Source organism: Chenopodium album, chromosome 16 (assembly GCF_948465745.1).
Source record: "Chenopodium album chromosome 16, dcCheAlbu1.1, whole genome shotgun sequence".
NCBI classification, from domain to species: domain Eukaryota; kingdom Viridiplantae; phylum Streptophyta; class Magnoliopsida; order Caryophyllales; family Amaranthaceae; genus Chenopodium; species Chenopodium album.
Window position 1 is genome coordinate 28,234,228 of NC_137849.1, and position 117,117 is coordinate 28,351,344.

Here is a 117,117-nt window from a genome sequence, read left to right on the forward strand (position 1 = left end):
TGAATTTTGCGTTTATTTATAAGTAATATTTCGTTCTAATTTTATTATTATATATAATCTCCTCGATTGAAAATAAAGTTGAGAAACATTATCAAAAGATTAAAAGATAATCCATAAACCTATATTCCAATTTTGCTAAGATGGTTCTAAAAGCAAGTTTTAGAAACCCATGTCACATGTCTAAGGTTGGTTTTTTTTCAAAATGTTTGAGTAAAATGCCAACACATCTTCATTTTGAAAAGTATTTCAAAGGTTATAATGAGATGGGAGGTACAAACCCTCTAAAAGGACAACCATAGAAGTCCAATAAAATCTATTATCTTCAATATGATTGAATATATGAAAGTGATTGGAAATTTCTATGATCAAAAGTTGATCAAATAACATTATTCTTCGTGCATTTCATATGGAGTTAAATAGTTGATTAAACTCAAATATGAATAATGAATTATTAGACTTAGAAAAATCATGAAAAGTGCTTAAAAGTTAAGCAAAGTATCATTTTGAACCTAAGAGAAATGTTCTATGTGGCTCAAGTGGGAAGGGTTTAAGAATATATGGGTATAGGCCAAGAAATGCAAACAAGTTGCTACTTCTCAAACCTAGAACTACTTACATGCTAAAAATTGTTATGAACAACAAATGATTCCAATTAAATGGACCAATTCCAATTAATTAGAAACAACCTCATAACAGTTGGAAGGTAAAAGAATGGAAATATTCCAATTAAAGAAGTATATTATAGAAATTGATTTAGCATATTAATACTTCTTGGATATATGATGTCATGCTTAGTTCATCACTCTCATTAAGAATGTGGTTAGCTAAATGAAGAAGTATGGCTAAGGGAGAAATGAATCTATAAGTTTAGAAGCAAATGTTGCTACTTCATAAGTAGAATCTACAAGTCTAGAAGCAAAAGTTGCAACTTTACAAGTAGAAGCTTATTTTCACCTTACCTAGTTATTGGCTAGAAATAAATGTTATTTATTATTTCCATTATCAAAACACCATTCAATGTTGGTAATGACTAAGCATTGAAGATTAAAAAACGTGGAGTAAATGTTATTCTATGCTTTATTGAGTCACGATGTGTTTTGAATAGCTAAATAGGTTTTAAAAACTCTACATGGTAGATATAGATAAACCAGTTCTATATATATATAAATTGTCTCTATATGTCAAATAATTCGAATGAAAAATGAACATTACATGCAGAAGATCCAAAGGGATGGACTTTGAATATCATTAGATTATGAATTCATTGATATATGTAAACATCATTCTAGTTTAAAATTTTGACGAAGTCACCATTTAGAGAAATAATGACATGAACTCAAGGTCGAATACATATCGATGTAAGAAAACCAAAGGTTCAAAGGCTAGAGACGGACAATGAAACTTCCTTTGTGATATGATCACTTGTGCTTAGTTGAAGCTAAAGTGTGAAAAAAATTTTAAAAAGTTTAAAAGTCCAAAATAAAGTTCAGTATAAACTTAACAAGATAATAAATACACTACAATATGATTGTAAATGTGAAAGTTTTAGTCAAGACATTTACTTGGCAATATATATTCAAAATATTGTGATATGATCGTAATAATGAGAATTTGAGTCAGGACCTTGATAAACATCCAAGAGTTGTGAAATCGTTTTATAACAAACTCCGAAAGAAAACCTTATGAACTGTCAATGAAAAGGAGCTATCAATCTATATAAGATATATTTTGATAATGGATGAAAATACCCTATCTTCCAACCATTATTCAGGGGATATACTTTTAAGATAAGCCACAAAACTAAACAAAACTACATATGTCAAATCCAAATGTAGCTAAGGCTTCATATGTGATATGGATAAGAAAAATTCTTATAAAGTCTTTCTACAAAGCAAGATATAAAAGGTGTATTAAGTCATTTGATGCACATTCGTTTCCAATACAGAGCACGGTGTACTACTACACAAGTCACATACTTAGCACAAAATGTTTGTTGCTTAAGTAAATGCCCTTATAGAAAACATGAAATTTCCAAAAGGTCAACTGAGAGTAGTGTAAATTTCGAAAGAGTTCGAGAAAACCAACAAACAAACATTGTTCAAACCATGGTTGGTTCACCCTATGCTAAATATGCCTCTTCAAAAGGCAAGTGGGAGTATAAGAATCTCAAAAAGTTTGAGAGCCTTGAAAGAGTTCAAGAAAAGTTAATTCAAAAATCTTGAAGAAATTCGAGAAGTAATCGAATAAAAGCAACAATATGAGCATGATTCACCTTATGTTATAAATGACAACACGTGGCCTCATTAAGTATAATGGGAATAATAACCATGTGTCAAACGTAGTACATTCCAAGTGCACATCCTCTATTGTTGTTTCTCATTGAAGACTAAACAAAGTTGTTGTATAAGTTTCAATTGTTGCATAAAAACCCACAATGATGATAGCAAACGTAAAACTTAGCCAATGAAATGTGATTTCATACTGACTAAGAGTTCTGAAATATTTTATTTTGGAACATGATGATTATGCAAGTAATAAAGATGATTTGACAAGTTATAACTCCAAGTGGTTCAAAAACCATGAAAGTCTTAAATAGATTCTAAGTCTGTAAGAAAGTGTATGACACTTGATTAATTTGCCTAATTGGGTGAGACCCATTATAAGCAAAACATACAAGAAAGAAAAATGTTTTTCTAACCAAAGCAAAGACTTGTTAAAAGATTCAACTGATTCATAGTATGACTATGATTACGATAAAACCTTTCATTAGTCATGTTGCAAAGATCTATTAAAAATATTTTAGTGATTTCTGCCTTATGAGATTTGGTAGATGGATTTCAAAACGCTTTCTTGAAATTGTTCATGAAAGAAGATTTGTGTGCGATATAATCAGAATAGTTTTGAAAATCCAATAATCCTAAGGATGTATAAGAGATTCATTTATGGATCAAAGAAAGCATCATGGAGTTAGTATTCTTAATTTTGTGAGTTAATCAAAATTGTTTGATGTTCTCATAAAATGAAGATGTTATGTATAAAAATATGTTTAGTGGGAGCTATGACGTCTTCTTGGTCTAGTACAAAGAGCAATTATTCATTGCTTGAAGGGTCAAGTGATGGTTAATGCATTTTGTATGAAAACCTTGAAGAGGAAGATGAGTATAGTTGGGATTCAAGATCTATAAAGATAGGTCTCGAAGGATGTTTGAGTTTAGTTAAGAAGCTTATATTGATAAGATTCTTATGAGGTTCAACATTATATTGAAAGAGTTTCAATCCCATGAAACATGGCACATTGCTTAAAGATTCAATGCTTTGAGAAAGATTGATGAAATTAAGGTTTTGAGTGATGCTCCTTATGCATTTTGCAAATGATGCATCATGCATGTCATGGCCTGTACTCATCTATTTGATTCACGTGTTTTAAGAACAAGTGACGATAGATTTCAATCGAAATCCAATGTAACGTTGGAATACAATTAGAAATTTCTAATTCCTAGTAAAAAGGATGAAAGAAAGTTCTTAGTGTATGGAGATGAATATTATTATTAAAATTTAGAAGTTGCAAAATTCATATTTTTGAGAATGTCTCATGAATTATACTTACTAAACCCCTTCCATAACCAAGGTATGAGAGTCATATTAAAGTTCTTGGATTGAAGCAAGTTATGTAATTTAAGTTGTATATGTTTTGAGAAAGCATGTTACATAAGTAATACATCAACTTGCAGAATTATGTTTATAAATTGAAACAAAGTTTCAATCTTATTTAATTATGGTTTTCGATATTAAATAAAATGTCTAAAATAATTATGAATTGATGGGCTCATCAGGATGATGATCTGGTGAATGAAACCCCACAGGTGAACTAAATTCATACATTATTAAGTTCCTAGTTCGAAATCATTAAATTAGACATAAATGATTTCACATAAATGGACTGGCATGTAAGATTGATTGGATAGCGTAGTTTCATGGGCTATAGGGGCATAGTGATGCTCGGTCAATCACATGGATATGCATGAATGATGCATGATCGAACTATTGACCTACTTTGAAGTTCAAGTATAGAGCTTCCGGATATATTAGTGGATTCCTTTGACATGAGTGGAACACTGATTCCATTCAATGATTGATTTAACTGTGGTACATTCAAACGTCTTCCCGTAACGGGAGATTATAAAGGGTGTTTCCTGGTTACTTCAAGAATTGAGTGGGAGCTTTGGTTGCCACAAGATTAGATTGAGTCTACCTATTTAATTAGGAACGTGTCTTGGCGCCTTGAAGAGGGAGAATTCAGAGAATGCATGGCCGCGCTCAAATGTATTACTCAATAATCATTTGTTTTGTAATTCTAACTCAGATTTCAAGAAATGATTTGTAGATTAATATGATCTCGACATGTGATGCAATCATATTATTAAATCGACACTTATTGACTTAAGGAATTTAAATATTGCACACTTGTCTCAGAAAAGTGGGAGATTGAAGGATTCATGTCTTCGTCAAATGCAATTACTAGATATATCATGGATCAAATTATGGAGATGATTAAGTTCGTTCTTTTGGGTCGTCATTGTCTGTTGCTAGACGTGATCAATGATCTTTGGGCTAGTCAAATAGTCCAAAGCCCAATAGAATAGATCCTATAAGGTCACACAAAAGGGTGATGGATTGAACAAAAGAAAGAGGCCCATTATTGGGCCTCATAGAGTGGCCGGCCATATGGGTTTTAAAGGGAGAGTATTGTGCGATTGGTTTGGACTCTAATTATATATATGATGTATAAATAGAGGCCTTGCCTAGAGTTTGATATACAACACAATTAGCAGTCATTTGAGAATAGACTTGGGAGCAACCAAACCCTAAAGCCTCACGCACATACTCTCTCCTCATCCCTCACGTCCACACACGGCGATGGTGCGTGTGGTGCACGGTGGTGGTCGTGGTTGTTCGTTGCTCGATTTTTCTCCTCCCCTCTCTGTAGAAGGTGGTTCGAAGTGTTCGTGCCCAATTACCTAGCAATAGTGGAGGTTCAATCCTATCCCGTGGACTAAGTAGAGGAACAACGCTTGAGGCTCTATTATCTCCCTAATTGACAGTCAATCGCTTGTGGAAATCACGTGTCAAAGGTATGTATTATGTGATTCTTTATGTGTTATGCTTGTAGATCCTGTTTAGGTGCAAACGAATTTGATTCGTGAAATTTCGCATTATAGTACCTAAAACCCAACACTTCCCTCTTTCTATCTCTTTATCTTGCAAATTTGATTTCATATACCGTTTTTTCGCAAATTAGGGTATTAAATTATGCAATTAAACCTTCAACGAATTGAAATTTCAAAATCAAGGGGTTGAACAAGTGTAATTAGGGTTAGTGAAATCAATTTAGGGGTTTTCTCAATTCGGAAAATTAGGGTTAGTTAAATCAATTTGGGGGTTTTCTCAATTCGGAAAATTAGGGTTAGTGAAATCAATTTGGGCGTTTTCTCAATTCAAAGACAACAACAAATAACACTATTTTTTTAAATTGATAAAACCCCCAAATTGATTTCACTAACCCTAATTACAATTGTTCAACCCCTTGATTTTTAAATTTCAATTCGTTGAAGGTTTAATTGCATAATTTAATACCCTAATTTGCCAAAAAAACGATAAATGAAATAAAATTTGCAAGATGAAGAAATAGAAAGAAGGAAGAACAAGGGAAATCGAGAGAAGAGAGAAGGAAAATGAAATGAAGGCCGTTTGTGGGACCCATGATGACGTCACTTAGAAACGTGATGGTAGTTTTTAGCGTTTTGGAAAAAACTAGGTGTGGTATAGTAGTAATGTAAAAATTGACTATTTTAAATGGTGGTATTTTTCAAATTTTCCTAGGTAAAGCTAATATTAAAATAGTAACCGCTGACATCATCCTATTAAAAAATTTAACACATGTCATGCTGTCATTAAAAATTTTCCCTCCAAAACTATAAATGATGTCATCTTTTTATAATTTTTTATTAAAATTTTGGTAAACTATATTATTATTAATATCAATTTATGAAAAACAATATATTCTCTATAACAATAATAATTTAATTTTTCTTCCTCAAATATTGCTTTCATCATTCAGTTTTTATATGAGCTTTATTTTTTTTTCTTTTAATATTTGATGTATTATTTGTTTTGAGATTTTTTCGCTTTTAATTTTGATATGAAAAAATAAACAAATATAGAAAATTTATTTGTGCAAATCATGCATCGCACAGGACTATTATAGTACATACTAAAGTGAGATAATTTTTGGTGGGATTCTTCCCTCCAAAACAATATTACTTTTTTTTTTCAAAATCATTAATTTATTTATAAACTTCATTATTTATTAATAGCAACAACTGACATCATCCTATTCAAAAATTTAACACATGTCATGCTATCATTAAAAATTTCCCTCCAAAACTATAAATGATGTCATCTTTTTATAATTTTTTTTTATTAAAATTATGGTAAACTATAGTATTATTAATATCAATTAATGAAAAACAATCTATTCTCTTTAACAATAATAATTTAATTTTTCTTGCTCAAATATTGCTTTCATCATTCAATTTTTATATGAGGTTTATCATTTTTTTTTCTTTTAATATTTGATGTATTATTTGTGTTGAGATTTTTTCGCTTTTAATTTTGATATGAAAAAATAAACAAATATAGAAAATTTATTTGTTCAAATCATGCATCGCACGGGACTAATATAGTACATACTAAAGTGAGATAATTTTTGGTGGGATTCTTCCCTCCAAAACAATATTACTTTTTTTTTTTTTCAAAATTATTAATTTATTTATAAACTTCATTATTTATTTATTTGTTTGTGGTTGACTATTGACTTATACTTTTTTTTTTTGAAAAAGTTGACTATTGGCTTATATTTATATAGGGACTTCTATGTTTTAATTAATATTAATACTCAATATTAATTTAAGACCCGAGCATGGCTCGGGCATTATCTAGTTTACGAAACATAAAACAACCGTGCAATATAAGAATAGTTGGATATCAAAAGAAATTACTACGTACTTAAGATCAATAGGGGAGCATTAAATTATATAAAAAAAAAAAAAAAAAAAAAAAACGTTGCACCTCATCCACCACTCGTTGCCACTGCCACTTCCCTTCGAAAAACACTGGGTTTAAATGGCGATGTAAAATCTACTTCACAAATCGACACTGTTAAACAACAATGGCGATGCTCGGATTAGCAACAACAACAGCAATAACGTTAACAACAGCACCGATGTATCCGAAGCCAAATTCAGTAGTAAAATGCAACACAACAGCATCATGTCAGAGCAAATTCGTCATTTCAAAAGTCGGAAACCACAAGAAGAAACGAAATATGGGAAATTTCGGTCACTTGTTTGGAGTTGTGAAAAAGGATTGGGAATTCTTGAAGAAAGGCGTTGATAAAAGTGTTAAATGGGCAAATGAGCATTTACATGTTCCCAAAATTGCTAAGAAAGTTGATGATGTTATTTGGCTTCGTAATTTGGAAAACCCTAATTCTCCTCCATTTCAGCCTCCTTCTTGGCCTCAACCTTCTTATCCAGGTATTTTCTCTGTCTTTCTTCAATTGCTTTACAAATTTATTGCTGTTATGATTTTTTATTGAATGAATTGGAATCAAGTGTCAAGTGAATTGTGCTACCTCCTTTGATTTTAACATTTGAAACTTATACAAATGTTAAGAAATTATGTCTTGTGTATCCGTAACGCTCTGACTTATGTACTATTCATGTACTCTTTATGGCGAACTTTTAATAGAGAAATTTTGGTTTGAGCAAGAAAGCGTGAAAAAGCGGGTGGGTCTAAGAAAAATAGACAATTTTTTATAATCAGGGGCAAGAACATTGATTTTCTTTCCAAATTGCATACGATTTCATTCCCTTTACCATTGTTTATGACCGGTTACCAAATGGGCTGTTAATGAAGAAATTTTGGGGAGTGAAAAAGTAGGGGTGTAAGAAAAAGATAGATAAAGTCGGAGAAGATTAGGGGAAAGATGCAGTAAAATAACTTTTCGAACAGTGCAGTAAAATAACTTTTACAAACAGTGTAAAATGGAAAGTGTTTAGATTATTTATGAATGAAGGTAATCTTAAGCATAACAATTAATATTGCTTCATTGCAGTTTTTTAATGAAAATGTAATGAAGTAATTTTTGTCGTGTAATTATGGATGGCTGTGCTACCTTAATTGCTTAGAGGGTTTCCAATTCGGTTGGCTCATTATTTTATATATAAGTATTATCATATAATTGCAAAATTTACTAATCATTTGTGATGTATAAATACAAATTGAAAATTGTATAACATGCTAATTAGTTGAATTTGTGATTGCTTGAATAAGAGTAATCAATGAGTTTGGCAATGTATGAGATATTTATCCATAATCAAGTAGTAGGCAAGTAAAAGAGAGAATGGTATTATTGGTGGAGAACTAGGGTGGGAGTGTGGTTAGTTGTTCCAAATTTATGGTTGTACGTGTTGCTTTGATGAGGTGGTCCAGCTTGTTGATAATTCTTGCAATGTGCCAATGCAATATTAATTACGATTTTACGAGTCTATATGCTCATGCTTTGATTTAAGCTATGCTTTGGCCCTGTTCATTTGAGCTACTCTACTCTACCCCGTTGTCTGCTACTAAAATCTGCTCTGCCCCCTCCTACTCTGCTAAAATCTGCTGTGCTAATCCCTACTCATCCAGAAGCTCAAAAGAATAGGGCCTTAATGTTGAATTCCATTTGTAATGTGAAGCAGTTGTGTCTTGTGGGCGGGTATATATATCAAAAGTCACACTTGCCCTCTATCCTCCTGCCAAAATAATTTTGTATAGTTTTGTAATTTTTTGATTGGAGAATGTGTTTGAGGTTTTAGACTAATTTTTTAAAAATAATTTATTCAATAAATGTTGATTTAGAATTGTAAATTTTGAATTTCAACAACTAATATGTCATTTATAGACAAGACCAACAAGTAGGGGATACAAGTAGTAGAAATCTACTTCTGTGGTGGACAAGTGGAGCGGATGTAGATTTAGATTCGTATGGATATAAACGTTGGGTATTGATATTTCTACATATTGGACTAGAAAATAAGATTATTATTGAAATGACAATAAGCCTTGATTCCCTCTTTTTTGCCTTGCCATTGTTATCATTCTCTCGTTCTTTTAGTCTCACTCTACTTTTGCAACACCTTATATCGGCTAGAAGTCTACCTACATGGCTAAGTAAAACGCATTTCACTTGTATGGTAAGTCACTTGTGAAGGAGTAGGGATATGAGGGAATTTTTTAATTTCATGATGGCCAATTAGAGCTTGCCACATCATTCCTTGACATCCTAAACTAATTTCTCGAGGTTATTATATTGGTTTGGGAATGCACCCTTCATAGATGGGAGTAATTTGGGAAAAACTTATTAAATACGTAAAACGTAAAGCAATTAACAAGAATAGTAAGATTTATTGCTTATAAAGTAAGTATCCAATGACATGACTCTTTAAAATCAAAGTTTTTAATTTTTTTTAAAATAAAAGCAAGTACATTAATATTCATAACACAACATTAAAAAAATACTTCCTCTGTTCCCATAATATTGCATAATGGAGGTTGGACATGGATTTTAAGAGGATGAGAGAGATAGAGAGGAATAAAAATAAAGACTCATGTGATGCGGAGATAGAAAGAGAGAAAGCGTGTATAAATAAGGAAATGTTGCAATATTCGTAAAACTTCCTGAAACGGTAATTGTTGCAATATTAGATGAATAGAGGAAGTACTTCTTGATCCCTTTGTTCTTAAATTGTTTGACATAACTTCTGTTCATTAGATTTAAAGTAAAGAGAAAACTCGTGAAAGTAATAACCAAATCAATTCAAATGTACAATCCGATTTAAAAGTGATGTGTATATTATTCAAAATTAATACACACAAGGATAGTGAACTCTTAACTGATTCACTAAAGGCTTAACCATTGTGAAACAACTAAGAGAAACGAGCAGACTGCTTTTTTCAAAGGCTTTAATCCTATCAATGCAAGCTTAAAGGAAACAACTAAGAGGATGTAATGATTCGACTTAGGGGAGGGTATTATGGGTAGTTTAGTATGTTAGTAGTTATCAAATGTAGTATGGGCAATATGGGAACTCTAGTATTATTAGGTTAGTAGTTGTTAGCCTTAGTATAAATAGAAAGAGGAGAGAAAGAAGGTGGAAGAATTTTGGAGTGATTCCTTAGGAGAGTTGTGACCTAAAGTCGCTATTTGAAGCTTTGTAGGCTAAACCTACTACTATCATTTGTAAGAAATTAATGTTGAATCAAATTTTTGAGCTTTCTCCTTGATTGTACTGTTATTAGTGTGAGTAATATCAGCCCATTACACTTGGTATCAGTGGACATTTCATCGTCAGAAACAGCAACCCTCTGATTTAAAAAAAAAAAACGACAGAGGAGTCAATTAAAAGGGTTATGGAGGTAGCCGCCGCCCAGGCAACAACAGAGGCTATCATGAAGAGTCTTGAAGAGGCTATCAACGACTTGCATACGCGGCTGGATAGGGAAGGCATATCGGGATCACTAGAGGAGCCTACAATCGTCGTTTCCACTAGAACGCCGCAACTCAAGAGAACTCCTCTGTCGCACTAAAGGCCGAGAAGAAGAGTGAGGAAGACCCCACTCGTCTTAACGGCCGAGAAGAGAGCAGAGCCATGACGGCTGAAGGACACGGTGGCTTCGAAAATCTAGACGGCGAGTCAGGTTACGAAGTTAGAGTTGTCGCAAGAAAATATAAATCTGGTGGAAGGCAGGAAGATTTCGGAAGTAGTTATACCGGCGGAGGTGGTTTTGATGGTGGACCCGAAGGTTTTGTAGAGGGTGTGTGGCTTGGGTGGCGATTTTGGTGGTGGAACTCGTGAAATTGGGGGTGTTCTCGATACTGTAAGAGGAGCAGGGTGGGTATTTTTTGTGGCGGTTGGTTAGGAGGAATTTTCAAGAAGGGCGGTGTTGATTGCAGTGGGTCCGGTGGTGGTCCAGGACGCATGGCCAAAAAGGTGAACATGGTTGTAAGACCACCACTAGCGGTGACCTCAACGTGGACAGGGTGGCTTTGTGAAAGGAGGGTCTAGTGCTTGAGGGTCAGGTGTTCCGGGATATTGGTGTGGGACACGTGAACAAGGGACCGTTGTTGGTCTTAGGAACATGAACTATGAGTTGCAAAGTAAAGGAACAGTGAAGAATGGCGAATTTTCTAATGGGTCTGGTGGTGGTTCCTTGTTCGGAGGTGGCTTGTTCGAAGGTGGGCTAGGGTACTTTGCAGGTGGTGGAATGTAGGGTGGAGAGCTTCATGAGCGGTGGATATTTGGTGGGTTCCAACAAAGGAATTTGACTGAGTCAAGCTTTAGCTCCCAGTGATAGAATATGTTAGAAAGGGTAAATTGGTCTTGGTGAGGAGTGGGGATGTAGGGCATGTGGCAAAATACGGTGACTCAGTGATAAAAACATGGAATAACTTTGAACATATGTTGAATGATGACCAAGGAAGTAGGGCCACCATCAGCTATGAGAACATGGGGCATGTGCCTAGGTCTTCCTTGGCAAATCCAATTTCATTTCCAAATAATGAATCAAGACCCCAGCCAACAATATTCGTTACCAATATTTTCCCTATTTCTCAAATTTTAAATTTTCCTTCCTACATCACCCAAAACCTGCAACCCCTACATTTTACAACACAATCTGCAGTTTTTGCCTTGTTTTGGAAGCCTTGAGTGGTGGCGTGATGACCTTTAATGTTGAGCTATGGACAAGGTGGAAGTTTAGGGGGCCGGTATTGTAATGAACTAACTTAGGGAAGGGTATTATGGGTAGTTTAGTATGTTAGTAGTTATCAAATGTAGTATGGGCAATATGGAAAGTCCAGTATTATTAGGTTAGTAGTTGTTAGCCTTTGTATAAATAGAGAGAGGAGGGAAAGAAGAAGGTAGGCAGAATTCCTTAGGAGAGTTGTGACCTAAAGTCACTATTTGGAGCTTTTTAGGCTAAACCTACTACTATCATTTGTAAGAAACCATTAATATGTTGAATCAAATTTCTGAGCTTTCTCCTTGATTGTACTGTTATTCGCGTGAGTAATATCAGTCCATTACAGAGGAACTCTCAATGAACTCTGATTACAAGCGGCAGCCCCTATGTGATATTATAGATCTCTAACAGACTCCGAATAAGGTAAGGATAACTCCTGAACTCCTAGTCATCAAATAAATAACATAGACTAGATTTAGACTAAGTCAACATACTTATTTCACATACTAAGGACTCTAGTTAAGATAGGAACTCAACAGCAACCTAACTAATTTTATTACTCCTAAACTGACTAGATTTACACGCCCAAGTAGAAGTGGTTCTCGGTTCTTATTGTAGGCTATGGTATTTTACTGCATCCTTTACTGACTAAATCTAGGACTATGTGAGACAGAAAGTTTACTGCATTCTTTACTGCATCATTACTGATTGCTACCATTTTACATGAGACAGAAACTTAATGTGCAAAATTGCAGATGATTTAACGTTTAGTATGCTATATTCTCTGATTTCTGTCTTCCCTTATATCTATTCAGTTTTCGGATTTAGTGGGTGGTTTACTTATTTTTGGACCATTTGGTGGATTCTATACATAACTTCAAAATACATTTTCATCTGGCAGCACTCTCAGGGATGGATTTGTTGATGGCTGATATCGAAGCTTTGGCAGCATACGGTAGTTACTTTTACCGTATGACAAAGGTTTGGCAAAGCCCACTGCCTGAGGTCTATGATGCTGAAGTCGTTTCTGACTATTTTAATTGTAGGCCTCATGTTGTTGCCCTTAGACTTATAGAGGTATTGATATAATTTATTTATGCAGATGATCTTGATGGCATATTTGGATCCTGTCCGAGTAAAATATTGTTTTTCTTAAAATATTGCATAAGTTGTATGCCTAAATATGATGTGTGTATTTGGGGGTGGGGGTGCGTGCATGTGTGTGCATTGCATTTTCTTTTATAGTTCTATCTGTAGTTCTGCACATCTTTGGATGCTTGTGGGTCATCATTTGTATCTATTTTATTAATGACATATTCCTAAGGTAGATTAATATGTCGTAATAATAAAATTGACAATGTTATTTAATTAAGTTCTTTGTTAAATAATAAGTATTGGCTGTTCTTTTTCATGCTTTTGAAGGTTTTTGCTGCATTCTCTTCTGCTGTAACTAAAATTCGTGCTTCAAGGATCAGAAGGCATGTCTTGAGGACTGATGAGGATGGAATCAACAGCTTGTCACAGTATGATTTTGGAAAGGTTCTTAAAGAAACAATGGTTAGTTTGGGTCCCACGTTTATCAAAGGTTAGCAGTAGCTCAGAAACATTTTTTTTTTCTTTGCCTTACTTGCTGTTACATGGCTTTTTGGAAAAAATTTTACTGAACTTGATAGGAGGTTCTGTTTTAATATTATCCCTTTGCTGGATTACACTGATGCAGTAGGACAGTCACTCTCAACAAGGCCAGATATTATTGGTTCTGATATCTCCAAGGTGAGATGCAGGGGTTTTCTCTTTTTTTTTTTGTTTATTTCTTGTTTAAATTTTATTTTTTTATAATTCTTTTGTTTTTCTTTTCTTGGCATTGTCATTCATATCAATGCTCTCTCTCTCTCTCTCTCTCTCTCTCCTTTTCAAAGCTTCCTTTTTGAATAAGGATTTGAAACCAGCTATCATTTACATACTGCATATGTATTCACTATCTTAATTTATTCCCATATTTACTTTTAGATTACTGTTTCAGTTCAACATTCTGAACGATGTATTCCCATATTTACTTTTAAATGTCATATGCTGGCTGGAATGAGATGAAACACATTGTACCTTTTCTATATTATGGCAAATATCATGGTCCAATGTGAAATTGCTCCTGAATGTAAAACACTAAAACATTTAGGTAGCGTTTTCTTCAACTGAATTTCACTTATCTTATGCTTTCTCAGCTCTTTATTAGTCGACACTCTTTTCTTTTTGGCACACAAATTAAGAAGTGGGAAAGAAAGGATGAAGACAACAATACCCTTACTCATCTCTACTCACCTGCCCTTCTTCATATTCTTGTTAACTTAACAACCAGCCACCTCCAAGATGCACCACCGCTCCACCTTCATCTACTCAACCAGCATCACTCTTTTTCCTTTACCTCAAACCTTATCTCCTCTCCCCTTAAGCTCCCAAAAAAAAAAAATTCATTCTCCTAATCAACTTGTACAATTGCCCTATCCTAATTATTTTGTTAAAAACATAAATAAATAATAAAAATCCTATGTCTACAGTTAGTTGGTGCTGGAGACAAATTTACTAGTCTTTTAACAAAATCAAAAGAGGAATAACGAGCTTTTGAGAGATGATAAATTCCTTGTGGATATCATTTTGGACATCAGAGAACCGATTATCTTCAACCGAAACCCTATGTTTTCGTTGAAATGAGATGCAATGTGATCCTCCACTAGAACGATGAAATTGAGTGTGATGGGTGTGCAATGTGAGCCTCTAGTAGATCAACAAAATCAAGATCTTAATAGTTAAGGGTTTTAACACATGGAGGAGAAAGAGGAGCAATAGCTAGCGGTAATATAGTGGAGTGGTACGGTGTAGTGGTGTTAGGAGAGAGAAGGAGGTAACGAGTGTCGAGTGGAGGAAAGGAGAGAAAAAAGAATGTTGGCAGCGAAGGAAGATAGGGTGTGGAGGAGGTGGTGGTTGTGGTGGAAGTGGGGAAGGAGAGATAAAATAGGATTATATAATGGTTTATTGATTGGGTTTAGAGGAGAGAGAGATTGGGTTTGATATGGGGAGGAGTGAGAATAAGAGAGAAATAAGAGTGAGTAAAATTAACAATTTATTATAAAAATATGCCTAAAATAAAAATGTGTAAAACAAAAGGAAACTTCCCAAAATGGAATATGTGTCAACTAAAAAAGTAAGGACTCTTTAGTCACTGCTATTATCTTATTTTACCTTTTTTGAATTTATCCACCTTTGTCTTTATGATACTTCCTCCATTTAAATTATTGGACATATAGCCCTTTGGCACGTTGTTTAGGGAAGAGATTTTTTTTTGAAACCGTTTAAGGAAGAGATTAGTGAAGATAAATGTACACTAAATAAAAATAACTAGTACCACAATTGTTTACTACAAAAAAAAAAAAAATGCTTAAAATAGAAATCTGTCAAACAAAAAGTAACCTTTCAAAAAATAATACTTGTCAACTGAACAGAGAAATTATCATCTTTATAAGTCCCGAACGTATTAGCTATTATCTTTTTTTTTTTTTTATTTTATTAAATTTATCCAAATTTATCTTATATTATATTTCCTCCATTTTTATTTACTTGACATTTAGCCCCTTGGCATATAGTTTAAGGAAGAGATTAGAGTTTGTGTGAATAATGTAGAATTTCTTATGTTGCGACTATAAAGAAAGGAGGAGGTATTATATTTTCTAATTGGACTTTAATCTACCTTATACGGCCGTATGTAAGGTGTTATTAGGCCTTTTTAGAATTTCTTAATCCGTATATTGTCTTACATGAACTTATCAATCCTTATCTTATTTTATTTGAAAACTTATTAACCATTATATAATTTTATCTTAACTTATCTAAGTTTATTAGCCCTTATCTTCTCTGAATTTCTTAGACTTGTAATAAGTGAAAATGGATTGAGGAGAACAAAACCTTAATTATCAACTTTCCAGGGTGTTGAAAGTTTACCAAAGTGAAGGGATTTCACAAATCTAAATGTAGCAATACTTACGTTAGCTTCTTTTATAAAGATATTAATGGGGTTATGTAAAGGACCCAAATTGGAATGTTTTTAGTGAGCACCAATGTGGAATACCAAATCTATATGAATCCAATAGTAAATTCATTAATTTTGGTTTATGCATATGGGAATTTATCTGATTTTTCTTTTTCAACTTGTTTTTGTTTTTGTTGTACTTCTCTTCCTAATTTTTTGTTTTGTATAAACTGCAAATGCAGGCGCTATCTGAGCTTCATGATCAAATCCCTCCTTTCCCTAGAGCTATTGCAATGAAAATTGTTGAGGATGAATTAGGAGCTCCCGTGGAAAGATTTTTCAGTCATATATCTGATGAACCTGTTGGTGCAGCTTCTTTTGGTCAGGTACATTTCCAGTTTACAGTAGGCAAGCCTATTTTAAAAGTTAAAATCTCATTTGGAGGAGTTAAGTACTAAAATTATTAAAAAGATCACAAGTTGATATTATACTCTAATAAATTTTGGTCTTTTATCCTCAAAATTGATGCATTGGTTAGTTATATTCATACCGGTTTGATCAAGGTGATGGTTTTTATAGGATTTGTCTTTGCATATTCTTTGAATGTTTTAAACATGGGTATAAGGATCATAATCCTCTCTCAATACACGTTTAATTGCTGAGAAAATTTACCAGAACAATGCATGGTTCCTGCTCTTTTGTGAGACTGCTTTGTGGGATGGACAGTTTCTGCGTTGCTATTATTTTATGTTGATTGAATCTTTGTTCACTTGCTTTTTGGTGCAACAGGTCTACAGAGGAACAACATATGAAGGCTATGCTGTGGCTATCAAAATTCAGCGACCAAATTTGCATCATGTAGTTGCCCGAGATATATACATCCTTCGTCTTGGGGTTCGTGCTGACCTTTTTTTCTATGTGTTTGACTGATTTCTATAAAGGAGTCTAAATTTTGATATTTTAGGTTATTTCAGCTTGGCCTTTTAAAAAAGATTGCCGAAAGGAAAAATGATATTCGCTTGTATGCTGATGAACTTGGAAAAGGCTTAATGGGAGAGTTGGACTATCGATTGGAAGCTGCAAACGCATCCCGGTTCTTGGTATTCTTCTATTCCTATTTCTTTTCATGTTTTCTACTCTCCTTGTAGTGTATATAGATGTTGTAAGCCATATGTTAGTCTTTTGTTCTCTATTTTTTTTGTGAGCTTGGTAGAAAGATAAAAAGACAACAAATCTTTAGATTTGGGATCTGATTAACAGACACATAATGATTTAGATTTTGGTAGAATTTGTATTTTTATTGATTTAAGCTATAAAAACCTCCATACATCTTTGTAAAAGCTGAAGTTTCCATCCAAGATAGGTTACTATTGTTTGGTAATGAATTTAGTGATTGGTTAGTTAAAAGGAAGATAAAGTCAAGAGAAGCTTAGCAAAATGTTATGAGTTGGGGAGGGGAGGTTATTTTAGATTATTATAATTCCCATACAAAGAATTCAAATTGTAATAATTTTTTATTTATTTATTTTTTTTCTTCATGATAGAATGATCATAACCCTAAACTGAGGGTTTTGGACAAGGATTCTTTCCATTCTTAGGTGAGAGACTTTTGTGAGAAAAACTGGTTTTCCTAAGTGTTTGCTGTCCCATTAGCCTCCTTACTAGTGCCTACAAGATTGTGACAAATGTGCTTCATTGTTTAGGATGGTTGTTATCTTTTATCTTACACTATTTTATAGATATAATGTGATGCAATATCATCGGTGGTTCTTTTGAACTTTTTGTAATTTTAGTCTGGATTGGACATATGTATTTACCATTTGCTAAGGTTGGATTTTTTCGTGTTTCAAGTATATTAGGATTTTATAATCTTTAGATTTGTTTTTAGGAAAAAGTTTTACTTAATTTAGGACACTTAAGCATGTAAATCTTATCATGTTCTATTAGGTATCTAATTTTTAGGGTTATAGTGCCTAGTGGCCACATATATATGTATTATTAATAAAATCAGATTTTGGAGTTTATGAAATTGATGCACTAGCTATCGAGGTTTAACATACAACTGAGACTATATGTCCTCATGGCTTTTCAGTTTATCTGTCGTTTAATTTTCTGTTTTACTACTGTAATTTTGTATCTTATAAGCGCTTATATTGCTTAGACTTGGATTTGGATTTGGTGTCGTGCCTTGACATTGTGTTGGATCCTATTGACACTCTAGAATTTATAAAATTTCACATAAGGCCACTATATATTGTTAGGATTTTCTATTATGTTTTAAACTCAAGTTAAACTCTAAGTTGCAAACTGGCTAGAATTTGTAATATTGTGTGGGAAAGAAGAAGAATAGCAACAAAGGTTTTAACTTGGTACACTAACCACCAAGATTAATAAATCAAGAGTATTAATCTTGTCTTCACACAAAGTTTTGACTGGATTAAAAATAAATCACAAAAATTTATGATAATCACAGAGATTATGGTCTTATTTGGCAAAACTAGCAATAGTGGGTAGCATTTAGTGGTTGAGTAACGGGTAGTACCTATTTGAGTAGCCAACAATTGTCAATTAGTAGTGATTACTAGTGGATAGAGGTTAGTTACCCAAGTAATGGTTGATATTATGAGTGTTTGATAAAAGTATTTGTTGAAATATTAATATACAATAAAATTACATATAGTTTAAAAAGTAATCAAAGTTTGACAAGTGCTACTTCCTACATTTGAATCGCTAATATATTCAACATTTGAGAAACACTACTCTTACCTCTACCACTAACCGTTACCTTGCCAACACTTTTATTTTGTGCAACCGCTAACTAGTACCACATATGTAATTGCCGAACAGGGCCTATAGAGGAGAGCAAAAAATCTTATTCAAAGTTCAAAATAGCCTAAAGTTGCATTTCAAGGGTTTCTCTTCTCCTTATATATGGAAACAATAAGACCTACTAGGTTTAGCTTAAAATAATATGAAGAATGTCCGTAAAGTACAAAATTCAAAGGCTAATAATTAACTTTGAACCACCTATATATGTTTGGGTGAATCATGGATAGTTGAGGGAACCTTCATGAGGCTTAATTTCTGATTTTCTTTTGGTAAAAAGTTTGGGCAAACTCTGGCTTAGCTTGGCTTAACTTCCAATGCTTATAGTTTTTCTATTTCTTGCTCAAATTGGGCTTAGGTCTTATTGACAGAAAGCGCATGGACTCTACTTTTATCTCTTAAGTTTTTGTACCAAAAAGATACAATTGTTTGAAGTTAAGTAATCCATTTTCGACCAAGTACTAGCCTTTCTTTTTTCACCATTGTTTCCAATATTCCGTGTTTTCAACATTGATCACTTGATCCTTAGGATGGTTAAACTCGAAATTTGACCACCCAAGAACCCTTCTTGAACCCAATGGGAGACGACACAAAGGACTTCTTAAACTTCCACGTCGACTCTGGCTCCTGTGTCATAAATGCATAAACCATCCTTTGTAATTACTACAGAAGGGATGTGAAGCATTATCACATTCATTTGATGATTGTTCCATCTTTTGCAAATGGTTCCTTATTACAATTGATATTAGCAGACTCCAAATCATTTTGGGATTAAGGCTTTGTTGTTGTTGTTGTTAGATTGAAAACCATCCTACCTAAACTCAATTATATGATTTGTGATTGCATGTTGAAGATGTACCAAATATTTTAATGCACTCTTGCTAATTATTTTATGGCTTTAATAAAATTCTTGGCAAAACTATCTTTAGCTTATGTAAAGTTCACTGGTTGCTTCTATGAAATGCTATGGGTCCATGTAAGCTATACAAATGGCCTTCTGCTCGTTTCCAAAATTGGTTCTAAGCTCTTACTACTGGTTTTTAGTACTGGTAGTGTGTGGGTAATGTTTTCCTTGCATTTGAAAGGCAGTTACTTATAGGGGTGTTGACAAATATCTAAACATTTTGGCAATTAAAATAAGACTTTGATATACCATCTTTAAAAACAGAAATAACAAACTTATAGGTCTGTAACTTCGGTAAAAATCGACAAAAACGATTTTGGTAACCGAAATGATAAAATTAGCGGTTAAATAGTTTGGTTATACCATAAGATGGTTTAAAAAATGATGTGCATGTTTTTTATTTAGGAAAAATTGGTTTTAATAATCCTAACTTTGCTCGGTTTTCTTTTAATAATTCCAACTTTGAATTATTCTAGAATAATCAATCCGAACTTTGGGGGTTGTTTTCTTTGTTCAATCCCAATTATTGGCGACCTGTTGAATAGGTTTTTTCTTTAGCTTTTTTGTTTGTTTGTTTGTTTTTTTTTTTTTTTTTTTTTTTTAATATACACGTGTCACAAGCTAATTGTTTAAAAAAATTTAAATTAAAAATAAAAACAAAATTAAAAAAAGAACCCACCCAGCCCCATCATATTTCTCAACCTAGCCAAACCCCAACCCCAAAAGATCTGACCCCTCTCTCCCCCACGCCGGTAAACGGCCACAACCCCCCTCCCATTCAGCCATTCCCCAAAACCACTTGAATGGCAACTAACCTCACCCTAACCCCCACCTAGGAGCAATTAGTGGCGGGTTGTTGTTGTGAGTGCTGTGAGGGCGGGGAGCTGGCGGTGGTGAGTTGCTGTGAGTTGGCTGGGAAAAGGTGGCAAGTTGTGCGAAAGAAATTGGTGGTTATTGGTGAGATGGGGAGCTTGGCGGTGGTGTTTAGTGGCTGTTGGGTGGAGTTAATGGATGGGCGGTGGTGTTTGTGAGTTGAGGTGAGGTTGATGTGGTGTAGGGTGATGATGGAGATGGTGGTGGCTGGGTTGGGGTAAAGCTGAGGGTGAGGTGAAGGGGTTAGCTGCTGGTATTTTTTTTCTTTTGTTCTCTTTTCTTTTTTTGTAATTTTATTGGACCAATTGCAGCTTGACATGTCTCATATAACCTATCATAATAGGTCATTGACTTTGGTTGACTGGTTTGCGATTGAAGAAAGAAAACAACTTACAAAGATCAGATTATTCCAGAATAATCCAAAGTTGAGATTATTAAAAGAAAATCGGGCAAAGTTGGGATTGTTAAAACTAATTTTTCCTTTTATTTAAATTAGTTATGTATTTATGATGTACGACATCACAGCTAGGTCTTTTATTTTTGTAAATATTAATTAACTTATCTACATTTAGGCTATTTTACTTTCATTTAGACTATTTACTTGCATTTAGGCCATGTTCAGCTCAACATGTTTAATTATGTAAGGGCTTTTTGAAATTTTTTTTTAACTTGCATTTAGGCCATGTTTGGTTAACTTATTTAAGTACATATTTGTTTATTTCAGAAATGTTAACATCAGACTAAAACCAGATATTAGATCAATTCATATCTTTCTATTTGTTTTTTCTTTTTGCTAAACATCTTTAATTCCGTGATATATAAATTTATGATTGTTTCACACTTCACATCTTGAGAAAGAGGTTAGATAGGTAACCGGACAGATTAGCTAAAATAACTTAAACATCGATAATACAACATGTCTCTTTTAGCAGTGTTCATATTATAATAGCTAATTTGTTTATTGACCTTTCTAATCACCTCTTTTAAATACGTGCCAATGAGATATGTTGCCCTAATTAACAAATTGGGGAAATATCTTGTAAGTAAAAATTCAAAAGAATGTAAAGACATCTCATTTGATGTATTTTTTTTTCTCTTTTTGAATTAATGCTAATAAGGTGAAAGTTTAGTCAAATTAGCTGATTGGATAGTTTGTTAATGTTTGAAGTTGAACCTTGGTTGAATTATTTTGAACTTAGAAAATAGTCTTTGATCCATCCTTACTTGAATTTGTATATACTACCTACTACCAATGTAACACTAGCTAAAATTGTTGGATTATTGAAGTTTAAGAGATGGAATGCTATAGACGTAAGAATTCAATCAAAAACACTTCCTGCCTTCCTATATGTAGTGACAATATGTGCTTTTTTCCACCTTTATTTGATAGATAATTTCATTAATTGCATTATTTGTGTTTTAAAAGTAGTATGCCCTATTATTTGTACAATCCGTAACACAGTTCCCTCTAACATTTTAATGTCAAGTAACTTAAGTATGTTTCTGTATGTGCTCATAGAAATAAATGTTTACATAATTACATATTACTATACTATAAACTCTAGATAATGATAATATGAAGTATTAATTTATCCATAATGTATGTATATAGTAAATAAAACATAGGCCATCATATACTCTTGTATAAGCACTTCTAGAAAACATCTTAATATTCCTGGGGTGTTAAATTGTTATATTCATAATTGGAACACCTCGCCTAAATGGATCTATAATGTGATTATTATTGGTTTAACATAATATTTCTGGTGAATCTTAACTTTATTATTGAATAATATTCCAGGAGGCTCATTCATCCTTTCCATTCATTCGCGTGCCTAAAGTTTATCCTCAATTCACAAGAAAAAAAGTGCTGACTATGGAATGGGTGGCTGGTGATAATCCAACTGATTTACTCTTAGCTTGTACAGGAGCTAAAGATAATAGTGCTGCATCTTCAGAGAGACAGGCAGTTGAAGCGAAGCAACGCCTTCTTGATTTGGTGAGATTTACTTGATTTATTAGACTGTTAACTTGATGTGGGGATTTATTCTTTTTGAGTGCTTGTCTGCATAATTATGTTTTACATCGTACAGCTACATACATTATGAACTTCATGAATCCATTCATCTTAGGGTTTGGAGCTGGTGCCAGTATGTTTTCTGTAGCTATGCTTTACTTTAGAAGCTTTTCAGAATGGTAGTTGCTGTAACATGGAGGGTTAAAATCATTATGCAGGACTAGGGGGAGGTTTTGTGGTTTTCAAGTTAATTTTTCAGTTATTGACTTATTGTATCGAAGATATTTAAATTTATATTTTGCGAATTTGCTGGATTAGTTGGGTTTACATTGAGGGGAAAATAAACCGGTGTCTATCAGTGGCTACTTGTAAGAAGGATATATTTGGAAAATCATGTATGAGATGCTAGCTTGTAAATTCCCATAAAGTATGTTTGTAACATTACATGGTGGCCTTAAGGAAACAAAAATTCTATTTGGAAGACCACCTTTTTTTTTTTTTTTTTTTTTTTTTGCAATGATATCTACTGACCCTCTGTTTTTGCATATATCATCAAAGTGCCCTTATTGATGCTTTATGGTTAACTTATGTTGTTTTATGGTTAACCTTTAATTAAATTTCATAATTGTACCAACTTACCCTACTAGTTAAGTTAACTGTCTCCTCCTCTCTTTAACCCAACACCAAACACCATCCATCCACCCCTTTTTGTCCGCTGACCCAACATACGCATAGCAGCCACCCAAAACCACCATGCTGCCTTCTTAAACCCATCCCTAGTAGCCGCCTGAACCCACCATCAATTTTTGCACTAGCCAGCACCCGCAACCCCTTCCCCCTCATCTGCTTTCCCTCTTGCCTTCTTCCTCTCTCCTCCTACACCAGCCTTCTCAAGTGGGGTGGGTAGTTTTAGGTGTTAAGGGTTTGGTTCCGAGTGGATTGGGTAGGGGTGGGGTGGGGTGGGGTGGTTTTGGGTTAGGGTGGGTCGTTTGGTTTCAGGTGGCCAGGTGGGGTAGTTTCGAGTGGGGGTTTGAGGTTTGACCAGGTTGGGGTAGGTTGTAGTGGGTCTAGTGGCTGTGCCGGTGGTGATGGTGGCTGGAGAAATATTTTTGTTTGGGAGGGAATAATTAATAGGGGTTAGGTCAGTCTTTTTATTAGATTCGGTTTGGGTTTAGCCCACTGAAGCTTAGATAAGTCGGTGAATGAATTAGAACACACTAATCAATTTTGCCATTCTCTAACGCCACTACAGGACTTTTTAGTTTCCTGAAGGCTAGCAGGTAGAATTTCCCTTTATATTTTCATCTGATTAGATAATGTGGTTGCACAGCATATGGTTATTTTTCTTTTTCTGTTTGTATCATAGTCTTCTCTTGTGCACCCAGAGAAAACAATATGTCCTTCATGTTTCCGTTTCTTAATTATTTTGGTAAGTCTTGAAGGAGGTCACGGTTGGTCTGAATTTGCAGCTTTGGGACCTAATTTTATGTATTTTTCCCCTCATTTGGAATATTTCTTTCAAGTTATCTATATTTGAAGTAACGATCTAATTCTTGCTTTGGTGGGTAATCTGTTTGTCTGTTTTCATTTTTAGTTTAGGTGGCAGATTCTTTTTGATGCTAAGTTTCTATAATAATCACTTCATTGGAAACTTTAAACCTTCAAGCCCTAATTATGTGTACCGTATTTGCAAATCTAATGCCTCTTATACTAACTGTCAATGGTACCAAAAATGTTACCCCATCCCCAGGTGAAACAAGATTTAGAATGTATGGATGAGTATGTGTTCATCAGAAAACTTTTAATTAGTTAGACAGCGTGTTAGATGTACTTTTCTATGTACATTGCATATGCTAGAATGTACTGCATACCTTGTAACACTGGTTTATGGAGCTGCTTTGAATTATCTGCACAACTAAACTACTTGTGCATATCGCTGCTGTGTATAAATTCTGATGAGTTTCTGCAGTGTCAAATTTGTGGTTCTAGGTTTGTTGGGATGGAGTGGGTTTGTCCTACTACTCTTATGAACACCTTCAAGATTCTTATGTTAAGTTTGCTACACATATAGGGTCAAAACCTATTCGATGATAGCTTGTGAATCCTATGATTTCAGAGGAGTGATTGTATTTTCTAAAATCAGTTTTCTTGCCGAGCTCTGTATAGAATAGAAATATATAATTCTTTTGATTAGCTTATATTTGACAAGCGTTTGGGCCTTTTCTTGGAATGTTTGTGTTCTGCTAGTTTTTGGATCTTTTGTTATGTTTGTTAGAAAGAGCTTGTGATAATTGATACTCATATTTGTATTTTTCTGGTTTTGATTATTAGTTCTTTACCTTAAATCATGAAACTTTGTGAATCAATGTGGTCACAAATGCTATAGTTACAGATTCTGGATTTGCTGGAGATTGCCACAGGAGCAATCACAGTATGATCCCATCATCTCGTGTGTGGGATACGGGATTCGAAATTTGTATGCCAAATTTCCTGGAGATTGCCACAGGAGCAATCATAGAAGACCCTCTCGTGTATGGGATACGGGATGTCAAATATAAGCAGACATACCTGTGAAATAGCAAAGAAACTGATTTCCCTAATTTTCTAAACTCAAAGTCTGTATGCAAATTCGTTTGTTAAAAATTACTGTTACACTTTTATTCAAGTCCATCTAATCCAAATTTTATGAGTAATCTTTGGAATTAAACATCTTTGAAAGTTGTCTATGTCCGTGGTGTATTAAAAAGTTCTATTATCAATTCATCCAGGTGAACAAAGGTGTAGAAGCATCACTTGTTCAACTTCTTGAGACAGGATTTATGCATGCTGATCCACATCCTGGGAATTTGCGTTACACAAGTACTGGGCAGATAGGGTACTCTTGTATATTCCAAGACAAGAAATGAACTTTATGTTTTTTACATCAATTAGTAAGATATATATTTTTGCTGTCTCATTGCTAGGTTTCTTGATTTTGGACTCATGTGTCAAATGGAACGGAAACATCAGCTGGCAATGCTTGCTTCCATAATTCATATTGTGAATGGGGACTGGGCCTCTCTTGTTCAGGCTCTATCTGAAATGGATGTCATTGTCCCTGGCACCAATACTCGTCTTGTGACAATGGTATTTCACTTGTACCTATCCCTCCATCATCTTTAGCCTAACCCCCTCCCTAAAGAAAAAGGGTACACAGACACACATTGTTATAACTCACCTTTTTTTTTTTTTTTCTATTTTTTATTTTTAATATGAATTATGATGCCTTTTTTTAGGGTATTGATGAATGATTCAATTTAAGAAATACACCAGCTGCTTTTTCTTTAGCACATGATTTGATATTGGCCCCTTCTATTCCCACTAACCTTCAGACCAGTTCTAATCTGTCTACATTCACGGGTGGGTATTATTTGGGGGGGGGGGGGGGGGTGGTGGAATGGATTTTGGAGAAAACAAGGTTTTTTCTAAAATATATATTTATTTTTTGACAACTTAATGGGTTCTTTGAACTGCATTTTATTGTTTACTAAAGTGTTTTTTTTTTTTTTTTTTTGTTTTTTTGTTGGGGGGTTTAGGTGAAACTCATTATCTTCGAATTCTTCCAAATAGGATATACAAAAACGTCCTGTCATCATGTAGTTTCTCAAAGAAACAGAAAAGAAAGTTTGAAAAAACCAGGTCAAGAAAATTAAGATAGAAGAGAAATTCAGTGAAGCTTGGTGTTTTCCATGAGCATGAGGCAAAAGAGAGTCTAAATCCTACTCTTCACTCGACACCCATTTTCAGAGTACCTATTATTTTTCTTCTGTCAAAGTACCCATAAAATTGCTGAATATCTGACTGCCACAAAATTTTATTGCAAGAATAGGTGACTAGCTTCAAAATAGTACCATGTTTCAATTTACTAACTTTGTATTTCCTCCATTTCTCATTACATGCATCATTTTCAAAGTTTTAACTTTTACCACATTTTATTACTAATATGTGAAACTAAATGTCATTATTTTAATTTTTGGATTACTTTAAATAATTAAATGTATAGTTTCAAATTATCAACTTTAAATATCTTTGCAAATATATAATAAATATAATGGTGTGCTATGGCAATCTTGAAATATAAAGTGACATGCATTGAGAAGTAAAGTGGGTATAAGATATCGGAAACTAATATTTGATCAAAGAAAAAAGGCTACCTTAACCAGATTGGTCAAAGTTGGTGAACAGTTCTTAACATGTTAGCAGAAAAACCCGTTATTGCCCTTGAGTTGGTGAGGAGCACTTAAGCTGTTGTTTCTTACATACTTTCATCAGATTATGTTTGAGGTTGTAAACTTGTAATATATTTAGATGCATAGTGAATCACTTCATACTTTAGACGACTAGGTCATCACCTGGGAGAATATATTCTAATGGCTAGAAATTAGGATATTTGTTCACTGAATGAAAGACTGAAAAACTCATCGGCTTTCATCTAATACTTAAAATGAAGAATAATTTACTTATTTTGTTTTAAACATAACTTTATTTTGAATGTGCAGGAATTGGAAAATATTCTAGGAGAGGTAGAATTCATTGATGGAATTCCTGATGTCAAGTTTAGTAAGGTAAGGTATTTTGATATAAGTATATAATGTGTTATGCACTATTATCTTTAGATTAATTAAGCTTTGGTTGTTCTTGAGTATGTTTCTATCTGAAGTCAATTTTGTCAAAGGCAACATTGAATGGCTTTTCGCACCATTCTTTGAATTATCTTTTTTCGTTGAGCTAATGCTACTCCTGGGGTTCAGGAAGAATGTGAACATGAAGGTGAAAAACATAAGCTGCATAAACCCACTGTTAAGGGTGGAATTGTGGTGTGAACAAGAAATGCGTAATATTTTTTTTTTTTTTTTTTTTTTTTGGAGAAACAATTTCAAGGGCTTAGTCTTAAGGTATTAGTGTTTCCTGTAGGAAATCCATGTGAGTTACATATCCAAATCGACCAAATGTATCCCAAGAAAATTTGACCCCCAAAGAAAATTAAAGTCAGTTTGAAATGTGGAGTGTTATTTTATTCTATTATATCAAACACAAAGTATATTTGATCAAGTTTGGTCTAAAATATTAATTACATTTTTCCCCATAATTTTTCCTTTATATTTTGTTCTTTTTTGGTGAAGGTCCTTGGAAATATTTGGTCTGTGGCCTTCAAGTACAACTTTCGCATGCCAACATACTATACACTTTTGCTGCGCTCTCTGGCTTCACTAGAAGGTAATACTGTCATCGTATCATTTTCACATTATTGGGTGTTTATATAAAAATAATAGCTACGTTATATCACCATCATATCATGGTTATTCCTTTTACAGACACTATTGGTATTAATATTACTACCTCCGTTTCTTATTATGTGCAACAAAGGAATATTTTATGTCTCACAAATAATACCCCTTTGTTGCACATAATAAGAAACGGAGGTAGTACAAATATTCTTGACAGCAGCCATGACATACGTTAAGCTTATTTCTAAAGCTGAGTTTTTTTTTTTTTTTAATTGAAACTTAATCATCAAAGAACTTCTGAAATAGTGAGTTAAAAATTACTATTATTAAATTATAAATATATTAACTATAATGAAAGTATGTTATAGGAAAAAATTATTAAGGGCTTCGGTGTGGTAATTCAAAATCATTTACAAATGAAAGCTGATAGTAGTTTGAACTTGCTTTTTCTTTTTAAGGGTTTGAACTCTATTGAGAGTTCTAGATATAAATCAACATCATGCCTCATCATCTTTGTTTGTGCTTGTTAGCCATATCTCAAACTTATTTTCTAAAGCTTTTGAAAGCCCACGAGCATTGGGCCAAGAGTCAGTCTAGGTCTTGCTCGTGTCCAATTTCCTCCCATTTGGGCAATCTAAAAGTCAAAATAGATCCAATCCCAACCGGTTCTAGATATTAGACTCTGGAGAATGATTTTATGCCTATCGGTCACCTTCTAGGTTCTTTGACTTGGCAGAAGGAATAGTAGCTTGGAACAAGTCAGGAAAAAAAAGACTTTTTTAGAAGAAAGGCGAGAAGGAAGAGTCAAGAAATTTCATAGGTAGCCTTAGCTTCAAAATCCATAACCTATGTATCGTGACCATTGACATGCTCTACTAGGCCTGGATTCAACCTTCTGATTTGGAAGAACTTATTGAGAAATAAGAGAAGAAAAGGTGACCAATAGGAGTTTAAGCTTCTGATACAGACTAATCTAATTAGGGGATAATACATGAGCATGTTGTTTCCATTTGGTTAATGCTCACTTCATTTGATAATAGATAGCATTATCTATCTGGTTCGTAGTTCAACAAGGTCATTTACAAATTTAATTTGGAATTGATTCTATCCCGATTTAGTCTTCCAGACTATTCTTTTTCTTTTACCAGTTTATTATGTGTTTGGCTACATGCTCCTTCCGTCCCTGAGCGTTCTAGTTTTGATGGTGATTATAAATTTAAATTATATAGGTGTCCCATTGCATTCTTGCTTTCCATAAGCACAAAACTTGTAAAAAAAATTGTCAAAATAATACAACCTTTTGGCCATCTGCCAAAAACTAGTCAACCATGGGATTATCTTAGAATAATGTAACATTTAGGGGGCATTTGTCAAAATTAAACGTTACTGGTTGGTAACTTATTTAATAAATAGGTTATGTGTGACACTTGTCACTACTTAACAGGTCTCAATATTTTGACCTTTTTTTGGGTAATATTTAACTATCAAAATATTGATTCATTATTTTTATATTTTTTAAAACTCTATTTCTCTTCTCCATCGCCCTTTGCTCTCTCCTCCCTTGCCATAGCTTGCAGCCAACTAGCTACCCCTCCTCTAAACATCATCCCCAACTCTGATCACCCCTCTATTCGATCCAATTCTCACTCTCTCTTAGCCTTTTTTATCCCTTTGTTTCTCCTACTTGCGAATCCACTTTGGCATTACCCCCCCAGAACTACCCAACGTTGCAGCTATCTTTCTAAGCCTTGTTGCCATATATGGCGAAGAGCACTAGTTGTTTTTTTTTTTTTTTAATTTATTTTTATTATGCAAACCACAAAATCAAAACAGAATAACTACTTATGGACATAATTGAAAGAGGGTTATTGTTTTCCAATCATTAATTTCTTTATTAGAAAATAAATAATTAAACTTTCAGGGATAATACTTCCTCCGTTCTTTTATTATTGCACCACTTGCCTTTTTAGGAAGTTTCACAAATATTGCACCATTTCCTCTTTAGGAAAAAAAATTATTTGTGTTCACACTATAAATACCCAACATACCCTTGCTTTTTCACACTTACTTTTTAATTTATCAATATGTCACATGGGCAATTTTGTATTTTTACTTTTCTCTCTCTTACTTTTTTCCACTACCAAAATATTTATACCCAACCCCTATGGTGCAATAATAAAAAAACGGAGGAAGTAGTAAAGAACATGAATCCTAGCTTAGAAAAGGATGGAACTTTTCAAGAGACGAGAGAGAAGATAGAAGTTGGTGAACCAGCTTGTTTACTGGTTGTGGTGGCAGAGTGAGGGTGTGCAAAGAAAGTGAGGTGGCTTAGTGGTTGAGGTGTTGGACTTGAGATCGTGATGGAGTTGTGGTGCTAGGGTCTATTTCCCATGGTGGGAGGGTTTCCATTTCAGGATTAGAGGGTGGTTTTTTTGGTTTGTTGTTGTTTTGAATGACTATGTTTTAATTTAAGGTTAGTGGGGCAGTTATAGAAACTTTGCTATGAATTCAAAAGATACAATAGTGCATGTAGAAAGCAAATATCATTTTTATATACATGCCTTTTGTATCTAATGTAAAATACTGACTGCAAATTGGATCAGTCTGTCCAGTCGTAGCATAAGCAATTTGATGTTTTTAACAAGATGAAATTCAGGGGATGGTGCAAAAAAAAAGGTAGTAAACGTATTGGGTGTTAGTTTTAGTCTTACATGCTTTTAACTGTAGTATATACCTTATTTAATTTCAATATTAAGATTGTATCTGTTGTATCTTAGGTTTAGCTATTGCTGCAAATGATAAATTCAAGACTTTTGAAGCAGCTTACCCGTATGTTGTGCGCAAATTGCTAACTGATAATTCTGATGCTTCGAGGAGAATTCTGCATTCAGTAAGTGTATATTTATCTAATATGCTATTGATTGGATTCATCCTACAGTAACTACATCTTGAACTTTCACTTTGCAAGGTGATAGTGGCACTTTGATAAGACATATCTTATATGGATTTAGCTGCTAGGATTTAGTACAGAGTAATCTAAGCTAAGAAAACAGAGTAACAATGGCAGCCAAGGGATAGTTTTATTGCAAATCAGAGTAACTTACAATACAAGCCTTCTTTCGAGAGGAAGGTTCTCTCCACAACAAACTTCTTATCAAATTTTTGCATGCATTCCCCTTGACCCCAATCCCCTATTAATACCCAAAACTGAAGCAAATAACCGACTCTAGAAGCTGCTAGCAAAAGGAATCAAATAACAAACTCCATAACTGATTTATTTCTAGATTACTATTTTACCCTCTCCCCTCCAAAACTGATTTTCTAACCAAAATTCCCTTATCAACCATTGCTAACATTCTTGGGCCTCCTTGCATAAGTAAAGTGGATACTAAGCCTGGTCTGATTCCTTGCAATACCTCCCACCCAAAGTTTCACCTTGTCCTCAAGGTGGAAACCAGGAAACCTGAGGTTGACTTCATCAAAGTGCTCCCATGTAGTTTCAAACTCCTGCAATCCCTTCCAATGAATCAACACCTCCATAGCCGACTGTGAATTACGCACCCCAAGGACAGCTTCAGGTTCCACTTCCAGCACCAAATCAGCTATGAATTGAGCAGGCAGGTTGGTTGGACGATGATCAGCACCAATAGCCTTCTTTAGCCGAGAGATATGAAATACAGGATGGATTTTGGCTCCCGGAAGTAACTGCAACTTATAGGCCACCTTGCCAATTTTCTGAACAATCAAATAAGGCCCATAGAAACGAGGAGAGAGCTTGTTGTTAGACCTTGTGCCAGAGACTTCTGCCGATAGGGTTGCAGCTTCAGGTACACCAAGTCCCCCACCTTAAAATCTCCTTCACGCCTTCCCTTGTTTTCATAGTATTGCATGTATACCCGAGCTTGCACTAGATGATATTTCAGGTCATCCAAAATTGCGTCCCTCTCCTGCAGCTGCTCGTGTACTGAAGACACGACTGTGCTACCAGAGAGCAAATGTGGAGGGTCCCTGTCATACAAAGCCTTGAACGGGGTGTAATTTGTGGTAGTATGAAAAGAGGTGTTGTACCAATATTCTGCCAAGGTAACCAACGAGCCCAAGAGTGAGGTTTCCCATTCACAAAACACCTTAAATAAGATTCCACCCCTTTATTAACCACCTAAGCTGTACTTCTCATAAGCTGAGTGCCCTGTAACCTGAACAATTCAGTCCAAAAAATACTCAAAAACACCTTGTCACGATCGGACACAATAGATCCTAGTATACCATGTAATTTGACCACCTCAGTCATGAAGCGTTGTGCCACACTTTGAGCTGTATAAGGGTGTTTGAGGGGAATAAAATGCCCATACTTGGTCAATCTATCCACTACTACGAGTATGGTATCCCAACCCAAGGATGTTGGCAACCCTTCAACGAAGTCTATTGATATGTCTTCCCAAACCCTATCTGGAATTGGCAAAGGTTGAAGAAGACCCAATGGTGATACTGTCGAGGCTTTGTTCTGCTGACACACGTGGCACTGCTGTACATACTTAGTCACATCAGCCCTTATACCAAACCAGAACCATTCCCCGGCTAAACGTTGGTACGTCTTCAGATCACCAGCATGCCCTCCCACCAAGGAGTCATGATACTCCTTTAACAGCTTGGTCAACTTACTGTGCTTAGGAATAACAACCCTTCCTTTATACTTCAGTGGAGAGTCACCATTCTGTATTTGCAAAATTAATCGCTGCAACACCGCATCCTTTTGTATGAAGGATTGCACATAATCCCATCGAAGGCCACATGAAGTCACAATAGAAGAACACTCCACCTCAGGTCTATAGGTCTATGTTGTCTGGATAAGGCGTCAGCCATCTTATTTGCAGGTCCTGGTTTGTAATGTATAACAAACGAGTACCCTAATAATTTGCTAACCCACTTTTGGTAGGCCTGACCCACCTCTCTTTGCTCCAAGAGAAACTTAAGACTTTTTTGGTCAGTGCGCACAATGAAGTGCATGCCTAGTAAATAATGCCTCCATTTCTCCACGGCAAACACAATAGCCATTAGTTCTTTCTCATAAATGGGTTTGTCACGATTACGCAACCCAAGTATCTTGCTAAAGTAAGCTATTGGATATTCAGATTGCAGCAAGACTGCACCTACTCCATACCCACAAGCGTTTGTTTCTACCATAAAAGGCAAAGAGAAATTAGGAGCAGCTAGGATTGGTGCACTAACCATGGCAGCATTGAGTCTAGTGAAAGTTGTTGTAGCATCCTCAGTCCAACCGAAATTGTCCGTTCGTAGCTGAGAGTCAAGAGCCGGGCAATCACCGCGTAGCCTTGGATAAACTTGCGGTAATATCCTGTAAGGCCTAAGAACCCGCGCAACTCCTTCAAGTTGGTGGGAGGAGGCCAATCCACCATTGCTTGAATTTTGGAAGAATCAACTTCCACCCCGTGACCTAAATAAGCAACCCTCGACTTCCCTATTTCACACTTTTTGAAATTGGCATACAGTTGGTGAGTTGCCAGAGTGTGTAACACCTATTTCAAGTGTCCTCGGTGAGTATCCACACAGGGACTATACACCAAAATATCATCGAAGAAGACCAGGACAAATTTACGCAAGAATGGCTTAAACACTTCATTCATAAGAGACTGAAATGTGGGAGGGGCATTGGTGAGCCCAAAGGGCATTACGAGGAACTCGTAATGGCCCTTGTGGGTCCTAAATGCAGTCTTATGCACATCCTCAGTTCGCACCCGAATCTGATGGTAGCCTGATTTTAAATCAAGTTTCGTAAAAACTGCGGCACCACTCAATTCATCCAGTAACTCGTCAATGATGGGAATAGGGAATTTGTTAGGAACCGTCTCTTTGTTTAGGGTCTCGTAATCGACACAAAACTGCCATGAACCATCTTTCTTCTTCACCAATAACACGGGACTCGAGTAAGCACTAGTAGAGGATTGAATTATCCCTGCACTAAGCATGTCAGCCAGTAACTTCTCAATCTCATCTTTGTGTGACTGAGGATATCTATACGGCCTGACACTGATAAGATTAGTGCCACTGCGTAGCACAATTGCATGCTCAATGTGCCTCTCTAGGGGTAGACCATCAGGCATGTGAAACACCTACTCGAACTCATGTACTATGGCCTAAAATTCTGCTGGGATTTCTGGTAAATACCTCCTCAGATTTCTCCAACGGATTAAAATTCAAGTAGAAATCCATGCCCCTCCTTTTGTAAGTTTCGAATCATGGCTTTTAGGGAAATTCCTGTACGACCCAAATGAGGATCACCTTTCAACGTGACTATTTCCCCACCCAATTGGAACTTCAAAGTTTGTGTTTTCCAATTGGTGGTGATAGTGCCTAACTTCTCCGGCCATTAAATCCCAAGTATCATGTCTGAACTTTCCAAAGGGAGAATAAGAAAATCCTCCATTATTGTCTTCCTTGAAGGTCCAGCTAAACCCCTTTACAAACGTCCTCCCCAACTTCTATGCCCAGAGTTACTCCGAAACTCTTCGATTCTGTTGGCGGTAACCCCAACTTCTAAGCTGCCACGGTGGAGATAAAATTATGCGTTGCGCCGGGGTCGACCACGGAGCTGCCATTCACCACCCAAAGCAGCCGCATAGTTTTAGGACTATTCAGCCCCATAACCGAGCTCAAAGAAACTTCCGGCGTGGTGGTCAGATCTAACTGAGGGGGTGATTTCCGGCCGTGTTTCCACCATAGAGAACTTGCCGGAATCATCCCACTCCTCTTCTTCCACCGTGAGCAAAACGCTCAACCCCCGCCGCTTTCAACCGGTGGTTGAGGGTCCATTTTTCGTCACAGCGAAAACATAGCCCCTGTTCCCGCTTCTGCTGAAGTTCTTTTTCCGACAACCGCCTTCTTTCTCCGGTAGGTTTGTGGGTGTTGTACGTGTTTCGGTTTGTGTTTGGCTGGTAGGTGTTGGTGGAGGTGAGGTTCGGGTTCGTGTTTAGGTTAGCTATGGTTTGGTTTGTGTTTGGGTTGGGTCGCAAGGCTGGGTAAGGGGTACGCCAATTGGGCAGGCTCCTAACTGGTTTGGGCCGTGGGCTTAACTTTTGCTTTTCTTCAATCCTCATAGCCAGATCCATGTCCAGCGTAACCGGGTCGAGGATCCGGACTTCAACCCGGATATCCTCCTTCAACCCATTAATAAATTGCCCCTTAGCAATCTCCTCAGGAACACCATCAATTGGAGCTAAAAGCTCGATGAAACGGCAACGGTAATCAGCCACCGTGCCGGTGTGCTGGTGCGCGAGCCACTGCTCGTGGAGCGTGCCGGTGGCGGTGGATCTGAAATGACGGAGTAACAACTTCTTCAACGCCTCCCATGACCACAAGGGATGTCGACGGTGTTCACATTGATACCAGAGCAACGCGTCGCCGTCCAGCGCAACTATGGCGGCCTCCAGCTGATCCTCCTTGGTAAGCCGATAAAAATGGAATAAACGCTCCGCGCAAAGGATCCAACCATCTGGGTTAGAACCATCAAAGAGAGGCAAATTGAGTTTGCGCAACTTCCAGTTCGATTGTCCTTGAAAACCCCCGTCACCAAAATCCAGATGAGGTTGCGACGCGAACAGATTGTCCCACTGGAGTTGTGGTCCATTCACCATGGCTGAGTGTAGCTCCGATCGAAGCTTATCGTTCTGTTCACTGAGATCAATTTTGAGAGCTGCAATGGCAGTAGAGATCTCACGAAAAACCCGATTTGGCATACCAGCTACCTCCTGCTCCAACAACTCCAAACGCTGACCATGATTTAGGCGGGCCATCTTCATCTCCGGCTAAGTTTGGGATTGCTCTGATACCAAATTTTCTAGGATTTAGTACAGAACAGAGTAATCTAAGCTAAGAAAACAGAGTAACAATGCAAGCCAAGGGATAGTTGTATTGCAAATCAGAGTAACTTACAATACAAGCCTTCTTTCGAGAGGAAGGTTCTCTCCACAACAAACTTCTTATCAAATTTTTGAATGCATTTCCCTTGACCCTAATCCCCTATTAATACCCAAAACTGAAGCAAATAACCGACTCTAGAAGCTGCTAGCAAAAGGAATCAAATAACAAACTCCATAACTGATTTATTTCTAGATTACTATTTTACCCTCTCCCTCCAAAACTGATTTTCAGACCAAAATTCCCTTCTCAACCATTGCTCACATTCTTGGGCCTCCTTGCATAAGTAAAGCGGATACTAGGCCTGGTCTGATTCCTTGCATTAGCTTGGAGATAATCTTTATCACAAACACTCCCTTAATTCATACTTACATTACTAGCTTAGTTTGCACTTAAAGTTTGATGAAAACTGAGAACTTGTTACTTGAAACTTGTGTGTGTTTACTCCTAAAATGGGGTTTGTTTTCCTTGGATACTTTTGTCCTTCCTCAGTCGGAAATTCGGTTTTATTTTGTTTGTCTTCTTGAATGAAAGGGCTTTGTGATCAATATGCCCTACTTATGTCAAAGTGTACTTTCCAACTGTGCCTTGTCTTGAATCACATTATAGACTTTAGACCCTAATCTTGATCACATAATCTTCCGTATACCAACGCTACAAAGCCAGGGAGGGAGAGACAATGTGACTGAATCAGTTTTCAGGTAGTAAATGGAAATCCATGAGATGTTGACCCTTTAAGTACATGTTACAAGTAACTTTGAATTTAGGATTGTTGCATAATGTAAATGCACGGTTAAAGCCAGATGTGCAAAAGGGCAAAAGGAATCAATAAGAGAAAAACTTAAACTGGTCTTGGCATAGTTTATTTTTCTTTTGGCAAAAGCTATATATAAAGTTGTACAATGTGTAAATGTCCATCTTAAAATTATTGCATGTCGTTTGCATGTTTGTTCCACATTCATTTTGCAATATGAACCATCTGACCACATCATTACTATGACATATGCAGCTTCAAAAGTTGACCTATAAGTTACCATGATTAGCTTATTTGCTGTTTCACTACGACATATAGCCCTCATCTAGTTTATAGCCCTCATCTAGCTTATGTTTTCAGACAAAATATAGGTCTCCTAATATTAGCCTTGTGCTGGCCTACTCTTGCATTAAGATGATGCAATAATTTCCAATGTGTTCATTTTCTGCAGGTAATTTTAAATAAAAGGCGTGAATTCCAATGGAAGAGACTTGTTCTTTTCTTGAGAGTAGGTGCAACCAGGTACAACATTTTGCTTTACAATGATAAGTGTATTTGACTAAAACTTTCTGTGTTTTCTATGTTTGTGATAAGGAGATGAAAGTAATGCAAATTATTTTGTATAACCTCAAATGTTAGCATTATTAGAAAAAGTATACTTGAAAAATCAAGATTTTGATGAGTAGTGAAGTTTTTGTATAACTGTGATATGTTGTATATCTACACGTCCAACTAATCCAAACATTTCCTTTGGAATGAGATGAAGAAGTGTTATTCAATCTTGTGGCGTCTTAAGTTGGTTACCAGCGTTGCTTAAATCTAGTAGAAACTTTCGTATTAAATTAACATACCTAGTACGTTCTTACACATTGTTTTCTTTAAAGAATTCCTTCTCATGCATCTACTTCAGCTTTGAAATATGAATTACCAGAAAATCTTTTATCATGGTTTCTGCGTTTTGTATTGTGTGAAAACACTTTATGGTGTGGCCATATAGTAAATTAATATGTTTAAGCAATCTACGGTTTACCTATCAGTTGATCATGCCACACGTTAAATTAGTGCAAACCAACCACTGTAAGAGGTATTCTTTTAACGAAAGAAAAAGGACATCTCTTTTGATTTTCCCAATTACAGGCAGCAATACTTGAGTGGATATTCTCTCAAGTTGCTTCTCTTATATATACATTTTTTGTCTCAAGTTGCTTCTCATGTTTATACACTTGATAGCTTCACTTTATAATTTTTTTGGTGCACATGTTCTTGTTTTATTTCAGTTGATGTTTCTCATTTCCTCACAGCCATGTTTTAAGTTTAGGTATCTGGCTCAAACTTCTAAAGTAAAATTATTACTTAACAAATATGGAGCACTATGTATCGAAGAGTTAATTGTTGTTACTTGTATATTATTTCATTTTTTTTATACTATTGATATTTTTTAATTTTAATAATTGGGGTCTCTTTAATTACTGATAAATCTTATGGAATTCTTCTAAAATTTCCGAGAGATATACATCTGGCCTTGTTGGAGGTACTTAATGTTCTGTGGGGGCATCAACTGGCAGGAAACTCTTGCCCTTTCTGGAGTCTGCTAATGATGGGTTATCAGGATCCTCAAGTAGCAATGATAATATCTTTAACGTCGCAACTTTTGTCTTAAAGCTGCTACCGTCAAAAGATGGTACTGTGCTTAGAAGGCTGTTGATGACTGCAGTAAGTTACTCCAGCTTGATTGCATATAATAACTTTTATAGGTTTACTTTTTACTTTCATCCTAATGCACGGTTGCATATAATTACGTTTTTATTACCACTTTTTCCTTTCATTCTAATGCAAATGAGAAAAGTTAACTGTCAATGTAAGCTATGATTGAGTAGTGTAAGATTTTTTTGAAAGGTAAAACAGTTTCAAAATAACCTTTTAAATTGGTTTTATCGAATAGTACACAGGTGACACTTTTTCCCTTTTGTAAAATGATAAAGATCCCCCCACCCCCCCAAACCAAAAAAAATGATGGGGCAGGAAGATGGAAGAGACCTGGAAGAACAATTTATACTAGAGTCGTTGTCTAGGTCTAATTTTGGGATGCTATAGTGGAAATTTAGAGAAGTAATCCTTTGTAGGTCATATGACTGCAAAATTGTCATTCAAGGAGCATTATACTTGAAAAAGCGGGTGCTTTATCAATGTAGCAATGAAAAGCTATGAGAGTTGTGCGATTGATTTTGTGTAGTTGAAAATAGATGAGCAACGCCCGTTTTCAGGCTTTGAAGTTGCCTTCTCACAAATAGTTTGTTGAAAATATGTCAAAACCAGCTTTTATATTTATTTTATTCTATTTATTTATTTGTAAATAAGCCATCTTAATCATAATTTTTTTTTTTTTTTTTTTTTTTTTTTGTCAACGACCACCTTTAGCTGGATTTCAAACTTTGACTCTCTATTTCTGACATTAACTCCCGCTGAAATTCTCATTTTATTTCTTGTCCTTGGCTGCACCACCACCTCCTTTTCCCTCTTCACCACCACTTTTTACCTGTCCCCCACCGACATCGCAACCTTCCTTCTCCCCAACCCCCCTCCCTTTTTCTTTCATTTAAACTTTATCCTCTCCAATTATAATTGTTTGGTATGTTTTCTTGGTAATTGAGGTTTTAGGGGAAGTCTCCCCACCTCTCTCTCTCTCTTAATTGAGTTGTTTGGTGGGTTTTCTTGATAATTGAGGTTGATTTAGGGTATTTGATACATTTTTAAGTAGTGTAAGTTGTTTTGGGGTGGGTGGAGTTGATTTCGAATTAAATAAGGTGGTTTTTGGTAAGGTTAGGGTTTTTATTGGGGGTAGATGTATATATGGAGGTAGTTGAGTGGTTTAAAGGGGGTCATGGTGGGTTTTTTACGGCAGGTGATTGGTTTCAGAGGTCTTTGGTTGGATTTAGGATAGTTCAATGGGGAGGCATTGGTGGGTCAGTTTGTGGTCTAGTGGAAATGTGCATGTCACGTGGGTGGTCAACACTAGAAAAGGAAATTCAACACTTGAATCAGGCATAAGGTGCTAAAAAAAAAGTTGGAATCTTACAAATAATATACTAATATACTCCCTCTTTTTTATTACTTACTCTAATTGCACTTTTCACACTATTCATTTTGACTAATGTTACTGATTAAAGATTTACATCGGCATACGTGTATTGGAGAAATGGAGTAAGTAATAAAATACGGAGGAAGTATATAATTAAGGAAAAAACCCCAATTTTGAAGGTGGTTTTTTTACAAATTTTCTGTATTTCGTAGCTGTATGACCATTTCTTGAAAAGTTAACTATCTCCTCATCCACTTGCTTTCCCCCTCCCCCCCCCCCCCCCCCCCCCCCAACACCCAAAAAAAAAAAAAAAAAAAAACCCAATAAAGAGGGAGAGTGGATGCTCAATTGTTTTGCTTAATATCTATATCAGTAGAGTAGAATACAATTGCATTTTTTTTTTTTTTAAATTCATTTTCTTATATATTCTTCTGAACAGGACGGTGCGTCATTGCTTGAGGCATTTCTTTCACCAGAAGCTGCTGCTGTCCGACAACAATTCTGTAGGGCAATTGCAGATGTACTGTACCAGTGGATGGCGGGAAATATTGTAAAGGATCCTTATCTAACCACATCTAACTCATTTGCAGCCAACTGCAAGTTACTCATAGCAGACCGTCGCCTCAAAGTGGTGTTTAACAAAGTACTTAATGATGCAAAGCGGGATTGGTTGTTAATGCTTCGCTTTTACGGGACATCCTTCGTCATATTTGTTATTGCTTCAGCTATGGCTTGCCATCGGTTAATGATTTCTCTCTCAAAAAGTCACGCAAGTCGATTATCATTTTCTCCTATCCAAGCCGTTGTCAGCACTTAAAAAACATTTGCACACTGTAAGCACTATCGACTGTTATGAACTGGTTATTGAGGCCAATATGAATGTCTCGATGAAGTCGACAAGTTTGGCCTTCCGAAAAGGGGACTGTAGTGATTAATTTTACCTTAAGATCATAGAATACTGTAAGTTCCTCAAAGCCAGGGTACAAGCATGCAGCTATCGAGCTTCATTTCATGTTCACCGTACTAATCTACCTTTTGCTGAATGCTCTAGGGACTTGCATAACACCTCATTAGCAAGAAAGATACTAATGTATCTCTATAAGACTATTTGATTAAAATTTCTTACTTTCTAGTTTGGGAGATCAAAATCTTATAAATATCACAAAGTCTTGTATATGGCTGGCCACACGGTGTGGCCATACAATATATGGGTTACTTCATTAGTGTAATAGGGGTTACTTGGTCGGTGTTAAAGGGGTTAATTCGTCAGTGTTATAGGAGTTACTTGATAAGTGTTACAGAGGTTACTTAGTCAGTGTAATAGGGGTTACTTTAATATTTTATAAGTGGTCATAAGGTATGGCCAGCCACACAAAACAGGCCGTATAAATATATGCTACGTATAACTGCTTTTCCTAGATATCTGAGTTTCAGTGATCTGATTGATCTTTCTTCCTTTGGGACTGATCTGGAGATTGAGCCTGTCAAAATTTTCAATTTCTGCGAGTCATGTTAGCCTTTAACTAGTGCAGTAAGTGAATAGTTTAGTGGAGCTACACTCTCATTCCGTGGTCTCGATCCGGGATCGAGCACATCCCCGGGTACTCCCACTCACAGTTTCCTCCCGTGATAGGATAGGCTGTGTGGGCCCCGCTTACCTCTTAAAAAAATTGTTAGTCTTTAACTACAGAAATTTAACTTAATACTTTGGTGCACTTTACCTATCTAAGACTTCTATTTAAAGGGTTTTGAAAAATAGCAGCTTTAGAGTCCTAATAATCTTCAACTAATGTACTGTATATACACCCAAAACTCTCAAGGAAACAAGAACCATATAACAGGAATAATCTGTAAAACAATTATTTATAATCAAGGACCTCTTTGATCCTCACTCTTTGAAGAAGAGTGGCTGTGATTAGGTAAGGTTATTATGATATCATAGGTATTTGTCCAAGTTCATAACTTGACTACTTCATTAAAATTTCCAAACTTTGGTTCAGCCTAATAAAGTTGAGTTCCTATGTGACTCCACTTGTGTCAGAGTGTCAAAGATCCAACATCAACACTTGAGGTGACATGAATGTCTAGTAACAAAGGTCAAACCCGAGGTACCTTATAATCAGGCCAACTACCGTAATAAGTTGGCCAAATTAGTGTCATATACTTCTGTTCCTGCTTTCTTCAATTTAAATCATCAGGACAACTAATTGAATCGTATAATTTCCCAAGCCATTTCTACAACTAGGATTTAAGTGTGGCTTAAACAGATGCATATCTATGTGTCGCTTAAGGATTTTGGCCCTGCTCTCGTCAGCTTATTTGAATAAGTTTCATTAAAAATAAGTTCAGTTCTGTATCAATAAGTTCAGTTCAGTAGAAATAAGTTCAGTTCAGTAGAAATAAGTTCAATTCATTAAAAATAAGTTTACTTTATCAAAATTCAGTTGACGAGAACATGGCCTTTGGATCATGCAACCTTTCTAACTATAAACCTTGATTAGGATATGTGAAGAGAGATGTTACGTATAGATGATAAGCAACCATCACTGCTTTAGCACTAGCACGTGTCCTTTATTTTAGAGCACCCATTGATGATGCGGTGGAAAAGGATGGTGCATTAAAAATGTTTTTGCTCGACTATGATGAGTGGCACAAAGTGAAAGTGATTAATGACTTCTTGAAGGTGTTATATACTATCACAACTGAATTCTCCACTTCTTTAACTCCACCTTCAAATGTGTATTTCAAGGGGGATTGGGATATTCAATGCATATTACTTGAAACTGTAAGTGGTCCACAGACTCCGCACTCATTCTTAGTTGACATATTCAAAAAATGCGAAAGAATGACAAGTGTTGGTCGGATTACAACATATTATTGTCTTGTGTTTAATTTGTGTATTGGATCCTTGGTTTAAACTTGGATTGGTTGAGTACAATATTGTTACAGTATTGTTTATGGAGATGCACATGCTAAAGAGAAAGTGTCACAAATAAAATCTATTTTGTGTGATTATCTATTTTGTGTGATTTGCTTAAGGATTATAGAGACGTTGATAAAGTGGCGAGGTTGGGGAAAAAACAATATGTCATGTTTCTCTTGCTAGTGGTAATGATCGAATGCCTAACTTTAGCTCTTTGATGAATAGTAAGGAACAAAGTATTGTTGAAAAATCACAACTTGATCTCTACTTAAATGAAAAAAATGTTGACCATATATAAGTCCAAACTTGATGTGTTATGGTGCTAGAAAAATCATGGTGCACCACGACATCCACAACTTGCTCAATGAGAAGAAGAAGAACAACAAGAAGAAGGCAATGAAGATTGCAAAATAATTGGTTGAAGATGTATTATTACACTATGTGTGGCTTATTTTAATTTGCATTATTAGTATGTCTTCGTTGTGTAATTTCTAATTTGCATTCAAGCCCATATACGAGGGTGTGCAAGAGGTGTAGTGGAACAGAGCCTCAAAAATCGGATGAAATATGAGATTATTTGTTTACTTCAAGGCAAGTTTAGCTATCAATTATGAATATTCCAATGAGCATGCAAAAATCGGATGAAATATGAGATTATTTCCAAGTTTTTCATGCTTTTGAAAGATCCAAAAAGATTTTTGTTTACTTCAAGGCAAGTTTAGCAAAAGTGTGTTTTGTTTGTTTTTATTTGGACATTGCTTGATTGGACTTGTGATCTTGAATGTGTACCATCCTAAGTGGTAAATGTTTACATGGTTTGAGAATATCATTGGTTGATTTTAGGATACCATATGTACATATGCTAAGATAGCCGGGTTTAAGAACTTTAGGGTCCATGAAGCCTTATTTTATTGAATGTGGTAAGATGGTGTTGCTCTTAGTGGATTTGAAGCCCTTAAGTTGATATTTGATGAACAAATCCCATGTGATGTACTTTTTTTCAAGCCTTCATCACCTTTGTTGAGTGGCACTTTGGATCCTCAACTATGCATGACTTGATCTTTGGTTTGACTTCTAGCTTCCACAGGCTGTGACTGAGCCAATTTAGGGAAGGAAAAAGGCACTTTTCATTTTCTTTTGTGTTCCTTTTATTTTGTTACTTTCTTGTTTTCATTTGTATTCATCCTCTTGCTACCCCTTTGAGCTTATTCCCTTTCCTGGTTACTAACCACGTTTCAAGCCTTGCAACCTTCACCCTTAGTTTTGTAAAGCAAATTTTGGTTGAATGTTTGTTTTGATGATCAAGTGACTACATATTGGTTTAAGTTCAAAAGTGTATGGCAAGGTTGAGACTTGTGTTTATAGTTGTTAACAAATGCTACAAGAAAAGAGAGAAAAAAAAAAAAAAAAAACGGAGCATGAAAAGGAAAGATGAGAAAAGTGCATACAAAGAAGAAAAAATTAAATAAAAAAAAAATTAAATAAAATTAAATAAAAAAGAAGAAAAAAAATAGAAAAATAAAATAGAAGAAAAAGTTGAAAAAAAAAAAGCAATAAAACTATTTTTAGTTGTGATCATTTCTCCTTAGCTTGAGCATTAAGGACAATGCTACATTCAAGGTTGGGGGAGTGGTTCTTAGTTTGTGTTTGGAGTGTTTGTTGAATAAGCATGGGGGAGTTGATGTTTTGGCATTTTTGTTTGATGTTATAGTGACTTCTTAAGTTAGTTTTTTAGAGTAGGCACCTCTTTTGCTAAACTTAGAAAATACCACCAAATTTTCAAAATTTTGCCCCACCTTTACCCTAAGTCGTGATATTTGTAGATATCTACTTTTGGCCTCCTGTCCCGACAAGAAGTGCTATGACGATAAATAAAAACATCTTTGTGTTGGATCAACATGAAGAATGCTTTTGGACAACTGATTGAGCCACAAAAATACAAAACATCTAGCCTAACCCAAAACAACATAAATTAAAGTCCAAATTAACTAAGCCCAATCATAATTAGGCTTAAGCCCAAGGTTAAAACCTAATTTTGACGGATTTAGAGGTGCCTAGGTTAAAAATTAAAGTTGCCGCAGAAAAATCCGCGCGCATCTCAATGAGTCGCGGTGGTTTGGCGCGCGCAACTCACAAGGTTGCGCGTGACACACAGCGTAACCTCTAGTGATGCGCTCGTGGAAGATTCACAATTTCATAAAAATATAAAGTCGAATCTTACCATAATACCGAGCGCAAGACATCCAGTTGCGCTGCCCTTAGCAGCGCATCCAAATCACTTGGGCTGGGCAGTCGCGAGCAACCCATTCAGATGCGCGCAACACCTGCTGCGGTAGAACACTCAAAACCCTAAACGCACCCATTCCCTATAAATAGAGGCTTAAACAGACAAAAAATAACCCGAAACTCTAGCAAAAACTTTGTGAACTTGTGTACTCTTAACCCTCTTGTCCTAAACACTCACCCCTTTTATCATTTGTTCATTACTACAGAGGTTCCCGATAAAGGAGTCCATAAGTGTTCTAAACGAAGATCTAGCAAGGAAAAGTGGTAAAATCCCGAGCACTTAGATCAATCATCTTTTCTTTTTTGTTTAAACAAACCTTTAATTGATTAATTAGTGATGTTTGACCACTTTAAACAAACTTTTAATTAATTGATTTCACGTAGTATCTTGCGTTAAATAAAGAATAGAACTGAATAATTAACTGTTGTTTGATCACTTAAGACAAGGCGAATATTGTTTATTTCTTGTTCTTTTCACGAGTTTGAATTTAATAAGAATAACGACTTTTGCAATGTAATTCCTACGTGATTAATGCTTGTAAATAAAATCAACTAACTTATTTTAGTACCCTCGCTCCCGAACTCATTTCTGGTATAAGTAGTCCAATTTGGGCATGGGTAAGCTTACGATTCGTGCTAAATTTCCCTTGAACTCTACTTGGGAGAAAGGCATGAACGAGGTTTATGAGTTTTCCTAAAACTCATTGGCGGCTCCTTACTAGTTTCCTACAAAAAAGCATAATGATAGGATCAACTCTAATTCAAGGTCCCCCAAATAGTCAGGTATTCAAATCCTAATACACCCTAACAAGTGTAAAGTCCTAGGCTTTTAAATGGCTGTGGGCATATAAGGAGAAGGATCCCCTATGATGGGCACACCTTCCTTACAGTGGCAATTCCACTGGGGACTTAGAGGTTACAAGATTAATTTTTAGTTATGGTCCAAGGTTTCCAACACTAGGTTGCCTATGGATTGTAACGGGAATTAACTTGGGTAATCTCTAATTAGATAGCGAGACTTGAACGCATAATATCTTCCTTCTTCATAAAAGCAAAAACCAAACAAGCAACATTGCATCATGCATAATCATAGCACACTATAACCCTTGGGGATTAGCTCATTGACTAGGGGTTGCCAACACTAGGCTTCTATCCTGAAATCAATAACAATCATCCCACCCATATCGCCAATAAAATGTTGGAAGGACTATGTCATGAGTCAACACGTTGAGTGATTGATTTGTGCATAGTTTCTTAAGATATGGTACCTTTGGACACCCAAGCTTTCGACCTCAGAAAAGCATTATGTGAATCTTGACTTATAGTATGCCTATGTGAATTACATGACTATGTGCGACGTGTTTTAGATAGCTTTTTTTTAGTTTTGGTTTAGGTTCCCAATTGCAAAGTTATCCCCTCGTAATTTCGAGTCGCATTCGAAGGGTATCATGAAATTAAAAATTCGTTAAAAAAAGAGAGAGAGACACAAAAAAAAAAAAAAAAAAAACTGCTCGAAAAAACAAAAATCGCATGAGCATGTGGCGTGCGTAACTCCTTTAGTTGCGCAACCACGACCAGCGAAAAGCCAGGGATGCGCGCGCCTTCTGTTACGAGATCTTTTTGATTCCTCAAGAACAATTGACTCGTACATATAATATCATTATTAATGAATTGTTTAAAGGCGATGTTACCCATTCTAATGCATCTTGCGTCTTTTCTTTTTTTTTTTTTCTTTTCTTTTTGTCCTCTAAACAAGCATATCAATTTCCTTAACCTTTCGTACTTCCTTTAGGGCTGGTTTCTAAGCTTGGGAACGAAGACTCCCAGGCGCTCGCATTCTACGTTTACCATCAAACAATTCACTCCTTTCAAACCATCTTCCCTCAACAACTCACTCTAGTCCAACAACAATGTCAACCGTAGAGCAACTCCAAGAAGAGATTTTTTGCTTGAGAGAGGAAAAGGCTCAAGAGGCCGAAGAGAGAAGAATCAAGAAACTTGAAAAAGCTGAAAAGAAAAATGTTGAATCTTTGGCTTTGCAACCAAAGATGGATGAACTATACATAAAATAGAAGTCGTTGGAGAAGCTTGTTCTTTGTTCCACAATGGGGAACAAGTACTTTGACGCAGAAAAGTTTGCTCCTCCTACAGGACTCACTTTACCAGAAAAGTTCGTAGCTACGGACTTGCCAATATTCAAGGTGACCAATAATCCAAAAAATCACATGGGTTTTATTAGCACCATGGCTTTAAAGGGAGTTGATCCTAAACTCTATGCTTTGACTTTCCCTTTATCTCTAGACCCAGCCGCGAGAGAATGGTACTATGGGCTAGATGCTAAATTTAAAACCACATGGGAAGATGTAGTTTCGGCTTTCATCACCCAATATGAGAGTAACATAGAGTTCAAATCAACTTTGCGTGAACTTGAAATGCTTAAGCAAGGTGACGATGAAGGTTTCCTTAATTTCTATGGTAGATGGCGAGAAAAGGCGGCCCACCTTGCCCAAAGGCCACCTGAACTCAAGTTGATACAAAAATTCATAGACAATTGTCGTGAAAAGTATAAAAAACATCTACACTATCTTGGTTGAGACACTTTTCAAAAGGTCTATTATGTGGCTAGTAGGATTGAAGATGATCTTGCTAAAGAAAAGGTAAGCAAGCCTCATCATCATCAACCTAAGAATAACTACAAAAGGGGAATGATAACACTTCATCCTCTATTGATGTATTTGCGACTTCCACGCAATATAATAATAATGACCCTCTGAAAAGGTGGACAAGAGAAAGAAGGTTTACACAATTTCTTGTGAGCTATAAAGAGTTGCTAGAAAAACTAAATGAAAAAGGATTGCTCGCACCAATAGGGCCAACGCCACCCACTCCTCCAGAAAAAAGAAACTCTCAATGGGTTGGCAAAGCCTATCGTGTTTATCATAGAGGTGTTAGACATGATACTGAACGTTGCTTTGTCCTAAATCACAAAATTCACGATTAAGTAGAAGATGGGAGAATTCCCACGCCTAAACCCAATAACAATATATCCCCATTGGGGACATTTCACATTGATGAGGATCATATGGGAATTCAATCCTTTGAATTATATCACTCCCATAGCGAGACCTCTAACCACAACACTCATAGGGGCAACCAATGAAGTGTGTGGGTTATGGGACGACGACATCCAAGACTTATATGTCTCTAAGTATGCCACCGTCCCACCTCCACCTTGTCTCCAAAACAAAACAAGTGGAGCGCTTGATTGGGATCATTTCTTGGCGAAATCACAAGATTTATCAAATCTTTCCTTGGATGAACAATGGCATCAAGCACAATTCATGGAGCATCTTGAAATGGAGGCACTTCAAAACCTCTAGAAGAAAATTGGTTCACGAGCCCTACAACTAACCCAAACGAGATAGATTATTTAACTCGTTCTGGGCGAATTTATCAAACGCAACCAAATGGATCTTCAACCACTCAAAATCAAGTTCAAAATCCAGTACCACCTCCAGCTGAGGTAGAAGATCCATTGGTTAAACAACTTCGCCAATCTAAGGCGAATGTTAGCATTTGGGAACTCCTAAGTACTTCTAAGGAACATAGGAATTCTCTTATGAATGCTCTAACTGCTCTGTCTGTAAGTACGGACACAACTCCACATGATCTCGTTAGCTTGCTTACTAGCGAAAAATCCGACAAATCAATCACCTTTACTAGTGATGATTTTCCCTCAAAAGACACTACCCACAACAATGTACTATATCTAACTGTGGGGTGCAAGGGATACAACATCCCTCTTACTTTAGTTGACAATGGGTCTGCGTAAATGTATGCCCCTTACGAATTGCGAAATATTTAGGACTTAATCCAGAAAAAGACTTTCAATCAACAACACAAAGCATTAGGGCCTATGACAATTCAAGGAGATCGGTGTGTGGGACTGTTAAGCTACCAATTACCACAGACCCAATACAAAAGATGGTTGAATTCCATGTCATGGACGTTAAACCTACATTCAATCTTCTTCTTGGACGTCCTTGGATACATGAGCTTGGAGAAATACTGTCTTCGATCCACCAAATGATTAGGTTGAACTATCAAGGTCTTCCTATGACTATACATGCTTCTCCTCTTAAAATAGCAATAAATGATCAATCTCTTTTAGAAATAAACCATAATAATGATGAAGAGGACATGTGGGGATTCGCCGTGGAGGCAATTTGCACACTAGAAATGGAGGAAAGCCTTGAAGAACCATTCAAGCTTGATCCATATCCCACCCCAATAGTAAACAACATCTTATTCAAGAGTAGTTACTTTCCTGGGATGCCTTTGGGAATAGGAATAAAGAAATCTATCTTACTTCCTATCCAAAAGAAAAGCTTTTCTTTTGGATTGGGATATAAACCAACCAAAGAGGAACTCGAATCTCACGAAGCTAAGATCAAAGCACGTAGGGATAATAACAAGAAAGGGATAATCTCTTTACTCCCATCCTACAATCAAACCCTCAACAGACAATTCGTTAAGGAGGGAGAATATAACCCATCCTATGACTTTCCAGAACCACTAGTTCTAGAAGGTATCAAGAAGGCTGGAATCGAAATATTCCACAATTGCTACTACTTGAATGACGATTTCAAAATCGTCCAATCAAAACACCCAACTCCAGGGTGCTATGATAGGCAAGCATTTAACTTGCTATTTGGACTAGAGCAAAACCATGTTGCTACAATGACTAATCAAAGTGCCATGCAAGATGAAGCTTTTTACCCAACCTCGTTGATCACCCCTTCCAATGAAACCTTCGAGCATGGATGGAGAAAGACTTTCAAGTGGATTAACCATAAAGGTGACAAGCTGGAGATCACCGCAGGCGAAGGAGAGATGTTCGAAGAATCTGATGATGAGTCAAGTCTAGGTTTTAAGGAAGCTGAAAATTTAGGCCTTGTGGCTATTACTGAGTCTTTATTTTCTAGTTTTAAGGATGAGGATCTCAAAAAGGATTCTCCTCTCGATGTACTTTCTTTTGATTTCAATAATATGAGCTCTATTTCGGAGTATATTCCTTCTCTTGAATCTTTTGAATGCTATAATAATCAATCTAACGAAGATGATAAAATTAATAAACTAGTTAAATTAATGAATGAACGAGAACAGAAGAATTTTGTAATTGAAGAAACTGAAACAGTCAATATAGGAACTAATGAAAATAAGAAAGAAGTCAAAATTGGTTTAACATTAAATCCGAAAGAGCGATCGACCCTCATATCGATGCTTAAAGAGTTCGAAGACGTGTTCGCTTGGTCATACAAGGACATGCTTGGAATAGATAGGGAAATCGCGGAACACACCATTCCTTTGAACCCTACCTCTAAACCAGTAAAACAAATACTTTGACGAATGAAACCTGATGTCACTTTGAAAATAAAAGAAGAGGTACAAAAACAATTAGACGCTGGTTTCATTCACATATGTAATTACCCAGAATGGGTAGCAAACATCGTCCCAATCCCTAAAAAGGATGGACGAGTTCGCATGTGTGTCGACTTTAGGGACCTTAACAAGGCTAGCCCTAAAGATAATTTTCCTCTACCTCATATTGACATATTAGTAGATAACACGGCTGAACATGCAATGTTATCCTTTATGGATGGATACGCAGGTTACAACCAAATTCTAATGGCAAAAGAAGACAAAGAAAAGACATGCTTTATTACCCCTTAGGTTACATATTGTTATACCGTCATGCCGTTTGGTTTAAAAAATGCAGGAGCTACGTACCAAAGGACGGCTACGACTCTCTTGCATGCATAAAGAAATAAAAGTATATGTGGATGACATGATCGTGAAGTCTAAAGATAGAATGAGACACATAAAAGCTTTACGCAAATCTTCACTCGCATAAAAGAATATAAAATGCGATTGAATCCACAAAAATGCGCTTTCGTAGTGACTTCTGGCAAGTTACTCGGATACGTAGTAAGCACATGTGGTATTGAGATCGATCCCTCTAAAATAAAGGCGATCATTGATATGCCTCCCCCTCAAGCGGAAAAAGAAATTAGGGGGTTCCTTGGCAAATTACAGTATATTAGTCTATTCATCAATAGTTGACAATGACTTGTGAGCCAATATTTAAAAAATTGAAAAAAGAAGAAAAATATGAATGGGACGATCAATGCCAAGAGGCCTTTGAGAAAATCAAAGACTATCTCAAAAGTCCACCAGTTTTAGCACCACCAATAACTCAGTAAGGTGAAATGTAGGTTCTACTTGTAAAGTGGCAACTTTTGCTTCCAGACTTGTAGATTCTACTTGTGAAGTAGCAACATTTGCTTCTAAACTTGTAGATTTATTTCTCCTTAAGCTATACTTCTTCATTAAGTTCAAGCACATTCTCAATGAGATTGAACTAAACATGACATCGCATGCCCAATATGCTAAATCAATTTCTATAATATAATTCTTAAATTGGAACATTTCCATTCTTTTACCTTCCAACTATATGAGGTTGTTTCTAATCAACTGGAATTGGTCCATTTAATTTGAAACATTTGTTGTTCATAACAACTTTTAACATGTAAGTAGTTCTAGGTTTGAGAAGTAGCAACTTGTTTGCATTTCTTAGCTTATAACTTCTTAATGCAATCCTCATATATTCTTAAACCTTTCCTTTTGAGCCACTTTCCATGATTTTGCTAAGTCTTATTCAATCATTATTCATATTAGAGTTTAATCAAATATTTTTAACTCTAGATGAAATGGATGAAGAATAATGTCATTTGATCAACTTTTGATCATAGAGACTTCCAATCACTTTCTTATATTCAATCATATTGAAGATAAGAGATTTTATTGGACTTCTATATTTGTCTTTTGGAGGGTTTGTACCTCCCATCTCATTATAACTGAATTGAAACACTTTTCAAAATGAAGATGTGTTGGCATTTTACTCAAACATTTTGAATAAAACCAACCTTAGACATGTGACATGGGTTTCTAAAACTTGCCTTTTAGAAACATCTTAGCAAAATTGGAATATAGGTTTATGGATTATCTTTTAACCTTTTGAGAACGTTTTTCAACTTTATTTTCAATCAAGGAGATTTTATATAATAATAAAATTAGAACGACATGTTACTTATAAGTAAACGCAAAATTCAATTATGTTTTAATAAAATTTAAAGTACCATGAGCAAATTAAATTTGGTAACTTTAAAACACTTCATTCAATTTAATTGATCCCTACTTGAATTAAGTGATTCCAAGACCCTTTATTTGTGCAATAATTGACCGGACTTTGGCCCTACCATCAACCATTACATTTTCAAGGTGAGTAAACTCTTTACTGATTGCAACTCTTGTAACTCTTGGTTGAATAATTAACCATCACATGTTTAATTATTACCCTTTGCTTCAAGGTTCTAAACTCTTTAGGTAACCTTGTTGAGTATAACCAATTAAAATTGTAAAACTTAATTTACCCCAACTCTCCCAAGATATAAAATGACACCCAGTTTTGGCATGACCTATCATCAATATCAAAGGTTTATAAGGTTTTTAATTGGAAAAGCAACCTCAATATTACCGGGACCTAGATTCATTATGTTGTGATTATTTAGTGAACTCTAGCGCATCATCAATCAACATAAATAAAATCTAACATGCATAATCAACTGAATGCATAAACAAGACATAGCATGGCCACTAATCCTAATAAAACTACTAAAGTAAATGCTCCCACTTGAACCTTCATAGATCTCATCCACCTTGCTCCTTTGGGCCTTCACTTCATGGGCTTCTTGGATTAACTACAACCTTTAATTCTGCTCTATTCTATCTACTATTTAAATAAAATGAAATAAAATTACAAAAATACTTTATCGGTACGTAGACCGTACTAAGATTACAAAAATATATCATGATGCGCATATCGTATTTAGTAATCTACTGGGCCATACTAGTCATTATATAGCAAAATAATACCATAGATTATAAATTTGCCACATAATAAATCACTCATCATGCTTTCCTAAACCACAACATCAAATGTTCACAATTAAGGAAAAATGGCATCTAAATATCTCATATTTTTATTACTGCAATTAGATAATATCATATATTATTCTTGACCATCAATAAAACATCATATATTTTAAACTAGGCATGAGATAGAATCAAATCTTATTTTAATCTTAAAAGATAAATCATATTTATCCTCAAAGATTATCCTAACAAAATTAGGAGATTCTATCCTAATTACTAGCCAATCACAAAATTTTAAATCAATTATATCCAAAATTAATTATGGGATAATCACATTATTTAAATCAATTATTATCCTTTTGGAATATGCTATCCATAATTAAAGTGGTTAATTTTGGATAAAGATTTGAAAAACTTGATTTTGAATAGTGATAAGTCATAGGTTATATTAATTGTTAGGAAAGATTTCAATTATGACGTCGTTTTTTATGTTTAAGAGAGATACATCAATATATAATTTGAACGTGTTGTACATAAATTTGGTAGAGCTATGGCGGTAAGAACTTTGTTTGCTAAGGCAAGAGCTAACCTCCCATCAAAAATATTGTTTGATGAATAAATGGACAGTTAGGATTAAAAATCAAGTTTTAGGAGTGTAGCTTTACATTGAAAGAATCCGTGCATTGTCATTATAACAAATTAACAATTAAGATTGACTATCAATTTATCAAAGGCTAAAAAGAGTTAAGCTAATCATTGTTTCATCTTGCATTAGATTTCATGGATTTACTTGATCTCTTATATTGGACATTCATATAGCCTCTTATAATGCAAATTATGCAATGATTGCAATAAATGGATCTTGTGTATAAAATTGATGTATTACCGATATGCTAGGATCTGGTAGAAGCATTTCAGTATAATTGTATAAGGGATGAGTTATATCTTGACCAACACAATGTGCAACTGTCTGCACTGTGAGAACATAAGCTCTTCTGCAGTCATTTTTCAATGGTAGTGTTTACTAAGCAGTGCTATAGTGTTTTTGCCTTAATTACATGATGACTTGTACCTGCTCCCCTAATTAAATGATCATTGGCTGCTTTCAAAACAGGATGAGGAATTTTATCAGCTGTTGAGGCTGTTCTTGTGATTGTGGACCGAATTAATTACTACAAAACCTGATAATGCCGAGGTTATCATTGGCTGTTCTTGTGATTGAGATTGAGGAATTTTACCATTGGCTGCTTTCAAAACAAGATAGAGTCTCGTTTGCAGAAATTAATTACTACAGCCTCATCTACCGTGCTCACAAACATAACTTTCGACACATTAGATGAACTTGATAATGCTGAGGTTAGTCTCATCTTCTTATTTGTGGACTTCAGAACCTGTTTGCATCATATTGCTCATATCTAGTTATATAGGCTCCCCACTATAGACTGTTTTTTATGGTAAGCTTCGAGACTTGAAAAAAATGAGTTCATATCTTTTTTCTATTCTTTAGTTATGTGCTAACTTATTCCTGCTTATTACATCTATATATGCATAGCTTTGATATCAAGTTGTGGAAGGCCAAAGGGTTATATTTGGTCTCAAATAACGTCTTTATCACTGTATATCTCAGACATTCAGTATACTAGAACATGGAGTTCTGTTCCTTTAATTAAAATATAGAGATAAAAGGGATAATGAAACTGATAAGATTGGCAATAATGTTTTGAACAGATTTATTCATGCTCAACTATGGAGTAGTATAACAAAGGAAAGTATGCATTTGGTGTATCAATGAATTGAAACTTTGTGTCACATTCTTGAGTCCAGTCTGGAGTTTGACACTCATTTCTAAAATTATAAGCATTATAGCTTTAACATTGCTTTATGTACCTGAGTTTGACTAATTTGGTGTTAGACTTGTTTATATCTCCCAAAGGTCCAGTTTATGCATGTCTTTGAAACTATTGTATTTGATAGGTCAGGTGCTGTAATATCAGGGTAAAAGCTCTTTTATTTAATCTTTTCTGCTAACATTTACACTAAATGAGCTAGTGTGATAGCTGCAAATTTGTTGGACTAGCTGTAAGATGTCATGTTTTTTATGTCCTAGTTGATAACATGCTTATTAGTCTACTGAATGCCATTGCATTTGTTTGCAATCAAAATATCAGGTGCACCCAATCAATGTTCCAGATCTTTCATCACAAAGCCCATTGACAATATCAGGAAGATACAGTGGGAAATTTCCTGAAGTTTTCAAAGCAAGAGGCATTATTGCTAACATGACATGCTATGAGTTGGATCTGAAGGTTTACAAGTCAAAGGCAATCCCTCTTGATAAAGTAAGATGTCATCCCTGTTTTATTTCCCTGGAATTTGAGTCTGTTGGAGGTTTTGCGCTGCCATTTTTTGTACATGTCATATGTGTCCATTAGCATTGTGGGATTGTTGGAACCTGGCTAACCATTAATGCAACTTAGATGATATATCTGTTTGATATTTGATATTTCATTGAATACTGCTAACCATTAATGCACCTATATTCTTTTCTCCTTACATTTGCTAAACTGAAACTAATTGTATTGACTTATAATCATATTGTTTCAGTTGAGGCTGTTCTTGCGATTGTGGACCGACACACAAGTCTTGAAAAAGAGATAGCTTATGTCTTGTTCAAAACAAGGGTATATGCCTTATTCTGTGTCTGTGAACCCACTACAGCTTCTGCCTCGCAAGGCTGCTACTGCTGCCCTGCAGCTACTGGCTCGCAAGGCTGCTGCAGCAGCTGCTGCCTCGCATCACAGCTGCTGCATGCTTCTATGCTCTTGATGTTCTTCTGGTCTACGCTACTGCTTCTATGCTCCTGCAGATGCTGCTGCTATGCTCTACGCCACTGCTGCCAATCTGCTCTACGCTACTGTTGTAATATTATTACAGTCGGTCTGTTACAATATAAAACTATATTATTATTTTTTTTTTTGGAATTAAAATTGTAATGTTACAGCTTTATATTAATAAAAATTATAAGTTTATTTATATGTAAGTGTTTATATATCAATTTAAGTCAAAAAAAAAAAAAATTATTTTTTATTTTTTTTGGGGCATAAAGGGCACCGGTTCTGAACCGTACCGGTGCTAAAAACTGTATTATTGGCACCGGTTCTGAACAGAACCGGTGGCAAAAACTCTCACTTTTTGGCATCCCTCAAATGAACACCGGTTCAAAACCGGTGCTATAGGGGGGTTTTGAACCGGTGCTCTTTTACATTTTTCTACTAGTGGTTCCTCGAGTTAAACATTAAGCTTTTTACAAATATCACTACATAAGATGCTTTGGTCAAGAATATTAATAAAATATGTTAATGAAAATCTTAATTCATAATAATAGCATTTCAAATACTTGGTCAATATTTTGCATGCTATTTAACAATATCACTACAAAAGATTCTTTGGTCAAAAATATCAATTTCCTTCCTCATATTCAATAATTCTTTGCCACATCCAAACACTATAACTATGCTTTAATGAACTTTGACTCCACTAGTACTGCTTATATGTACTTTATTGCTCATTGGCATTTTCATATCATAATAGCTTTGAAGTTATATCTTCTTTTGATGTTGTTGCTCATATAAAACAGCTTCATATTCCAAACCTGAATGTGTTTACAGTTAAACTTACAAACAATGTCTGTTTTGCTTGCTTACTCAACTGCATGCATTCAGCAAGTGCCTGTATTTTAAACTAAATCTGATGTGTGATGTTCTGATATGCATGTGAAGTTTTATATTCTTTGCATATCCTAACTTAGAAAAAGCACATGTAGCCTGCTTGTTAGTTCAACTATAGTTGTCCTGTTCTACTTCCCCATTAACTTATAAAGTTACATAAACCTTAATCAGATTACCACCCAAGCTTACGAAATTTGTTTACAAAACATGACATATCAATCTCATTAATTTTAGCTCCATTAACCAAATTCACTTTTAGGAAACTTATAAACTCATTAGATATCTTGAATTACTCTATTAAAAAAACTTTTAACAATAAAATATAGGCATCACTCTTAATTGTATATATAAGTTTGGGCATATAAACTTATATAGCGGTTCCCTAGAATCAAAATTCGACTAGATTACTATTATGATGTATAAAGCACACCCTATTTTTCCAATCACATGTTATGCTTAACAACAATTACTTTCTTACAGAAGAACCTATGAAAAGTAAGTTATAGAATAACAAATGCATTACAAGCACTTTGCAACAATCTAATATCTGATTTCCTACTAAAAATCTGTTTCATCCTTGTGATATTGCCAACTGTAATGTTAGATTTCCAATATCTGTTCTGAGACAATAACCACAAAAAATTTGCATTCAGGTACAACTACAAATGCATCAATTTGGACACTAATACATTAGTGGAACCTGCATAGTGACACGCATTGATTCCGATTGATTCCTGTCTTAACCTAACCTTTTTGTGGAGTCAGCCTAGGAAACTCTGTGGACTAAAAGTCACCATTGCAATAATCCCAAAGTCATAAGAAGAGAGGAACCAGGGCCCTTATCAAGTCACCATTATCCATGCTCTAAGGTCCATCCTCAAAACATCAGCACAACAAACCACTCACTCATGAATCAAAATTTATTCATTCCACTTAAACAAGCCCATATACCAAGTACACAACCAATCATTTACACAACACAAACTAAAAGCAAATTTTATACCTTTCCCAAAACTGACATAAGGTTATTCCATCCTTGTAAACAACTCTTCAGTAACCAAATCAAAAAAACATTCTTTCAGCAACAATCCAATTCTATTGACCCAGTAATCTTGCAATACAAAGACAACTAACTCAAATGAGTTAAGCATTAATGGCAACAATGTAGTAACCTTTATGTGATGAAACATAACCAAAAGCAAAACTAAAATTTTCATATAGCAATGAATCAGTAGGAATATGAAGTCCTTGAAGATGATAAATCTCAATTAAACCATTGGTCTTGACCAACAACAAGCTTATAAACCACAAGACAAAAATCAAAATTAAAACAAGTATAGAAAACCAACAAAGCTAAACCGTTACAAGAATAAAACCAAAAAAATAAAAGATGTATAATTAACTTATCAATTTCAGCCATTTCATTCATAACAAAAAACCAAAGTTCATTTAGAAATAACTTCAGCAATCTCTTACAAAATATTTCCATTCATATCAAGGCACAAAAAAAAGATTGCTTGGCACCTACTTCTAATAAGCACAAACCTAACACATTTTAATCTATTTAACTAAACGATGAGCTTATCTAACAAATCTTAAAGAAATTACTAGCAGTACGCTGAAAACAGCTTGAATCAGTCGCATCCTCTGACCCATAGTTATCTTCATAGCCCAGCATCTTATCCCCACCATCCCCACCATCGCTACCAGAAGACACATACCCACCAAGATCATCTCCTTCAACATCTGAAACTTCCTCCTCAAAACGATCTTCCTCAGCTCCATTCTGTATATCAACTTCGTTTTCACCTTCTTCCTCTGCAGCATCTTCTTCGCCATCATCACCAGCAGCTTCCCCAGCCTCATCATTAACATCCCCCTCCTATATTTCCCCTTCACCATCACCGTTTCCCTCTTCTGCATCATCACCTTCACCACCATCTCCACCTACTTCCTCCATGTCAGCATCGACTCCACCTACTTCGTTTTGTTCAACAACACCTCCTCCATCACCACCATTAGCCCTCCGTTGCACAGAACCTCCTACAACACCTACACTACCCCTGTCATCTCCATTAATCATCTCTACAGGTTGCACATTTTCAATAATCTTTGCAATTGTGCCACAGGCTGCCCAAGTCCTTCTGGTTCTTTCCCCTACATGCCGAAAAAGCTCTACAATGCCCTGCTCCCGAAGCCGCAACAGCCGAGACGACAGCACCCTAGCTTCTTCTAACTTCACCGTATGTGCAGCTTTAATGTTCGCTAATTCTTCAGCCTTAACCTTCTCCTGCTCTCGAATGGCTTCTATCTCAGCATAAACACCATTAAGTTGTGCTTTTAGTTCTTGTAATTCCCTTCTATCACCCATTATTCACTTACACAGGGAAAGGGAAAACTTGAAAACCAATTCAACAAACAGGCGTAAAAAAGGAAATTGATGAAAAATGTAAAACGAAATTGATTGAGAAAAGGATCTAAACTGGTGGCTTAAATAATCGATTTTGTAAAGAAAAAAAAATGAAAAGGCAACATGAATGAATGTGGAGAGAGCAGGCACAAGTTTACAAAGGAAGAAATGAAAAGACCACATCAATCAAGTAACAAGTTATCTACCGCCAAATTTAATTTTTAGCATAGAAAACAACAAAAAAAACATTCCTCAAAATGATAACCAATAACTATTTTACTTGCCTTTCCATATTAGCTATTTTCACAAGTTGCTAACAAAAAATATACATAAGCAAATGTAAGGCCATATAATAAGTAAGTGCAATAATTGTAACTAATAACTCTTTCTTAAAATCATTAATAATTTAATACTAAAATATATTCCCTCTATTTTATTTAAATAACCGTGACAAGACAATTGTCAACTTAGTCACAAAATTTAGTAAGGGGCACAGTTCATAAAGGCGGCGAAAGTAAAGTTGATCCATTGAGTTTTCTAGCAATACAAAAGCTAACACCTATTTACTATCAAAAGACATTTTTCATACAACTATTCAATAGCATTTTTAGTCTAACATTAGCTACATAATTCTATGGTTTATGATAGTTATCAAGATCTCATGACGCATCAATATCAAATATAAAATTTACAATAATCTCTTGCTAACATACACCAATCATTCAATATGGCTCTATTCTTTACGTAGATTCCGTGATATTAGTTCAAATAAGCTCTAATATGTTTTTACAAGTTTTAATAATGTCCCATTACTTTAAACAACTAAATGACCCTTAAATTCATATACTCTACTTAATTTAATTAATCAGAATCAAACTCATAAGCTCCATCATCATCACCAAAAACTTTAGGTGAATGATAATGGTATGGATAACCAATATCCTCCTCAGAATTATCAAACCATGAATCATCCTGCTGCTGATCTTCCTCTTCTTCGTCTTCTTGCTCCTCCTCTGAGTCCCTCCCCTGATTCATTTGCGGCTGTTGTTGTCCCTGCTGCACCAAACCAGCATCATCTTCCCCAATTGCAGGTTGCTCCTGCACTCCTTCAGTCTGAACAACAACCGACCAATCAATGGCATGTTTCACTTCACCCTCATCATCACTGATCTCCATATCAGCTTCCCCTCCTTCAACACCAACACCTAGAACCTCATTAGCACGACTAAATTGACCCCTGCTTTTAGATGACTCACCTTTAAAGCGTACAATTCTCCTCATTCTCACCGGTTCTTCATCACTGTCACTATCAACTTTAATAGGAGTTTCGTAGTTGCTTCCAATTTCAGATTCCTTACCCTTGCTTTTCCTCTGGGCAACCTCATCACACTTCGCTAACTGTGCATCAATGTCTTTCATTTTCTCCATCAGAAAGTCCAACTTCTTTGTTGCTTCTAAACGGACTTCAATGGCTCCCAAAAACTGACACCGAAGATTCTCTTTCCTCTTTTCAAGGAAATTCCGATACCAGGCTGTGAATGGAGTATCGTCATCATTTCTGGCCATGGTGGTCCTTACATTTTCAAGTTTGAATGTGAGGAGAAAGGATGAAAGAGAAAGGCTCTTCAATTTCCCAAGCAAAATACAGAGAAAATTCTAGGGGGTGCGTAATGAAGGTTCTGTTTCTTGCTTTTATTGCAAATCAAGCCGTCACTTGTTCTCTTCATGTCTTTTCAAATCACTATCATAGCATGCAAAAGAGGAAGAGTCGCACTGTTTCACACAATGCACATTGTACGAGGAAACACTCCAATTTCTTGTTACACATAAGGACTACATAAGAATATTCCCAAAATAGAAATCAGGTTTATTTTACACATACATTAACTACCTAGGCTAAAGTCGTAATAATTTTACCCGTACATTTTAAATAATCGGTTTAATTTAAAACCTAAAAAAGGAAATCATGTTGAATAACAAAAAAAGTGATGTTACTTTTCATAATTTTGTAAATTACCTCACCTCAAATGACAAAATAAATAATATAAATTCTAACATCAAAATTGAATCGACTTGTATCACTTTTATTAAATAAATCAAATATAATATCAAATAGATGCAATTGTATGAAATTGATTTGTTGATCATACGAAGCTATTTATGATAGCGAGTTAAACTAACAAAAAATTGACTTCAATGATTAGCAAATTAAATATAATATAACATAAACTGAAAAATTCGTTAACTATATTTCGAATTTGACTATTCACATTACATAAAATTCTACACATATCAAGTATAGCTTTATTGTACTTGCTTCTAATAATATTTTACATTACACCTTTTATGTGTGACCTTTCTCTAACCTTATTAAGTATTAAGTTGTCTACGTAACATCTTTTATTATTACTAAAAAACCAAATTGATTACTTTCACCTCACAACTCCACTATACGTTATTTAACCGATACTTATATAGCAAAAATTATAAATACAAGTTATATTATGAAAAAATATCATTGCTAATTTAACAATATTTTACAACTATAACATATGTGTTGTATAGATTAGTGAAAATAATTAATTTAGTTAAAATTATTATGAAACACATGATTATTTTGTTATCCCAAGACCAAAAATAACTTTATCACATTTGTAATCTTAAAAGAGCATTTGGTGTGTTAATGTAAGTGCCATTCTTTTTAATCATAGGAGTTTAAAGTTTAGCAAAAATGAAAACCTTCAACTTTAATTTTAGGTTTGGTTTTTATGCCCGTATTCCTAACTTAGGCCCATGTCATGAAAACCCATGCCAACAACACGTGCCAAGCCCCAAAACAATAACTAAAACATATAATTCCTTTTTCACATTTATTTTTCAAACAAGAATTCATGTTTTAAATTACAACACACAATTTATTCTAAAGTACCCATTTTGCAATTCAATTCAAACTTATACCATACTTCAATATCATATTTTTAAAACCCCCAAAATTGCCACATTTCTGAACACGAGAAACAAATCAATTTACACACTAAAGCCGCGTGTAGTGCGCTTAAACTCCCTAGTATATATAAAGGAGAGTTTTTCCCGAGTTTTTAGAGAGTCACATAGGATAAAATTTTCTTAGCGTGTCATGTAGGATTATATATTTTAATGATAGTTAACCAAATAAAGGATTTGTAAATTATTTTAAAATTAAATAATTCAAATGCCACTTAAGCAAAATTGGCGAATGAGATTTTAAAGTTTAATTAATTAAACATAATATATTATCTTTTGAAATTAGGAATTTTATTATGATATACGACGTTCAACGAATAACATAACAAATTTTATCACATAAATATATACAAAAAAATATTTGTTTTAAAAAATACAAATAAACAGTGCAACACACGGTCTTCATCTAGTTTTTGTATATTTTAACCTTAAACTAACTCAAAATTGACTACAACTAGATTAAGCCCCACCACGAACGGTTTTTACAAAATTTTACAATGAATTATAATATTAATTCAAAATCTATCAAAAAATATCCTCATATATTTGAATGACATTAAAAAAGTTTGAATCTTTATTTATACCTAGAATTGAGCCCCAAATCTGAATTAGTCTAAAGAACCAGGTGGAACACCAAAAAAGTAAAAGATAATAGAATAATATTTTATGCAATAAAATATATGGAAAACTAGTTTTTTGCCCGGGCGATGCCCAGATTGTCCTAAACTTTTTAGCTTAAATACGATCATATGACCCCTTTTGATAATGTAAAGTATTTAAACATACGATATATATAGTGTACTTTTTGTAGTTTTATTTGTAAATAGATATCTACGTTATTATTAACTTGATATTTTTTATTGCACTTAAATTATTTCTAGTGAACTAAAAGTATTTTTACCAAACTAAAATTATTTTTCAGATTAAAACTAATTTTTACTAATTTTCTATTTTTTTTTATTAAAATTTATTTTAAATGGATCTTATTTTAAATAGCTTTTTAAAACGAATCTTAGGATGGAAATAGTACTGAGTTATAAGTTATTTATTAAAAGTTATGATTAATTTTGTATATATGAAATATTGGAAGTATATTGACAGGCTAAAGTCGTATCACCTAATCAAAAGTAATTACCTAAGTCCTCTAACTAAAGTAGATAGGGAAGTAGGGTCGAATCCACAGGGAAACTGGTCTTTCTATTCCTAATTAATTATTATAATCCAAATTATTAAAGTAACCAATATTTATTGTGATTATAAACTATACTACGAAGATTATGAGTAAAGAGAATAATTAAGGAAGAAATCAATAATAATAAAGCCTAGGGCATAGGTTCACTAATAAACAATATTCCAGGGTAAAACACAATAATCAATCATCAATGCATTAATTAATCAGATCATAAAGGGCTTTCGCTACGTATTACAATCACATAATTAATTTACCGGTATTAAATCTCATCTCTCGAATCTCGACCTAACCATTTATAAATTAATCTGCCTATTGAAACTAAGCCTAAACATCAATTCTCATCTCTCGAATCTCGAATCAATATTGCTAAACTCATACAATTAAACCTGGCCAAATCTAATTGCATAGCATATAAACAATCAATAGGAAATCAATTAAGCATTAATGATCAACAATCATAAAATTACCCTTTCATATTATTTATTAGATCCCCAAAAACCCTAGAAGGAAAACTACTCAGACATAATTAAAACTAAGCAAAACATAATAACTAAACAAGACATGAAAGAAAAATAGAATGAATAAAATACTGAGATTAATTAAGAGAGAAATCGTACCAAGACGGCGGAATTACAATAGAGTTGAGGAACAAGAAAGAGAATAAAAGTCTAGAGAGAGAAAGTTGAGTAGAGAGAAGGAAGAGAATAAAAACTAGAGTAAGAGAATTATGAAGAAGTCTACAATTTTTGTCTCCTAAAATTGCATTAATACTAAGCAAGAAGATTTCCGCTAAAACAAAAGTAAAACGGAAAACTAAACTCCCTAAAGAAAACACGCGCCCGGTCGGGCAGTGGCTCGCCCGACCGGGCCCGCCTTTTCCTCTTCAAATGTCTTCTCGCGCCCGGCCGGGCAGTGGCTCGCCCGACCGGGCCCGCCTCCCTTGCCTTAGATATCTTCTCGCGCCCGGTCGGGCGCGTGATCCGGGCGCAGGTCCCTTCAAGGTATTGCTCCGCCCCGCCCGGCCGGGCGCGCCTTCGGGCGGAGCTCTAGTGGTCCGGGCGAGGCTTCTTGGGCCTCGAGGCTCTTCCTTGGGCTCACCAACTTGGCCCAAACGCCTCATATCTCCAAAACTGAGCCCTTAGTCACCGATTTGCTACCTCCAATCGGTCTTGGGCTATCGAACGTGGTCGCGGTCTTTCAATACTTGTAGATGCTCCTCGAAAAACCCGGGAAAATGCTCCAAGTACGCAAATTCCTACAAAACTCAAGCAAAACTACCAAAGCACTGGAAAACACAAATTAGTAATAAAAGTGGCTCGTAGGAGCCAAAAACACTACTAATTACGACCAAGGGACGGGGATAAATATATATATAAAATGAACACATCATATATGGATAATAAAACACTATACAACATTATTATCTTTAAAAATCTATCCAAACTTTTTAAAACGAATTGATGATGGTGATAGAACAGAGTTATAGGATATTTATTATTAATTTTTTGTATATGAAATATTAGAATACACAATAATTCTATCTTAAAAAAATCTATCCAAAAATCGGTTACTTAATATCATATGTGTCACAATAATACCTATTGTTTGTCTACATGGCACGACACTTGGCGAAAAACTGGAATGCAAAGTGTCACTATCTTGTGGCCTGACTGGGAGATCGACTTTATATATTAGTGATATAATATGGGAATATTTTGTACAATCTGAATTACATGAGATTATGAGTTGCGGAATATATATATATATAAAGTGAATCACAATTATATAAAAGTAATGAATATTTTATTAGGAAGTGAATAAAAAAAAAAAAGTTTAGAAGGGTAAACAGCACCAGGATGTGATAAGTGTCATTTCTAGTCTCTGTTTTTAATAAATTATGCTTTGAGCAAGTTTCAAACCCATAACCTCTGATACATAAAGGCAATACATTTACCATTTCAACCAACTTTTATTAATGTTTTAAATTTCATATAATAATATATATTTCTTTCATTTATTAAGTAAATTAGAGCCCTTAGAGGTAATATAATTCATATATTTTTCACAAGATTAGAATATAAATGCATATGAGGTAAAAAAGAAGTGACAACCGAGACAACGCTGCCCGAACCATACACTAACTATATACAAACAGTAGAACATAATTATCAAATTAAAGAAGTACATAAACTAGCAACCTGAGGCATCGACCGGGACACACACTTGTTATGTTATTGATTGATTGATTGAAAATTTTGAAATAACTCAATCTAATAAGACTTTAATTCAACTCAAAGAAATAGTGACGGACTCAAACCAACCCAATCCAAATTGACCTGTACCCGATTCGAACGACATGTTTTCCGGGTCTAGGAGCAAAGTCTATAAGTTGGGTTTGTTGATTTGCGCGGGAGATTGAAGATACACCCTCAATTTTCATTCAAGCTCACTATCCAACCAATATTTGTATACTTCAACTCCTCTAGGTAAGTATTTATTCAACACTTCGTTATTTACAGTATAGTATTTTCGATTGCTCTTGCATGTATTTTGTTTTAGTTCAAATTGCTGTAAGTAATTGAGTAAAATCTGAAAAAAAATAAATAACTAAATAAAAAAAAAACCCTAGGGTTTTGGCATGAAAACGAATTCTTATTAGAAAATAGTTTTATTCATCAGATTATGTCCTTATCGTGTAAATTGAATGTTTTTGGAAAAATATTGTGTAAATTTTCAATTTGGTGGTCTTATAATTACCAAAATTGAAAATTTTCATGGAATATAATATGACCACCACCTGTTTGTTAAAATGCTTGGGAAAAAAAAAAAAAAAAAAAAATTAAGGTCTGAGTATATCATCTACTTAAGTGGTTGATTACTTGATGAGGTTTCTCAATTGGTAGTTTTTCTTTTTTACCTGAAGGTGGTAATGGATATCAATGATGTGGAAGATGAGGACTTTGGGTTCTCTAGGAATTACTTCCTGGCAAAAGAATCGGGCACTTCGGCGAAAAAATCAGGGCATAAACTCTCTGATATTGATCTTGTTCCCGAGGAGGTATATTGAAAGCTTCCTAGAATTTATGGGTTGTGTGCCTCGATGTGTTTTTTTTTTTAATGATTGATTGTATAAATTAATGTACACTTGTAGGAACTTAGAGCCGCGGCTATGGATCTCAAACCGAAGCATGAAAAAGAAGTTAAAGCATTGATGGATAGCTATAAGAGTTCATATCAGGATTGGTTGTTTGAACTGAGGTACTTTTTGATTTTTTTTTTTTTTTTTTTTGTTTTTTTGGTTGTTGTTCACCTAAGGAAGTTTGAAATGGATAGCTATTATTCTCATTGATCTCAATATTTTCATGGATTAGGGATATAAGAATTGATGCCTGTATGATTTTATGCTAACTATATATATTTCTGGCTAATTAGTATTAGCTATGTTTTTTAGCACTTTGGCCTTCCATTTGCGATATAAACCCAGCCTAATTTGCAAATGTGTAAGGAGGCTATCATCGTTAATGCTTAATTCATTAATTCTATAAGCAATTATTTTGCTGCACTATTTTTGTATCTCTCTATAGAACAGGATCAGCAGTCAGCACCATATGTATTGAGTTGAGGTCTTGCATTAGGATGCTTTATATGGATACCAAACAATTTCCTGTAATTAGTTGGGTGCTTTATTTAAAGGTGATAAACTATTGAAGGATATTATAAACTGTTGAATTAATGTCCTACTTGGTACTAAAGATTCAATCTTGCTGTTCACTTTTAGTTCACTGCCCTTATGGTCTCATAGGCACATAGTTCCTATGTGGACGTTATATTTTCTCTACTGCATTGTACCAAACTTTATGTGTAACCCGAGCTTTCATTTATCTTGAGTGACACTTTCAATTTCTATTGGTTACATCATTATTTTGAAATACATGTTGGTAGAGAACAATATAAAAATAGGGGAAGAGGGAACAAGAGTTATATGCTGCCTCTTATTGTACTTTCACTGTAGAGCTATATTATTTAAGACAAATGAAGATCAATGCCGGAAACTTATTGTTACTTTAGAAGAATACTACAAGAGGGGGGGTGAATTGTAGTTTGAGAGAAATTAGCTAAGTTTTTGCGGAATTGATAAAACTAAGCTAAAAGAACTTTAAAGTCACACAAAGAGATTTTACGTGGAAAACTTCTTGGCCCTAACAAGAAGAAAAACCACGACCACTTGGGATTATAGGAAAGATTCTTTACTAAAATAGGGCAATCAATCTGTTACAAGCTAAAGACTCTATCTTTAAGTTCCTCAATGAACTTGAAGTTCCCAGCACTAAGTCCCTCTACTCACTGCTCTTCTCTTCTCTTTCTCTTCTCTCTCTTTCTGTTCTGACTCCTCTTGAGTTCACTCAAACTCCCAAACTCCAATTACAACTCGTGAAAGAAAATACTCTAATGAAAGTAATTAAGAAAGTTAACAACTTAAAGTAGAATGCGACTCTTAACTCTTTAGAAAACAAAGTAGGTAGAAAAATATGATTAAGCAAGGGTGAAGTTTTTCCAGAAATTAACTTCAGTATTTATAGAAAATCTTGGCTTAAAAAAACGCCATTACCTCCTCCACGTACGCCACTACTACTGCATATCAACGCCACTCAACTCCAACACTTCCAATACTTCAATCGTGTCCTAAAACCCAGGGCACGTTGAACTACATAGCAAGCAGTTTCCTTGTTTAGTGGGAGACTTAATTAAACACTAGTGGCCCAAGTATAGGAAGTTAGTTGCAATCTTTTTGAAAGATATTTTCCGAAAAATAAAAAGATATTTACTTAAATATCAAAACAGAAAAGATATTTTTCCAAAAACTGATTTTCCTATAATTTAGCAACCATAAAATTCTATCTTTAAACTCAATTCAAATCGCATTCTACTAGCCATCAACTTCTAATTATTTTCACTTACATAAAACCTAAAACATAAAATATTCTAGACTTTATAGTTCCCTTAGGAAGTCTCTGCTCCGAGCCTTCATTCTCCAGCTTCTACTCCAAAACTTCTGTTCCTTCAAAGGAACACTACAACAAGTCTTCTGTTTCTTTAAGCTCCTGTTCCTTTACCTCGAATTAATCCGATAACTTGTCAAAACAAACTACACAACTTATCAAGGCATTAGTCCATTTATTTGACTTGTGTTTTCATCAAAACATCAAGGGCAACACTTATTTTGTCTTTAAACTTGATTTGGATCTGATTCTATCCTAATCTCTTTTCTGTTAATTCATTTTCAAGAATTTCTCAGTTGCATATCAGCTTGTGATTAAACTTTCAACAAGAAATGGCAAACAAGTTAGCCTGAAATATGTGCAAATGTGAAATCGTGCAAATGTCTTTTAGATTATGGAATAATTTTAATGGATGCCTTATGTCCTTGAATGCTTGTACATTGCCCTAATGTATCCATGTTTGGGTTAACCCTATGTTCATTACTTCACATTCCATCTTTTTCTCTTACTACTTTTTCTTTCAAGTCTCAACCCACTTTTAATTAATTTTGGTTACATGTAACATCTTTTTTATTATATCTTTTATTGCCTGAAGCAAATTGGAAGATAAATTGGGACATCTATTTTCCCTATTATTTTATTTTACTTTAGTTGTTGGCGGTCTTATGATGAGCACCTCTGTTTGATGACATAAAGCCATGCATAATATTGCCTTGTTCTATGCGTTTGTTAAAACTTGAAATGTTGTTACATATTACTTGTACTATAGTAGGCTACATGAAATATGTATCCTCTTTAGTTGTAAGTGAAATGGAGTAAAAAATAAGTTCTTAACCTGACATCTAACTTCCATATACGTCGTATATATTAATATATATACTTAGAGGCTGACTTTGTCGAAATCACTAGATCAGTAATGATCACAACTTTCCTGTGCTGTAATTTAATAGGAACAGTTAGCAGTGCACCTTCTCTTAAAGGGATAATACTCTTGAAATCTCAAGCTCTCTCAGAGAAGAATTGCTGAGAGTTGAAGCATAATTTAAGTGACCTGTTGATCAGAGATGTGAATGTGTAGAGATTGGAACTGGAGGAATAGGAATTCAGAACTATTTTTAGGGCCATTATCCCTATGTTTTATTCTGTTATTTGATCTTGGATTGTAACTTTCTGTTTTTGCCTAGTTTTTGCTGTATTCTTGAGGTTGGTTGAGAGGCTCTGCTGTTTAACTTTGATACTGGCTGTAAAATAATCAATACTGAGAGAAGTAATATCAAGTTTATTAACTATACTATAGGAAAAATTCTTTTTATCATCATGTAGAGTTAGATAAATCAAGAGTTTAGCCGATATGGCAGAGTAAGGTCACTAAAGCTGTATTGCATATTGTCTTCCCTATACCTCCCATGCTCAAAAAGTTGGGGCAAATGTGCTTCACTTGATGTAAGTTTGATGATGCAAATAGAAGGTTTTAAGCTAATATTTTCAGATAATGAAATACAAAGAATGCATTTAAGTCGATGATTGTGACAATAATTAACTCGAACACTTGGAGCATGGAGCATTACGCTGTTAAGTGAATGTTGCCATTATTGTTTGCGAATGACCAATCTATCAAAACCTGACATATTGAGCTTTAAGTTTTCTTTAGTTGATCTTGTACGTGGAGTCATGGGCATACACTTAAACGGAATATTAAGATTATTTTTATCATTGTTTTCAATTTGATGTCATTAACTCAGGTGTGGGTTTGGCCTTCTCATGTATGGTTTTGGATCAAAGAAAGCCTTGACTGAAGATTTTGCTTCAACGACTTTGACCGAGTACTCAGTGCTTGTAGTCAACGGTTATCTACAATCAGTAAATATCAAACAGGTAAACTGTTTAGAGGAAATGTTTTCCTCTCAAGGAAAACCTTTTCTCTCCATCCTAGATTCCTAGGTGTGCCGTTTACCTTCCCCCTTGTCATGTTTGTAAGTGCACCTTTGACCCCAGGTAAGCATGATCTTTTTAACAATGTTCTGTACTGCAGGTCATTGCTGCTGTGGCTGAACTTTTATGGGATCAAATCAAATCCAGAAGGAAAACAACTGGAAGCTTGTCTAAAGCTCAACTACCATACAATTCTAAATCCACAGATGAAGTCTTTGCTTTTCTGGATGGATCACTAGCAGAGGAAAATGATTCTTTTGTGTGTGTTCTAATTCATAATATTGATGGACCTGGTTTACGGGATACCGACACTCAGCAATTTCTTGCACGGATGGCTGCATGCTCTCATGTTCGAATTGTTGCTTCAATTGATCATGTAAATGCATCATTGTGTAAGGATTATTATCCTTGATTTTTTTCTCCTCTTTGAGACTTTTAGGGAATTTAACTCTTTATAGTGATGCTCTTTGATTATATTTACTTATTTATTTGATCTTTTCTCTTTCACCCCTCCTGTTGTTTATTCTTCACTGAAATTCATAGGGTTACATTACATATAATGCATGATCAAATCATTGATTCAAAACCTTGATCAAAACATATCATGCATCATTTGTCTGAGGCATTTTGCCTTCTGCTTCCATTAGCTGTTATCTATATGTTCTAGCTTTTTCACAAATATTTCTTTTATTCCAACTTTCTTCAAAACTTCGGTCATGTCAATTTTAAAACTGCTGATATAACTGGCACATGTTCTGTTTTTCTGTTTCTGCCTGCCAAATTGTCAAAATAGTTTGCTGCACTGACAATATAAGCTATTGTCGAACAATGAAGCATAATTACAGTTACTGGATGCAAGTGTGTGCTTATTATTATCATATTATTTCTGGCAATCAGCTAACTTGGATATGAGTGGCTTACCCACTGGTATATTTTGCTCCTTGATTTAGCACTATTATGATTATTATTACATATGGATATAAGTTCATTACTAGAATTAGGACCTAACTACTAGCATGTTTTTTCCTTGGGTGGCAGTGTGGGATAAAAAGATGGTCCACACACAGTTCAACTGGTGCTGCCATCATGTCCCAACCTTTGCGCCATACAAGGTTGAAACAACGTTCCATCCTCTGATTCTTGCGCACAGCAATAGTGGCCAAACTGTGAAAACAGCTGCCATAGTTCTACAAAGTTTGACACCAAATGCCCAAAGTGTGTTCAAAGTTCTTGCTGAGTATCAACTGGCTCATCCTGATGAAGAAGGTGAGTAACCTTTTGCTCTTATTCACCAATATATGTGATTTAGGCTGTTGATTCCTCACATTAATACACTTTTTCTCATATCTGGAAAAAAAAATTCTTTCAGGGATGGCAGTCAATGATTTATACACAATTTGTCGGGAGCGCTTCCTCGTGAGTAGTCAGGTCACTCTGAACTCCCACCTGACGGAATTTAAAGATCACGAGTTGGTGAAGACTCGAAAACATTCTGATGGGCAGGATTGCTTATATGTTCCCCTCGCAACTGAAGCTATTGAGAAGTTGTTGATGGAGATTAGTCAATAGTCTTGCCCGCAATACTGATATGATATCAGGATTAGCAGCCCGGGAGCATTTTACTCATGTATTGTATAAATGATGGTCGTTCACGAACCAGCGTTTTGGCTGGCGGCATATTGTTAGAATCTACCTCTCTTCTAGTCTTCTCTATGTATTTTCTTTCTCTTTGCTTGTATTTAGCTTATGTAATGCTTTATAAGACTTTTCTTTGAATATTATGGGCTCTAGATAGAATTATTGTGTTATTGTCAACCTAGTGTTCACTGAGAGAATATTGTAAATGTAACTTAAAGCTCTTTAGAGAGCGATTGGTTAACGAACTCTAGTGCTCCTACCATTTACTTTGAATGTTGTTTTAGGCTCTTTATACTAGTGCCTCACAAACCTCAAAGAGCCCCCTCCCCCCCTCCTCCTAGAGACCCTCCAAATCAAATACAACTTATTGTTGGATCGGCTTGTGCTCGCCTCGGCTTGCTCGGCCGTCACAAGCCCCAATCGACCGTTGTCACCACAAAAATGTGTTCAATCAGATGCTTAACTTACTTGTGTTGCTTTGTGCCATACGCCTTTTAGACACTTGGCTTGCACCTTCGTCGCCCTTAGATGGGAGTAAATATTTGGACCGTGACACATTAGATGATATGTCACTAGCACAATGAACACACTCGACAAACATGTTTAGTATAAGGATACTTGAATTTGACTAAGGCTTGGTTCTTTTTAGCTTCTGGTAGAGCAGAGCAGGCAGAGCAGATTTTAGCATAGCAGAGCAGATTTCAGCAGAGCAAAGCAGATTTCATTAGTCTTAATATTATTATTAGTATCATTGTTAATATTATTAATATTATTATATCTCAAAAACAAACAAGTCATACAACCTACAAAAAAAAATTAGTGGAAAGCCGAGATACAATTTAGGCCCCACTCCTCTAACTATAGCAAATCCTATCCTAGTGAAGATATGAACAGCAGCACGTGTCCCAATGTCTTGAGTTTTTGAGAACTTTTGGATCCACTTTAGCAATGCAACAGTCTCCTTCTCTAATTCCCCAAGTGAAGAGAAAGAGAAAGGAAGGAAACAATATCCAATTGCCCGACAACTGGATTCGTAATTGACCTGCTTCCGATGAGCCGCATCAGCCACAACCCGCCTAGGAACAAAGTCAGATAACACGTGTCAAAGGAGAAGACCCTGTTAGGTCAACACAGACATTACGACCACGATCCAGGAATAAAGTAACACATCTACAGATCTGAGAGCCCCGTCGTTTCCTGCAGACAACCCAAAGCCAACCTCTTTTCTAGCTGAAATCCCAGATCGATAACAAACATCAACAAAGGTATCCCGAACAACATTATACCGATGTTTAATACCCACCATACCAGCACACAACACCACGTGATCACCGAAAATATCCCCAGTGAAAACCCTTGAACAAGAAGAGCACGACGTCGAGATAAAGAACAATGGAACACCCGAGCAGTAGCATAACACACATCAATAAGTGTTTGCGTTCATCATCTGACATAACCCTGAAATAAGAACCACTCGAAGCTAAGCAGAGGTGTGATCTCCCTGCTACGATTTCCACAATGCCGATTGTCGAGGAGATAAAGTGAAGGTGGATTATGCAGAAGCGGTAACCTTTATGAAGTATATATCTGCCAATTTCTTCATGAGTTTAAGGGCAGCGACTTCACTAGGATTACTCAAAATATTAGACTCCACAGTTCCATTAAATAGACCCAACACATCCACAAAGGCTCGACCAAGGCTAACAATGCGAGCATGCCGTAGAAGCTTTATCTGCAACCCAGCAGATTGTAACCGAAAGGCAAGAAAAACATAATGACGAACATCACTTGCGGAATAAACACCAAGTTCACCAAACGCAAATGGTAAGGTAGCAAGCCGCCACTGCTAATCGCCAAACCCAGGAGCCGAAGTAGTAACGATACGCTCCAAGGGTGATTGAAGAGTCTCGTCGAAAGTGCGTTGAGCCACCCTAAAAAGTATTAGGAGGACAAGTACGCAAAGAAAAATAGAGTTTAGAAACTCCGGTACATGCCATAAGCAACAACAGCTCGCACCGGGGATCATCGAGCTTAGCAAACCTATCCATTAGCGCAATGGTCTTAGTCACCCTCTGTATCACAAGATCACCTCCAATCCGGAATCGGAACTAGCGGGACCACCAAGCAACTTAACACCATGCGAAGGTCGAGCAATATTAGGCAAAAAGGCACCCACAAGCCTGCTTTGAGGGTCTTCAGTTTTTTCCACGTTGAGATGTAACCCAAAACGAGGCCTTTCCTCCATAATCAACTCCAAAACCTTCCCCACAACCAAAGTGCCACCAATAATAGTGCCGTCATCCAAATACCACACCTCAAGACATAACTCAAAAGCATCATATCTGATTTTACATACGGGGGGCTGTAAAACCAAAGAAAAGAGAAGAGGACCAAGGGGATCACCCTGCTGCACCCCCTGAGAAGACCATAAGGTGTGGTCCCCATAATACAATCTGGCGGGATTAGAGTAGCAGAGTTCAACCCATCACGAAATGCCCAGATAACGATGACGAACTTCACGTAACATGACCGTACGATCAACTAGATTGAAGGCATTTTGAAAATCCACCAACAACATTGAAAGACCAACATCAGAATCACGATCCTCAATCAATCGATTCACAACATGAAGAATTGTCTCACCATATGAAGAAACCCCAACTCCAAATTGAAGACCAACAAAGTAACTACCCAAAGACTAGCCAACCATAATAGCACCGACCTTCAAAACCAGATGCCGCCAAACAGTACCCACAGATATGTCGAAACGAAAGATGGTTAGAGCCACTGAAGAAAGAGTTACCTTGCATTCTATGTCGATCTTGTAGTTCTTCCAAGATTTTTTATGCTCCTAATGTTTTGGGGCATCCCGACAGGAGACCTAGCAGCTGTCGGTCGGGGCAGGGAGAAGTTACCGAGATAAAAAGGGGAAAGGACGATACCACCACCGAGCTTGATAAGAGGTGTGAGAGGAGCACTAGCAATATACACTCCTAGTTCAATAGGACATCTTCTAGCTAGAAAGAGATTAACCACCCCGAAAATAGAGTCAACTAACTCATCTGATACAACCACAACAACACCACTCAAGCAATCCATAAGGTCTCGAGCACGTAAACTGTCCCTACCACATGATGTGCCATGCGACAAACTCTTAATCCGATCCAAAATAACAGCAGAAGTAGCAACGAGATGAAGTATTATTATTATTATTATTATTATTATTATTATTATTATTATTATTATTATTATTATTATTATTATTATTATTATTATTATTATTATTATTATTATTATTTGGAAAAGGTAAATGTGAGTTCTTCTCCGACTCCGAGATCATGTGTTTTCTCTTATGTGAGAGAATGTAGGTATCTTGTAATAATTGAATGTGTCCCATAAATGGGGGAAATCTCCCTATTTATAGGGTCATGGGAAAAGTGCCATTCGTTAGGTCATGATGACCTAATGGGTTGCGCTGTTTTGCGGCGCCCTTGAGATTTGGGCCCTGAAGGCCGCAATCTCTTGGGGTTATCTGAGGGTGACACCTGTCGACTAGTGAGTGGCCCTTGTTGGACCTGCCTAGGGATAACACGTGTCCCTCTCTAATTGGGCCACGTGTCTAGGGTATTTTTACACTAAACATTTGCCCCTCACAGGGTGACGTGGCAGGCCATGAGGCGCCTGTGACACACGTCCCCCTTGTAAGTGGTGAACAGTAAAAACTATTCACCTTCAGGGAGAGTGATGGGGATGCCCCCGTTTTAACCCTCCTATAAATAGGGTTTTAACCCCCCCTCCTCTCCCATCTTTGACCATTTCACAAGTCTAGAGAGAGAGAGAGAGAGAGAGAGAGAGAGAGAGAGAGAGAATTTTCTAGAGAGAGAGACTCTACTCCCGCCTGTAGAAGACTCCTTAAGTTTACGTCTGTAGTTTTCGTGGACACAACCGGTCACCGCTTGAGGCAGTTTTTCAGAATTTAATCAAAGGTAACCGTCTCTTCTCTTCTCAACTCTTTCAAACTTTTTCCGTTTGTGTATATAGTTTTTCAAATAAAATGGATTTTCCATCGACACACACGGCATAGCCTAGGACGATCAGCCGGTCTCATGGTACGGCTAAGTCTAAAACTCGGGGTGTCGTCGCTGGACATTTGGACCTGCTTTGCTCATCCCCAAATCCCACCATCTCTGTGTCTATATAGGACACGATGGCAAGAGTAAAACAGATGGCTACCAAACCGAAAAGAAGGCGCGCTCTGGAAGTATCCGCTGATAAAATTACTCTAGATGGGGAGTATGAGGGATCAGATGAGCGAGCGGGATCCTCGCCGGGTGGCACCCCGTCTATCCCAAGTGACCGAATTTTAGAGGAGGCAGACGGTGAAGGACTCGTCTCCACCTCTGTTCAGAATGACTCAGATTTAGAGGATGCCCAAGAAGCCTCCAACCGGTCAGGATCCGAAGCTTCAAGCTCTGGTCAGGCGGAGGCCGGCTATGAGGTTCAACAGACGGCTAAAAGCCCGTCCATTTTCAAACCTACCGACGCGCACATGTCCGCCTTGGACATACAGACCCTGAAGTCTACCTTCATCCTATTGGGCCTGATTGGGTGATTAGCGTCCCGCCTGTGGAAGCGACTGTGGCATGGGAGGATGACCTTGAGAACGCCGACAATTATTTCGACTGCTATGAGGCTGTGATCAAAGCCAGTCTCCGCTTCCCTCTCCACAGGGGGATTGAAAGGATTTTAAAGGGGTATAAGCTAGGCGTCTGGCAACTCACCCCCGATTCATGGATAAATATACTAAGCTATATTGTCGCTTGTGAGTTCCAAAACATTGAGCCGAGTTTCGAGGCTTTTGCTCATATGCACTACATGAACTGGGCTCCAGGAGAATGGGGGGCGTGGTATACTTTGATTACACACCCACAATACATGATGACACTGGACAAGCCGTCTAAGTGGACCGGCTGGAAGAAGAAATTTTACTTGATCTCCTCGCCCTCTTTAGGCCACAACCGGTTCCTATGCCGGTATAAAAAGGATCCTGCTTTGCTCGGAAAGAAGTGCGCCCTTCCCCGTATTCCATCCAGGGCTTGGGAGCAAATAATAGAGCCGAGGTTTTTCGAGACAACCACCACCCTTTTGGATGATTGGACTCAAATAATCGTACCCAAGAATTGGGTACCCCACCCGGATTTTCTTAAAGATGAGGCGTTTCTCTCCGCCTATGGTCTAAGCACCATGTTTGAGAGACGTATGTTGTTTATCCTGGCTGTCATTGCCTTAATTGTTGTTTTAAACAAACTTATTATAGTATATCTAACCAACCGGTTTTCTTTTGGAAAAAAAGCTTTAAGTATGGTGGACGCTAATAAGACGCCTGCCAAATCGGCTGCTTAACTAAGAAAGGAGCAGCTTTGAATGAGAAGGGCGGCCCTGGACGCCAAAAATGACGAGGTACGGCCCGCCTGCTGTGCTTTCTAGCTTTGATTCAAATTACTTTTACTAACCGGTTGTAACCCTTTTGCTTGATTTGTAGAGTGGCAATAAAACCATTCCCCTCTCCATTTCCAAGATGCTCAAGCGGCTTGGGGATGAGCTAAAGAAAAACTCAGCTAAGGCGGGGAAGCAAAATCTTTCCCAATCAACTTCTTCCACCCAACCAGATCCCAAACACCCTACAACCGGTGGCAAAAGCCCGACTGTGCTGAAGGCTTTGAGCGAAAACTCAGAACGGGCTGGGAAATTGTCGGACGCCTCTACGACGTCAAAAAGTGGTGTGCCACTCGATGCTGCAACCGGCATTGCAGCGGTTGGGGAAGGAGGAACTTCCCAGCCTAGAGACCAAGGTAAGACTAATTGTTTTGAACTTCCTTGGCCGCTTGACTTTATGCGAGTCAAAACTCGGGCAAGCCCATCTAGAGATTCGCTCAGCAACCGGCACAATATAGGTGTCGTCTATGCTGCCTTCTCACCACGTACTTCTTATGGTGCATATGCCTCTACTAGCCGGCCCGACGTCCAGCAGTACTCCAAGAGGATGCTAAGGACCCATACCAAGTCAAAGAAGGACAAGGTGCCTGTACTGCAGGTGGTCAACTTCGATTAGATACTTGACTTGCTGGCTAAGGTAACTTAGGGTTTATTCAAAGTGCTTCTTTTTCCTTTTTAGATTTTTCTTCTAACCTCTAATTTGTCGTCTGTATTCTACAGGCGATGCTGAGGGTAGACGGGTGTAGACACCTAAAAATGTCTCCCCAAAACCAAACTCGATGATGAACAACCTTTCACCGCCATTATTGGTTGGGTCGAGTATTTAATCCCGGGAGTGCTTAAAGTCCATGTTCAATCAAACTCAGGTCACAAAATAGTCAACGGATCAGTCCTAATGCTTATTCAAAGCATAGTCCAATTGTATTGTGGCCCGAACCCTTTTTAATTCATTTCGTATTATTTATCAATTGAGCCCGATTAATGAATAATAAACCTAAAAAACCCGAAATTATGAAACGACACTTAAAAATACTGAGTTTAATTAGGTTAAAAGTGAATTTGGACGCATTTATGGAAAAATTGTACACCGCGACACGATAGAATATGCCGCGCCACGGTGGATAATGCTGTGTCGCGGTGTCTAGTGCTGTGTCACGGTACACATTCTGTGACACGAGATTTTTCTGTGTTTTCTCTGCATACACAACTGCACGCGCATTATCATTTTAGGGTCAATTTTGTACCACGCCACGGTGTAACATATCGTGTGACGACACCCACTGCCATGTCGCGGCAGACATGCCGTGTCACGGTGCCCTAAATTAGGGTTTTTATCTTTTCTAGGGTTCCGTATGATCCCCTACTCATTTCCTCTATAAATACAAGCCTCATTTTTGCATTTCGGAGCATCAAATAATTCTCTCTTCTATGCTCTAGCCTATTCTTTCACAATATTTCCCCCAAGCACTCCAAAGAGTCCATACTTTATCCGAGGTTCCATCCTTAAACCAAGACGTGAAAGGTAGAACTGTTTGAGGGTTTGGCCCCAAATCAACTTAATTTAATTTAATTTTAATTATTGTTTTATTAATTTCCTTGATGTTACTAACGCGTTTATTATTTTGTAGTTGCAAGCAAACAAAATCAAAGTAAGGAATCATGTTCCTTTTATTTCTATTATTTTTCTAACAATTTTTATTATGTTTGTCATATATTAATTGTTGGATTATGTTGAATTGCTTCCAATATTAATGTTTATTCTATTGTTATTATGATCACCATGTTGCATGTTTAAAGGGAATATGTAATTTAAAATCACACCTAATAAGATAATTTAGATGACCGGTTTAGGTTCCTTTTAATCTTGTTATTAATTCAAGTGATCACAATATTTTAGAATTATATGTTGCATTAATATTCAACCAATTAACATAATAATAGTTTGGAGCGAATTGAATCTTTGTTTGCATGCCTTTGAGATCGCAGGAATCACTTTTCACTATAAGAATCGAGTAGAGGCCAATACGGGCGAATGTGACTCCATGACTCACTTCGTGCCATCATCCCTGATCCTCCTTTCTTGGTTCCGAACCATATGGAGTTAGTAATCTCATAGATTATGAATGGGGTGTAACCTTTACGGGTCAATCGTTGTTGCCTATCGTTGTCCCTTTTTTCGTGGTTGCCTTTTATGATCCGTGAACGGTTTACAAGTTACTTAAAAACTTGTTGGTGACTCCCTACTTTATTTGTCCCTAATCGTATACGTCAATTCCCACTTTCTATGAGTGCCAAACATATTCACACATGATTAACGTAGGTGCACTTCAAACGACGCCTACAATTTGGCGACTCCACTTGGGAGGATTCTTAGTTACTTATCGATTTGAGTGATCGGTATTTAATTAAGATGAGTGGATGAGACTTGAAAGATTCTTGATTGCATTCTTGTGATTAATTCGGCATTTTTGCATAAGCATAGACGTTTTAACGTCTTATTCAGGTCTATCCCGTAGGAAAAATTGGATAACCTGATCCTAAATGAAGAAAATAGAGGCACCAGTTAGATTTCCTGACTGCCGCGCCACGGCAGGGCATGCCGTGTCACGGCGCAGGGTACCGTCACGCGGTGTTCAGTGCCGTGACACGGTATATTCTGCCGTGTCGCGACAGTCTTAAAATCTTTCTAGTAGCTTATTTTTTTTATTCACAATCGGCTTCCTTCAATTTTTCTGAAAAACCGTATGTGCTCTACATGCATTTTAGCCCCGGGGAATTTAAGCTCTATCAACCCAAAAACGCTCATGGCAATAAGGGATCATCTGAGTCATTAAATTCATCCTAACCATGGAGTCGAGTTTGATTTCATCACGAACTCGCGGAGCCGCCCGTTGGCATACACCCTCAAGGGAGACTGCCTTGCTAACGCGTCCAAACTCTTAACCATGGTACCCTTTGACACCGAAAAGCTTAACCCTAGTCGAAAATAGATCTTGACCTTAGGTTGTGAACTTTTTCTTTGCATCATCGTGACTAAGTGTTACTTGATTTATTTGTTACTAACACCCTAGTGTGTTTGTTCATTTTGTTTTTTGGACTAACCTATGACCGAGGGTTTTTATTCCACATAGAATTTAGTACAGACTTAAATCGAAAAAAATCTGGAAAAATCACAAAACTAGATCTGGAACTGTGCACCGTGTCACAACATTTAGCACCGTGACACGGCGCTTTGTACCGTCTAACGGTATGCAGCACCGTGTCACGACATTTAGCACCGTGACATGGTGCCCAGGAAAAGTTTCCTGTCAGTATTTTTTTTATTTTTGTGCGTACTTATGTGGTTCCCATGTCAAGTTTAGTGTCATGTCTAGTTGTACAATTATAACATACGTCCATAACCTCACTTAATCACTCACAAGTCAGGTCGAGTTCACACACTTTTTCTTGAGTCATGCACCATTTTGTTCATGACCATACATTAGGAGGGTCTTTTGTTTTCTTCCGTTTTTAACGGAGTAAGTCGGATGGTATCCTCCCATATATAAAAAAAATTAAAAAAAAATTCGAAAAATTTCTTGCCTTTTTCTTTTCCAGATGGGTCATGGTTGAGTCTAGTCATTATAGGTGCGTTTGTTTTTAATATCGCAGCGTTTGGTCAAGAAGCAGAGGTAGATTGTTACGGTTTGAATCATTACCTCAACAACCTCTTAAACCTAAGAGGCGTACAAGGAAGCCTCCACAATTATCTCCACAGAATCCACCTTCGTCTCCAGTTCATTTTGAGTTCATTCCAATGGCTACTAGGGAAGACGTCGAGAACATCAACAAGTCCATTGAGGCACTCATTGCCATGGTGCAAACGCTCACTACTAAGGTCTCCACCATGGAACAGACTAATGTCACTGTGGCTGCAATGGACAAGATCAAAGAACAAGTGAGTAAGATTTCTAAGGACTTCACCTATGTGGAGCAATCTGCCACTTCTCTGACTGTCAAGGACAAGCTTCCTAAGAAGTTTTCTACTACTGACATCCCAAAGTTCAAGCCTATTAATAACCCTATGTTTCACTTGAAGGCTTTTTCTGTAACTATGGCTCTCAAAGGATTAGATGTAGCACTCTTCCCTACCATGTTCCCTCTTTACTTGGAGCATGCCTGTCAAAAGTGGTTTTATTCTCTGGATTCCAAGCATACTGCGACTTTGGAGGATGTTACTGAAAGCTTCATGAGTCGTTACAAGTGTAACATCCAAGCCAAGACTTCTAAACGTGAACTCTCCATTCTCAAACAGAAGGAGAATGAAGGCTTCACTACATATCTAAACAGGTGGAAAGAAACAGCTGCACTCTTGGTGGATCCTCCCAAGGAGAAGGAGATGGTTCGCCTCTTTATTCAAAATCTGACTCGTAAGTACAAGCAACATTTGAAGTTTCTGCCTTTGAACACTTTCGAAGCCGTGTACGATATTGGGATCAACATTGAGGACGAGTTGATAAAGACTGCAAGTAGCAATAATAACAATAACACTTGGAAAAACAAGAAGAACGACAGTCCTTCTTCTTCGTCTTCCAGGCCCAAAAATGCTTCCAACAACATCAACCTCAATAATATGTTGGCTCTCAGTGCTCCTACTCAGAAATTCCAAAGGAAAAGGAGGGTTTATACACCTTTGGGAATGAGCTATGATACTGCTTTTGATCGCCTGCACAGTCAAGGATTGATCATGCCTATTGGGCCGTTTTCGGAGCCCAGACCTGAGAACATAACTGCTAGCTATGACCCCAACTCTCATTGCAAGTTTCACCAAGGAAAGGGTCATACTATGGAGTAATGCTGGAAGTTAAAAGATGCAATCCAAGACCTGATTGATGCTAATCAGCTTCCTGTCCCTCCAGGGGCCAAGAAGCCTAATATTCAAATAGGTACTCTTTCTGATGCTTTGGCTATCACAAGAGATGAAGTCTCCTTTGATCTGTCACTACTCATCCAATATGTGGATGAACCTCTACCAGAAGTTGTTTTTGTTTCAAACTATGAATAAGTGAATAGAATTTGGGATAGTGACGACGAAGACGTCTATCTCAAAGACATAGACTGTTCATCTCTTGGCGCTGTCAACCATGAAGATAGCGAAGATGTTTGGGGGGACCTTGAGGTCAAAGTTCTCACCGGGAATGGAAAGTTACAACAACATAATCCACCTCCACCGCAAGCACAACCGATAGTTGATCCCATTGATCCTTTAAGCAACAATGTGATCAAACAACTGTAAAAGACTAAGGTGGAAATGAATGTGTGGAAGCTTCTAGCTACCTCCCACGAGCATCGAAAGGCTGTGATAAATGCTCTGGTTAAGATACGAGTTGATAGTGATATGACTCCTCAAGAGCTAGTTAGTTTTCTTACTACTGAACTACAAAGTACCAACAATTTGATTTCCTTTTCTGATAAGGATCTGCCCTCGGAAGGGGATCAACATAACAAGGCCTTACACCTTACTGTGGTATGTAGGCAAATGAATGTTCTTATGAGCCTAGTTGATAATGGTTCAGCAATCAATGTATGCCCGATGCGCACTTCAAAGTTATAGTTGGAGGGGTTCCAATCATCATTGATGCCTCTCCTATGCGTATCCAAGTTATTGACACTCCCATTGTCCATGTCGAGCATGATGAGGAAGACGAGGATCTCTGGGGTTTCTCTCTAGAAGACGTTCTCATGATCGAAGAAGAGAAGAAGTGTCATCTCGACTTCGATCCCTATTCAAATGTCAACGTCAACGCAATTATGAAGAAGTAAGGGCATTTCCCTGGAATGACCCTTGGACTTAAAAAGAAAATGGCTGAACTTTGGGGCTATCCTGGTGCACCCAAAAAGGACACATTTGGCTTGGGATTCAAGCCAACAAAAGAAGACATGAAGCAAGCTGTGATCAAGATGGTTGCTCGCAACACAGCTCGTAATACAGACAAAGAGATGCCTATGAATCCTTATCCCCTCACTCTCAATGGCCAATACATCAAAGGAGAGGAGGACTTCCCGTGCTATGAATTTCCCAAACCTTTTTTCTACAATGGGAAACGTGAGCTAGAGTTCGAGGTGTTCATGGATTGTGATTTTATGGACGAAGGTGATGTGTTTTCAACAGCTCGGGAACCAACTAGTCCAGACAACGATGATATGAATATTAATCTTCTTTTCGGGCTAGAAAAGTATGAACCTAGGCGCATCGACAATGATAACTCTACGCTCATTCAAGCTGTCGTGTCAAGTAAAGACTTTGACCCCTCTGAGTTGATTGTCCCAGCTGATGGTGTCCTGAAGGGTTGGCGTAAAACGGTGAAGATAACTACGCTGAGTGGAGAAAAGCTAGAAGTGACCACTGGCGAAGGCCCCATGTTTGATGAATCTGAATCGTCTGAGTCCGAGTTCGAGTTTGAGTCCATTGATGAGCCTATAGGATCTAAGGCCGGCCCACTTTCTACTACTGAGTCTATTTCTGTAGTTCCTCCTAATGTCGAGTCTCCCCCATCTATCCCTAATAATTTCGGTGAGGTCGCAGCTGACCTTGCCCTCTTTGATGTAATGTTTGAAGAATTCAATAAGATGAACACCTTTGCTTACGATGCGAGTCATTCCCCTAGCCCTGATCAATATTGCTTTGCTAATGATAAAAATGACAAAGAAATAATAAAAGCAATGGAAGAACATGAAAATAAAACGACAATTATTGAATATACAGAAATAGTTAATATGTCCAATGATACGACTATCAAAGAAGTTAAAATTGGATTAACACTAAGTCAAGACAAATGCAAAGAGCAAATTAACTTACTTAGTGAATTTGTTGATGTATTCGCTTGGTCCTACCAAGATATGCCAGGTATTGACAGGGATATAGCTCAACACACGATACCACTCATTCCAGGTATGAAGCCTATCAAGCAAAAGCTACGATGCATGAAACCGGATGTGGCTCTCAAAATCAAGGAAGAAATCAGAAAACAACTGGCTGTAGGTTTCATCAAAGTGTCCAAGTATCCAGAATGGATAGCTAATGTGGTTCTAGTTCCAAAGAAAGATGGAAGGGTCAGAATGTGTGTTGATTACAGGGATCTCAACAAGGCAAGCCCAAAGGATGGGTTCCCTCTACCTCACATCGACATTCTGGTTGACAACACAGCAAACCATGCACTCCTCTCCTTCATGGATGGATATGCTGGATATAATCAAGTACTGATGGCCAAGGAAGACATGGAGAAAACCACATGCATTACATAATGGGGTACATATTTCTATACGATAATGTCATTCGGGTTGAAAAACGCGGGTGCCACCTACCAAAGAGCAGCAACATCATTGTTACATGACATGATGCACAAAGAGGTGGAGGTCTATGTCGATGATATGATCGTCAATTCAAAAGATAGACCAGGTCACATCATTGCACTCCGTAAGTTCTTTGAACGACTCTACAAATACAATATGAGATTGAATCCAGCAAAGTGTGCATTCGGAGTTACATCAGGCAAACTTCTTGGCTATGTGATCAGTTCTCGAGGGATTGAAATAGATCCCACAAAAGTCAAAGCAATCATGGCCATGCCACCACCCAAGACTGAGAAGGAAATTCGAGGGTTTATCGGAAGGTTGCAATATATAAGTAGGTTCATATCCAAGCTCACTGCGATACGTGAACCTATATTCAAGAGACTTAAGAAGAATGTTCCAGTCACATGGGATGACGATTGCCAAAAAGCTTTCGACAAGATCAAAGAGTACCTGGCAAATCCACCCGTGCTAGCGCCAGCAATACCTGACTTTCCTCTTCGACTCTACCTTACGATCACAAGAGAAACAACCGGAGCAATGCTATCACAAGAGATCAAAAGCAAAGAGAATGCAATCTACTATTTGAGCAAGAAGCTTTAAGGTTATGAAACTCGGTACACGCCACTTGAAAAGTTTTGCCTCGCACTCGTGTGGGCCACACAGAAATTAAGACATTACATATAGTGCATGTCGTATCAAACATGGATCCTCTCAAGTACTTGTTCGAGAAGGAAACACTCAATGGAAGATTATCAAGGTGGATAGTCAACCTTGCTCAATTTAATTTGAAATTCGTACCACAAAAGGCCATCAAAGGTTCTGCGATTTCTGACTTCTTAGCAGATTTCCCACTGGAAGAAGTTGAGAAAGAAGAAGAAGAGTATGGTTTCCCTGATGAAGATCTACTCATGATCGAAGATGATAGCTGAACACTCTATTTCAATGGAGCTTCGAACCAAAAATAGGAGTCTTGCTCGTATTACCCAACGAAGAACACATCCCAATTTCCATGAAGCTCGATTTTGATGTCACCAACAACACTGTAGAATATGAAGCGTGCATCTTGGGATTAGAAACAGCTGTGGCCTTGGGAATTAAGAAGCTCAGAATCTATGGCGACTCGTCACTAATCATCAACAGATCTCTAAGAGATGGAAAGTGAGAAGTGAAAGTCTCGCTACGTAACAAGCTTATCCGGAAACTCTCACGGAGCAACTAGATGAAGTGGAATACACATACTTTCCTAGAGAAGAGAATCAGTTTGCCGATGCACTAGCTAAGTTGGCATCAATGGTGCGAATTCCAAGAGACACAGTCAGAATGCCATTGACTATAGAAAGAAGATATGAGCCAGCTTATGTTCATGCACTTGATAATGAACAAGAATCACAAGAAGAAGATGAAGAGCCATGGTATACAAACATCCTTAACTATGTGACGAAGGGAGAATACCCTCCTAACACTGATAAAAGGGCGCGCCGTGCTTTGAGGATCCTGGCCTCACAGCATATGCTCATCAGAGGAGAACTGCACAAAAGGACTGCACAAAGGAGAAACCTCTTATGCATAGCTAAGAAAGAAGCACACAGAACCATGGAAAATCTTCATGCTAGAATATGTGGAATGCATTTGAATGCTAAGATGTTAGTCCAAAAGATTCAACGACAAGGTTATTATTGGACTACCGTGGAGAGAGATTGCCACGAATATGTCAAGAAATGCATGAAGTGTCAGGTCTACGCAAATTTATAGCACGTTCCACCTTTGCTTCTCTACACATACACTTCTCCATGGCCTTTCTCTACTTGGGAAATCGAAATCATTGGGAAGATAACGCCACCAGGACAAGGAGGACATGAGTTCATTCTTATAGCAATCGATTTCTTCACCATGTGGGTTGAAGCTACATCCTATGCTAAGCTCACGGCAAAACATGTAGCTCAATTCATCGAGAAAAACATCATATGTCGCTATGGTGTACCGCACGAAATGATCAGTGATAATGGGACTCATTTCCAAGCCGAGTGCGCCGAACTATTACAGAAATATCACATCTGTAGACACCCAAATGTGTCTCCCCAAAACCAAACCCGGTGATGAATACTTTTCACGTCGAATCATAATCGAATGAAGTGAAAGTGTGGAAAGTCTGGTGTTGCGGTTAGTTTTCTATTTCTCTTCTTTCTCTCTGTTTTTGAAAATCTATTTTATGAAAACAGCCAATCCAGTTTAGTTTGGTCCATGGCAAGGGTCCAATAATAGTGTAGTTGCATTGGGCTCGAAAGGAGCTTTCCAACGATATATTATAAGCCCAATTCCAATGAATAATAAGGAAGTTATGGCCAAAATACTAAATTGGGACCGGTTTGACTTTTATATGCGGCCCAATGATCTAGAGGAGGGCCCATTATGATTTATGATTCCTAATGCAATTAACATTGATAAATGAGTTTTATGAGTTTTATTTAGAATAAAAGAAGCGTTTTAAATAAAATTACAATTTTACCCCTCGTACGCTAAATTTTATCAGAAATTGGAAAACGTGTGGAAAAACTACCTGCAGCGCCGCACCACAGGCTGTCGCCTGGCGACAGGCTTGTCGCGCAGCGACAGAGGTTATTGCGGCGACAACGTCGTATTTTATTCCTTTTTGAACTCTGATTCTTTTTTATCATATCCGAGCTGATTTTCGTTATAAATAGGGTCCTTAAACCTCCGTTTTTAATCATCAATTCTCATTAACAATCATCATCTCTCTCTTTCTCTCTTAAACTTTCCCCTTACAAAATTCTGTATTCACAAGATCTAGACACACCTAGCCCAATTCGAAGTTGTCTTCACCCTAGACGTGAAAGGTTTAATATTTCTGAGGGTTTGGTCCCTAATCTCTATTTCAATTATTTAATTTAATTGTTTGATTTTATTATTTTCCTTGAAGTTACTAACGCGTGTATTTTGTTATTAAAAAGAGATACGAGGCATCCAAGTAAGTACTTTAATTGTTTAATTGATCTTATGATATAGAAATCATGTTAAGATTGTTATTTTGGTTCCTAGTATCATGTTAGGATGCTTTCCTTAGTATGATATTTAGGGTGATTTGCTTATATCAATTATGATTTCTAGGATGCTTCCTATTTTCTTTTCTAATAGCATGTTAGTATCATGTTAGGGCTAAAGCTTTGATCTTTGATGTTTAGTGACATGCTAGGGTTTGTTATTAATCTTGTTAGTATCATGCCTAGGATCTTGCTATTAATATTATTTTTAACATGATTATTTTAATTATGATTATTATATTTATGATTATTATGTTGCTTGATGTTTATTATTGTTGTTGCTTGATCACGCCTTTTATGCATGTTTAAAGGGAATTTGTACTTGTAATCACGCTTAATAAGATAATTAATAATCTTGTTTAGGGCTAATTTGATTATAATTCAAGTGATCGCCAATAATAGTTTTATTTGTGCATTAATAATCAACCAACATAGATAAACAGGTTTAGGGTTAACCTGTTGATTGCATGTTAGTCAGAAAGCACACATGAATACGAGAAGAATAAAGTAGAGGCCTATTATTAGGGCAGGTTCAATCTCTTTTAGGTTGGATTTGTACCTTCATCCCCGAACACCAGTCATGGTTCCAGACCTATTGGAGTTGACGATCTCATGGATCGTTAAGGGGTGTAACCTTCACCTCGTGAACGGTTTACAAGTTCCTAAAACTTGTTGGCGACTCTTTTACTCTAGCTTCCTTCCCTTTGGACGCCACCATGCTTAAGTGTATGATCACAGTGGGGCTCAAGTGTGGGATGGCTTGAAATATTCCCTACAACATCAAACATCACATCATCACCTTACAGGCCACAAACCAATGGCGCAGTGGAATCAGCCAATAAGAATGTAAACACCATCATCGAAAAAATGACGGGAAATTATAAATATTGGCCAAGCAAGCTACACTTCGCTCTTTGGGGTTATCGAACTTCTGTTCGTATATCAACCGGGGCCACCCCATTCTCTTTAGTCTATGGAGTTGAAGCCGTACAACCAATCGAGTTAGAGATCCCTTCTCTACGGATTGCGTTAGCCAACTGGATGAAGTCGACTGGATTAAAGCGAGATATGATGAACTAGTCTTACTTAACGAAAAACGCTTGGCAGCTTTGCTTCATGTCCAAACCTACCAACAGCGTATGGCACGACATTTTAATAAAAAAATTCAAGACTAGAAATATCAAAGAAGGTGATTTAGTGCTTAAGGCACTTCGCAAAAAATGTGTTAGTTCCAAGAGGAAAATTTAGACCAAATTGGTCAGGTCCATACATTGTCAAGTCCATCTTGTTGGGCGGAGCGGCACAATTAGTAGACATGGACGGAAATGGCTTCCATAATTTAACCAACTTGGATCAACTCAAGAAATTTTATGCCCAGTTGCATGGATTCAAGAGATACGTAGAGCTACGTTTGGCATGATTCCTCTTAAAGATACGTAGGCAACCCCTCAAGGGGCCCGGCCACTTTAAAAATAAAAATCCCTTCTTCGTCAACAAAACTACAGCATATAAAATCACAAAGCAACAAGTACCACGCCATGCAAGAAATGTCGCGACGCGGCAGAATCCACTACGCCGCGGCAGAACGTATCGCGACACGATAGAATTTTGGCAAAAATATACAGTAGAGAAGCACCGTGTCACGGAAGAAACTACCGTGACGTGACAAAGATTATCGCGACGCGGCAAAGATTACTGTGATGCGGCGCAACGTACCGTGTCACGACAGACAGTTTTTCTGGGATTTTGCGGCTTTGTTGACTGTTTTACGATTATTTCATTCGACGATTTTTTTTATTCTTCCATTGCGTCCGACTTCTTTACTCGGATAAATAAACAAAATAATAATAATAATAATAATAATAATAATAAAATAATAATAATAAAAAGTCATTATAAGTTTTAATTAAGGCAAAAATAAATATGTTATTATTAATGAAGTAAATGTCACTGCAATTAGTGGCATTATACGCCTTATTTAAAAATTAAAACTTAAATCATAAAATCAAAGATATTGGTCTAATCCTTCTTAGCCTTAGGAATTTCTTTCTTCTTTTCAACTAGGTCAGCCTTCACCATTAGTGTGTCCTTCGTAGCTCGAACCGTCACACCCCTAGTAAAGCTTTCACCCCTTTCACCTCTCTCAGATTTCTTAGGTTGTTTCTCTCTATACACCATCTTGTCTTTACCCTTTCCTTTTACCCAACTCTTCTTCTTAGGAATGATAGGAGTCTTAAACTCAATTCCTTATGTTCTTGGACCAAGACTATCCTTAGGAGGTGCCTTCTTACTTCCAAGTCGTTCCTTCACATCACCGTCAAACTTAAGCGATCCAACTTTCTCTCTCCTACTTTGAGGATTCAACCATGATTTGTATGCACTAGACAAGGGTGGAGGAGGTTGATTACTCGCAGAAACGGTCTACAGAGGCCTTCCAATCCAATACGTCTCATACTTATGCACATTACTTTCATCCAATGATACTTCACGAGGACTATCATTACAGCGTGGAACTACTTGTTCAAGACCATATTGTCGCATCAATCGGGAAAGGCAATAAAAAGTCAATTTCGAGAGGTTAGGAACACGACAATACGGAGTATCATTCGTCCCGGCCATCCTAGTAAGCCTCCAACAAGGCACCATCCATCGAATGTAAAATTCTCTCTTCGCAAAGAACAACTTCCAATCATCATACGACATGTTTGCAGAGTAGTTTTTCTTCCTACGAACTAGATCATTGGGACCATATTTTTCAATTTCGTCGAGGGCTTCAAAGAGTTCCAAACGCTCCATCAACCAAATTTGAAGAAAAGAAAAACGCAGATGGTTAGTAATTTTTTTTTAAAAAAAAGGTGATAGGGCACCGTGTCGCGGCAAACGGCACCGTGGCACGGTGCCAGCCACGTGTCACGATTATTAAACAGAAGCCGTTTTTACCTGCAACAATACTAGAGTGCCCTTCCTGACGGCTTTCCGGTCAGATTTTGCTTCATCGAGACCACGTAGAGTTTCTACAAGGCAAGTAGGCATAGGGGATTTTCCAGATTCAACATGTTCAAGCACAGATGCTAAACTAGCATGTCCTACTATACCGTTTGCAAATAAAAGCTTGCTAAACATGCAAAAAATATAAGCTCTCCTACGATATACATGGTATGACTCAGAGACAGGACGATTAAAATATAAATTTGCAAGCTTTTCTAGATCTACTTCGTTACCACATACAATCCTATTTAAATCTTGATCTGTTAGATTTAGATGACTTTCAAAATCGTGGTAATAATATTCACGCAAAGTAGGCATTGCAATGAGAACTCTAGCAAAGAAGCCAAAGATAGCACCAAATTCCTCCAGCAGAGGACATATTTCATCATAATCGAACTTGAAACAATGGGTTTCCGGACTCCAATAATCTAAAGCTGCTCTCAGAAAATCATGCTCAATTGCTACATGCCTCAACGCTAGTAAACCCCTGACATGGAATAATTCTAGCTCTCTTTTCTCTGTATTAGTCAAGGAATACGACCAATCACGCAATGTATTATCAAAATTCTAAGACGTTATTATTGAAATATGAAATTCTAGTTATTTTATGTTTCGTAATTATGCATATCACGAATTAACTGGTCGTAATTTATAGCCAAAAGAGTCCAGAAACGCAAACACAGTACAAACCCACGTGTAACGGTGGTTACGCGGCATTTTTTTTTCTTTTTTTTTATCCTTGACCTATTTTTTCCGGATTTTTCTTTTGTTTTCCTTAATCTCTTATCCTTCAAACTCTTTTTTCGAGAGTTTTATTCCTAATAAAATTCTCCATTTATTTTATTTTTACTTTTATTTTTATTTTTTATTTTCTTTTAATTTTTTAGGGAAGTTGTAAAACTTGTCCCATTTTTTATTTTATTTTTATTTTGGGGAAGTTGTAAAACTTGTCCCATTTTTTATTTTATTTTTATTTTTGGGGAAGTTGTAAAACTTGTCTTATTTTTTATTTTATTTTTATTTTTGGGAAAATTGTAAAATTAGTCCCATTTTTTTATTTTATTTTTATTTTTAGGGAAGTTGTAAAACTTGTTCCATTTCTTTTATTTCCTTTTATTTTTGGGGAAGTTGTAAAACTTTTTCCATCCCTTTTTTTCGTCTTTTTTCTTTTGGGAGAAGGTCGGTATCCTCCACTAATGAAAAAAATAATGTTTTTTTTTTTCGCGTCATTAATAAATACACAATCACACACCAACAGTCACAAGCACACAATAACATACACATTAATCGATAAATAAAGTTCCAAATACAGAGAGTGTGAATAAAATGTACAAGAATGAGTCATGGTACATAAGTAGTGTCAATGTACATAGTAAAACCCTCGGTCAAAAATCTCCAGATCTAGAAGAACTAGGATTAGTGTCATCACGAGACTACGAGTAAGGGAATGGAGGACCAAAAAGGCCCTCCATCATCCGAGTACGAGGAGTAGTGTCCCTACTAGTCCCCACGACTCCTGTAGAAGACAAAGCCAAGGCAGGTCCTGTCCAGTTGGTAAAATGCGTAGGCTGACTCCAAGATGTAGGCAGCGTCGGTGGAGGCATCGTCCCAAACACTGGAACCGAAAATAAGCCCTGATCCACAGGAGTAATGATCGGCCTAAACTCAGGCTGTGAAGACTGGAATGGATGGGAAGACGGAGAACGTTGCCATTGGGTCTAAAAGTGCTGGAATGGCTAAGAAGACTGAGGCTGCTGCCACTGAGTCTGAAACTCCTGAAATGGCTGAGAACACTGAGGCTGCTGCCACTAGGTCTGAGAATGCCGTTGAATCTCAAGGGATCGTCTGCGGCGACTAGGCTCCCCCTTGTTCGAGCCTCTATGCCTCGAGCGTGAGCGAGACCTCCGTCGCCTACGTCGCTCCTGAAAGACACAAAATGAGAAGATATTAGTGGTGTAAGATAAAACAAAAGGTAAACATGGTTAAAAATAGGCGAATATACCTCGTGAACATCGTCTAAACCGTTCCGACAACTCGCACCGCGTCGTAGCTTGATGACGCAATATTTTAGAGCATCAACTAGCTTCATTATGCTCATCATATCCGAGTGCGTGACTTGAAGGCAAAAAAAATCAGTAACAAGCAATATTAAGAAGAATGAAAGCTGTGTCAGAAAGCTTACCGGCTCGAACTCCTCAGGCAAGGACTCCTACGCCTATCTAAAAACCTCTGGTGCATCAGCAATATGGTCCTCGACCATACCAATTGGCCCCGGGTAACGGACGGACTAAGATGGGATCTCGACCCTCCCCCTACGACGAGCGGTCGCCTAAAACATGATCGAATCATCAGGTTATTCGACAGTTTAAACAAGGACTACCATAAAAATTCTCAAAAAATCAAACCTCGGGAAGACGGGGTGGAGGATCTAAGTAAGGAAGCAAGTCTTGTGAATAATCACCATCCATGCGCACGAGCTCTCGCCAAGAAAACTAATAGCGCTCTCCTCTGCTCACCAGCGCTTCCAACAAGCGTGAGTGCAACATCGATGGAGGCGGAGGCAATGGCACCACAAAACGGTCAACGCTGTGCTGACGGACTACGCGCTCTCCAAGGTACCAGACAAGACGTGATGTACCAAAGAAGACGGTACGACACGTCAAGCACTCCAAAGCCTCAGGAAGGTTAGTTAAGCCAGCCCAAGGTCGATACCGAATCTCGACCGGGACTTGAAAATCATTAAAGAATGCAGTGAATGCCGAGAAATAATATCAAAATGAAAGAAATACACTGTAAAGTTGATCCTTACGCCAACAATGGTGGTACCCCGACGCAGCAACCCTCGCATACTCGGTACTGACTCCACTCGAGACTCGCCCCGGTCACTCCAGCTGGCATTAATAGGAAAGTCGTGGACTGCTCCGCGACGCCGTCGAGGGGCTAATCCTATAAAGTACTCATAGAATCACAGCTGCAACGAGAATAATCTTTAAGTACATAAGCCAAACCGGTAAAAGCAACTTACGAAGAAAAAGGATCGTCACCTCTACAACTCTCCAAAGACTATAGACGTAAAAAGGAGGCTGATCGTTTAGCTGCCTATAGCCATGACGCAACAACGAGATTAGATCAGCATATCCCAAACTAGCCCAACTAAAGGAGCCTATCTCAGCGATCCTGGTCACAGACGGCAAGTAACAAAGGAGCACGCGAGAACTCCTATCATGAGAAAGAGTCCCGAAAATAAGGATCAAAATGAAGATCTGTACTCGCTGCTCAGGTGTCGTCTCAGCAATATCAAAACCATGGGCAAGAATAGAAGCCAACTCTGACCACCCACTCCGAGGACCACACCGAGGCACCGACCGAGTCCTTTTATGGTGAGGTCAGGAATCTGCTAAACAGGCACCGATCAGTGAAACGCAAGCCACTGATCATGCTGAAATTGAGAGGAGTCACTGTCATCTCCCCCAAAGCGAAGTGGAAAGTGTTGGTAGTATCCCAAAAATACACCAACAACGCTCGAACGACTATCGAACCACAACCTCGGGGGGTTCGAAATCCCACAACCGCTAAGTAAAAATCGCGTAAACCAGCTGTAAGGAATATTTCAAGCATCCCACACTTGAGCCCCACTGTGATCATACACTTAAGCATGGTGGCGTCCAAAGGGAAGGAAGCTAGAGTAAAAGAGTCGCCAAGAAGTTTTAGGAACTTGTAAACCGTTTACAGGGTGAAGGTTACACCCCTTAACGATCTAGGAGATCGTTAACTCTAATAGGTCTGGAACCATGACTGGAAGTTCGGGGATGAACGTACAAATCAAACCTAAAAGAGATTGAACTTGCCCTAAAAATAGGCCTCTACTTTATTAAACCTTTCACGTCTAGGGTGAAGGAAACTTTGAACTTGGCTAGGTGTGTCTAGAACTAATGTATGAGGGATTTTGTAAAAGGGGAAGTTTAGAAAAAGAATAGAGAGAGAGAAAGCTTCTAGCTTTTAGAGAGAATAGAGAGAGATGATGGTTGTGAATTGTTGATGAATGAAAACGGGGAGCTACGACCCCTATTTATATAAAAATAGTCCGGAAACAAATCAAGTCCCATTCGGAATAAAACTAGCATCTGTCGCCAGGCGATAGATGTCAGCGCCAGGCGATAGGATTAGCGCCAGGCGACAGCCATTAGCGCCTGGCGACAGACATTGTCGTTTGGCGCTAATTAAAAGATAAACGCGCTTTTGTACGGAATCCTCTTCTTAATATGATTAAGCACCAAATTCCGTGTTTATCAAATTAAAATCAGGTTTATCATAAAACACTTATTTTATTCTAAATAAAACTCTTTAAAATATAATTATTAATCCTAATACTATTAGAATTAAAAAGAACCTTCTAGATTATTCTAGAAGATTAAATTCAATCCTAATAACTTTAAGAATAATAATTAATAGACCCTCCTCTAGATCATTGGGCCGCATATAAAATTCATTTCGGGCCCAATTTAGTATTTTGGCCATAACTTCCTCATTATTCATCGGAATTGGGCTTATAATACACCGTTGTATAGCTCTTTTCGAGCCTAATCCAACTTCACATTTATCGGACCCTTATCATAGACCAAACTAAATTGGACTGGCTATTTTCATAAATATAGTAAGTAAAAGAAATATTTTCAAAAACAGAAAGAGAGATATTTTAATAAAAACAACCGCATCACTAGACTTTTCACACTTTCACCTCGTTCGATAATCAAATGACGTGTAAGGTATTCATCACTGGGTTTGGTTTTGGGGAGACACATTTGGGTGTCTACAAAAGCCCCCACTTTGACTGAGTTTGGAGAAACGCAAGTTTCAAAAAACGAAAGTCAAAGTAGCGATTAGGACGGAGAATGATTTAGAACGTTCTACAATCCTAAATTATTCTTGTAACGCCGATACCTGCAAACTAGCGTTAGTTAAACAGATAAAAGAGTTAAGAAACGCGTATCTTGCACCGTCGAGCACACGTCTCTAAAGTAACCGATTTTGTTGCATGCATTTGTTGGTGACGACCTCCACAGTGCCTCGTGAACGCCATCTGAAGGTAACAGTGCCTCGCTATCTTCATTTGTTTGTGACAATCCTCCACAGTGCCTCGGGAACATCGTCGAAGGTGACTGTGCCTCGCCATCTTTAGGGTTGTGGCAGTACCTCGCCACAGCTGTGCCTCGCCATCTTCAGGGTTGTGGCAGTACCTCACCACAGCTGTGCCTCGCCGCTGTAGACAATCTCCTCTCTGCTTTGGGACATCGTCGAAGACCGCTTCTTGTAGCCATCTTCAATTTTATGATGATAATCTTCCCAGGAAAGTTATCGAAGACCACCTCTTGTTGATCCTCAGTGCTTTACTTCGCTATTTGCTTGTTGTATTGATGCCTTGGGGGTGACGACAATCCTTTCTTCTTTAGGAATAGCTGCCAACACAACTCTTGAATGATGTACGACAATCCAATTTAGGGAAAGTTGTCAATGCCACGTAACAATCCATCCTAGGAAATGTTGCCACGATGAAGTGACAATCCGTATCTCGGAAATTTTGCAAAAATCCAAATTTGGGAAAAGTTGCCAATGCTTCGTAACAACTGTCATAAGAATTTATACGGTAGACAATCCACGTCTTGGAATACAACTCTTGAAAGCAATCCACCTTGAAAATTTGCCAATATTATGCGGCAATCCTCTTGGGAAAATATTGCCACAATTGACAATCTGCATCTTGGAACATTTGCAAAAAAGAATCGATTGACAATCCACTTCAGGAAAATTTACCACGTACTGAAATGAGTGACAATCCACGTTGGGGAACCTTTGCCGAAATGTTAAGATGAATAAAGACCTATGACAATCGTTTTGGAAATTTTGCCATAGGGAACTTGATGCATGACAATCCAATCTCGGAAATATTGCCAAGGATTTGATGAATGTATGACAATCCGAATTTGGAAAAACTTGCCACATAGAGAAGGAGCACGACAATCCATGCTTGGAAACATTGCCAGCTTGAGATGACAATCCAATCTTGGAAAAATTATCGAAGATTTGATGAATGTATGACAATCTGAACTTGGAAAAACTTGCCAAATAGAGAAGGAGCACGACAATCCACGCTGGGAAACATTGCCAGTTTGAGATGACAATCCAATCTTGGAAAATTTGTCGTTGAAGAATGATGCTCGACAATTCACTATTAACACAATCTTAGTAAATTGTCGTTTTGGTGATGTGCTTCTTTGTGAACCATTACTTCGGTGCTTGCGATGAGCCAATACTTAGGCGTTTAAAGCTAAGTGAGACGATCATTTGTCAGGTCGATCACTTACTACGATTGTAATCGAGCCGACTACTAATCATGTCAATTTGCTTATAGGGGCTAACTGGCGTACCAAGGAACCGAATCAATCAATATGACCATTTGACTCTAGTTGATTTGCTAAGTTGTTTGCATCCTTTTGCTTCAAAATTTTAATAAAGATCACCTGTCCGTCTGGGACTTAGTGTGCCTGCATCTATATTTTGGACTATAGGACTTTGCTCATGTCTTTAAGGTTGACTTTGTGTGACTTAATGTTATTGCCTGACTCGACGTGTAACTCGATGTACTCAAATCGACTCGTGTGCATGACTTAACTTAATGTGATAACACGACATGAATCAATGTGTACATGACTCGTGTGTGCATTATGTTGTGATGTGATTGACTCAAAATGCAGAAAAGCAAAAAAAAATTCTGTCATTTTTGTGGAGGGTACCGACTTTCTCCCGAAAAAGAAAGATGCAAAAGGGAAGAAGTGAAGTGTTTGATGATGCATGTTGAACGAGTTTAGTCAAATGCATGCGTCGACGTTGTATCTCATAGTGAAAATATTATTTCATCCTATTGTTGACTCGATGAGGAAAGTATTTAGGTAACTTAGGCACGGAGGCTAAGCACTTCATACTTCGTGATGCAATGATGAGTGAGTGATCTTGATATGACAAGGCGTGCTTCATGGTTGTGTTAAGATTTCATGACAAAGGGTTCCTATGGGGAGGATTATTTGTCTATGTATCTGTGATGTGTGTGAAAGTGACACTAAAGCTAGGCTGCAAAGGCTAAGTTTATGGAAAACGTTTTTTAAAAAAAGTCAAATAGTAGTGACTCTTAGGCTGGGTAAGTTAATAATGTAGGGATCAAGCCCCCAAGTCTAGCTCTAAGTAGATAGGGATGAGCATAGGAGATCCCTTGATATGATTATGCATGAATGTATATATGAATGAATGTGTTTTATTACGCCCACACCCCAATTTGAGGTTGCCTACGTATCCGTTACGAATCAGGCCAAATGTAGCTCTAGCCGAACCTCGCACAAGTGTGCGTATACTTCAAAGAGGTCTTTGAAGGGTTGTAATGTGGTTAGGCTAAAGGTTGAAGATGAAGGGGATAAAGGCTCAAGACCCTAGATAAGCCCCCAAGGTGTGAAACCTTGCTTTTGAATCTTTGTATTTGTATGCTCGAGGTTTCTCACTTTTTAACTCTCTTTCTTTTTTTTTCTTTTTTTTTTTTTTTTTTGCTCTCTTTTTTTTTGCTTTTGCATTTTTTTATTTTGATAAGTGTGGGCAATCCCAATCATGCAGTCTATCACTCACTTGGCATTCATGTTTCTCAGGCACGGTACCTAGCACTCGATAAGAGACACAATCTGAGACGTGCTCTTATCAAAGATATATTCATATCAAAGACATTGGAACACTTGCCCTTTTTCACACTTTTATTATATCTATTTTTTTGCTATTTTAATCTTTGAGTTCTTTGTAAAATCACTCAAGCTTTCGTATTTAGAATTTGCATGAGTTGCACACTATCCCATCCCAAGGTTAGGTAGATGTGGGTCGAAGAAAGAAAGGTCTCTTGTTAGACGAGGCTCAAAGTGGTTTAAGGATTTTATATTTGAAGGGTGGAAGGTAATATGATATTGCTACAAAGGGTGCCTCTAATCATAAGTATACCTTGTGCTTAGTTCGACATGGATTTTTTTTTTTTTTTTTTTTTTGATACAATGATCATATGCAAGAAAATAAATGCTCATTTTATTTAAAAAGTGAAGGGTAAAAATTCTAAGAATAAAATCTAAGGAAAATAAAAGGTATCTATGCTAGACTTATTGAGGATAGAAAAAATTAAAAAAAAAAAAGAAAGAAAGAAAAGAAAAATGAGGTCATGAGATTGTCGTTGAAGCCTACCTTGTGTCGTTTTCTTGATCATCACCCAATCTTCTTGCTAGCTAGAGGCAATGGGATCTTGTTTGCTTCTATGAGATCTTGAATGAGATTTTGAAATCTGTAACATTCATTCGTGGTATGACCATTTCCTTGATGGTACTTGCAATTAGAGTTGGGATTCCATCTTGAAGATCGCCTTTTAGGCGTTGGATTTTCAGTAGGGCCAATAGGTTTGATTAATCCTCGATCATGGAGACGATTGAAAGCAGCATCATAAGTCATTCCAATGGGCGTGAACTCTCTTTTTGGTTTCTTTTTAGATCCTTGATTTTCCATGGCTAAGATGTCATTTAAGTCAAAGGTACTAACATTGTTACTAGAGTGGGTGTTTTCGGAGGAAGAAGGATTGTCGTTCTTCTTTCCTTTCCAGCCACTGTTGTTGCTATTGTTAGTAGCTTTTTGCTTTGCAAGGTCATCTTCGATTTCAATACCTATGTCGTAGACGGCCTTGAAAGTATTCAAATTATTTTGATATTTCAAATGCTTCGAATACTTGTCTTGAAGGTTCTTGATGAACATCCTTACAGACTCCTTTTCAGTAGGAACTTCAACCATATTAGCAGAAGTTTCCTTCCACTTGTTGAAGAAAGAGGTGAACCCTTTGTTTTCTTTTTGTTTTGACATCTCAAGTTGTCTATGGTCTGTGTCGACTTGGATGTTGCAGTTGTATCTATCTGTGAAAGCGTTTACTATGGAATCCCAAGAAGACGTCTTCTCTTTATCAAGAGAAAAGAACCAATGTTGACAAACAATTTCAAGAGATATTGAGAACAAAGAATGAAAAACCTTCCTATCAATCCCCTTAATATTCATTATGGTTTCAAAGTCCCTTAGGTGGAAATAAGGATTGTCAGTTGGCTTAAACTTAGGGATGTCATTGGCATTGAGCTTTTGCGGAAGAAGCTCCTTGTCCACTGAGACCCCTTGTGAGCTAATGCCCTGTAATCTATAGTCATTGGAGAGTTTGCCAAAGCTTTCTTGCATGAGCTCCATTTGTTGTTGCTTCACAGGGTCATTGATTTAAAGAGCCATGGTCTTTGTCAATTTAGTTAAGTTGGCCACGTCCTTCTTAAGTTCGTTAACTTCTTCCTAAGACGCCATTATCTTCTTAGCTTTTCTTTTCCGACTGATTGGTTTGTCAAAAAATTAGTAATTGAACAAAGGTGTTGTCCTTGATTAATCTCCCTTCTCTCCTTGACCAAGTTCTATGAAAAGGGAAGTTATGGATACTTTTTGTTAATTATTTGACTCAAACTCTATTCAACATGCAGTAGATGGAAGGAGGTAGGAAAAATGAAGGTTTTGATATGGATAAAGCATGTAGAGAATGGAAAGACGATGTAGATGGAGAGATATGAAAGAATTAGGAATAGAATGTACCCCCAACTCAAATGACGGAAAAATCGACTCATACATGAACCAAAGACATGGTCATGATGACATATACACAAAGTGTGTGCTAAGACTAGTGAGTGTAGGTGACATGTTTGACTTGTGTCATGACCATGTGACTAGACTATGTGATTGGACTTAATTAAGGACTAAACATGACTTCTGTCATTAATAATCTGACTAAACCGATTAAGCAAACTGATTAATTAGACTCGTCGTGAGGACTAGAGCAAAAACATGGGATGTCGCCGGAGCAACAAGACTGTCGCCAGACGCTAAGGACCAGCACCAGACGACAACATTGTCGCCAGGCGCTAATCACTAGCGCGTGGCGCTACAGTCCAAACCTCTACGCCATTGCTGGAACATTGGTCTGGGACTGTTTCCAGTATTTTACTTCAAAGGGACAAGCCTAAAGTCTACTAAGTCAAGTTTAACCAATTTATTTAGAATTTAATCATTTGTTAATTAATTAATTAATTTAGCAAAGTCCTTTAGTCATTAATTAGTTCATTTAAACTCATTCACAAGTCAAACAAACGGTTAGTGTAAACACATATAGGTTATGCACAAACAAATAATGCACAAGTAGTCAAATAGTCACAATATGATACAATGAGTTTGCAACCTAACCATGGCTCTAGTTCTCTAAAGTTCAGGATATGGGTTAGTCAAAGAGGGTCCATGGTTATGAGTCCGGATGCACCGCGCGGAAGCCTTACCTTTAGAAGGGTTGGCGCGAGTGGATGGGACCCCGCGAGTTAAACTCGCTTCCACGATTTGGTGAATTCAACAAACTCGGATGTACCCTTCGTTGCCAGGAGCATTCGATTGGGTAGATGGAGCCTGAATTCCCAAAGGGTTATGGCCATATGTAGAACACATATGGGTTTCAGAAAAAAGGGAAAAACTCAATCAAGAAGTAAAATCGAGCAAACAAGAAGGTAAATTTCTGGCTCGATATTGGAAGAATTTAGCGCGAGAAAATAGCATCTATCGCCAGACAATGCCTCTGTCGCCAGGTGAGAGAGCCATCGGTCGGCGATGACGCTGTTTTCTCAGCGCTAATTCCTACATGCCTCGGCAGCTTTCTGTTCTTGAATTTTCCAGTTTTTTCATAGCATTATTTCGATTTCAGTTGTGAAAGATATTTCCCTAATTTCCTACGTGTAAAAATCCTATATTTTTGACGCATTTCGGATGGTCTTTCCAATGCGGACCTTTTTTATGCTTATGCCAATAATGTTAATCAAAATTACGCACATGAAATACTTAGAATTTTTTCCAGTCTCATCCACTCATTCTAAATTATTGCCAAAATAAACTTTAGGAATTAAAATAGAAATCCTCCCCAGTGGAGTCGCCAAAAAACTGTAGGGAATATTTCAAGCATCCCACACTTGAGCCCCACTGTGATCATACACTTAAGCATGGTGGCGTCCAAAGGGAAGGAAGCTAGAGTAAAAGAGTCGCCAACAAGTTTTAAAAACTTGTAAACCGTTCATAGGGTGAAGGTTACACCCCTTAACGATCTAGGAGATCGTTAACTCCTATATGTCTGGAACCATGACTGGAAATTCGGGGATGAAGGTACAATTCCAACCTAAATGAGATTGAACTTGCTCTAAAAATAGGCCTCTACTTTATTCTTCTCATATTTATGTGTGCTTTCTGACTAACATACAACCATTAGGTTAACCCTAAACCTGTATATCTATGTTGTTTGAATATTAATGCACAAAAAAAACTATTATTGGCGATCACTTGAATTATAATCATATTAGCCTAAACAAGATTATTAATTATCTTATTAAGCGTGATTACAAGTACAAATTCCCTTTAAACCTGCAAGAGAGGGCGTGATCAAGCAATAACAACAACAATATCAAGCAACATAATAATAACAATCACAATAATCATCATAATCTCATCAAAGCTTAATAATAATAGCAAGATCCTAGGCATGATACTAACAAGATTAATAACAAACCCTAGCATGTCACTAAACATTAAAGATCAAAGCTTTATTCCTAGTATGATACTAACAAGATAGAAGGAAAGAAATAGGAAGCATCATAATAAACATACATGATATTAGAAATCTTAGTTATTACCCTAAACATGATACTAGGAAGAAATAAAACATCCTAACATGATACTAGGAATCAACAAAATAATTTAAGCACGATTTCTATATCAAAAGAATAACAATTACTTACTTCGATGCCTCGTATCTCTTTCTAATAACAAAATACACACGTTAGTAACTTCAAGGAAAATAATAAATCAAACAATTAATTTAAATAATTTAAATAAAGATTTGGGACCAAACCCTCAGAAATATTAAACCTTTCACGTCTAGGGCGAAGGCAACTTCGAACTTGGCTAGGTGTGTCTAGAACTAATGTATGAGGAATTTTGTAAAAGGGGAAGTTTAGAAAAAGAATAGAGAGAGAGAAAGCTTCTAGCTTTTAGAGGGAATAGAGAGAGATGATGATTGTGAATTGTTGATGAATGAAAACGGGGAGATACGACCCCTATTTATATAAAATAGTCCGGAAACAAATCAAGTCCTATTCGGAATAAAACTAGCATCTGTCGCCAGGCGATAGGATTAGCGCCAGGCGACAGCCATTAGCGCCTGGCGACAGACATTGTCATTTGGCGCTAATTAAAAGATAAAACGCGCTTTTGTACGGAATCCTCTTCTTAATATGATTAAGCGGCAAATTTCGTGTTTATCAAATTAAAATCAGGTTTATCATAAAACACTTATTTTATTCTAAATAAAACTCTTTAAAATATAATTATTAATCCTAATACTATTAGAATTAAAAAGAACCTTCTAGATTATTCTAGAAGATTAAAATTAATCCTAATAACTTTAGGAATAATAATTAATAGACCCACCTCTAGATCATTGGGCCGCATATAAAATTCATTTCGGGCCTAATTTAGTATTTTGGCCATAACTTCCTCATTATTCATCGGAATTGGGCTTATAATACATCGTTGTATAGCTCTTTTCGAGCCTAATCCAACTTCACTATTATCGGACCTTTATCATGGACCAAAATAAATTGGACTGCCTATTTTCATAAATAGAGTAAGAAAAAGAAATATTTTCAAAAACAGAAAGAGAGATATTTTAATAAAAACAACCGCATCACTAGACTTTTCACACTTTCACCTCGTTCGATAATCAAATGACGTGAAAGGTATTCATCACTGGGTTTGGTTTTAGGGAGACACATTTGGGTGTCTACACCAATAGACTCCCATAATGCGTTGGTAACAGGATCCCCTGTGATGACCCCGTATATCCGGGGAATCAAGTTTCCTGCTCCTGAACCATGATGGCGAAGTACACCATCGACTAATCCGGCAAGCAGACGATGAAAAATATGGTTCTCACGACAGAAAACTAACTCGTCTGGTGTCCATGAGGGTGGGGTCCACCTACCCCTGCTCGTAGAGGGGTGAGGCTCGGGCTCCAAGGCATCATCTATATCCTCAGGAACCGAGGGAGTGTCCTCTCTCAAAGCCTGACGCCGGCTACGAGTAGAAATATCTCGCACTCGTTGTCTAGGCATGCTATTATGTTTAAAAAAAGATAAAAATATAAATACTTAGCATCATTTCCTAAGTTATTTGGTTATTTATTCAAAACAGCTTAACGGCTACCTTAAGTTGCATTTCCCATTATGCGCTAAATTTTTACCTCAAAGCTAAAAATTAGCAAAATAATAGAATCATTTCTAGTACTTAGTTTCTCTATGACAAACTAATACTACAGTTCTCCTAGTCGCATGATACTATGTTCTCCATGACAATGTAGTACATACACAAAACAAAGTTTGTTTCGAAATTGCACAAAAACAACAGATCGGCATATCGTAGCATGTTTTATAAGATCTACAACAATTATATCATCATTTCAAGTGCAAGAAACAACAAGGAACAACAAGAACACCATTTCACGCACAAAGTAGTACCAAAAATGGTGATTTGCTCATTTTTCACCAAATCATGCAAACTTAGTCTCAAATCGCTCACAAACCAACATGCATACATAAACAAGCAAAATCATAGCAAGAATATTGACATAAAAGCTCAAAATCAAAAAACCCCCAATTTAATTTTTCAAGGGTTTCATGCAAAAATCATTCATTGGAAGCAAAATTTGAGACAAAAAGCAAGTAAACTTACATGGATTCTTGTAAGAATGCAAAAATAACTTTGCAAGAAATTTGAGTAGAAATGGTGAAGAAACGAGGGAGAACGTGTGAAGAACAGCAGCAGCAGCGAAGTCGAAACTCGAACAGCAAAAAAAATGAAACTGAAATGAGGAAGAGGCCGAAATTTCAAATTTAAAGGCAAAACAAAAACGTTGTGACACAGCGTAATGTCCCGTGTCATGGTATTCGTTGCCGTGTCACAGTAATACCTGACGTGACGCGGCAAGATAGCAGGTCAAAGGGCGCGAAATTCGAGCACACGTGACTGCTGCAGCAGAAAAAGAAGCCCCATGTCACGAAATGGAATGTCGCATGACGGCAAAATACGCCGTGTCAGGACAATTTCTTATGTGGCACGGTGTACACGCGTGATCTGCACACTCTTGGAATCTGTCATCGAATATTCCTGGCATTTTTTACTAATTCAGCAGCAAGAAAAAAAAAACGTTGTGTCACATAAACAAACACCGCGTGACGGTAAATTATGTCGTGGCACGGCACAAAGCCACGTGACAGGTGCCTGCACGTTTCCAACGCGTGTTCCACGTGCTCAGGAATTTTCTGCGAATATTCCATAGTTTCCGATGACCAGTTTGAATAAGTTTTCGCAGCTTTTGACAGTCGTCTTTCCACCGAAAAACTCGCGGGGAATTCTAACTGATATTTAAATGGTACCAAAATTACCATATTACCCCTACCAAGCATCAAAGTCATATTTCAAGCACCTAATACGGTCAAATACTCGACTTGAAGATCTAACCATTTACAGCCCACGTTCGAGGACAAGCAAACCATCTACGGCCCACGTTTGGGGAAAATCGAACCATAATCATGTTTTTTAGTGATCATCTCCCAAGCGAAGACGATTCACAGCGCAAGGTTCTCGATACACAGAGACTTGCAATCTCATAATTAGACAAGTTTTTTCTCAAACATGGAAAATGGTCGGTCGTTGCCACCTCTCAAGGCGAAGAAGTCAGCGATTATATCATCTGTCGACTTTCCTCAAGCATGGAAAGTATCTCAACAAACATCATCCGGTGGATTTCTTCAAGCATAGAAAACTAACAAACTCGTTTTCCACCGATACACTGGTGTTAGATACGTATTCTATCCCTTCACTCTTTTATCTACGGAACTAACATTTTTCTACAGGTATCGGCGTATAAAGAGTGATTTAGGATCGCAGAACGTCTTAAATCATTCTCCGTCCCTATCGACTACTTTGACTATCATTTTCGAAACTGACGTTTCTACAAACTCAGTCAAAGTGGGGGCATCTGTAGACACCTAAAAATGTCTCCCCAAACCAAACCCGATGATGAACAACCTTTCACCGCCATTATTGATCGAGACTAGTATTTAATCTCGAGAGTGCTTAAAGTCCATGTTCAATCAAACTCAGCTCACAAAATAGTCAACGGATCAGTCCTAATGTTTAGTCAAAGCATAGTCCAATTTGTATTATGGCCCAAACCCTTTTTAATTCATTTCGTATTATTTATCAATTGATCCCGATTAATGAATAATAAACCTAAAAATCCCGAAATTATGAAACGACACTTAAAAATAACGAGCTTAATTAGGTTAAAAGTGAAATTGGACGCATTTTTGGAAAAACCGTACACCGCGACACGGTAGAATATGCCGCACCACAGTGGATAATGTCGTGTCGCAGTGTCTAGTGCCGTGTCACGGTACACATGCCGTGACACGAGATTTTTCTGTGTTTTCTCTGCGTACACAACTGCACGCGCTTTATCATTTTAGGGTCAATTCTATACCGCGCCACGGTGTAACATACCGTGTGACGGCACCCACTACCGTGTCGTGGCAGACATGCCGTGTCACGGTGCCCTAAATTAGGGTTTTTATCTTTTTTAGGGTTTCGTATAATCCCCTACTCATTTCCTCTATAAATATGAGCCTCATTTCTGCAGTTTGGGGCATCAAATAATTCTCTATTCTCTCTTCTATGCTCTAGCCTAAACACTAGCCTACCCTATTCTTTCATTAATAGACTTTTTATTTACAAAAATTTACAACTCTTAGATGTAGTACTTTTTTAGTTGTCTACATTCCAAGTTCTAGGTAGCCGCCTATCGTCTGGAGTTTCCATGTGGTAGGTGTCATCTCTTACTTCTTCATAGATCTGGTAGGGACCCTCCCAATTAGGAGTTAACTTTCCTTGCTCATTGGCCCTACCGGTTGCCTCCATTTTGCGCAACACAAAGTCACCCACTTTTAAGGGTCGTTTATGTACTCTCTTGTTGTAGGCACGGGTCATTCTCAGATGGTAAATCTCATGACGCAAGGCGGCATTGCCCCTGCGTTCCGGGAGTGAGTCCAATGTTAGCTGCATGGCCTCCTAGTTTGCCTCTTCATCGTACCGCATGACTCGTAGAGATGGCTCATAATGCTCGATGGGCAAGACGGCTTCAGCACCGTAAACCATGAGAAACGGGGTTTCACCGGTTGCCCCTTTTTTAGTTGTCCGGATGGCCCATAGGACATGAATTAATTCTTCTGCCCATAAACCACCGGCCCTTTCAATTTTCTTTTTGATGTCGTCTGAGATGAGTTTGTTGAAGCCTTCAACTTGGCCGTTTGCTTGGGGTCGGCCGACTGATGAAAAATAATGTGAGATCCCTTGATCTCCTGATATGTTCATATTATGTAGTATTTTACCCCCGTCCCTTGGTCATAATTAGTAGTGTTTATGGCTCCTTAGAGCCATTTTTATTACTAATATTCGTTTTCTAGTGTTTTCGTAGTGTTTGTTGAGTTTTGTAGGGAATTGCACCTTTGGAGCACTTTCCCGGGATTTTATGAAGTTACTACGAGCATTGGAGGAGTTTGACCGACATTGAGGCCCAAGGCCGGCTAGAAGTCATCGAGCCGGTGATTAAGGGCTCGGTATTTGGAATACCGAGGTTTGGACCGGGCAATCAAGACCCGAAGAGGAAATCCGGATCGGGCCGTGAAGTCGAGCCCAATCGAAGTTTCAAGCCTCGGAGTGAAGGCGCGCCCGATCGAGCAAGCTTAGGCCCGATCGGGCGATGTGCGCAGCAAGGGAGGCTTGCTAGGCCGCGCCCGATCGTGCGAGCACCTAGCACGATCGGGCAAGGCTGTTGCGTGGGAGCACGAGGAAAAAGGCGCGCCCGATCGGGCGCGTGTTTCTGGGATGCCTTGTTTGTCGAGGCACTTAGTTCTAATTAGGAGTTGTTAATTATTTTCGTTTTTAAGTACGTTTAGGATTGTAATTTTTGGATGAATCTCCCTTTTCACTTTCTCTCTCTACTTAATAATTTTTCTCTCTCTAGACTTTTCTCTCTACTTTTGCTTTTGATCTCGACTACTTTGTAATTTCGCCGTCTTGGTACGATTTCTATTTCAATTAATCTCAGTTATTTATTTTCTTCCCTTAATCATGTCTCCTTTAATTCCTTTGTTTAGTTTAATTTTAATTATGTCGGAGTATTTTAATTCTAGGGTTTATGGGGATCCATAATTAATATGAAGGGATAATTTGTTATTATTGATTATTGATATTGCATGATAATTTCTTATTGAATTGTTTTAATTCTTTGCAATTAGATTATGAATCGAGCAGATGTAATTTAATTGTGAATGTCTAGCAATATTAAGTTGATGAATCGAGCAGATGTTAATTTGATATTAAGGGCTATTTTCAATAGGAACTTAGATCTAGTAAATTGCGAGAGCCTGTTAGATCTATGTTGGTTAATAAATTGCGAGAGCCTGTTAATCATGTTATTTGTGCAATGTTGATTGATCGATCGTTATGTTTTATCCCGAAATATTAATTATTGGTGAACCTGTGACCCTAGACCTTCTTATCATTGATTTTCTCCCTAAACTTGATCTCCATAGCATAGTTTCGCATTATAACATCAATTTGGTTACCTTGATAATTTAGACTATATTAATTAATTAGGAGTAGAAAGACCAGTTTCCCTGTGGATTCGACCCTACTTCCCTATCTACTTTAGTTAGAGGATTTAGGTAATACTTTTGATTAGGTGATACGACTTTAGCCTGTCAAAATTTGAGGCGTCTCAAACTGAGGGCTATTGTCAAAAACCATAGACATAGGTACCCCAAATCGGGTGATGATGTTCTTCCAAATGAAAGAGATGACATCCTTTGTCTTGATGTTTTTGACCGTCTCTGCCTCCACCCACTTGGTAAAGTAATCCACAGCTACGAGGATGTACCGTTTTCCGCCTGGTGTAGGCGTATAAGGATCCAGAATGTCCATGCCCCATTTAGCGAACGGGACTGGGCTATGGATTGTCGTCAAGTCAGTGGCCAGTTGATGGATGAGCTTGCCAAACCATTGATACTTGTCATATTTTTTAACCATCTCCATGGCTTCTGACTCAAGAGTGGGCTAAAAATACCCCTGCCGCCTGTCCTTGACTGCTAGTGATCTTCCACCTATATGAGAAGTGCAGTATCCCACATGCAATTCTTCGAAAACTTCCTGCCCCTTTTCTGGGGTAACACACTTCAGTAGAGGCTTTAAGAAACCTGTTTTGAAGAGTTCTTCGTTTCTCATCTTGAAGTTTGGAGCACGTTTTTTCATGAAAGCCGTATCCTGTGGTGAATCAGGCAGCGTGTCGTCTTACAAGTATGCCCTGATGTCATCCATCCAGGTAGAGCTTCGGTCAAGTACTCCAATGGGCTCTTCTTCAACAATACTTCGTTTTTCCATAACTTCCCAGAAGACCAACCGAGGCGTATCATAGAAGGTGGAGGATGCCAATTCGGAGGCATCCGCTTGATTGTTTTTACACCTGGGCACTTGACTCAGATAAAATTCTTCAAGTGTCCCAGCTTCAGTTTTGACAGCCTGAAGGTATTGATCATAGCCGGATGGGTGTCCTTATAGTCACCATGGTATTGGCTAACGACCAACTGTGAATCAGATCATGCGTCAATTTTGGTTGCCCCTGCTGCCTTACACATACGGGTGCCGGCTAGCAGGGCTTCATACTCTACCTCATTATTTGAGGCCTGAAACTTGAACCGTAGTGCGTACTCATACTTGTCCCCCTCAGGAGACTGACAGATAACGCCTGCACCACAGCCGTTCATGGTAAAGCTCCCGTCTACATACGCTTTCCAAACCTGATCAGGATTATCCAGTGTAAATGGCCTTGTCATTTCGATAATGAAGTCGGAAAACGCCTGTCCCTTCACTGCCTTTCTTGGTTCAAAAGTGATTTCAAGACTTTGCATTTCAATAGCCCATTTGAGCATTCTAGCGGATGACTCTAGGGTTGTCATTGGCCGCTTGAAGGGTTGGTCTATGTAGACCACGACCGGATGTGCCAGGAAGTAAGGTTTCAACTTCTTGACAGCCATGTAAAGAGCAAGGCCAAATTTTTCAACCATAAGGTACCGTAATTCAGCATTTCTGAGTACATGACTAATGAAATAGACCAGGAGCTGAATGTCGTCTCTCTCAGCAAGGAGAACAGCACTGAGGCCATGATCTGAAACGGCTAAGTACATGTAAAGCGTCTCTTTGGGCAGAGAGCTAACAAGCCTTGACAAAGAGTGTATATATTCTTTCAATTTCTGAAAGGCCACCTCAACATCATTCTCCCATTCAAACCTTGTCTTCTTTCTGATCGCTTGGAATAGAGGCACTTGTCACCTGACCGGCTGAGGAATCTCCCCAATGCCGCCAAACAACCGGTAAGTTCTGAACTTCCTTTACAGTGTAGGGTGATTTCATGTCAATCACCGCCTGTATCTTCTCTAGGTTGGCCTCTATCCACCTTTGATCAATTAAAAATCTGAGAAACTACCAAACTCAGCACCAAATACACACTTCTTGGGATTGAGCATGTCCTTGTGCCGCCTGAGTGTGGTGAAGGTTTTTCGGAGGTCAGCAAGATGATCCGTCTGTTGCTTGGATTTGACTATCATGTCATCAATGTACGTCTCTACATTCCTCCCAATCTGATTAATGAAGACAATATTAATCATCCGTTGGAAAGTAGCAGGCGCATTCTTCAAGCCAAACGGCATCACAGTATAACAGAATAACCCCTGATCAGTGACGAAAGTCGTCTTCTCTTGATGTTTTTTCCATAGGGGAATTTGATGGAAACCACAGTAGGCATCCATAAAAATCATCAAGGCATGCCCGGCTATAGAGTCGACCAAGCTGTCGATCTTTGGAAGCGGGTAACTGTCCTTTGGACATGCCTTGTTCAAGTCAGTGTAATCTAAACACATGCGCCAGGTACCATTCGGCTTCTTTGTAAGCACAACGTTTGCAACCCAATCTAGGAAGTTACATTGCCGAATGAACCCAACGTTTAATATCTTTTTAACCTCGGCAGCTGCCGCCTGACTTCTCTCCTCACCGTGATTTATTTTCTTTTGCCGGATGGGCTTCTTTTTCGGATCGACGGCGAGTTTGTGGACAGCGAGATTCGGGTTGATGCCTGGCATCTCTTCCACTTCAAAGGCAAAGATATCTTTGAATTCCTTTAGCAGAAAGTGCAAGTCTGCACCCAACTTTGCAAAAGCAACCATCCCCACCTTAACAGTTCGCCCTGGATGGCTTCCATCTAGAGCGATATCAATGTGATCACCAACCGGCTGGGGACGGAGGTCGTCTGACCATTCCCCGGTCAATGATTGCTATTTCTTCTCCTTCTTCACCTCCACCAACTGAGCGGGTTTTCTTTTCTTACCGGCTGGTGGGGCTGGATCAGGATCCTTGACATCGTCAAGGTCTGTTGGCTCCGACCCCTGTCCGGCTGCTACAGCCATGGGTTTGACGTCTAAGAGATTACACTCCCTGGCCGTCTTCTGATCCCCATTCAGGGAGCCAATAGAGCCATCATCCCTTTCATATTTCAGCAGCATGAGTGCTGGGATGATGACGGCCTTACACTCGTTCAAAGTGGGACGGCCCAGAATAAGGTTATAGGCGATTAGCTCTTCAACCACCAAAAACCGGACGACCATGTGGCGCCCTTTTCCTTTCTCTCCCAACCGAATGGGTAGATCCACCTATCCGATTGGGTGCACAACTCCCCCTCCAAAACCAACAAGAGGGTGGGAGACGCTACGCAAGCCGTCCACATTTTATTTAAGCCTGGACAAGCATTTGTAGCTGACAATTTCAGAGGAGCTACCAGTGTCTATCAAGATTCGCCCCACCTTCTGATAGGCGACCTTGCATTCAATGACGACTGGGTCATCATGCGGCCGACGGACTAAGTCGCGCGCGGTCCTTTTCAGTGATGATGACCTTAGGAAAAGTACTGGCAAACGCCTAACCCTCGTCAATAGAGTTGACGTCCATCTTCCTCATATGGTCCTTGGTGCCCCGGATAGTATGGCCCCCTCCAGCAAAACCACTAAGTATAGTGTAGATCGAATCCTTGTTAGTGTCCGAGCTACTAGTAGACTAGGCAGTCTTTTTAGATGGCTATCCTACATTTGTCTTTAGGGTGACCTTGGACTTAAGGATGTATGACTTCAACACCCCCTAATCAGCCAGACAGTCCAACAACCGCTTGAGGCTATAGCAGTCGTTGGTGTCATGGCAGATGTCCTCATGGAAATGGCAGTATTTATTTTTGTTCCGATTTTTGGTGAAACTTTTCATGGCCGTGGGTTTCTCAATAGTCACCCGGTCCTTTATCTCCATGAGGATGGAGTAGCAGTCTTTATTAAACTCGTACCTAGTAACGTACGGTTTAAATTCCTTCTTTTTCTTCTGGGATGGTTGATCAGAGTTGTCAATCGCCCAAACCTCTTTTCTCTTTTTGCTCTGTTCAGCTTTTGGAGCCTGCTGAGCAGACCGGCTCTCCTTTTGTTTGTCAGACTTCTTAGAGTCTGACTGATTGTTAGACGTGCAGAGGTCGGTTTCTTGTATAAAGCTTTCCTCCTCCATCAGCGCCTCTTGGAGGGTAAAAACCCTCTTCCTGACAAGGTCAAACTTAAAGGTTGACCCGTCCTTCAGACCCTTAAAGAAGTCTGTATAGGCAACTTCGTCAGACAGTCCTTAAATTTGGATTCTCACCAGATTCAATCGACTGACGTAGGAACGAAGTCCTTCTTTCTCTCCTTGCCTAATGGTGCTCAAGTCGAGACTTGTTTTCTTGGCAGGGATGTTCATCGAGAAGTTTGAAGCAAACAAGAAGGAAAGCCTCTTGAAGCTGTCAATACATCTGGCTCGCAGGTTGCCAAACCATTGTTGGGCTATGCCCTTCAATGTAGGCGGGAAACATCTGCACCACATGGCGTCATCTAACCCCTGCATGTGCATGAGGTTGGTGTAGGCTATGAGGTGATCTTCAGGATTGGTGGTATCATCATAGGCACCAGCCAAGACATTCTTAACCTTGGCCGGTTGTGCCGCCTAAGTTATCTCCTTAGTGAACGCAGAAGTTTGTTCACCAAGTTTGAGCAGACAGAGCTGCCAGTCCAAGGGTTGGACGTTATATGCCGCCTAACATCCAAAGAAGGCCAGCTGCATGAAAGGTGGGGTATATTGCCCGTATGGCATCTGAGGCACATACAAGGCTGACCTTATCATCTGAGGGCCTGAGTGGACGATTTAACCGCCTGTATGGCTTTCATGCAAGGATTGAGAATTCCTTGCTGAGGTGTTTTTGAAACTGTCTGGGAAGCTCGACGTAGAAGCCGACTTAGACAGCTGCTGGTTTCTCTTCTTCTCGATGATGTGTCGAGCGTCAGAGAATGATCTTTTGCTGCCATCTAGTTAAACTTGCCGGATGACCTTTCTTGTGCCCTTCTGGGGTAGAAAACCTTTGACAAGTTAATTGCAAGGGTGGCCTTCTCCTTTGTATGTGGAGTAGGTTGCCTGTCTCTGACTGGCTTTCTCCTCTCAGCTTGAGGAGTCTTCTTGGCCGACTGACCCTTGCTAGAGCCAGTCGTCCTTTTATTGATGAGGTCCTTGATCTCCCCCTTGAAACTTCATGAGTTCATCCCTAGTAACGGGAGCAGTCCCTCTGGATGACTGGGTTTCCCCAGCCGGTGGTCTAGTAGATTTACTAGGACCAGCTTCATTGTTGCCCCGTTCCTTTTTATCCCTGGGATGGATGCGCTTAGAGATGAGTGACCCATCAGGGGCCACATAGGTTTCGACTTCACAGTCGTTGTCTCTATCTTGGTCTGAATAGACCTCTCCATCGACTCTAGGTCGACTAGGTTCAGGTGGCGGTACAGATTCTTGAACCATCTTAGAGGTACTCTCCCCACAGACGGTGCCAAATGTTTTGGGTGTTTTTTGGTCCCTCGGGAAAGTTACATCAACAAGATTGGTCCCACGCGGTCTATACCTGCAAAACACGGAGACTCGGGTTGGTAAGAGCTCCGCCTCCGACGATCAAGTTAGTATCGGTCGAAGAGTACGAAAAGGTGCGGAAAAGGTAAATGTGAGATCTTCTCGTACTCCGAAATCAGGTGTTTTCTCTGATGTGAGAGAATGTAGATATCTTGTAATAATTGAATGTGTCCCACAAATAGGGGAAATCTCCCTATTTATAGGGTCATGGGAAAAAGTGTCCTTCGTTAGGTCCTAATGGGTTGCGCCGTTTTGCGGCGCCCTTGAGATTTGGGCCTTGAAGGCCGCAATCTCCTGGGGTTATCTGAGGGTGACACATGTCGACTGGTGAGTGGCCCAGGTTGGACCTGCCTAGGGATGACACGTGTCCCTCTCTAATTGGGCCACGTGTCTAGGGTATTTTTACCCTAAACAATTATATCTCAAAAACAGACAAAGTTATACAAGCTACAATATATTAGTGGGAAGCCGAGATACAATCTTGGCCCCCACTCCTCTAGTTATAGCAAATCATATCCTAGTGAAAATATTATTATCATTATTATTTATTTATGTATTTATTTATTTTATTATTATTATTATTATTATTATTAGATTTTTTTACTCTTTTTATAACACTAGATGAAATCCGTGCAATGAACGGTTTGTTTGAATTTTGTAAAACAAATTTTTTTTGTGTGCTAAAATTTGTAATATATTTAGATAAAATTTATAATATCAAAAGATAATATTTTATATTTAAATAATTTAAACTTAAAAATCTCATTTGCCGATTTTGACAACGTGACATTTGAATTATTTCATTCTAAAAGAAATTAATAATCTCTTATTTTATTGGCTACCACTAAAATTTATAATACTACATGGTGCGCTAAGAAAATTAAATTCTATGTGACTCTCTAAAAACTTGGGAAAAAACTCCCCTTTATATATATATATATATATATATATATATATATATATATATATATATATATATATATATATATATATATATATATATATATATATATATATATATATATATATTAGTTTTGTGCCCGGACGACACCCAAATTATTGATAAAATTTTAGTATAAACTTTTTGGCTTTAATGAAAATACGGTCATATAATTTCTTTTGATAATGCATGATATTTAGACTTACGATCATATCGCTTGTTTATATAATAGTGTACTTTTTGTACTTTTGTTTGTAAATAGATATTTATGTTAGGATTGACTTGAAATTATTTTTATTTAATTTAAATTATTTTTACTGAAGTGAAATCATTTTTACCAAATTAAAATTATTTTTATTGATTAAAAATTATTTTTTTATTAATTCTCTATTTTTTAAAAATAAATTAAATATATTATAAATGGATCTTATTTTTAAAAACTTTTCAAAACGAATTTTGTAATAAAAAGAGAACCGATTTATAGGATATTAATTAAAAGTTATGATTAATTTTGTGTATACGAAATATTAGAACTATATCGATAATAAAACTCTATACAGTATATTTATCTTAGAAAATCTATCCAAAAATAGTACGTATTCAAAAAAAGGAAAAAAAAAACAATACATTTTGTATGCGGCTAACCACTCCATATGGCCGAACAAAGTACCTATAAAACTGATCGAGTAACCCCTGTAATACTAATTGAGTAACCTCTAACACCAACTTAGTAATCCTTTCCTATAACACAGATTGAGTAACTGCTATAACACTAACCAAGTAACCCTTGTAGCACTAAAGAAGTAATTTTTGTAATAGTTGGTGACATGGTTTGAACATCTACGTATAAAAGTTTGTGATTAAATATATTATAAATCTAATATATATATAAATAAAGTAGGCATTTTTGGATAGCATTCGGAGCACCACCTAAGAAATATACTTATTTCGACTAATGAGAAAATAGATTTGTATTTTATTTTTGAATTAAAAATATATCGTCACTTAGATAAAAGTAATGAATTAGATTTGATACATCTAAAAATTAATGCCACGTAGATTATAATCCACGAATTAAATTATTTTAATGAAAAAAAATAAAGTAAAAATACAAGAAAAGATAAATATATTAAATCAATATTACGAGTATAAGAAATCCAAAAAAATATAGAAGAAGATAAATCTCCAATAATAAAAAATTGTTCAAATGATAAACGCTTATAATAAAGTTTGATACCTACCTTTATAAGATAAATTTTGATAGTATTTATGACAAGAAATAAAAATTGTTCGTTAATTATAATTAAATTAAAATTTTGTGATACTTACCATTATGAATTGACACATCATACGACACAAACAAAATTTTGTATCAATAAAAAAAAAAAAAAAAAAAAAAAAAAAAAAACCTATCAAGCAAATTTTGTGTTAATTTTTTGTCATTAATGGCAGGGTAATTTTTAGCATAATTTTTAAAATACTATATTTAAATTTGTATTTGTAATAATTATTTACATTGTATTAATGTGGGATACTTAACGATTATATGTTTAAGTTTTATTTTACTAATTTATTTATATTTCATAAATTCATTATGAATTACAGTAAAAAAAAATTAAAATTAAACTTTTGTAATTTTGTCTGAAACTATAAAATACCAAATAATTAAAAACCTTAGATGAAAATCATACATCGTACGGGCTTACATCTAGTGAATATTATTTTAAAGAATTTTTAATGAGAGTCAAGGCTATAATAAGAACTAGGAACTAATCTAGGCTCTTAGATCATGTTAATCGGACGGTCAATATGCTTCCCATGTCATTAATGGCATTTTCGTAATCGTAATATTTCAACTTTACAAAGTGATTTCTAGTTTCATTTCTAAAAAGTAAATGAAAAGTTAGTAAAAGTAATTGAAATCAGTCATAAAGTAAATGAAATTGCCTTAAAAAGTTAAAAAAACTGGAAAAAAAAGTTTTAAAATTCGCGAAATTACGAAAATGCCATTAATGAATATGCGAGCCATCGGATGTAGAGTGATAATTAAAGGCTGAGATTGGTTCCTAGTTCCTATTATTCCCCCTGGTTCTCACACGATATATATACAACAATTTTATCTTAAAAAATCTATCTAAAAATCGCTTACTTAATATCATATATGTTACAATAATACCTACTTTTTGCCTACGTGGCACGACACTCGGTGAAAAACTGAAATGCAAGTGTCGTCGTGGTCTGGCTGCGAGATTCGCTTTATATATTAGCTAGTGACTAGTTTTGTGCCAGGGCGATGTCCAGAACGTCCTTAACTTTTTAGCTTGAATGTTAAATAAGATCATATAACCCCTTTTGATATTGTAAAATATTTAGA

The 117,117-nt window shown here is 37.1% G+C and overlaps 2 protein-coding genes and 1 long non-coding RNA gene across 3 annotated transcripts; all 3 read left to right on the forward strand.

Annotated features, from left to right (window-relative positions):
• The first annotated feature begins 7,092 nt into the window (after positions 1-7,092).
• LOC145586337 (uncharacterized) lies at positions 7,093-40,943 on the forward strand. The gene is made up of 16 exons (XM_081643127.1): positions 7,093-7,595; positions 12,749-12,924; positions 13,270-13,432; positions 13,568-13,620; positions 16,111-16,254; positions 16,658-16,762; positions 16,843-16,968; positions 22,273-22,470; positions 25,257-25,363; positions 25,452-25,614; positions 27,027-27,092; positions 27,651-27,744; positions 30,533-30,645; positions 36,896-36,966; positions 38,010-38,157; positions 39,963-40,943. The coding sequence occupies exons 1-16, from the start codon at positions 7,229-7,231 to the stop codon at positions 40,338-40,340; spliced, it is 2,472 nt and encodes an 823-aa protein (XP_081499253.1). The 5' UTR covers positions 7,093-7,228; the 3' UTR covers positions 40,341-40,943.
• A 12,904-nt stretch (positions 40,944-53,847) lies between these two features.
• On the forward strand, positions 53,848-55,751 carry LOC145585067 (uncharacterized). Its single transcript, XR_014100544.1, has 3 exons — positions 53,848-54,083; positions 54,896-55,066; positions 55,332-55,751. It is a non-coding gene; the product is annotated as an uncharacterized LOC145585067 (long non-coding RNA).
• A 9,672-nt stretch (positions 55,752-65,423) lies between these two features.
• Positions 65,424-71,903, forward strand: LOC145585068 (origin of replication complex subunit 2-like). Its single transcript, XM_081641813.1, has 7 exons — positions 65,424-65,546; positions 65,984-66,118; positions 66,212-66,318; positions 69,803-69,935; positions 70,093-70,384; positions 71,031-71,258; positions 71,362-71,903. The coding sequence occupies exons 2-7, from the start codon at positions 65,990-65,992 to the stop codon at positions 71,559-71,561; spliced, it is 1,089 nt and encodes a 362-aa protein (XP_081497939.1). The 5' UTR covers positions 65,424-65,546; positions 65,984-65,989; the 3' UTR covers positions 71,562-71,903.
• The last annotated feature ends 45,214 nt before the right edge of the window (positions 71,904-117,117 follow it).

Bases quoted from the DNA above. Each gene is read 5' to 3' on its own strand.
- LOC145585068 (XM_081641813.1), top strand. From the start codon at position 65,990: ATGGATATCAATGATGTGGAAGATGAGGACTTTGGGTTCTCTAGGAAT. The intron at 70,385-71,030 runs GTAAGGATTATT...CTTGGGTGGCAG, and splicing joins TCATGTAAATGCATCATTGT to TGTGGGATAAAAAGATGGTC. The intron at 71,259-71,361 runs GTGAGTAACCTT...AAATTCTTTCAG, and splicing joins GGCTCATCCTGATGAAGAAG to GGATGGCAGTCAATGATTTA.
- LOC145586337 (XM_081643127.1), top strand. From the start codon at position 7,229: ATGGCGATGCTCGGATTAGCAACAACAACAGCAATAACGTTAACAACA. The intron at 30,646-36,895 runs GTAAGTGTATAT...CATTTTCTGCAG, and splicing joins CGAGGAGAATTCTGCATTCA to GTAATTTTAAATAAAAGGCG. The intron at 36,967-38,009 runs GTACAACATTTT...ATCAACTGGCAG, and splicing joins TTGAGAGTAGGTGCAACCAG to GAAACTCTTGCCCTTTCTGG.